This window comes from Prionailurus viverrinus, chromosome D4 (genome assembly GCF_022837055.1).
Source record: "Prionailurus viverrinus isolate Anna chromosome D4, UM_Priviv_1.0, whole genome shotgun sequence".
Lineage (NCBI taxonomy): Eukaryota > Metazoa > Chordata > Mammalia > Carnivora > Felidae > Prionailurus > Prionailurus viverrinus.
In genome coordinates, this window is record NC_062573.1 from 81,462,877 (window position 1) to 81,584,891 (window position 122,015).

The following is a 122,015-nucleotide window of genomic DNA, read 5'->3' on the forward strand; positions in this document are numbered from 1 at the left end:
ATGACCTCATTCATGGCTCATGGGTTTGAGCCCCGTGTCTGGCTCTGCACTGTGCTTGGGATTCTCTCTCTCCCTCGCTCTCTCTCCCACTTGTGCTCTCTCTAAAATAAATAAAAACTTAAAAAAAATAGGGGAATCTTTCTGAAATATTTGCTCTGGGAGCAAATTTCTAGCTATGCCACTACGAGGGATCACACAAAGAGCTAGACAATGTGACAGTGTGCAAAGAGCTCAACATTCCAGGGCACTATTGACTTCAAAATCATACTACCTTAGTGACAAGAGAGGCTTGCACTCTCGGAATGATGACATTGGGCAAGTCACTTTCTGGGCAGGTAGGTAGAGATTTCTCAATTCCATAAACTTAAGAATAATGTATTTCCTTTCCAGTCCACCTGTTTTTCATATCCAAATCACTTTTATAAAAAAAGAGTCCCTTTCCTCACAAGAAACCCTCAATAGCCACTGTTACAAATGACCTCCCCCCTGCAAACAGGCCGTGGACAGTAACAGATACCATGTCTGGTTGAACAAACATGTCATTGTAAGATATAGAAAGATCACTTACTGCATGGAATGCTTCTGCTCTGTTTCAGAGTTCTAAAATGGACATTTTTTTTTTCCTCACAAAAGAGAATGTTTCCATTTCCACAGTTCAGATGATTTTAACTTTAGCTGTGATATTAAAGACAACTTGGCCATTTTGTCTTCTTTGTGTGAGCCTGCGTTCTGGTTTCTACTCCAGTAACAATTTTCTTTTGTAGAAAAAGGGAATTCTCATGATAGTTGCTGCTTGTAATTTCAGCCTTTATATTCCAAGATTTTCGATTTGCCACTGAGTCACAACCAGTTCCAGTTCCTTTTTAGAAATTAAAAATAAGGACTCTCCAGCATATTTTGCTTGCAGAACAGTAACCGTAGGAATGCAATTGTCCTGTAAATCCCTCCCTCTTATGAGAAAAGGAGGGCTGTAGTTCATTATTTACTTTAAAGGAGTCAGTGTGAATTCAAGTCATTTCCTATCCTGCTATCATTTGCTGAAAGACCTTTTGCAATGGGTCTTATGTAAGAAGAAATGGGGGAGTTGCTTTGGTGAGTTGATTTAGAGAAATCATTAAATACAAGTTAGACCTGAGGCTCAGCATCATTTGTGAGTGGGGAAACAGGGGCTATAAATGCATTCAGGGTTTCAGATTGAAAGAGGGCTAATATGAGAAAAAGACCGTACACAGTTGGGTTCCAGGCTACTCCTTTGGCCTCATGTCTCACCCACTGCTGCCTCCTTCACTGTCCTCCAGCTACGGTGACCTCTTTTCCAGCTCCTTGAACTTACCAAGCACATTCCTTTCTCAGGGTCTTTGCCCCTGTTAGTCCCTCCGCCTGAAACTCTTTTCCCAGATAGTTGCAGGACTGGTGCATTCTCATTCCCCACATCTCTGCTCAAATGTCACTTACTCTGGGAGGTCTCTCCTGGCCACCCTTCGCTAAAATAGCATACTGCCTCCTCGCTTTCTATCCCTTTACTTTGTTTTATTTATCTTAGTGGCAATCATACACTGGCACATCATGCGTTTCAAGTATGTTTGTCACTTTATCAGAATCCACGCTCCGGTAGAGCAAGTAGAACGCGCGTTGATTACATAGCATCCTTGGGGGCCTTACGGTCCGGCACCTGGTGGATGGTATGCGGATATTTGTTGAACGAATGAGTGGGGCTTTGGGGGACGGTGGGCTATGTTTGTCCTCACTCGCCAGTCCGCAGGCAGCTGGGCGCCTCGTCCCACCCTCACCCTATTCTCGTAGAGGTGAGGGACTGGAGTCGGGCGCACCTGCACAGAACTGCGCGTGTGAACGCTGCCCCAACTCTCGGCGCCACTTCCCCTCGGGCCGAGAGGCCCGGCCTGGGGAAGGACAGGTCCGCGGCACGAGGAACGTGGAAGCGAAAGCAGAAGGGGAACGAACGACAGTGCCCGGGAGGATAACGTGTGTGGTGGCCGGCTGCGTGCAGGGGGCGCCTTCCCGGCCGGGCTGACTCATTCCCAGTCGCCTCCACGGCGGGCGGCCGCCACACACACGCCCATCTGGGGAGGGGCGGGCCCAGCCCCGGCGCCCGGCTCCCGCTGGCTCCGCGGCCCGGCTAGCCAGCTCCAGCTCAATTTCCCCGCCCGTTCAGGCCCGGGGGACGCCCCGGGAATCTCCGCGCGCTCCCGCCGCCTGGCCGAGCAGCCGGGTCGTGCGTGGCCGCCGCCCGCCAGCCCCGCGGCGCGCGCGCCCGGAGAAGTGCGGCCCGGGCGCTCGGCGCACGCGCACACGCGCAGTCCCGGGGCGCGTGCCCGACTCCCGCCCCCGCCCCCGCCCCCGCCCGCGGGACCGTCTCGGTCGGCAGTGATCGGGCCGCCAGACTGCAGGCGGACTCCGACGCAAGTAGGGCGTCCGGGCTAGTATCGCCTGAGGCGCCGAGAAGCCGGTGTGGCCCGGGAGAGGGTGGAGACGACGCCTGTGACGGGCTTCCCGGTCGCCCGAAGTGGGAGTGGTGTGGGCTGGAGGAAGGAGAGAGGAAGAGGAGCAGAAGGGGGCAGCGGCGGCCGCCTACGGGCTTCCCTGCGCGCTGACAGGCTGGGCCGGCGCCCGGCTCGCTCGGGAGTTGGTGCCGCCGCCTCTGCCGCTCGGCCCCTGGGCCCGGACTCGCGGCGCGCGTCGGGGCGGAGAGCTGCTGCGGCAGCGCGGGGCCAGGCCCGGGGCTCGCCGCCGAGGGATGTGAGTGGGAGCCGACCCCGCGCGGGAGGGCCCGGGAGGGCCCAGCCTGGAGGACCCCGGCACCCCTGCCCACTCCGGGGGCCCCGCGGATCTCGGCCGGCGGCGGGCGCCGGGCGCCGGGGCGGAGCGGCCCCTGCGGGCCCCGGGGGCGCGTCCTCGCCGCGGGATCGGTGCAGCTGGTGCGTGCGATTGCTGCGTGGCCTCTGGCTGGGGGGCCGCAGTCGTCTGTCCGCATCCCTCCCACCTCCTGATGCCCGCGGTCCCCCCTGCTAGTGGCCCAGTAAACTTCTCGGCAAGAAAATCTTCCCTCTCGAAGGGGTGGGGGTGGGGGGAAGCCTGCAACGGCGTGTTTTCCTGTTGCTGTTTGCATCCATGTGTGCCTCGTAGCCGCCTTCCCCCTCCTCTTAAACCTCTTTAAAATTTTGTAGACGTCCGAACCGCCTAGGGAAGAGCATCTATTTCCCCAGGATTTCTGCGGTAATAACCGCTGCTTGCTTTTTTTAGGTTTCAGAAGCAGGCGAGGGAACAAGATGTGAACTGTTGCTCTTCGGAAGAAAAAGGTCCCCGCTGCCCTTCCCGCGAAGGTGGGTTTGAGATCCCGGCTGCTGTGCTCCGTGGCGGCGGTGAAGGCGAGTGTGGACTGCGTGCGTAGGAAGGGTGGGAACGTGTGTAGACAGGGCTCACTGAAAATGGCAGTGCTGGACTTAGAATGTGGGTCGGGGAGGGTAGTTCGGGGGGTGTTTAGTGTTGCTCTTGGATCCTTTAAGAAACATTCATTGCTTCTTTTCCTGCGAATTAGAAGAGCAACGAGGCTTTACGGGGGGGGGGGGGGGAGCCTTGCGCCTTAACCCTTTCTCCTCCAGCAGCCAGAGCTCGGTAATCTTTCAAGGAGGGACATTTTCAAGTACTCAGAGATACCTACTGGGAGAACACGTTAGCTGTTGTGCTGGGGTTTCTGCTACCACATTGAATGCTTCCTGGATGGTTTTATCTGCCTAAGTTTGGTGCGTCGGTTGAATTCACCCAGTTTGCTTTCCGGTGGTGATTAATCTGTCAGGAGAAACTCCTTTTCTCTGAATGAAAGGCCAGGAGCGGCCGAATATGTCATAGAGGGGAGGGGAAATGTGGAGAAGGAAATTAGAAGTGGGAATAAGAGCGATGACGACTGCTTTTGGTTTCTTAATAGTGTGTGCAAGCGAGTTGTTGGGCTACTGCAAATAGTCTTGTGTGACACCCAGCAGATGTGAAGATGAATAATCAACCTTTGGACTCCCTTCCCCCCCCCCCCCCCCGCACCTTTTAGCACAAGTGTGAAAATCACTAGCTTGCATGTGCGACATGTCTGCAAACTGGATGTGCCCGGCACTTGCCTTAATAGTGGGCGTGTTTACCTGGAGAGGAAAGCCGCAGCCCTTGGTCACTGGATGCGCGGGAATGCCTGCGTTGGCTCCAGCTGAATGGCCCGTGTTTTAGGGACAGTTACAGAATAGTTTGTTTCCTATACTGGTGTTTCCTCGGGTTCGAGGCAGGTGCCTCAGGTATGGGAAGGAAACGTGATATCTTGTGTCTCCTTCCCCCGGCTGTTGCTGAAAGGCGGGATGCTTTGGAGGCAGAATAGGAAAAGAGAGCTGGCCCTGGTGTCAGATCTGGGTTTGAATCCTGGTGTTCTTGCCACTTTATAGTTGTATTATTTAAACTCTCCTTGAGCCCCGCTTTTCTTAGAAGGTTGTTGTAACGATTCAGTAAGATCATGCATGCAAAATAGTACATCGCTTGGCTACTATTAAAGGCCATACTCATGGCTGGGCGGGCAGAGGAGATTCAGAGAAGGACACAATGACCCTGCGCGAAGTGGTCTGCCAAGGACCAGTGTTTCTTCCTCTTTAGTAGAAGGAGATAAAGGACTTTTAGGTCTGGAACTGGTTAACAGGTCTTAAAGCCTTTTCATGGAAAGGTTAACTCTTCTCTCTTCTTGACACCCCCTGCCCCCACCGTTGTGCCTCCTTCCCGACTGTTGTGCTGCCCTCTTGTGGTTAAGTGTGCTAAGAACTTTTTTCTGCTCCTCCCCCATCACATTCCGCACCCCCGCCCCCCTCCCCCCCCCCCCCCCCCGCCGGTCTTTTGAGGCCCCTTGCCTTTGCTCCCAGTTTCCCAAACTGTGTGCTGAGGTGCCCCGGAGCACCAGTGAACTCAGCCTTGAGCTATTAGTTTGAGGTACTTCACAGTGTCAACATTAAATTGACACAGTCCTTTCTACAATGTCCTGTCTTTGCAAAGCAGTTTCTTTAGCGGTTGCTCTCATAAAAAGCAACTACTGTATGAGAATCAGTGTGACAGAGCAAATGAGAGTGTGATGTCCAGTTTGATTCCAAGAAGTTGTACGAGGCTGAACAAGCACTAAGTTGTAAGGACATTAAATGGTTTGAATCTACCTCCTGAAGTATTTCTCTTGGCCTCGGGGGTGCTGTGAAAATATTACTAAGAACTCCCTGAATGGACAGTTTGGGAACCTTTGCCTTAGCTTTTGGTTGGCTTTTCTGATACACACAAAAGTCTTTTTAAATGGAAAAACTGCATTTTTAAGTGTTGGTCACAAATTGTTTCCCTTTCCTACCTAAAGTATTGATACAGTTATTGATACAATTATTGATATCCTGCTGGTACCAGCTGATCATGGCTTAGTATATTTCCTCTCCTATTTAATATCTTTATAGCTTCTTCCTAGTGTTTTCATTTTAAAACTAATCCTATTGCTTATTTGTCATTCTAGTCACTTCCTGGTTTTTCCAGTCCTGTTCTTGGGCTCGTATTTTTGACTTGTCGTGTTGTCATCGTCTTCTTCTTCTTTTTCTTCTTTTTAATGTTTTTTATTTATTTTGAGAGAGAGCGAGCACAAGTGTGGGAGGGGCAGAGAGAGAGGGAGAGATAGAATCCCAAGCAGGCTACCTGCTCTTAGAGTAGAGCCTGATGTGGGACTCGATCTCACAAACCATGAGATCGTGACCTGAGCTGAAATCAAGAGTCGGACGTTTAGCCAACTGAACCACCCAGGCGTCCCTTGACTGTCTTTTTAAAGTCACCATGCCCTAAATGAAAAATCATCATTTTATACCCCTCTGTAATTTCCTTCTCTCCTGGTCATAATAGGCTTTAAATTAGGCATCATCTTTAAGCTTTCATCTTTCATTTACCTCTTGTATTAACCTATTCAACATGTCCTGTTCATATTTCTTTTGTCCCTTATATCTCTGCTTACTTCACTTTACCACCTGAATCCCAGGACTTGTTTCTTCAGCCTACAATATTGAAAGTCATAGCAACCTCTCAGAGTCCAGCTTCTCTTTCTTCTGTTTATCCACAACAGAAGTGTCACTAATACTCCTTATTGTGGCATTTCTTTGTCCCCAAATCTTCAGTGGCTTCCCACTTTCTACCTCTTAAATTTAACTTCCTCTTCCTGGCTTTCACTCTACTCTGTCATTACTCCCTGCCCTGTTTATTCAGTCTTTGGTCTAAGGACCCTCAAAAGGCATTCTCTGCTGTAGAGTTTCTTTTTTTTTTAAAATTTTTTTTTTCAACGTTTATTTATTTTTGGGACAGAGAGAGACAGAGCATGAACAGGGGAGGGGCAGAGAGAGAGGGAGACACAGAATCGGAAACAGGCTCCAGGCTCCGAACCATCAGCCCAGAGCCTGACGCGGGGCTCGAACTCACGGACCGCGAGATCGTGACCTGGCTGAAGTCGGACGCTTAACCGACTGCGCCACCCAGGCGCCCCGTTTGCTGTAGAGTTTCAAGCCGCTTTCCACATTTTCTAATAATAGTTATGCTATTTCATCTTTTAACTTTCATTTATGTTTTTCATCCTTCTTCCACCAAGCCCAATTCTGTATCTGTTTGCATTACTCACTACGTATGAAATAACTAAGCCGGGTCTCAGTCTCATCTGAAAAAAATGAGAATGACTCTAGTACTTTTTCCATAGGGTTGTAGTGAGAAAGAAGTGAATTAATACATGAGAAGTCCTCAAGACCAGTGCCTAGCACATTAAGTGCACCTTAAGTTTTAGCTTTTATTATTATAATTATTTATCACCACTATTATTATTAGTACTGTTACTATGGCTGTACTCCCAGTTAAAATTCTGCCTCATTTCTGAAACTATTTCTCACTAAATATAGTTTTTTCCTTTCTATATTTCCACTGTTTTTTAGTCCTAGAGAATCTTCTCATAGTTTAATTATATATTATGCTTGGGTTGTTTGATGATTATTTCTCTAGTGTTAACCATATCTTTTCAAGTTGATTGTGTATGCTTTGAGGAACACACAGAGTGCTGAGCAGATGGGGAGCATTCAATAAATGCTATGTATTAAAAAGGAACTCTAGTCAGTTACCAAACAAATATCTGTTAATACCTACGATGTAAAAGGTACTTTGCTATGTCCAAAAGAGATGCAGAAAGATATAAAATAGGTTCCTTTCACTGAGAACTTAAAATGTAACTGGGAAATAAGTAATAAAAGTTATAGATATTTGAGACCACTTAGAGTTGAAGCGAGCAAGGAAGGCTTCAGAGAGGAAGTAGAATCAAAACTAGGCAGGATTTGATTTTGTGTAAGAGGAAAGACCTTGTATAGGTGGTAAACAGAGGCAAAATCTGCATGACATTTTCAGAGAACAGTACGGAAAGTAACTTAAGTGAAATGAAGGTTTGTGTGGCAGGGTAGTAAGAAATGAGGTTGATAATATAGATTGGAAGCAGAATACAGATACCTTGAGTGCTAGGATGAGAAGAATATACTTTGCCTCATAGGCAGCTGAGAAGCTTTAAAAGTTTAGATTGAGAAAGAGCTTGCTGAAAGTATCTTAGGTGAAACAGACTGGCACAGTGCTAGGTATAGTATGAATTGGAAAGAAAAGTGATAGAGCGAGGAAGATAATCTAGGCCTAGTGTTTGGATTTAGTGAAAATAGGACTGGGGAGATGTCACACAAGACTTCATTATAGACTGGATAAGAAAGGAGGATGTGGTGGGTTTTGGGGGTAGGGAGGAAGACAACTCATCAAAGATGACTTTGAAGTTTTGATCTTCAGTGCCATAAGAAATTCAAGAGTGTTGGAATGTCAGGACGTCTGAGAACATCTGGGCTAGCCTCTGAATTTTGTGCATTAGGAATCTGAGACCCAGAGAGATTTAAACATGCGTCCCAAATTACTCAACTAGTTAGTGATAGAGAAAGAACTAGAATTTTTTATTTTTTTTATTTTTATTTATATTTATTTATTTATTTATTTATTTATTTATTTATTTATTTTTTATTTTTGGGACAGAGAGAGACAGAGCATGAACGGGGGAGGGGCAGAGAGAGAGGGAGACACAGAATCGGAAACAGGCTCCAGGCTCTGAGCCATCAGCCCAGAGCCTGACGCGGGGCTCGAACTCACGGACCGCGAGATCGTGACCTGGTTGAAGTCGGACGCTTAACCGACTGCGCCACCCAGGCGCCCCAGAACTAGAATTTTTTAAATGGCCGTCCTGACAAAAATAGGTATGAAAATATTAGTAGCTGGTTGAAGAGATACAGACAGCTGGACTTAGATTTTGGAGACGTTGAATTTGAGGTAACAGTGAGATAGTCGAGTGAAATAGATAGCTAGATGACTGGAACTTGGTAGAGAAATTTCAGGCTGGAATTGTAGTGCTCAGAAAGAAGAGCAGTGGACCTGAAATTGAGGCTTGGGAACTGCCCATAACTACAGGATGAAAGGAGAGGAATTGACAAAAGAGACAAAGAAGCAGTCTGTCTGAGAGGAAGGTGGGTGGGTAGGTTAAGAGGGTGGGAATGATTATCATGTTGATCACTGTTGATCACTGCTAAGAAATGAGAATCAGAACTGAAAAAAGGCCTTAGAAGTGTATACTAATGTTTTTTCTAACATGAAATCTAGAAAAGCAGAAAAAGAAAATTACTTATGGTTTTCCCATGCAAACATCGCTACTGTTAATATTTTGCTCTCTCTAGTGTAAGAGATGACCTTTGGATTTGACAGTTGGGTGAATAATGGAGACTTCTACACAAAGATCTCATCACTGGGACTAAAGATGAGAATTTTAGGCATAATAAAGACTGGGATGTATTTTTGACAGTGATTGCCATTCATCTGTGTCCTTTTATATCACACTATACACGTACTGCTGTTCCTTGTGGGAATTAGCCCTATACTTATTATTTGAGTGAGTAGACATTGAGTGTTTTTTTTTTTTAATGTCTATTTATTTTTGAGAGAAAGAGACAGAGTGTGAGCTGGAGAGGGACAGAGAGAGAGAGAGAGACGGAAAAAGGGAGAAAGGGAGAGAGGGAGACACAGAATCTGAAGTAGGCTCCAGGCTCTGAGCTCTCAGCACAAGAGCTGGACATGGGGCTTGAACTCGGGAACCATGAGTTCGTGACCTGAACTGAAGTCGGATGCTCAACCAGCTGAGCCACCCAGGTGCCCCAACATTCATTGGTTCTTTTTTTTTTTGAATTAAACATTTTTTTTTAATTTAATTTTTTTAAATTTACATCCAAATTAGTTAGCATATAGTGCAACAATGATTTCAGGAGTAGATTCCTTAGTGCCCCTTGTCCATTTAGCCCATCCCCCCTCCAACACCCCCTCCAGTAACCCTCAGTTTGTTCTCCATATTTATGAATCTCTTATGTTTTGTTCCCCTCCCTGTTTTTATATTATTTTTGTTTCCCTTCCCTTATGTTCATCTGTTTTGTCTTTTAAAGTCCTCATATGAGTGAAGTCATATGATATTTGTCTTTCTCTGACTAATTTCACTTAGCTTAATACCCTCCAGTTCTATCCACATAGTTGCAAATGGCAAGATTTCATTCTTTTTGAATGCTAAGTAATACTCCATTGTATATATATACCACATCTTCTTTATCCATTCATCCATCAATGGACATTTGGGCTCTTTCCATACTTTGGCTATTATTGATAGTGCTGCTATCAACATGGGGGTGCACGTGTCCCTTCGAAACAGCATACCTGTATCCCTTGGGTAAATACGTAGTAGTGCAATTGCTGGGTCATAGGGTAGTTCTATTTTTAGTTTTTTGGGGAACCTCCGTACTGTTTTCCAGAGTGGCTGCACCAGCTTGCATTCCCATCATTGGTTCTTATTAGACATTCAGTAGCCTGGCAGGTTAGACAAGTGATCTCTGGATGCATTTGTACTGGCAGAATCTAAATAAACTGATAAGGTATTAATTTCTTTCTTTCCTTTTTTTTTTTAGTGAGAGAGAGAGAGAGTAGGGGAGAGGGGTGGAGGGAGAGAGAGAGGGAATCATTGAGCAGACTCCGTGCAGAGCCCGACTTAGGGCTTGATCCCACAATTCTGGGATATGACCTGAGCTGAAATTAAGGGTTGGATGCCCAACTGACTGAGCCACCGAAGCACCCCAAGGCATTACTTTCTAAAAGGGAAGAGAAATCCTTGTAGATAACTTATTGAAGTGAATGTAGCATGGTTAAAAGTATTTAGATTAGGAGAGCTGGAGAGGGCAAAATGAAGCATTATCTGTTTTTAAAGCCTATATGGTATAGCTATCAAAGGTGGACTAGGTTCAGATAGTCCCTGGATGGTTAGTTTTGCTTGAATGCTTATTTTGATTTCCCAAGGACATATTTTGGCCTGCTTTTTTGCTGTCAGTCCTTGGGAATAGTGTATTCATTACTGCTTACTAAATGACTTTAATAAATTCTGATTACAAAGTTAATTGTCACTAGGTAATATTTTGTAATATGAAAGGCAGTGTGATGTGAAGAAGTGCGCTGTTTTGGAAATAAGGGCATCGAGGACTAACTGCTGTCAACCTAGTGTGTGAGTTTGAGCCAGTCACATGATCATTGAGCCTTAGTTTTTTTTCCTCATTTGGAAAATGAGGGAATAAAATAAATCTTAAAAAAAGTTTTTTTAATGTTTGTTTATTTTCAAGAGAGAGAGAGAGAGAGACAGAGTGTGAGTGGGGGAGGGGCAGAGAGAGAGGGACACACAGAATCCAAAGCCGGCTCCAGGCTCTGAGCCATCAGCACAGAGCCTGATGCAGGATTCGAACTCACGAACCGTGAGATCATGACCTGAGCCGAAGTCGGATGCTCAACCAACTGAACCAGCCATCCAGGCACCCCTATAATAAATCTGTTTTAAAATATCTTTGTTTACTTTAGAAACATGAATAAACATGGTAAACTGTGTACTATGGTTTATAACAAAAATCAGCAACGTCTTGCTCCTCCCCCATCTCTGATTCCTGTTTCCCAGTAAACCGCTTTCAAATCTCTTAACAGTGTCTTTTGGTATTTATCTCCATATTTCTAAATAACGTAATCTACCATCGGTAACACCTCTTGTCATCCTGTATCTGTGCCTAAACTCTGCCCTTTTCTCCTTTACAACGAATGAACTCAGGGACGCCTGGGTGGCTCTGTTGGCTAAATGTCCAACTTTAGCTCAGGTCGTGATCTCACTGTTCGTGGGTTCGAGCCCCGCTTCAGGCTCTGTGCTGACAGCTCAGAGCTTGGAGCCTGCTTGAGATTCTGTGTCTTCCTCTTTCTCTGCCCCTCCCCCACTCGTGCTTGGTCTCTCTCTCTCTCTCTCTCTCTCTCTCTGTCTCAAAAATAAATAAACATTAAAAAAAAATTTACGATGAATGAACTCAGTGTCCCATCTTAAGCTTCTCCTGCTTGGGTACAGAAACCCATCTCCTTTTACCTTCAAGGACTTTACTATTGTATTTCTCCCTCTTTTTCCTGCATTATTAATTTTCCCCTTTACTGGCTCATTTCCAGATGCTATTGCTGTGTGATATAACCACCTCAAAGCGTAGTGATGTAAAGCAGCACTTTATTAGGCTCACAGATCTTACTGGTCAGTAATTCACATAGGGTACACCAAGAATGCCTTGGTTTATTTTATTTTATTTTATTTTATTTTATTTTATTTTATTTTTAATTTTATTTTTTAAATTTTCATACAAATTAGTTAGCATATAGTGCAACAATGATTTCAGGAGTAGATTCCTTAATGCCGCTTACTCATTTAGCCCATACCCCCTCCCACAAGTCCTCCAGTAACCCTCTGTTCTCATGCTTAAGAGTCCCTTATGTTTTGTCCCCCCTCCCTGTTTTTATATTATTTTTGCTTCCCTTCCTTTATGTTCATCTGTTCTGTGTCTTAAAGTCCTCATATGAGTGAAGTCATATGATACTTGTCTTTTCTCTGATTGACTAATTTCACTTAACATTATACCCTCCAGTTCCATCCATGTAGTTGCAAATGGCAAGATTTCATTCTTTTTGGTTGCCGAGTAATACTCCATTGTATATTTATATACCACATCTTCTTTATCCATTCATCCATTGGCTCTTTCCATACTCTGGCTATTGTTGATAGTGCTGCTATAAACATGGGGGTGCATGTGTCCTTTCAAAACGGCATACATGTATCCCTTGGGTAAATACCTCGTAGTGCAATTGCTGGGTCAAACTAAAACTATTTTTAGTTTTTTGGGGAACCTCCATACTTTTTGCCAGAGTGGCTGTACCAGCTTGCATTCCCACCAGCAGTGCAAGAGAGATCCTCTTTCTCCACATCCTTGCCAACACCTGTTGTTGCCTGAGTTGTTAATGTAAGAATGCCTTGTTTTTGTTCCACAATGTCTAGAACCTCAGTTGGGAAGACTTGCTGGCCAAGGGTATCTTGAAGGTGGGGGACTAGAATCATCTAGAGGTATCTTCACTTATAAGACTGGTAATTGATGCTGGCTGTTGAGTGAGATCTCAGCTGGGCTCTTAACTGGAGCATGTTCATGTGGGCTGGACTTTCTTACAACATGGGAGTCTCCATGTAGTTGGCTTTCTTACATGGTGAGTTGAGATTTAAAAGCGAACGTTTCAGTGAACACGGTGTGGACAGGGATTAAACTCCACTTGTTAATTGGAGAGTGGCAAGGTCACATGTGAAAGAAAACATGCAGGATGAGAGAGATTGTTATGGCTATCTCTGGACATAGTTTGCCTTTTTTTTGCTGCACTTCACATGCCTCCCACATCCAAAATACATGAAAAATACACCAACCTCCTTCTTAGAGACCTCTAATTCACTCCCACCAGGACATCAGCTCAAAATTTAGTATCTCATCTTCTAAGTCAGGTCCAGATGCTGTTGAGGTTCCTTGGGAACCTCGGATATGGTTTCTTGACAGTGATTGCTCTTTAACCAAAAGACCTCTGAAGAGACAAGTTGTAGGTTATATGCCTCCACATAATTAACCTACAAGACGGGAAAGGCACGTGTTAATTGCAGTGGACATTCCTGCTCAAAAAGAGGGACAAAGGAGACACATGGTAGTATATAGCAATTCTGAAACCTGGCTGGGAACACGTTGGCAGTTTCTGGACTAGGGTGCAATCCTGCTGTCTGGAGGTTGTTCTTTGTGGGCCATGACTGCTTCTTTTGGTCATTGATTTCACTTCTGAATCATTCTGTTTCACCAAAAGAACTGATCTGTCTTTGCAACTTAGTAACCATCTGAGCTTGCTTCCTGCCTGTAGTCCTTCAGGGTCCAAAAGCCACCTTTTATTTTATATAGTTACTGCCCCTTTCATTCTAAGCTGATGTAGCTCCTTTAAAAAGTTCATGGAGGGGCGCGTGGGTGGCTTAGTTGGTTTGGCGTCTGACTTAGGCTCAGGTCATGATCTCACTGTTTGTAAGTTCGAGCTCTGCTTCGGGCTCTGTGCTGACAGCTCAGGAGCCTGGAGCCTGCTTTGGATTCTGTGTCTCCCTCTCTCTCTGCCCCTAACCCACTCGTGCTCTGTCTCTGTCTCTCAAAAACAAATAAACAATAATAAAATAAAAAATAAATAAAATAATTTTTAAAAAAAATTTCATGGACTTCCTGTGTATTAGTTCATAATCTGCTCCGTCAGACAAAAGCCATACCTACAAATCTTTTTTAAGAGGAGCTTTTTCTTATCTTCGGCTAACTGTGAGGCTGCTGTGGAACAATTCCCTTAAATGATCCTTAGAAAATTTTTTGTCTGAAAGGATCAATTTGCTGCTTAGATCTTCCTAAGTTTTTTTTTTTTTTTTAAATTTTTTTCAATGTTTATCTATTTTTGAGAGACACAGAGACAGAGTGTGAGTAGGGAAGGGCAGAGAGAGAGGGAGACACAGAATTCAAAGCAGGCTCCAGGCTCTGAGCTCTCAGCACAGAGCCTGACTTGGGGCTCAAACCCATGCACCATGAGATCATGACCTAAGCCAAAGTCGGACGCCCAACCGACTGAGCCACCCAGGTGCCCCAGATCTTTCTGAGGTTTTAACTGTGGATCTTATAGTCCCGCTGTAGATTATCTTTGTCGGGAAGCCCTTTCTTACTTTAAGAATAGTCTGCTGGCTGGGAAGGATGTTCTGAACCCTTCCTTGAAATTGCACTCAAAAAGTGGCTCATTCTTTGGTTTACCTCTCTAATCTCTTAATTATAAAGGCAGCTAGAAGAAGCCAGCTGCTTCTTCAACATTCTACCTAGAATTTCCTTTACTCATTAAGTATATAGTACATTTCCCATGTTAACTGTAGGTGCTAGTTTTGCCACACTTTACTATATAACAAGGGTATCCTTTTATTGAGTTTTCAATAGCATTTTCCTTACTTGCCTTTAAACCCTTGTGGACAGCCATGTTAAGGCTTTTTTGCTTTCATTAAGTCTCCTCAGTGCCCTTTAAATATGTGAATACAACCAGAAGGGTCCTCATCTGTTCTTTGGCTGTACTAGAATTGTTCCCTAACCTGGTGGTTTATCATAATTACCTAGAGGGCTGATTGAAACATACATTGCTAGGTACCACCCTCAGAGTTTCTGTCTCAGCAGTTCTAAAATGAGACCTAAGAATTTGTATTTTTAACAACTTCCCAGGTGATGCCTATGGTGTTACTTTGAGGACAAGACTGAGAATCACTGATTTAAAACAGGGTTTGGACGTACCTGGGTGGCTCAGTTGGTTGACTCTTGATTTCAGCTTAGGTCATGATCCCAGGGTCGTGGGATTGAGTCCTGTATTGGACTCTGTGCTGAGCGTGGAGCCTGCTTAAGATTCTCTCTCTTTCCCTCTGGCCTTCTCTCTGCTTGTGCTGGTGCTCTCTCTCAAAAATATAAAATAAAACAGGGATTGGCACAGGAATCTATGATGCTATGTCTGTGATGTTGCTGTTCACTGCTTTTCTTGATGGGCCTAGTACAGTCTTGGGAACTGAGTTGCTGTGTGCTGAAGGTTGGACGGTAGCTGTTAGCCTTGCCTATCTTAGGTAGTTATGCTGTGCAGTTTTTTTGTTGGTGTACCATTTTTGATCTGTCCCTGATATCTTTGGAGTTTTTCTGAGAAATGGAGCAATATATGCAGCATCAATTTATTAAAATAAATTCTATTTATTTATTTATTTTTTAATGTTTTATTTATTTTTGAGAGAGCACAAACGGGGGAGGGGCAGAGAGAGAGAGAGAGAGATAGGGAAAGAAACAGGATCTGAAATGGGCTCTGTGCTGGCAACAGTGGGCCCAATGTGGGGCCTGAACTCATGAACCGTTGAGATCATGACCTGAGCCAAAGTTGGATGCTTAATTAACTGACTGAGCCACCCAGGTGCCCCCATTTTTGGTTTTTATGCTATTCTTTCTGTTAGTCATTGCTTTTATTATTTTTTTAAAAAATTATACTTAGATCTCTTCTCTACTCTGAAATTATATTTTGAAACTTTCCCATGCTTTCTTGATCCATCTGGAAATTGTGTTAGTGCAAGGTATAAAATGGGATCCGACTTTTTTCCCTCAGATCATTGTTCTAACACTGGCATCAAATAATCTATCTTTGCTATGGGAAATACTAATATTTTAAATTATGTATATAGTTCAGTCTGTTTCCAGCCTTTGTTTTGTTCCGACAGTGGCCTCTGTGAAACTACTGTGATTTCTAGGTCAGGGAATAGTTCTATCAGTTTCTTTATTTTGAAGTTCTGTACAATGTTTAGCATATGGAAGGTATCCCAGTGTTTGAAAATAAAATGAGTAAGTCAACAGCTTAGGGATATAAGCAGATGTTTGTGCATATTATTTAATTTGATTATTCTATTCAATTTCTTTCTTTATTCTTATTTTACACTTGGATTTAAGCTTGGTTTTCTGTTTTTATTTTATTCTTTTTGGCTTTATTGTGAGGTGTTATTTTTTGTACTTGATGAATGGGTATTTGTTAACTTTGAGTCTGTTCTCATTAATCTATTTTTGGATTTGAATTGTTAAAAACTAACAATATGGTTTATCTGTATTAAACTTGCATATGCAAATTTGCATATGAACCTGATGCGGGGCTCATTCTCATGACCATGAGATCATGACCTAAGCCAAAATCAAGAGTCAGATGTTTAACCGACTCAGCCACCCAGGCACCCCTATAGTAAATTTTAATATACGATGGGTAAATTTCTTCTTATTACTTTTCTGACAAATATGTTAAGAGCTTTGATAAATTATAAAAATGACAAATACAACAAAGGAAAAATAGGAAAAAGCCAGACACAATTCATAAAGAAATACACATGGACAACAAATATACCTAGCTATCTTCACCAATTCACCAATAAGGAGAATTCAATGAAAAATAAGGACTGACTTCTCTTTTTTTTGCCCGTATACTGTTTCTAGCGGATAGTTTGAATTACAAGCTATGCAAAAAAAAAACAAAAACAAAATCCCATCCTTAATCGTAAGAACTTTTAAATGCCTATCAAATACATTCACACAGAATTTAATAGGATCTGCATTTTTAGGAGGTACACACGTCTTATCTAATAAGTCAGATTCTTGTGTTATCCCAGACACGTCTTCATTAGTCCTTTTGTACTATTACGTTTAAAAAAAGTTTTTTTTAATGTTTATTTATTTTTGAGACAGAGAGAGAGAGGGACAGAATGTGAGTGGGGGAGGTACAGAGAGAGAGAGGGAGACACAGAATCTGAAGCAGGCTCCAGGCTCTGAGCTGTCAGCACAGAGCCCAACATGGGACTCAAACTCATGGTTTCATACTAGATGTGCTTACTGTGATAGTGTCTACCACTTCTGACTTTATAACATTTTTAATGTAATGTTTATATTCAAACAAAATGAGCAGCATAATGGATTAGATGGTGTGAATATGAGATAAAAATACTTAAAAAAAGCAATCTCTGTTAAAGCTTTTTTCCTCAATTAATTTTCCTACATTTTGAATAATTTTATATCTAGAATTCATTTTTCTTATGCCACGTTACCGGGACATTCCATTTTTGACCAAAGAAGAATGTTCAGTCTCTAAAGAACATACAAAATTAAATCAGTTTACATGTAATTAATGTAATCAAAATTAGTGTTACTGTTTTCAAGCAGAAGTTGAGGGAAGAACAAGTTCTGGACCAATTAGTCAATAGAGCCTAGACCACATTGTCTCCTTTTCTCCTTTTGTTCTCTTTAATAATAGCATCATTCTGTAGCATGGCTGTAGTTGGTGCTGTCAGTGATCCACCTGTATCCCCTGGGAGCTTCAGTGTGCTTGAGTTAGTGTTTGCATCTCCGACCAGCTGACTCTTCTTGAAAATGTAGGAAGCCATACTTCCAATGCTCTGGCAGCCAGGCCAGAAGCGCTGTGAAATTAACACTCCTGTGTGTAGCCCTCGGCCACTTAACTCTTCAGGGGTTGCTATTGTACAAACACTACAGCTCATCCCTCAGATGGGATAATTCTGAGATATTATGCTTTTTATACTGTTTTCTAGAGCCTTTCTGAGGGATTAGGCTCACTCTGGTAGCTGGTTTGAGAGTGCAGTTTATAGGCTGCCTTCCCTTTCTTATACCACTTCTCTCTTTCTCTGTCGTAGTTTCCTGAATTTCAGAACTAATTTACTTTTCAATCCTGTATGAGGTTTTGCTTCCAGGAATATTTAAACTAAGACATCATCTCTTAGGGGATAGTGTGACCAAACTTCAATGAGAAGTTTCATTTTTCAGCAGTTTTATTTTTCAACATATATGAATTGCCATACTTTTTTCATCCTCGCTGCCTATATTATTGGAAAGGGAAAAAAAGGAAAAGAGAAAAAGAGAAAACAAAGGAAAAGAAAAAGAAAAGCTAGGGGCGCCTGGGTGGCTCAGTTTGTTGGGTGACCAACTTCGGCTCGGGTCATGATCTCACAGTTTGTGAGTTCGAGCCCCGCGTCGGGCTCTGTGCTGACAGCTCGGAGCCTGGAGCCTGCTTCCGATTCTGTGTCTCCTCCTCTCTCTGCCCCTCCCCTGCTCACGCTCTGTGTCTCTCTGTCTCTCAATAATAAATAAATGTTAAAAAGAAAAGAAAAAAAGGAAAGAAAAGCTCTAGCATTGTCTAATAAAGTGTGAAGAGAAGGGAAGTGTTAGTCTCTGGATGAGGTTAGTTCAGGTGGATTATTGCGTTTAATCATTACAACAATCCTCAGAAGTCATAGCCATTATTATTATTTTTTGTTTTAAGAAATGAGGGAAACTGAGTGCAGAAAGATTAAACTGACTTCAGAGTAACATCACACGGGACAGAATTCAAACCCAGTTCCATTTCAAACTTGCGTCCCAAACCAAAGGCTATATTCTTCCTCTTTGTTTTCATTTCAGTATTTAAAAATATTTTTTTAAAATATTCTTAACATATAGGAAATTAGGAAAATAAAATTGTCTGTATTTGCCATCCACTTTTAACAATATTTTGTTACTTTTTGCTTTGGATCTTATTTTCTTTAAGAAATAAACATTATAGATACAGTCGAAGCCCATCTACCTATTGCTACTCCTGTCTCTCCCCTGTTTACCTTGCTAGAGGTAACTAACCACTAGCCTGAAGTTAGTATCATCTTCATGCCTATTTAAAATTTTTATTATATATATACTAAGTATATATTTCGTATATATAGTAATACCTATAAATGTATAAATATAATTTATAAATGTCTATATCATATAAATAGAAATATTTATAAATGTAATTTATAAAAGATATAGTAATAAATAGAAATATATAACTAATTTATAAATATATAAATAAATAATATTTATATATTAAATATAATTTATGAATATATAAATAAAAAATAAAGAATATAGTAGTATTAAACTGTGGGTTAAAACAGATTGCATCACACATAAATATCAATCTACAACTTGCTTTTTAAACCTCACTTATCTTTATGACATTCATGTATCTGTGTGTTCATATATATAGCTCTAGTTCATTAAAATTGATGTATAATATTCTCATTATGAAGATTCTCCAATTTATATAGTTTTTTTTCTACTGATGAACATTTAGATTATTTGTTTTATTTTATTATTTTATTTTATTAAGTTTCATTTTAATTCCAGTATAGTTAACATACAATGTTATATTGGTTTCAGATGTACAATATAGTGATTCAACAATTCTATCCCTTACTCAGTGCTCATCATGTTAAGTACATTCTCAATCCTCTTCACCTATTTCACCCATCTCCCCACCCACCTACCCCTCTGGGAATAATCAGTGTGTTCTCTATAGTTAAGAGTCTGTTTCTTGGTTTGTCTCTCTCTCTCTCTTCTTTTCCCCAAAATATGGAGTGCTTCACAGATTTGTATGTCATGCTTGCACAGGGCCATGCTAATCTTCTCTGTAGTGTTCTAATTTTAGTATCTGTGCTGTCAAAGGGAAGCACTATTTGTGGTTTTTTTGTTCTTACAAATAATGCTACTATGAACATGATGCAGTACTACATTCATTTCTCTAGGGTTATAACTAGAAATGGAATTTCTGGTTTGTAGAATAGTTATATCTTCAGATTAATTAAATGTAGCCTAATTGCTCTCTAAAACCAGGTGTTTGAAGGGTCCTTCTGCTCTATATCTTCTCCTTCACACTTGGTATCTTTGGATTCCTTAATTTGGCAACCGGATGGGTATAATTCGATATCCTACCTTAATTTGCATTTACTTAATTACAAGTGAGATCTACCATCTTCTCCTATGTTTATTGGTCTATTCATGTCTTTCGTTCTTTTTTTCATTAGGGTTTCTTTTGTTTATTGATTTATATTTTGTAGTTACCTTTAGTTTGTAGTTTGGCTTCTGATCAACAAGGGTTAGTACCATTTGGCACGTCAATTTGATAAAAATGTCCTTTTTTTGGTTAACTTTTCTGTATGGTTTTGTGTCTCTTCTAAGCACTGTATACCTTGATTAAAAAAAGAAAACCCTGGGGCGCCTGGGTGGCTCAGTCGGTTAAGTGTCCGACTTCGGCTCAGGTCATGATCTCGCTGTCTGTGAGTTCGAGCCCCGCGTCGGGCTCTGTGCTGACCGCTCAGAACCTGGGGCCTGTTTCAGATTCTGTGTCTCCCTCTCTCTCTGACCCTCCCCCATTCATGTTCTGTCTCTGTCTCAAAAATAAATAAACGTTAAAAAAAATTAAAAAAAAAAAAAAAAAGAAAACCCAGTCTGATGTTGTCTTCTAGAAAGTGGTTTTAATTGGCTAATCTACATTTATTGTACTTGTTGACATCTGGACTTAAAAATTTTTTGTTATCTTGTTTTGCTTTTAATTTTCTTTACTTTTTCCCTTCTTTTCTGCCTTCTTATAGATTTAAAGATCTTATAAGTCTTTTCTTTTAATGGCTAACTTAAAAATTTTTTGACATAAATACTTAAATATTCACTTTATAAAAAAGCACAGTTATTTAGCATACTTCTTCTACAAAACAGGCAAGGAGGAATCAAACACCCTCTGTCATCTTACTCTCAGCTAAAATTTCAGTTTCACATGTTTCTTTTTTAAGTTTTTCATTTTTAAAAACCTGCCAGTACCTAATACTACTTGTACTATATTTAGAGATCAGAATCTTTTTTTTTTTTTTTAACGTTTATTTATTTTTGAGACAGAGACAGAGCATGAACGGGGCAGGGTTAGAGAGAGGGAGACACAGAATCCAAAACAGGCTCCAGGCTCTGAGCTGTCGGCACAGAGCCCGACGCGGGGCTCGAACTCACAGACCGTGAGATCATGACCTGAGCCGAAGTTGGCCGCCCAACCGACTGAGCCACGCAGGCGCCCCAAGATCAGAATCTTTAAAAGAAAAAAATCTGTAATAAATTTTATGAACAACTTTTGCTTTCAAGTGTACATGAGAGATGAATTGTAAAATACAAAACAAAATCTGGGATTTCATTTCCTGAAACTTTCTGATTGAATAACCTGAAAACACTCTTATTAAGAAATGCTAGATTTGCAACTATGTGAATGGAACTAGAGGTTATTATGCTAAGTGAAATTAGTCAGAGAAAGACAAATATATGACTTCACTCATATGAGGACTGTAAGAGACAAAACAGATGAACCTAAGGGAAGGGAAACAAAAATAATATAAAAACAGGGAGGGGGACAAAACAGAAGAGATTCATAAATATGGAGAACAAACTGAGGGTTATGGGAGGGTTTGTGGGCGGGGGGATGAGCTAAGTGGGTAAGGGGCACTAAGGAATCTACTCCTGAAATCATTGTTGCACTATATGCTACCTAATTTGGATGTATATTAAAAAAACAAAATAAAATTATAAAAAAAAAGAAATGCTAGATGAAATATAGCAAACATCCTTTAAAAAAGCTTTTTTCTTAGGGAGAATTTTGAACATACAAAAGTAGACATAATGGTGAAATGAACTCTTACATACTAATCACTCAGCTTCAATAGCCCTATTACCTGAGCCATTTCTGTGCCATCTGCTTTCTCTGTTATGGTGTTATTTTAAAGCACATTGTAGACACCATATCATTTCTTCCATTATTTCAGTATTCACCTCTACAATATAAGAACGCTTTTTTAAATTAAAAAATTACAATACCTGGGGGCATGTGGGTGCCTCAGTCGGTTAAGCATTCCGACTTTGGCTCAGGTCGTGATCTTACAGTTCATGAGTTCGAGCCCCGCACTAGACTCTGCACTGACAGTGCAGAGCTAGCTTGGATCCTCTGTCTCCCTCTCTGCCAGTGCCCTGCCCTCTCTCTCTGTCTCTCTCTCACACACACATTCTCTCTCTCTCTCTCAAAAATAAATTAAAAAAGCTTTGCATATAAAAAATTACAATTCCTTAATATCTTTATATATTCAGCAAGCAATCAAATTTCTGATTGATATATCATAAATGGCTTTTTCAAATGTCATTGGGTATTTTTTTAAACTAGGATCCAAATAAGGTCCACACATTGTGACTTTATAGTCTCAATCTATATTTTTCCTACATCTCTTCTCTTCTTTATTTTTAACTCCACTAGTTATAATTTCCCACAATGTAGATTTTGCTGATAACCTTTTCATGGTATAGTGTACTGTGGTCCTCTGTTCTCTGCATTTCCTATAAATTCGTATTTTATAGACTTGATTGTATTCAAAATTTTCATACTGCCAGAAAATACTTTCTTACATGTTCTTGTTTTATTAATTCTACTTTTTCAGTTGACTGCCTTCCAGTCCTTTTTATAGGATCCTTCCAAATTTCCCTTTCCCTTGTAAATTGGGTTTTCTATAGCATGTTTCCTTCCATTCTTTACCTTCATTGAATGTTGTCTTTCCTAAAGGTATTACATCACATCTACCCTAGGGTCTAGAGGAAGTATTTACATTGCTACTTCCATAGCTCTTTATTATCCTGATACAAAAACCAAAAATCTTATCCTTTGAGATTAATATGATACAGCTTATATCCTCAGTCCCTCCTGTTATCCTTTGCTGCTCTTTTCTTGCCTATTCCTGTGTTATTGAGAATTTTTGACATCTAACTTGGTTTTCCTTTATACTCCTTTTTCTGACATTTTCATAAGGTTATATTATTATCCTGGTGAAGAACTCACCTAAAGACATGTTAAGGTTTCTTAGTATATATTTGACTCTGCAGTGTCATCCACATTTTATAGCAGTACTGCATTCTCATGACATCATTCGAATTAAACCTTATTATCTCAGATTGGTAAACTGTTAATGTTACCAATCTCTGCTCATATTCTCCGGTATTTTTAGGTCTTTTATATTGCATACCTGTGCTCTTGATCCTATCCCTGTCCATCCTAGGGCTAACACCTTGCTTCTTTGTTTTCCCTTTCTTTCTTTGGTATTATCACTGTTTGCCCCCTCTGGTAGCTTAAGAATTATGCTTTAGCTTATTATGATTATGATTATGATTATTATTTGTTCTCTTCTGCTCTTTGACCATTAGCAGCTACCCTTTCTCTTTTCTGCTCTTCACTCTTTTTTTTTTTTTTAAACATTTATTTATTATTGAGAGACAGAGAGACAGAGAGACAGAGCATGAGCAGGGGAGGGGCAGAGAGAGGAGGAGACACAGAATCTGAAACAGGCTCCAGGCTCTGAGCTGTCAGCACAGAGCCCAATGCGGGGCTCGAACTCACAAACCGCGAGATCATGACCTGAGCCGAAGTCGGACGCTCAACCGACTGAACCACCCAAGGGCCCCAGCTCTTCACTCTTAAAAATAGCCATGCCACCTTGATTTCCTTATTTCCTAATTATTCTCTTAATTTTTTCCCCAGATATTTCATATACATTGGTTTAAAAATCAGATCACACAGAAGAGCTTAAAATGCAAAAACAGTTACAATGAGAAATTTTATTCTTCTGACTTCAGTCCTTTTCTCCCAGACAAAGTTAGCTTTGACTGTTAACTTTTCGTAGTTCAATCTGTTTCACCTATACCAATGTTTCCTTCCCCTTCTCCTCATATTTATTCATTTCACTCTTTGATGTCTTTGTAACTTAAGGTAGTATATTATAACTTTATTTCTTGTTCCAGAAACCGTAGACAGTATTTGTTGATTTCTTACTTTCTAGGATTAATGTACCTTTACCAAGATTCTCTTTAGCTACCTCTTGCTTTCACTTCTCAGTGTTAAGCATTTGTATTTTTATGTCAAAATGAACATTTACATTGAGTCTAGTAACGTTAATGGGCACTTTAGTTCTTTGTAAGCGATTCCAAATTTGCAAAACAGTAACAGTGTTATATTGAGGATTATTTGTTGTTGAGCCAGGAGCATACTGTAATTTCATTCCCATTCTTGTCAAGTTTTCTTCCATTGGAATTACCTTTTTTTCCCTTTTTTTTCCCTGTTATTTTCCTTTATTATATCCTCTGTGGGTGTGTTGTGTTGTGTTGTTTTGTATTGTTTGTTTTTAAGTGCTTCATGGCAAGCAGTCTGATACCACTTTCTTCTGAAGTCTTCCTTCCAGAGTCCTCTCGCTGGGCTGAGTGTGCTTCAGGCCTGCTGCCCAGCTGTCTGTCATCATGTGACTTAACTACTTCTTTCCAGGGTTGTATCTATTTTCTGGACCTGTTGTCATCTTTTTGATTTACTCCTTTGGTTTGGTTGGTATGTCTTAAGAAAGTAACTTCTGAAATGCTGCCTTTGAGGTAAACTGAATATTCGGATGTTTGAAAATTACTTTATTCTGCTGGGTAAGAATTCTAAGTTGAACACCATGCATGAGATTAGAAGATTCAAAATAATAGTATAGAATGAAAGGAAAAGGCTTTGTGGGAGGGGTCTTTACCCTTCCCATCCTTTATCTATGGTAGTCTTTTGCTAATTTCTTAATTGCTAAATTCAGTGGATTTTTTCCCTTTCTTCTATCTTATTTAACCTCTTCACAATATTTGATAATTCATCTTGTGAAACTCTTTTTCTTTCTTTTTTTAAAAGGAACTATATTTTTATTAAAATTTATACAGAAAAGCACAATAATCAGAAGTATACAAATGGCACAAAGTGAACACTTCCAGCTTTTCTCCTACTTCTCGACTGTTTCAAGAATCTGCTACATTCCTCTTTATGTTCTCCCATTTCTGACAGTTATAAATAATTCCTAAATGTTTGGGTTTAAGAATTTGATATCCATCCCTCTTTTTACCTTATATATCTCACATCTGGGCATCATGTATACTTTATGCCTAATGACTTTGGAATCTCTCACAAAAGCACATAATGTTTTTCTTAGCCTTTGGAAATGTAGCTGCCTATGTGGTATCTCAGTCTGGGTGTCTTATTGGTAACTGAGATTCATTATGTGCCAAACTGAATTCATCATTCCTCCACAGCTATTTTTCTTCCATATGTCCTACTCTGTGAATTCTAAGACTGGACACCCAGCCTCCCAAACCCCAAACCAAGAAATTATTCTTAATTCCTCATATATGAAGCTGATTACTGCGAATCTTCCTTTTAATTGTCTTATAGGTGCTTCATATTCCAGATATCTAAAATCCACTTTCCTGGGGTGCCTGGGTGGCTCAGTCAGTTGAATGTCTAACTTCAGCTCAGGGCATGATCTCATGGTTCGTGGGTTGCAGTCCCACGTCAAGCTCTGCACTGACAGCTCAGAGCCTGGAGCCTGCTTTGGATTCTGTGTCTCCCTCTCTTTCTCTGCCGCCCCCTGCTTGTGTGCTCACATGTTCGTTCTCTCTCTCTTTCTCTCTCTCTCAAAAATAAAATAAAAAAAAATCCTATTTCCTTTCAAACTTACTTCTGTTATCTATCTTGGTGCGTAGCATTACTTTTTTTATACCTAGTTGCTTAGTTGGAAATCTCAAATTCAGGTTGATTCCTCCCTTTCTCTGAATGTCCAGTTGGTAATTAAGGTAGGTTTATGTGGTAAACCTATGTGGTACACAGTCCTGTCCTTTTCCCTCTGTGTATTCGAATATTACAGTTCCTGCAACACTTTATGTGTTGTTTTATATCTGTCCACATTATTTCCTTTCCCTTCAGATGAAGAGCTTTTAAGGCAAAGGATTGTCTCTTTCTTTTGGAAAATGTTGAATGTGTAAATGAGTATTAAGTAAGTTGCGATAAAGTCAGGTGATACAATAATATGTAAACAGAAAAGTGATGGAATACATTTAGACTAGAAAATTTGACATGAGCGAGCAAGTTTAAAAATTCCAGAATTTCTCTTAACAAATCTAATACATACCTGTTTTATCTACATTTTGGCTGAATTACTCCTAAAATACCTTTGTAAAGAGAAGGGAAATATATGAGTAAGTGCAGTATAATGACATTTTATCTTCTTTTATTAAGGATTCATAAAGTAGAATTTTATATTTTACTGTATCACCAGGAAATTTCTATGACAGTTATAGATTACTGTGGTATTCTTTCCAAAATCAGCTTCATTCTGTGAACATTGGTTTTAAGTTTTAAATGATTTTTTCTACTTTTAATTCTTTATAATTAATAGCGAATAATGGAAACCAACATACACTTAAAGGAAATATAGCTAACTTCCAACAGATTGATTAAATATATTCCACATATTAGCAGTTAGCAATCAGTACTAAAATGTTTTATGAAATGTATATCAAAGTGGTTTTAACGTTAGCCTAGAGGCTAATTAAGACATTTTTAGGGGCACCTGGCTGGCTCAGTCAGTAGGGCATACAACTCTCGAACTCAGGGTTGTGAGTTCAAGCCCCACATTGGGCACGGAGCCTACTTTAAAAAAAAATTATTTTTAAAATAATATTATATCAAAGAAAAATCCTATTTAATGAAAGAGGTGATCGAAGCAAAAACTAAGGGAAATAATACTGACACCAAAACATGGGTTTTTAGAAAAAGGCCCTCTTACTTTAGATGGGAGTGTATAATACAGCCAATTTCTTAAACTGACAAATAACTTAAAAGTAGATGAGACTAAAAAATAATTGATACTTCTTGCTGTTCCCTTTTTAGCTGTCTTTCCTCAAATGTTAGTTTAGCCTTTGAGGAATGTAGGGAAACAGAAGAGTAGGTACATTATGCCTGAAGCATCCTCCTACCGTAGTTCTTAGCCAACGTTGCTTTGTCATTACCATAGGAAATTCTGTCTGATAAAAAATATCCAAGCCCTTTTTTAAACAATAGTTGCTGATAAGTAGATCCAAATTTTTACTAACTGATGATTTCTGTTGAAGACATGATGTTCCCAATACCAATGACAAGAAGCTCAAATTGGACTTTCTCTGCCCTTGTGCAATTCACGTTATGTAACTTTTCTTGGCTGTCGCTATACTTGGATGTTTGATTATGGTTTAGGGAGGTATTGCATTAGATATAATTGGCCAAATGTGAACTTTAAAAGTATGTTTGGGTAGCCAGATATCTGGTAGAAACTGATCAAACTAAAGTAGGAATGAGAAGAGGTAAAGACAACAAAAGTTTGTTTTGATGCTAACAGCTATCTGGGGGAATTGTTTTACATTTTCTATGTTTCTTCTAAGAATAGATGTACTTTTTAAAAAACAGTTTTATTGAGATGTAATTCACATACTGTACATTTTGCCCCAACCATACATTTTTGTTTTAAATTGAAGAAGCAAAACTAGAATCTGTGTGAATGTGAATAGTGAGAAATTGTATTTAGAGATCATTCTCAACTGCATTCCTGGGATTAACCCCTCTTGGTCTTGATTTTCTGACTTTTTTATGTGTTACTGGTTCCATGTTCTATTGTTTTGCTATGTTCTTGAGAAACATTTGCCGTTTGTGATACTCACATCTAGTTTTGACATCAGAGTAATGATTATAAAATAAAATAATTTGGGAAGTATTTCCTGCTTCTCTGTTTTTGGTAAGAGTTTGTATAGAATTGGTATTATTTTGTCCTTAAATTTTGGCAGACTGTACCAGTGAAGTGATTTGGCCTGGCGTTTTCTGTGTGGATAGATTTGTAATGAAAAATTTGATTTATTGAACAGATATATGTATGATACAGTTCATGTTTTCTGTTTCTTCCTATATCAGTTTTGTTAAAATTACTGGTATAAATCATTGTAATCCCTTTTCCACTTAGTATCTATAAGATCTGTAGTGATATTCGGCTTTTATTCCTGCTATTGATAATTCATGTGTTTTTTTTTTCCTTTCATTATTGATCATTTATATCTACTTAGAGATATAAATCTTATTAATCTTTTTCTAAAACTAACTTTTGGTTTTATTGATTTTCTCTGTTTTCTCTGCTCTTCATTACTACTTTCTTCTCTTTTCTCTGGTTTCTTTTTCTAGCTACTTAGGAAGATCATTGATGCCAGATCATCTTTCTTAACACAAGTACTTAAAATACACATTTCCCTTTAAACATCACATTAGCTGTATTTCAAAAATTTTATTTTTTAACAGTTTTTCTTCTTTTATTTTTCTTTACTATGTAATAACATTTTATTTCTCCAATAGCCAAGAAATAAAGTATAAAATTGTTTTCTCCATTTTCTTTGGAGAAATTATTGAGAAATTTCAATTATTGTTTTAATGTTTATTTTTATTTTTGAAAGAGAGAGAGAGAGAGAGAGAGCGAGTGAGCCTGGGGAAGGGGCAGAGGCAGAGAGAGACACAGAATCCGACGCAGGCTCTGGGCTCTGAGCTGTCAGCACAGAGCCTGATGCAGGGTTTGAACTCTTGAACTATGAGATCATGACCTGAGCTGGTTCTTTGAAAAGATCAACAAAATTGGTAAGCCTGTAGCCAGAAATCATCGAGAGAGAGAGAGAGAGAGAGAGAGAGAGAGAGAGAGAGAACCTGAATAAACAGTATTAGTAATGAAAGAGGAGAAATAACAATCACCACCACAGAAATACAAAGAATTGTAACACAATATCAATATTATGAAAACTGAATATCATGAAAACCTGTCTATGCCAATAAATTGGACAATCTAGAAAAAATGGATAAATTCCTAAAAACCTATAACCTACCAAAACTGAAGCAGGAAGAAATAGAAAATTTCAACAGACCAGTTACCAGCAATGAAATTGAATCAGTAATCAAAAAACTTCCCGAAACAAAAGTCTAGGAGCAGATTTCTTCACAGGTGAATTCTGTCAAACTTTTTGGGTTAATACCTATTGTTCTTAGGCTATTCCCCCAAAAAAAGAAGAGGAAGGAAAACGTCATTGAGGCCACTGTCACCCTGATACCAAGACCAGAAAAAGACATCCCCAAAAAAGAGAGCTACAGGCCAATATCTTTCATGAATGTAGATGTAAAAATCCTTAACAAAATTTTAGGAAACCGAATCCAACAATACATTGGAAAAGTCATACACCATGGCCAAGTGGGATTTATTCCTGGAATGTAAGGGTGGTAAAATATTTACAGAACAACCAGTGTGATAAAAGGATAAAATCCGTAAGATCACTTCAATAGGCACAGAGAAAGCATTTGACAAAATACAATATCCATTCATGATAAAAATTCTCTGCAAAGTAGGTCTAGAGGGAACATACCTCAACATAATAGAGGCTTTATATGAAAAACACACAGCCACCTCAGTGGTGAAAAACTGAGAGTTTTCCCTCTAAGGTCAAGAACAAGACAAGGATATACACTCTCACCATTTTTATTCAACATAGTACTGGAAGTCCTAGCCACAGCAGTCAGACAACATAAAGAAGTAAAAGGCATCCAAATTGCTAAGGAAGAAGCAAAACTCTAACTCTTGGCAGATGACATGCTACTACTATGTATAGAAAACCCTAAAAATGCCACCAAAAACTACTAGAACTGATAACTAAATTCAGTAAAGTCACAGGATGTAAAAACAATGGACAGAAATCTGCTGTGTTTCTATATGCTAATAATGAAGCAGCAGTAACTAAAATTAAGAAAACATTCCATTTATAGATGCACCAAAAAATGAGAAAATACCTAAGAATAAACTTCACCAAAGAGGTGAAAGATCTGTACTATGAAACCGTAAAACACTGATGAAAGAAATTGAAGATGATGCAAAGAGGTGGGAAGACATTCCATGCTCATGGGTTGGAAGAACAAATATTGTTAAAATGTCCATACTTCCCAAAGCAATATATAGATTTAATGCAACCCCTATCAAAATACCAACAGCATTTTTCAAAGAACTCAAATAAACAATTCTTAAATTTCTTTGGAACCACAGAAGACCTTGCATAGACAAAGCAATCTTGAAAAAAAAGAACAAAACTGGTGGCATCCTTCTCCCAGATTTCAAGGTATACTACGAAGCTGTAGTAATGAAAACATGATGCTGGTATAAAGATAGACATATAGATCAATCGAATAGAACAGGAAACCCAAAAATAAACCCACAATTATATGGTTAATTAATCTTTGACAGAGAAGGAAAGAATATACAATGAGAAAAAGACAGTGTCTTCAACAAATGGCGTTGGGAAAACTGGCCAGCTACATGGAAAAGACTGAAGCAGACCACTTTCACCATACACAGAAATAAACTCAAAATGGATTAAAGATCGAAATGTGAGACCTGAAACCGTGCAAATCCTTGAAGAGAGCGCAGGCAGTAATTTCTCCAGCATCAGCTGTAGCAGTATTTTTCTATATATGTCTCCTGAGGCAAGGGAAAGAAAAGCAAAGATAAACGGTTGGGACTACATAAAAAAAAAAAAAAAAGCTTCTGTACAGCAAAGGAAACGATCAATAAAACTATAAAGCAACCTACTGAATGGGAGAAGATATTTGCAAATGACCTATCTGATAAAGGGTTAGTATCCAAACTATGTAAAGAACCTATACAATTCAACACCCAAAAAACCAAATAACCCAATTAAAAAATGGGAAGAAGACATGGGACCACCTGGGTTGCTCAGTCAGTTAAGTGTCTGACTCTTGATTTCGTCCCAGGTCACATGGTTCAAGAGGTCAGCCCTGAGTTGGGCTTTGCGCTGACAGCTTGGATGGAGCCTGCTTGGGATTCTCTCTCTCCCTCTCTCTTTGCCCCTCCCCTGCTTGTGCTCTCTCTTTCTCTCTCTCTCTCTCTCTCAAAATAAATAAACATTAAAAAAATGGGAAGAAGACATGCAGATGGCCAACAGACCCATGAAAAGATGTTCAACATTACCTGTCATCAGGGAAAATGCAAATCAAAACTACAATGAGATACCACCTCACCTATCGGAATGGCTAAAATCAAAAGCAGAAGAAACAAGTGTTGGCAAGGGTGTGGAGAAGAAGCAACCCTCATGTACTGTTGGTGGGAATGCAAACTAGTATAGCCACAGTTTTCCGTAGTGGCTGTACCAGTTTATTCCCACCAGCTGTGTACCGGGGGTTCACTTTCTCCACATTTTTAACACCACTCATTTTTTTTTTGTCTTTTTGATAATAGTCTGACAGATGTGAGGTAATATCTCATTGTGGTTTTTATTTTTAATGTTTATTTATTTTAGAGAGTGAGTGAGCACATGTGTGCGTGAGTGGGGGAGGGACAGAAAGAGAGGGAAACGAGAATCCCAAGAAGGCTCCATGCTTCCACTGCAGATCTTGATATGGGGCTGGAACTCACAAACTGTGAGATTATGACCTGAGCTGAATTCAAGAGTTGGATGCTTAACTGACTGAGCCACCCAGGTGCTCCTCTTATTGTGGTTTTGATTTGCATTTCCCTAATAATTAGTGATGTTGAATGTCTTTTCATGGTCATATTGGCTGTCTATATGTCTTCTGTGGCAAAATGTCTATTCAAAGTCATATAGCTTACATCCTCTGTTTTCTTCTAGGAGTTCTATGATTTCAGGTCTTAAATTCAAGTTATTAACCCATTTTGAATTTATTTTTGTGTATGGTGTAAAATAGTGGTCTAGTTTAATATTTTTGCATTTAGCTGACCAGTTTTCCCAACACAATTTATTGAAGAAACTCTCCATTATATATTCTTGCCTCCTTTGTCATAGGCTAATTGACTATATATGTGTGGGTTTGTTTCTGGGCTGTCTTTTCTATTACATTGATCTATGTGTCTGTGTTCATGCCAGTACCATATTCTCCTTTGATTTCTATAGCTTTGTAGTATAGTGTGAAATCTGCTTTATTCCAGCTTTATGGAGTGATACCTCCAGCTTTATTCTCCTTAAAATTTCTTTGGTTATTTGGGGTCTTTATTCTTCCATATAAATTTTAGTATTCTTTGTTCTAGTTCTGTGAAAAAGCCTTTGGTATTTTATTTATTTATTTATTTACTTACTTACTTACTTACTTACTTACTTACTTATTTCTTATTTACTTACTTAGTTAGTTAGTTAGTAGGCTCCATGTCCAGTGTGGAGCCCAACACAGGGCTTGAACTCTCAAGACCCGAGTTGGTATCCAGGTCAGGTGCTTAACTGACTGAGCCATCCAGGTGCCCCTGCCTTTGGTATTTTGGTGAAGATTGCATTGAATCTGTAGATTCCTTTGGCTAATATGTATATTTTCACATTACTAATTCTTCCAATTTATGAGCATGATATATCTTTCTATTTACTTATGCTGTCTTCAGTTTCTTTCATCAGTGTTGTATACTTCTCAAGAACATAACTCTTACAAATTCAGGCTTTTCAAATGTAATCTCTTGTAATTTACGGAGTCTTAATTTATAGACTAGACTGGCATATGATATAACTTAGTATTCCATTTACACTTGAAAAGGATGTACATTCTGCAGTAATTAAGTATATTGTGATGTAAATGTTTAGTTGGTTAATGATGTTCAGGTCTTCAGTATTCTTTTTTTTTAAGTTTATTTCTTTTTGAGAGAGAGAGAGAATGAGTGAGGGAGTGGCAGAGAGAGGAGGAGAGAAAATTCCAAGCAGATTCTGTGCTGTCAGTGCAGAACCCAGTGCGAAGCTCGAACTCACAAACCGGGAGATCATGACCTGAGCCGAAATCAACAGTTGGACGCTTAACTGACTGAGTCACCCATGCCCCTGGATCTTCAGTGTTCTTATTTTTTTCATCTGTTTTACTTCTGTTAATTCCTGACAGAGCAGTATTAAAATTTCTAGCTATTAGAGTTGTTTTGCCTATTTCTTTCTTTACTTTTTTGCTTCATGTGACTTGAAACTATTAGTACATGCATATGAGAAGTCTAGTATATACATCTATTTATTGTAGTTTTTTTTTTAATGTCCTGTTTTAAAAGCTGTCATGAAGATATTTTTTTCTGGAATATTATATGACCTTTTACTTATTGGTTGGTTGTCTATCTCAAATTAATATTTTTGGGTATTGGTGTAAGTTGGAGGTCAAGATTGCTTTTTCTTCTTGCCACAGAATAGCCATTGACTGCCATACTTTTACTGAAAAGACTGACATTTCCACCAAAATGCAGTTGACCATATTTGTTTTCAGTTAGGTTATCTTATGTGAGGATATTTTTCTCAGCTCTATTTGTTCCTTTGGTCTATTTTTCTATATTTTTTTTGAATATGAAATTTATTGTCAAACTGGTTTCCATACAACACCCAGTGCTCATCCCAACAGGTGCCCTCCTCAATGCCCATCACCTACCCTCTCCTCCCTCCCACCCCCCATCAACCCTCAGTTTATTCTCAGTTTTTAAAGGAGACTCTTATTTTTCTGTATTTATGCCAATACCAACTTGACTTAATTATACTAACTTCACAGTAAATCTTGATGTCTGGTAATGTAAATCCTTCCAGTTGGCTCTTCTAGATTGTTTTGACTCTTGTAATCCTTTGTTTTCCATGCAGATATTAATTTGTAAATTCCCATAACATAAGCTGCTAGGATTTTAATTGGGACCGTGTTGACTCTATATATCAATTTGGAGAAGAGTTGCTCCCTGAGCAATATTGAGTTTTCCTATAGTCTTTTTTTTTTTTTTAAGTTTATTTGTTTTGAGAGATAAAGTGCAAGTGAGGGAGGGGCAGAGAGAGCGAGAATGCTAAGCAGGCTCCACACTGGCAGTGTGGAGCCCGATGGGAGGCTCAAGCTCTGAACTGGGAGATCATGACTTGAGCCAAAGTCAGACACTTAACCTACTGAGCCATCCAAGCACCCCCAGTTTTTCTATACTCTTATATCTGTATGTTCTATTCTTCCATTATTTAACTGACCTTTATTTTTTCTAGCAGTGTTTTATAGTTTTTATTAGAGTTCTTACAGATATTTTAGTAGATTTATTCCTAAACACTTGACTCTCTGTTACTAATGTTAATGATGCTGTTTTTAATCATGTTCATTTTTAAATTTGTTTCTGGTATATGAAAATCAATTAAATTTTGTATATTGATTTTGTATGCACTATCCTTTCTAACTTCATTTAGTAATTGTTATATTCTTAAAATTTTTCTGCATACATAGTCATATGATCTGTGAATATATCAGTTTTACTTCCTCCTTTGTAATCATTATACCTTTTATTTCCTTTTCTTGCTTTATTGTGCTGGCCAGTACCTCCACTCAAATGTCGAGTGATGGGCAACCTGACACTTGATTTCAGCTCAGGTTGATCCCAGGGTTGTGGAATTGAGCCCCAAGTTGGGCTCTGTGCTAAGTGTGGAGCCTGCTTGAGATTCTCTCTCTCCTTCTCTCTCTCCCTCCCTCTGCCACTCTCTGCCATTTATGTGTGTGCTCACTCTCTAAAAAAAAATTTTTTTTAAGGGTGCCTAGGTGGCTCAGTCACTTGAGTGTTTCATTGTTGGCTTTGGCTCCAGTTGTGATCCTGTGGTCATGGGATTGAGCCTCACAACAGGCTCTGTGCTGAGCATGGAGCCTGCTTAAGATTCTCTCTCTCTTCCTTTGCCCCTCTCTCCCGCTTGTGCTCTCTCTCTCCAAAAAATAAAATGAAGATAAAATAAAATATTGAGTGGAAGTCATGATTTTAGACATGCGAATTAAGTTTTTGAATTCAAGAAGCATGAGATCAATATTTAACCATTAAGTATTTTAAGTTCTTTTATAGTTATTTTTTATAAGAACGAGGAAGTTTGCTTTTATAGCTAGTTAGCTGAGAGTGTCTAATCACAAACCATTGTTGAACATTATTAGAGTTAGTTTCTACACTTATCGAAATGATCATATGTTACTTTCTCATGTATTCTAATAATATGATAAATTCTGTTGATTGATATTTTAATGTTAAAATAGCTTTGCTTTTTTGGGGTACACTAACCCAGTTAAGATTTGTTAGTCTCTAAAATATTATTAAATTTAATTTGCTAGTATTTTGTTCATTTTTTTCATATATGTTTGTAGGAGATATTTACATATAATTTTCTTTTCTTGTCACAACTTTATTACATTTTGGTATTATGTTCATACTGTACTCTTAAAATATGTGGAAAAGTGTTTTGTAATTTCTGTTTACTGAAATAGTTTCTGTAAGCTCTTTTTTCATTCTTCAGATGTCTGGAAAAATTCACCAAGAAAGTCAATAGGCGATGAATTTTCTTTGTGGAAAAGTTTTAAGTTAAATATTCAATTTACTTAATAAATGTTAAAAGTTTGAAATTATATCTTTCTTCCTTTTTCAGTGTTTTTTCCTTCCTTTGTCCGTTTTGATAAAGTTGTGTGTTTGAGAAAACCTTTTTTCAAATATTTCAAGCTTATTGGAGGATGTTCCTATATTGACATATATTTTTAGGGACACCTGGGTGGCTCAGTCGATTAAGCATCTGACTCTTGATTTTGGCTCAGGTCATGATGTCATGGTTCATGGGTTCAAGTTACCTTCCTTAACTTCTCTCTACCTTGGTTTCCCCTACTGGCAACCATTGATAGTAATAATGTCAATCTCAGGGTTTCTGGGTGGCTCAGTCAGTTAAGCATTTGACTCTATGATTTCGGTTCAGGTCATGATCTTACTATGGTTTGTGAGTTGGAGTCCCGCATTGGGTTCTGAGCTGACAGTGTGGAGCTGCTTGGGATTCTGTCTCCCTCTCTCTGTACCCCTCCCCTGCTTGTTCTCCATCTCTCTCTCAAAATAAATAAAAATAAATTTTAAAAACCTATATATTTTGGGGAGCCTGGGTGGCTCAGTCGGTTGAGCATCCGACTCCAGCTCAGGTCACGATCTCGCGGTCTGTGAGTTTGAGCCTCGCGTCGGGCTTTGTGCCAACGGCTCGGAGCCTGGAGCCTGTTTCGGATTCTGTGTCTCCCTCTCTCTCTGACCCTCCCCTGTTCATGCTCTGTCTCTCTCTGTCTCAAAAAAATAAATAAATGTTAAAAAAATTAAAAAAAAAATTTTTTTTTTTCAACGTTTATTTATTTTTGGGACAGAGAGAGACAGAGCATGAACGGGGGAGGGGCAGAGAGAGAGGGAGACACAGAATCGGAAGCAGGCTCCAGGCTCCGAGCCATCAGCCCAGAGCCTGACGCGGGGCTCGAACTCACGGACCGCGAGATCGTGACCTGGCTGAAGTCGGACGCTTAACCGACTGCGCCACCCAGGCGCCCCTAAAAAAAAATTTTTAAAAACATATATTTTTAATATTGTAAGCTCTGCTAATGATGTCTACTTTCCAATTCTTGATATTGGCCCTTTATTTTCTCTCTTTTAAAAAAAATTAATCATTTTAGTGTTTTAGCAGTTTTATTAATGGCTTTTTTTTAAAAGCCAACTTTTTGTTTTTCTTTTTGTTCCCCCCCACTGATTTCTGCTCTTAAATATTTGTCCTTCTATGGTTCTTAGCTTAATTTGTTGTTCTTTTCCTAATTTCTTGGTATAAAAGCTCATTCTATATTTTGTTTAGCCTTCTTTTCTCACATATGAGTTTAAGACTAAATATCCTAGTAAACACTTTTATTGCATTTCTTTCATATTTTTATCATTTTTAAATTAAAGTATTTTTTGATTTCTTCTTTACACCATTTGCTCTTTAAAAGTGTGTTGCTAAATTTCTGAATATGTGGGAATTTTCTAATCATTTTTGTTATTGATTTTTAGTTTAATCCCATTGTGATAAGAGAACATACTGGTTAATAAGTACATGTTGTGGAGGCACGTGGGTGGCTCAGTCACTTAAGTGCCTGACTCTTGATTTCAGTTCAGGTCATGATCTCAGGGTTGAGAGCAAGCTTCGGTTGATGAGATCAAGCCCCGACTGATGAGATCGAGCCCCATGTCCGGCTCTCTGCTGTCAACAGGATGCTTCCTTGGGATTCTCTCTGTCTTGCTCCCTGTCTCTGCCCCTCTCCTGCTTGGATGCTCTTACTCTCTCTCTCTCTCAAAATAAATAAATAAAGATAAAAAAGTACATGTCGTGATACTTTTGTAAGTCGTCATAGTTTCCATAATAGATTTTTGATTTGAACACTGTTAGTAAGTTTACATCAGTTCAAATGCAGAGGTTTGTATTTTTTAATATATTTTTTCTTTTTGACTGAAGTTATTAAGGATAACATGAATTTACAGAGTATTGAGTGTTATTGATTATCTTATGTCCTATTTTTCAGTTTAAAGCACTTCTTTATCAATTCTTATTAAACTAAGAGTGTTGTTTCAGAGAATAAAAAGAGTAGGTAGTGATTAAGGTCGCTTTCACTTTTTTATGTTACCCTCTAATGTTGTTATTTCTTCAGTATTTTTAAGAATTACATAAATTAGGGGCGCCTGGGTGGCTCAGTCAGTTAAGCGTCCGACTTCGGCTCATGGTTCATGAGTTTGAGCCCCGCATCAGGCTCCATGCTGACAGCTCAGAGCCTGGAGCCTGCTTCAGATTCTGTATCTCCCTCTGTCTCTGCCCCTCCCCTGTTTGTGCTCTGTCTCTCTGTCTCTGTCTCCCTCTCTCTCTCAAAAATAAACATTAAAAAAAAAAGAATTACATAAATTAATCATAGTATATGCAACATTAAACCAACATTATGGGTCTTATATAGATAAAATGGTTGCTTGCTCCATTGTTCATATTTTTAATATATTCCTTTAGTATTTATTGGCAATTGCTTTATGGTAGAACATGTTTGTTTTCAGAAATTTTCCAGGTACATTTGAAAAGGATGTGTTGTTGGTGTCCTCTTTTGATTGTATTTTTCAGTGAAATATAGGGAGTGGAAAGTAAGAGTTGGAATGGCAGCTTTGGTGGTAGAGGAGTAAGGATAAGGTATGAGGTAGTTGATTAGAAAAGTGGGAGAGTAAATAGATTAAGGAAATAAAGTAATAAATAGTAGATTGTAGGTGCACAGCACTAAAGGCCCATTTGAATTTAGAGTTTATGAATTTCAAGATAGACCAATCTCAGTGCATGTGTGTTTTCATCAGCTGTATTTATATATATAGGCAGAAGTTCTGAGTATTGAGTCAAATGTTGAACTGGTTTAAAGTTTCCTTACCATCTTTGGTGTTCTGACCCTTTATTTTGACTTCTATGAGTTAAGTGTTCTTAAAACTAAGCTATCTCTTCTCAGAAGATTATTTTAATATGAATGTAGGCATCTCTAACACCAATGAAATTTCTTCTTTTATTCTTAAATGTTTTATTCTGGTCTGTTTTCTTTTTTCTGCCGTCTAGAGCTCTTGGAGTTACACTTCCTGGATTGATGCTCCCTATTTAGTTTTTGCTCATATTTCTTTCTCTTGATCTAGGAAACTGGGAGTTTGTCTTGACTTTGTCTTCCAAATTATTTGGTCTCCAGTTGTGTTATTCAGTGTTTCCATTGAATTGTCATTTTTTTAAAACTTAACTATTTTCATTCTCTTCTCCTTTTTAGTGATCATCTAATGATGCTTTATGTTTTCAAAAATTCTGAATCTCTCTGAGGATACCAAGGAGAATTTTTATTTATTTTATTTTATTTCATTTCATTTCATTTCATTTCATTTCATTTCATTATTTATTTATTTATTTATTTACTTACTTACTTACAGAGAGCACGTGTGCCTGCAAGCAGGGGGAAGGGCAGAGGGAGGGAGGGGAAGAAAGAGAGAGAGAGAGAGAGAGAGAGAGAGAGAGAGAGAGAGAAAGAATATGCCAAGTAGGCTCCATGCCTAGCCCAGCTCGGAGCCCAGTGTGGGCTTGATCTTCCAACCCTGAGATCGTGACCTGAGCTGAACTCAAGAGTTGGACACTTAACTGACTGAGCCACCTAGGCAATCCCCAAGGAGAATTTTTCAAAATATCCTCTTCCCTGTATTTGTTTCTTCTGGTGTTAGTTTTTGCTGTTCATTTTTGTCCTCCTCTTTTATGCTTTCTTCCTATCCCCCTTCACCTCCAGTGTGTGGTCATCCTTGATTATCTTGGCATATTTATTCTTTTTGTATGTGTGTGCAGAAAACTTTAATGCTTATTAAAAGCCTTCTTCTGTGTGTATTTTAAATAGAATCTATTTCCTACACTTTGTTTCCTTTGTCATCTGTTCCTGTCTACTTTTTATCTTCCATCAGTTCTTCAAAATTCTTTCTGATTTTGCTGATAGCACTGTTTCTTACTTTTCCAAGCTATCATGAATTTATTCACATAAACTTTTTATTTTACTCCTTTCCGTCCTTTTGGCTACCGTTGTCATATCTTTTGCTTTTACATCTATTACAAGTTTTACCATATGTTGTTATCATTATGCTTTTAAACAATTGTTAATTGTCTTTTAAATAATTCAAGAAAGGGAAGAAAAATGGAATGTTATAGTTACCCACATGTTTACTGTTTTTGACTTCTTCATTCCTTTCTACAAATCTGAATTTGCATCACTTATCATTTGCCTGTAATCCAGAGGACTTTTTTTTTTTAAGCATTTCTTAAAGTTTTTTGTTGTTGTTGATGTGTACTCCCAGTATCCATTTATCTGAAAATATATTTGTTTAGCTTAAGTTTTAAAGGTTATTTTTGTGGACTATAGAATTTTAGGTTCAAATTTTAGCTCCTTTTCCTCCCTAGCAGCATGTTGTCTTCTGGTCTCTATTGTTTCTGATGAGATGTCAGTTGTATGTCTTATCTTAGTTCTTCTGTATGTAAGTGGCTACTTTTAAGACTTTTCTCTATGATTTTTGGCAGTTTGACTATGATATGACTATATGGGGATTTTACTGAATGGAGCTACATGAACAATTTTATTCATGGTTTGATTTTTTCAAATTTAGAAAAAACTTAGCCAGTATTTTTCCAAATATTATCTTCTGTCTTGTTCACATGTGTTAGCTTGCTCAATATTGTATAGGTCATATGATTTCTATGTCTTCATGCATTTATCTTTGATTCTTTTGCATGTGTATCATAGTAAACACATTTTAAAAAATCCAACATTTGGGTTTGCTGTCAGTCCCATTTCTATATATTTTATCTCTTGACTCTACATCACATTTTTCTTTATGTTAAATAGATTTCACTTGACTGTTGTCTCTTGTGGATGATATCTTGTACAAACTCTGGGCAGTGTGGATTTTAGTCTTTCTTTGAAGTGTAGGGCTTTGTTCTAGCAGGGACTTTACCTTGATCCTGTGGAGACTTAGTTTTAGGCTTTGTTAGGACTGTCCATTTCAGTTTTGCCCTTATTTCTGATCCATGGTTCTTATTCCTCAAGTGAGGTTTTTCTGGAGGTTCAGTGAAAAGCCTGAAATATTTACCAATTCCTTCTACATCCAAACTCTGATTCTCCAGAATCAGGTAGCTATTGAAATCTCTTCCTATATCTTTTAGATTTTTAGTTGTTGCCTCTCCCTGGGCTTTTTGGATTTTCATCCCATGCATGGGAATACAGGAGTGAGCCCCTCAAGATTCTCTTTTTTTCTGGGGTACCTGGGTGGCTCAGTCATTTGAGCATCCAACTTCAGCTCAGGTCATGATCTCACGGTTCATGGGTTTGAGCCCCACATCGGGCTCTGTGCTGACAACTTGGAGCCTGGAGCCGGCTTCAGATTCTGTGTCTCCCTCTCTCTCTGCCCCTCCTCCTCACCCCCTGTCTCAAGAATAAATAAACATTAAAAAAATTTTTTTTAAAAAGGCTCTTTTTCTTTCCAGGATTTCTGCCTTCAGTTTCTATCTGTTTACCACCTCCAGAGTTTGTTCCCTGATTCTTCTAGCCAGCAAGACTACAGCTTTGTATAATAGCTCTGTCCTTTTCTCCAGCAACTATTGGGTACTACAAAGACTGTGTAGTTTCCTTAGGATAAAAGATGGATAGATGTGGGGGCACCTGGGTGGCCCAGTCAGTTAAGCATCAGACTTGTGATTTTGGCTCAGGTCATGATCTCACAGTTCGTGGGTTTGAGCCCCATGTTGGGCTCCATGCTGTCAGTGTGGGATTCTTTCTCTCCCTCTCTCTGCCTGCCCCCTGATCTCTCTCAAAGTAAATAAAATACACATTAAAAAAAAAATATGGGTAAATGAGGACCTCATTCACTGTTTTTCTTTCTCTCAGGGGTCAGATCCCCTGTAGTTGCTGTATCTGCTTTTGTTTGCTTGGCAATGCCTTCAGTGTTTTTAAGATGTTTTTCCTAGACTTTATAATTGTTATCAGTAAAGCATATGGGTTTGTATCAAAAGCACCCAAATCAGAAAGGAAGAAGTAAGTATGTATACACACACACACACACACACACACACACACACACACACACATATACACACACACATGTGAATATTATTCAGCCTTAAAAAAGGAATAAACATTATTTGCAACAACATGGATGAACCTTAGGGGCAAGTAAAATAAGTCAGAATGACAGATACTGCTTGGTACCACTTACATGTGTAATTAAAAAAAAAAGTGTAACCTAAGAAGCAGATAGTAGAAAAGTCTTGCTAAGGACTGGAATTTGGGAGAAATTGGTAAAAGGCTATAGATTTTTGGTTATAAGATAGATAAGTTTTGAAAATCTAATATAACACATTGACTATAGTTGAGAACATTGTATTGCATAATTGAAATTTTTCTGTATTGTATAATTGAAATTTTCTAAGAGAACTTAAAAAAAGTAACTTCATGAGGTGATGGATGTGTTGGTTCAGTGATGGGGAGTCATTTCACCGTGTATACAGTGTCAATCATGTTGTATATGCTAAGTATCTTACAGTTTTGTCAATATAGTGGAAAGGTTTTTTTCAAATAAGACTGCAACTTAAAAATTGTTAAGGCCTCACTGAGAGATCTGCTAAAAGATACACTTCAGCAGAAAAAAGTCCAGAAGGAAAGCATATGGTCCAAAACAATGGTGAGCACAAATTGATGAAATTCTTGCAAATTTGCCCCTTATGGCTAAGAGTTCATTTTAGATGAATTTCAGTAATTGAGTATAGAAGAGACAGTACTTGAGTATAGTAGGTTACAAGAAAATTTTTAAAAATTTTATATTTTTGAGCAAATTAAAATTGTTTAAATTTGTAGTTGCTTTTGGACTTCAAAAATCTTGCAGTTTTAACAGTTGCCGGCTTCTTGTTTTGTTGTGTTTTTACTCACCAGAAGTCCTATGATATTTGAAGAACTAAGTATTAACTCTAGTATTTAATATAATAAAGTCCTTGTAGTTAGTTATAGATCTAAATTTCACCTTGCACATCACTTAATCATCATGTTTCTTTCCTTTAATGTCTGCACTTAGTACAGTGACGTTCAGAAATGCTGTGTGAGTGTGTTTGTCATTATTTTCTCCTTCTCCCTTCACATAGCTCTGCTCGTGACTTAAATGGGCGTCTATGGGGAAATCTTACACATATCAATCTCATGTTTTAGCTGCCAGCTAGAGTCTGGTGTAATTGTCCTGCTTCCATTTCTAAACAAAAGTGTGTAAAGGAGTAGTCCTTATTCTATTCCTTTGTCCAGTGTCCAATGTCAAGAGGCAAAGTCTTCATTTCCTTATATCCATTAATGGTATTATAGATCTTCCAAGTTTGAATTCCTCCCATTGTCTTTTACCCCTGGCTTAAAAAATTTTTTATTTGAGTATACTTTTATTCGAGTTGCATTAGTATCAGGTGTACAGAATAGTGAATCAGTAGCATCTCTCTGTGTTATGCTGTGCTCACTGCAATATCATTGACTTCATACCCTGTGCTGTGCCTTTTATTCCTGTGACTCATTCATTCCATGACTGGACTCCTGGCTTCCTCTGGATTCAGTCAGTTACCAGGCTGCATGAAGTCTTGCTGTTATATTACCATTCATCATTCAACCATTGCTGTTTCAATTAAGGATGTTACTACTATGTAGACTATTGCCGTAGCTTTTGTTTCTACTTCACTTTTTAATTCATCATTTGACTGTAGGATAAAGTTTACATTCTTTGATCCCTTTTTTTTTTCAAGTAGGCCCCGTGCCCAATGTGGGGCTTGAACTCACAACCCTGAGAGTGAGAGTCACATGCTTTGTGGGAGCCTCAGTGACTCATTCAGTTAAGTGTCCAACTTTGGCTCAGGTCATGATCTCACAGTTTGTGAGTTTGAGCCTCACATCGGGCTCTGTGCTGACAGCACAGAGCCAGTGTGGGATTCTTTCTCTCTCTCTCTCTACCTCCCTACCCCCCTACCCCCCTACCTCCCTACCCTCCCCCCCGGCTTGTGCTCTCTCTCTCTCTCTCTCTCTCTCAAAAATAAATAAACATTAAAAAAAATAATAAAAGAGTCACATGCTTTACTGACTAAGCCCAGCCAGATGCCCCTTAAATTCTTTGATCTGACATTCAGACTTTTCTTAATTCTTTACTCTGTCAGTTAGGATCGCATTCAATTATAAATAATAAGATGTCTTGTGGTAGAAAGGTGATTCTTGACACTGATTCAGGTGCTTAAGTTGGCCAGGTCTTTTATTCTCTTGGCATTTTCTTCCTGGTTTTAAGGTGACTGCCCTACCCTGCTCGGAGGCAGGTAGGAAGAAAGTGAAGAGAGAAAAGCAAAAGGGAGTCCAGTGGGGCACCTGAGTGGCTCAGATGGTTGAACGTCCGGCTCTTGATTTCCACTCAGGTCATGATGTCACAGGTCATGAGTTTGAGCCCCATGTCGGGCTGTGCTGACAGTGCAGAGCTTGCTTGGGATTCTCCCTCTCTCTCTGCCCCTATCCTGCTTGTACTCGCCCCTTTCTCTCTCTCTCTCTCTCAAATAAATAAACTTAAAAAAATTAAAAAACAAAAAAGAAGGCCAGGTCTGCTTTCTTTTAAGGAATGGTTCTGGAAGTACCACCCAGCAACTTCCACTTAAATCTCATTTGTTGAAACTAGTTCACGTGGCTGTTCATCTGTGGGGAAGTACAGTTCTTTGGCAGTATGTTGCTCTCCTTAAAAAAACTGGGCCTCTCAAGAAGGAAAAAAATGTATCCTGGGTATGTACCTGCAGTCTTGCCACAAATATTCATCTGTACTTTCAGTCCTTTCCTAAATGGCATAACTGCTCAAATACTGCACTGTGGCCCAATTAGTTAGAGTATCTTGTACCTTTCTATTTCTCAGCACAGTTCTACTCTCCTGGAATAGTCTACATCTTCCGTTCATATAAATCCAATCTGTTGTACAGAGTCAACTCTGTGTATGAACTCCTCTAATAAAACTTGTAAGTTTCAACCCAGTTTGAAATGTTACTTACCCCCTGCAGACCCCAGTAAGCAATTGTCACACTAATTCGTTTGTTTTGAATTTATGTGGTCTAGTTGGATCTCTTCTCCTGTTACCTGTGACTGATTTTGTTTGTTCATTTTGTTAGTATTACATATCTGTATTATGTTTCCTCAGTTAAGTTGTAAACTTCAGGTGTATAGGCCTTGTCCACAGGAAGTTTATAATCTCAATGCCTCTCACTGTGCTTTGTACATAGTACACGATATTTATTCAGTTGCCAATTTAACAGAGTCAGTGCTTTCAGGGAAGGCTTCTTTGTACATGAGGGATGCTTTATCAGTATCACTTTCTTTTGTAATGTTATTGTTTTTTCTTAATAGGCAAATGTTCTGAAAAAACTCTGCATGGGAATGGCTTGCCTTACCGTGACGGAAATGGAAGGAGTATCTGTATCTCCTGTACATCCGAACGGTGATATTCCTGGAAATGCTGATTCTGTGAAGCAAATAGATCCACTCCTGCAGGTGTATCTTTATCATTCTCTGGAGAAGGCTGATGGGGAATATCTGAAGTTTCCAACTGGGGAGCATGTTGCAGAAGAAATTTGTGTTGCTGCTTCTAAAGCCTGTGGTAAATATTCAAAAACATGTATTTTCTCCTTGTTGATAGATCATTGTTTCGATTATACTCCTCTGATGTGCATGTATAATGTATTATTCTTTGTGTTTTAAAATGCTCATATGACTGACGGGTATGTTCTTACATACATAATAAAAGGAGAACGTCACTAGAGTACATTTAAGGTAAATCTGCCTTGGGCTAGTCCTACAGACTGAATGTTTGTGTTTCCCTAAGGTTGGTGATGAGATCTATTGCTCTAATGTGATGGTATTTGGAGCTGGTTCCTTCAAGAGGTGATTAGGTCAGTGGGTGGATCCCTTATCAGTGGAATGAGTGCCTTTAGAAAAGAGACCCCAGAGGGGCGCCTGGGTGGCGCAGTCGGTTAAGCGTCCGACTTCAGCCAGGTCACGATCTCGCGGTCCCTGAGTTCGAGCCCCGCATCAGGCTCTGGGCTGATGATGGCTCGGAGCCTGGAGCCTGTTTCCGATTCTCTGTCTCCCTCTCTCTCTGCCCCTCCCCCGTTCATGCCATGTCTCTCTCTGTCCCAAAATAAATAAAAAAACGTTGAAAAAAAAATTAAAAAAAAAAAAAGAAAAAAAAAGAAAAGAGACCCCAGAGAGCTCTGTCACCCCTTCTTCCATGTGAGGACATAGTAAGAAGATGAATCAGAAGAGGGTTTCTGTGAACTAGAAAATGGGTGCTCATTAGGCAACCAAGAGTTTTTAATTCCTGGCCTCCAGAACTGTGAGAAATTTCTGTTGTTTATAAGCCCCTTAGTCTGTGGTATTTTTGTTATAGCATCCTGAATGGACTGCTTCAAAAGTTGGTACTGAGAAGTGGGGGACTGCTGTAACAAATATCGAAACATGTAGAAGTAGCTTCGGAACTGGGTTTTGAGGAACACGTTAGAAAAAGCCTGTCTTACTGTGAATGGACCTTTAAAGGGGATTCTGGTGAGGACTCAGAAAGAAAAGAGGAGAGCCGTAGAGAAAGTCTTAATATTCTTAGAGAATACATAAGTAATCTGAATAGAATGTTGGTAGGAATATGTATGGTAAAGGCCATTCTGATGAGGTCTCAGACAAAAATGTGAGACATGTTACTGGAAATTAGAGGAAAAGCAATCCTGGTAAAGTGGCGTTGACCTTAAAAAACAAAAGAGCCAGTTATTTTATCAGCAAAATGACTTTATTTAGGAAAAGCAGAGGAATGGCAGTTTGGGACCAGCAAACTCTAGAGAACCACAGACAACTTCAGAGAACAGAGGAAAGGGCTTACTTTTATAGGAGAAAGGAGGAAGCTGGGAGAAGCGGTTTTCTCGGAGTCCTTATTGGCTGGGTTTTGCTGGGCAGGAGCAAGTCTTCCTTCTGCTGGGGTGTGTAAAGTAAGCCTCTTCCTGCAGGGAGTGTGATGTAGGCTTCTTAGGGCAGGTAGTAATGTGGGGGAGCTTCCCCTTCAGGGCTTCCTACTCCATTATATTATATTATATTATATTATATTATATTATATTATATTATATTATTTTTATTTTATTTTATTTTATTTTATTTTATTTTATTTTATTTTATTTTATTTATTTTATTTTATGTTATTTTTTCCTACTCCATTTTAAATGAAGTTTCCTTTTTTTTCGTAGTGGAAAAGAACTTGCCTGAATTGTGTTTTAGTGTTTTCGTGAAAATAGAATTTGTGAGCAAAGAAATCAGATGTATTTACCTAAGCAAACTCTCGAAGGTGTGGGTTGACTCCTCCTGACTGCTTTAGTAAAATGCGAACAGAAAGATGGAACCGTTAAGCAAAAAGGAAGGCGAACTGAAAAGATTTGTAAAATTCTCAGTCTTTCCATGTTGCAAAAAGTGAGAAAGTGGTTAGAAGAGAGCACTAAGGATGTGGCCAGTGGACCATTTAAGATTTGTGTAGCTCAGCTGTTTCTGCATTCGCTAGGAGCTTTGATGGGAGAGGCCTCTCCCATCACAGCTCCTAGTGCCAGGGCCCGCCCTGGGGAGCAGAGTGCTTTCAAAGCAAAAGCTGCCAGAGCTTGGAGACCTGCTTGCTGCCTGGTGCTGCCTCACTCTGAGGGCTCTTCTTGGAGCACTGCCGGCCCCAGGTGCAGCCCCTGCCTTCCAGAGGGTGCAGGCAGCAAACTTTGATGGAGGGTATTGTTTCCAGCAGGGGAGAGTGTACAGGCTCAGGGGACATGGCTGCCTCCACTTGGATTTCAAAGGATGGAGCCACCCAAAACCATTAGGTACTGGGCTGCCTGGAGCCTCGGGGCCCAGCCTCTGCCGGGTAAAGCTGCTTGGACAGGAATTGCCCCGGTGGGTCCTGTAGGCAAGCCCTCTGTCCTAGGGGTCCTTGACAACAGCTTATCATGTCAAAGAGGATTATTATAGAGCCTTAAGGTCTAATGGAACTTGCCCTGTTGGGTTTTAGACTTGTTGGGGATCTATCACTCTTTTCTTATTTTCTCTGTCTCCCTTCTGGAGCAGAAATGTCTGTTTTATGCTTGTAATGTGGAAGCATTTAACTTGTTCGATTTCACTGATTCACAGCCAGAGTGCAGTTTACCTCAGGCTGAATGGTACCTTGAGTCTCACTCACGTAAGATTTAGTTGATATTCAGGTGAGACTTAGAAAGAACTTTAGACTTTTGAGTTGATGCTGGAATGAATTAGGACTTTTGGGGGCTGTTGGAATGGAATGAATATATTTTTAATGTGAAAAGGATGTGAATTTGAGGGGTACCAAGGGCAAAATGGTAAGTTTCAATTGCCGTATCTTCTCATCTACTTACCTTCTGCAGTTTTTACTCTAGAAGTTTTATTTGGAATGCTTTTTAATAATTTCCATTACCTCATCATGTTCATTTTTTTTCCTCATTTTTTTAATTAAGTGGAATATATTATGGTACCTGATTTAACTTTCTTGGTTGGTAATTCTACCATGGCTGTCATTTCTTGCTATCCTACTGATCGATGTTTCTTCTAGTTATGGGTCATATTTTCCTGCTGTTTTGAATGCCTACAATTTTTTATTGGATGGTGGATATTATAATGTAAATTTGTAATTTACATTGTTGCCTGCTGGATTTTATTATATTCTTTAGTGATGGCCTTTTTCTGGCACTGTTAGGTAATGGGTGGTTTACCTAGCTGCTTTGAGAGCTTCTTTATCTTCATCTTCTCCTCCTCCTTTTCCCTCTCCTTCCTTCTTTTGTTAAATAATTCAATATTTTCAGTATATTCACAGAGCTCTACAATCATGTCAATTTTCACCACCCCCAGAAAGAAACCTCTTACCCATCAGCAGTCATTTTCCATGTCTTCCCCAACTCCCCCCAACCACAAATCTACTCCTAAGAATTTGTACACTTGGGACATTTCATATAAGTGGAATCATGCAGGCCATATGTGTTTTTTGTGACAAGGAGTTGAATTCCTGAGTCGTATCATAACTTTGTGTTTAATCTTTTGAGGAACCGCGCTCATGTTTTCAAGGCATCTGTATCATTTTACATTTCCGATAGCAGAGTATGAAGGTCCCAGTTTCTCTACATCTTGATTAACACTTGTTATTACCTTTCTTTTTGATAATAGACATACTAGTGGGTGTGAAGTGCTATCTCATTGTGGTTTTCTTGAAAAATCTTTATAGATAAATAATTCACATATCATACATTTCATACTTTAAAAAAGTGTATGGTAAAGTAATTTTTAGTATCCCCAGTTGATTTTAGAACATTTTTTCACCCCAAAAGAAGCTCTGTGCTTATTGGCTATCACTCTCTCACCCCCTCTTCCTTCTTTAGTCTTAGGCATCCCCTAATCTATGTTCTGTCTCAATAAATTTGTCTATCTAGATATTTCATACAGATGGAGTCATATAATATGTGGCCTTTTATTACTGGCTTCTTATACTCATAATTCCCACCCCAAGGAAATCTTTAGTAAAAGGTGAAAGATTTATGTGATCTGAAGAGAAACTCCAGACCATTAAACTCATACAATTTTCATGAAGTTCATCCATATTTTTTTTGCATGTTATTTATTTATTTATTTATTTATTTATTTATTTATTTATATGAAATTTATTGTCAGATTGGTTTCCATACAACACTCAGTGCTCATCCCAACAGGTGCCCTCCTCAATACCCATCACCCACCCTCCCCTCCCTCCCACCCCCCATCAACCCTCAGTTTGTTCTCAGTTTTTAAGAGTCTCTTATGTTTTGGCTCGCTCCCTCTCTAACCTTTTTTTTTTTTTTCTTCCCATCCCCCATGGTCTTCTGTTAAGTTTCTCAGTTCACCCATATTGTAACATCTGTCAGTAGTTAAGTCTTTCATGGCTGAATAGTATGCTGTTGTGTGGATAATACCACGTATTGTTTAACCGTTGATCATTTGATGGACGTTTTGGCTGTTTCAGCCTTTTGTCTGTCATGAATAATGTTTCTATGAACATTTGTGTACAGTGTGGACAGATGATTTCATTTCTGCATATATACCTAGGAGTGGAATTGTGGGTCACATCGTAACTCTATGGTTCACTTTTTGAGGGACTACCAGACTGTTTTCCAAAGTGGCTGCACCATTTTACATTCACACCAGTAGTGTGTGAGGGTTCTGATTACTCCACATCCCTAATAACACTTGTTGTTACATGACCTTTTAAAAATTCTATCCATTCTATTGGGTGTAAAGTGGTATCTTATTGTAGTTTTGATATATATATTTTTTTCTGATTAGCAGTTCTTTTGGGTATCTTTGCCTTGCTTACTGGCAATTGTGTATCTTCTTTGGAGAAATGTTTATTCATATCCTTTGTCCACTTTTAAAATGTTTGTTTGTTACTGAGTTGTTAATATTTATATTTTCTAGATCCCTTATCAGATACTATATGATTTGGAAATCTTTTCTCCCGTTTTATGTTTTGTCTTTTCACTGTCTGGATCTGGATAGTGTTCTTTGAAGCAAAGATCTTTAATTTTAATGAAGCCTCATTTGTTTATTTTTGTTGTTGTTGCTTGTGTTTTTATGTCATATCTAAGAATTCATTACCAAATCAAGTTCATGAGGAATTTCCCCTGCAGTTTCTTCTAGGAGTTTCATAGTTTTAGGTTTGCGCCCCTTTGAGTTCATTTTTGCTGATGGTTGAGGGTAGGGATCCACTGTCATTCTTTTGCATGTGAATATACACCTGGTCCTGACTTCCCCCACTTTATATAGTGTTTATAAGGTTCATACATGTTGTACCATGTATCAGTACATTATTCTTTTATGGATGAATGATATTCAGCTAAATAGTATCAAATATATGATACAATATGGATAAACTTTATAAGTATTGAGTGAAGTGTAAGAAGCCAGTATCAAATGGATACCTACATGCAAATCCCAGCATCATTTGATGAAGAGGCTGTGAGTTCCCATACTCAGTAGTCTCAGAACCCTTGTCAAAGTATCATTTGGCCATAGATGAATGGGTTTGTTTCTGGATTTTCAATTCTGTTTCATTGGTCTGTATGTCTTAATGCCAGTACCATACTGTCTGTATCACTATAGTTTTGTAGTAAGTTTTGTAATCAGTGTGAGTTTTCTAACTTTCTTGTTCTTTTTCAAAATTGTTTTGATCTTTCCTAGTCCCTTTAATTTTTATATTAATTTTATGATTAGCTTGTCAATTTCTGCAATAAAGACAGCTGAGATTTCTATAGGGATTACATTGAATATATAGGTCAGTTTGGAGACTACAACTGTCTCATTGAAGTAAGTCTTCCAATCCATGAACATGAAATATCTTTTTGTCTATTTGGGTCTTCTTTAATTTTTTTCTGCAGTGTTTTGTAGTGCTCAATGTATAAGTCTTACCTCTTAAATTTATTTATAGGTATTTTATTCACTTGGATGATGTTGTAAATGGAATTGTTTTTATTATACTTTTTTGGATTGTTCATTGTTCATGTATAGAAATAGAGCTGATTTTTACCTGTTGATCTTATGTCCTTTAACTTTGTTGAATTCATTTATAGGCTCTGACATTTTGGGGGGGGTTGTTAACTATTTTCTGTATATAAGATCATATCATGGGCCAGTAAAGACAATTTTGATTCTTCCTGCCCAATTTGGGTGCCTTTTATTTTCTTGCCTAATTGCTCTAGCTAGAACTCTCATTGCAGTGTTGTATAGAAGTGGTAAAGGTAGGCATCCTTGTCTTGTTTGTGATTTTAAGGATAGATTTTTAGTCTTTCACTGGTGATTATGATATTGTTTGTGGGTGCTTCATAAGTGCTATTTATCAGGTTCAGGAAATACCCTTCAATTCTTATTTGTTTTTTTTTTTTTTTTTAACTCATTAAGGAGTATAGAGTTTGTTACTTTTTGTGTATAAATTGAGATGATCATTTTTTTTTCTTTCATTACATTGGTTATTTTAATATCTGGAAGCACCCTTTTATTCCTGGGATAAATCCCACCTGTACATGGTGTATAATTCTTTTAATATTTTGCTGGATGTGGTTTGCTACTATTTTGTTGAGGAAATTTGCATCTATATTCATGAAGGATATTGGTCTGTAGTTTTCTTGTAGTGTCTTTGTTTGGCTTTGGTATCAGGGTAATGCTGGACTAATTAAGTTGTTTAGGAACCGTTACTTTTTCATTATTTTTTTTTTTTTGAAGATTTTGAGAAAGATTTATTGTCATTTTTCTTTAAATGCTTGATGGAATTGTCCAGTGAAGCCATCTGGTTCTGAGCTTTTCTTGGGAAGTTTTTGATTATGGATTTAATCTCTTCATCTTGTATAGGTCTATTTATAGTTTCTGCTTTTTTCTTAAATGAGTTTTGATAGCTTGTGTGTTTCTAGGGATTTTTCCATTTTATCTAGGTCATCTAATTGTTGGCAAATATTTTTTCATCATATTTTCTTACATTCTTTTTATTTCTGTAATGTTGATAGTGTTGTCCTCACTTTCATTTCTGATTTTGGTAATTTGAATCTTTTTTCTTTCTTTCTTGTTTAGTTTAGCTAAAGGCTTGTCAGTATTTATTTTTTTCAAATAAACACTGTTTGGTTTCATTCTTTTCTTTTTCCCCCTGAATTGCTTTTCTATTCTCTTTGCCTGTAGTGTTTATTATTTTCTTTTTTCTATTGGCTTTGGGTTTAGTCTCCTTTTTTCAAAGTTACTAATGGTGTCTAGGGAGATTATTGATTTGAGATCTTTATACTTTTTTAATATAGATGTTTACAGTATAATTTCCCTCTATCTGGTTTTGCTCAATCCAGTATTTTGATATGTTGGTTTTTTTGCTTTTATTTTTCTCTATGTATTTTCTAATTTCCTTTGTGATTTATTCTTTGACCCATTGTTCGTGTGTTAATTTTCACACATTTGTGAATTTTCCAGTTTTTCTTTCGTTATGGTTTCTAGTTTCATTCCATTTTTGTCAGAGAAGATATTTTGGATGATTTCAGTCCTTATAAGTGTATTCATATTTCTTTTGTGACCTAACTTATGGCCTATTCTTGTGAATATTCCATTTACATTTGTGAAAAATGTATATTCTGCTTTTGTGGGGTTGTATTCTGTATATGTCTATTAGTTGATTTATAGCACAATTCAGTTTTTCTTATTGTTTTTTCTTATTGTTCTTCATTCTCGTTTTACTGTTTTTTAAAAAATTTTTTAAGTTTATTTATTTTGAGAGAGAGCACAAGCAGGGTAGGGGCATAGACAGAAGGGAGAGAGAGAAAATTCCAGGCAGGCACTTCGCTGTCAGTGCAGAGTCCGAAGTGGAGCTCGAACTCGTGAACTGAGAGGTCATGACCTGAGCCGAAGGCAGATGCTTAACCCACTGAACCACCCAGGTACCACTCGTTTTTCTGTCTTATTGAGAACGGTGTATTGAACTTTTCAGGTATTATTGCTGAATTGTCTATTTCTCCTTTCAGTTTTTATTTTTTGGTTTACATGTTACATGTTTTGGGGCTAATTTCTTACGTATGTATATGTTTATATATACATTTTCTTAAGGATTTAAATTTTCATAATGTTCTTTGTCTTTTGTAAACTTTTGACTTAAAATCTGTTTTGTCTGATATTAGTATAGCCATCCCAGCTTTTTTTTTTATTAAAAACTTTTTTTAAATGTTTATTTTTGAGAGAGAGAGATAGACAGAGAGAGAGAGAGAGAGACAGAGTGTGAGCAGGGGAGGGGCAGAGAGAGGGGGAGACACAGAATCAGAAACAGGCTCCAGGCTCTGAGCCATCAGCCCAGAGCCCGACGCGGTGCTCGAACTCACGGACTGCGAGATCGTGACCTGGCTGAAGTCGGACGCTTAACTGACTGCGCCACCCAGGCGCCCCTGTTTGTTTTTTTTTTTTATTGACTTGCCTTCTGTTGACTAATCCTGTCTTCTGTTGTATGTAGCGTCCTGTTAAATCCGTCTGTTGGTCCATGAATTAACAGTATCAGTAATACCAGGGAGCTTGTTTAGAAATGCAGTATCTCTCTCAGGCCCCTTGCCAGAATCCGTGAATAAGAATCTTTTCTTTTTCAACAAAAATCATGCTTTTCAAGCTTTTCAACAAAAACCGTGGAAGCCAAAAGACAATCTCCAGGTTGTTATTATCAACGTTAAATTTTGAAAAATACTAATCTGCCTCATTCTAGCTTATTCAGTTAGGGGAAACAAAAACCTGTTTATTTATACAGTTGACGAAGCCCAGATAGGATATACCCTTGGGATCTTTACAGTAGAACCTATGTTATGTGCCATATACTTTGCTAAGCACTTTATCCATATTATCACATTTTTTCCTTCCAGCTATCCTCTGAACTCAGATTTCTGTCTTTATCCTGTAGAAGATGAAGCATAAGCTTAGAGAGATTAACTACCACAAGTTTACCTAGCTAGTAAATACCTGAACTCAGACTTCACCCATATCAGATTTTAAGCTAATGTTTTATAGATTATCACTGTTTAAACTGGAACACTTTTGAGGTGTAAAGACAGGCTATTAATAATTATTCTGGGACAGTAGACAGAGCAGACCTGTCTTGGTCCAGCCAGGTGATCTGCTCATCCTGTCTGCAGCTCTCTGCTGTATGGCACCTCTCTTTTCTGCATAGCTAATTTAGCTTCAGGAGCATTTGCTGCCGATCGTCCATGCCTATGCGATATTTTATGTGCTCGGCTTGCCATTACATAGAATGGCCAGATCCTCATGTGCTTTCTTCAGCTTATGCATTACCTCTTCAGAAGCTTTCACTGAAGTCTTTACTTCATCTGACCTACCTCTGTTAAAATCAGAGCTGAATAGAAGTTAAAGTGATGAAAATGGATTTTACTTGATAAACTACTGTAATAGGGGAGATACTCCTTATAGAAGTGAGCTTGACTCTGAATACAGCCTGAACAAGTGGGGTTTTGTGGCCAAGGGACAAGTTTGACAGGGCATTGGTGAATGGAAAATTACTAAGAGTAGACATCAAGTCTGGGGGGATTCTGAGTGAACCAGCCTAATAGGATTCTTGCTAAAGAAAGGCAGGTCAATGTGATCAGATATCACCTGCAGGATAATAGGGGTGAGGAGTTTGATTAGATATCTAAGGTGGTTTGCTAAATGGACTTAGCAGGATTCTTGCTAAAACTTGATTCTACGAGGAAAAACATGTATGGGCCATGTTCGGGAGGGTTCAGAGGGGCCTTGATAAAATTTGGCCAAGCAAAGAATATTTTTCATTTCTCCCCTGTACTTATTTGTTTTTTTGTGGTCTTTACTATCATGGCACTGACCCTTTTGAATTATAGTTCTCCAATGGCATGTCTGAATTCATCTCTTATAATGTGAGATCCTTAAAGTTAGGCACTATTTTTCCTTTTTGTATTTCCTGTACCCATTCTGTGCTTATTATGTAATAGAGTCTCTGTTAATATTAGTGGAATGTTGACTGTCCTTGCTCTAGAATGATATGGAATTGGGGCGCCTGGGTGGCGCAGTCGGTTGAGCGTCCGACTTCAGCCAGGTCACGATCTCGCGGTCCGTGAGTTCGAGCCCCGCGTCGGGCTCTGGGCTGATGGCTCGGAGCCTGGAGCCTGTTTCCGAATCTGTGTCTCCCTCTCTCTCTGCCCTTCCCCCATTCATGCTCTGTCTCTCTCTGTCCCAAAAATAAATAAACGTTGAAAAAAAAAATTTAGAATGATATGGAACTGGGTCACACTTAGATAATGGTTTGGAAAAGAAGAACCACATTTAAGTGCTTTTAGTAAATAAAAACAAAAATAACTTTGAGTGGGTGTGTAGGGAAAGAGTTAAAAATGACTGAGGTTTCTGTTCTGTTCTTTTCCATCGATCAGAGTGTCTGTTTTTGTGCCAACTTAGAATCTATTCCAAGTGACATTTCTAGCAATTATGTAACATGGTCCCCTACCATCCCATCAGCCCTAGATGTTATCCCTCCTGTTTTTGCTAGTTGAATGGATATAAAGTGATATCACATAATTTTAACTCACATTTTATTCAACACTAGGTATTACCATCCTCTCACATGTTTATTAATTATTTTTAATTATTATTAATCATGGATTTGCTCTATTGTGAATAATTTATATCCACTTTTTTGCCATTTTTTTATTTTGCTTTTTTAATTCTGATTTTTTTGTTATAAAATATTTAAAGTAATACTTCACATAGAAAAATATATATCACTGTAGTCACCACACAGCTTTTCAAATATATCATTTTGCTATTTTCTTTAAATTTTTTTTTTTCAATGTTTATTTATTTTTGGGACAGAGAGAGACAGAGCATAAACGGGGGAGGGGCAGAGAGAGAGGGAGACACAGAATCGGAAACAGGCTCCAGGCTCCGAGCCATCAGCCCAGAGCCCGACGCGGGGCTCGAACTCACGGACCGCGAGATCGTGACCTGGCTGAAGTCGGACGCTTAACCGACTGCGCCACCCAGGCGCCCCACATTTTGCTATTTTCAGATTTTTCTCTGATTCATTGTTATGAAGAATTACATTTTTCCAGTTTAGCCATATCTGCTATTATAGGATAAATGAACTTTATCTTAGTTTTTTTATTTTTTAAGAATCATTGCAGGATTTGGTTTGCTAAAATTTAAAATATTTAGGATTTTGGTACCTATTTTGGTGAGTCTATTTGATTATGATATCTGGCTGGTTTTGGAATCATGGTCCAAGTAAACTCACAAAGTATGTTAATTTCCCTGTTCTCTCTTTTTCTGTTCTCTGTAATAATATACTGAAGGTTGGAATTGTCTTTCATGTTTGGTTGAACTAGTATATAAATTTTATCTGGGCTTCATGGTGGTTTTTCCTTTCTTCTTATTTCTTCTCTTTCCTCCTTTTCCTTTCTTCTCCTTTATTTTTGTAAGTAGATAGTTTCTTTAATGGTTATAGTTCTTTTGAAGTTTTTAATTCTTAAAAAAAATTTTTTTTAACGTTTTTTTTTTTTTTTTGAGAGAGAGAGAGAGAGAGAGAGAGAGAGAGAGAGACAGAGCATGAACAGAGGAGGGACAGAGAGAGAGGGAGACACAGAATCTGAAGCAGGTTCCAGGCTCTGAGCTGTTAGCACAGAGCTTGAACTCATGAGCTGTGAGATCATGACCTGAGTCGAAGTTGGACGCTCAACCAACTGAGCCACCCAGGCACCCCTGAAGTTTTTTTATTTTTGAATCCGTTTTTTAAAATTACATATGGCTTTAAAATTGTCTGTCTACATTTTCAAATTTATTGTCATTGTTTATTCTCTTATTGTCTCCATAACCTATAATTATACTTTTAAAAACGTTTTTATTAATTTTTTAATGTTTATTTTTGGGAGAGAGAGAGAGAGAGAGAATGAGCATGAGTTGGGGAGGGCCAGAGAGAGAGACACACACACAAAGTCTGAAGCAGGTTCCAGGCTCCGAGCTTTCAGCACAGAGCCCTATATGGGGCTCACACTCATGAACTGTGAGACCATGATCTGAGCCGAAGTCAAGCACTTAACTGACTGAGCCACCCAGGTGTGCCAGTTATACTTTTGAAAAATCATTAGTGTTTATCTGTGGTTTTTTTCTTGATCAGATTTGACAAAGGCTTGTTTATTTTGTTAGTTATTGCAAATAATCAGCTTTTATTTTCTTGATTCTCTTTATTGAATCTTTCTTCTGTTCTGCTCTATCACATTTTCAACTGTCTTCTAGATTATTCTGTTGTTTTTTAATGTATTGAGTTAGATAACTTAGATCATTCTTTGTTATCTTCTAATATAATCAGGTTAAAGCTATAATTTTTCCTCTTAAGTATCACTTTAGCTATATTCCATAATTTTTAATACATGTTATTAATTGTTCATTATAAATACTATTTAATTTCTGTTATAATTTCTCCTATAATCTCTGAGATATTGAGAAGTATGTGTAAATACAAGAATGAATACAAGGATACAGTTTAAAAGTTGTTACTCAATACTGTTTTTATATGTAACTTACTGAAATTATTATATATCTATGAGTAAACAGTTGTGTTGATAATTCAAATGAAAATTTTATATCTTTATTGTCAGTGTGTTGAGTTGGTGTCATTTTTGTCTACAGTGGAAAAGATCAAAACATTACTAGAATAAAAATAACGTTTGTTTTTGTGAGGCTTATGTTTTCAAATATATAGGATTAAGTATGTTAACTAACTTGAATTTTAAAAAATTAAAAAAAAATTTTTTAAGTATTCATTTCTGATTTAGCTGAAATGTGGTTAGAGAACGTGTTGATTATTCTCTGGCACTTTGGGAGACTTGTTCTTAGACCCCAAAAGATTGGAATGTGTATGTGTGTGTCTGTGTGTGAATGTTCTATATATGCTGGGAGATAATGTGCATTATTTAATTGTGTGGCTTTTTGTTTCATATGCTTTTTAAAAAGTTCAGTAGTCTTCAAACCTTTGTTAATGTACCTTCGAAAATATCTTTGAAAAAAAATCATATACCCCTGCAGTTTAAGATGACATTAAAATACTTTCCTTGTAAGTGTAAAAAGTGCAGAAAATATAGTTACTGGTGCACTGTGTAAAATTTAACATTAAAAAAAAAAAAACTGTTGTGCTGTTCTCTTAAAAGTATTCAATGATCTCCAGATAGTTTAGTTGATACTCTCATTATCAATTAAAACACACACAGATTTGAATTGACCTTTCTGTGCAAGATACCTAAAAAAAATTCGATAAAATGTTTTTAAAAATCTGCTTGAAAGAGTTCCAGCAATCATATTTTAAAATGCAGGGAAAAAGATTAAATTAAGAATTGAGTTGTAAGTCATGCTGAACCAAAAGATGTCAATTGCTACTGCACTTGTGCCGAATAAGAGTTGTTATTTCAATCCTGTTACAAATTACAGATGCTCCATAAATGTACTTGCTGCGCTCTGTAATCATTTCTTTTCTTACCTCTTTCCTAGGAATCACGCCCGTGTATCATAGTATGTTTGCTTTAATGAGTGAAACTGAAAGGACCTGGTATCCGCCCAACCATGTCTTCCATGTAGATGAATCAACCAGGCACAACGTACTCTACAGAATAAGGTACTTTCTACAGTAAAGTGACTCATTTAGTGGTTAAAGGGCAAAGTGAGAGAAATTATCAAACATATATGTACATTTTTTCTGAGTTTATTTATTATGAGTGGGGGAAGGGACAGAGAGGGGAGAGAGAGAATCCCAAGCAGGCTGCACGCTTGGCATGGAGCCCAGCCTGGGGCTGGATCTCAGGACTGCGAGGTCACAACCTGAGCCGATCTCGAGTCAGACGCTCAACTGACGGAGCAACCGAGACGCCCCCAGACATATCTTTAAATTGCAGAGTACTTAATAACAGGGACCAGAGCTTCATTTAAGACTTTTTCTCTACTAGAGGAAGTGTTTATAAATGTTTTTTCACTAGAATGCTCTGTCTGAGCTTTTCTGGTGGGATGCTACTTTACCGTTTAGTATTATAATTAAATTTTAAAAAGGATGTGAATGGCCTTTACTAATAAAATCCTGAATAAAATCCAAATAAAATTTGGAATATTGTTGGTTTCCTAGGAAATTCAATATTTTGTGCAACAAAATGTAATCTCCCATCTCTTTTTAATAATTTTTTTTAGTGGAGCACCTGGGTGGCTCATTCAGTTAAGCGTCCAACTTCCACGATTTATGAGTTTGAGCCCCGCGTCGGACTCTGTGCTGATAGCTCAGAGCTTGAAGCCTGCTTTGGATTCTGTGTCTCTGTCCCTCTCTGTCTGCCCTCCCCACTTGTGTTCTCTGTCTCTCAAAAATAAATAAATAAGCTTTAAAAAATATATAATTTTTTTAGAGTTGAAGTAGACGTATGATTTTGCCAGTGTTATTTGCAGCCGCAAATTATTAGTTAATTTATTTAATAATTTTCCACTCAAAATGATAAAACAAAGAAATACGTTTGATCTGTGGCTCTTATGAAATAGATTCATTCCATGCAGAGTCAGTGTTACATAGTAAAAATGCACATGGACTCACTCATGATTTTTAAAAGGAAAGAAAAGGAAGCCTTAAAAAACTAAAATTCAAGAGAGATATCCTTACCATGGTAAAGGGTAAAGGATATTTACCAAAGGCAAGAAGCAAGTAATATTCTCATATGGTAAGAGGTCAGAAGCAGTCTCTAAAATCACAAACAAGATAAAAAACAAAAATAGCCACCACCACTGGTTCTATTTAGGATTTTAGTGGAGTTCTCAACAAATGCAGTTAAGACAAAAAAATACACAAAATATTTAGAAATTGAGAACAAAGAAGCAAAGAGTCATTATTTGGAGATGCTATGATTGTTAACATAGAAAATGTAAACAAATTTATAGGCATCAATAATAAATGTTCAGCAGAATGCTAGATCTATATGATCAGTATGTTAAAAGTCAACTATTCCTGGAGTACCTGGGTGGCTTAGTTGGTTAAATGTCTCACTCTTGATTGTTTTTTTCTTTTTTTCTTTTTTTCCTGACTCTTGATTTTTAATGGGATCGAGTCCCATGTCAGGCTCCACACTGGGCGTGGAGCCTGCTTAAGATTCACTCCCCCGCCTCATTCTGCCCCTCTTCCCCACTTGTGCGCGTGTGCGTTCTCTCTCTCAATAAACAAACAAACAAACAAACATTAAAAGAAATCAACTATTTCTGTACACCACAAACAGAAAAGAGGTCATTTAAGATAACAACTAATAGCAACAAAAAATGCAAAGTACCTAGGGTTAAATCTATCCAAAATAAGACTTTTATGCAGGTTTTAAGACTTTACAAATTTGTATCATTTATTTTATTTTTACTTATTTATTTTTTTAATTTTTTTATTTTTGAGAGAGCGTGAGTGGGGGCAAGGCACAAAGAGGAGGAGACAGAGGATCTGAAATGGGCTCTGTGCTCACAGCAGCAAGCCCGATGCAGGGCTCAAACTCAAAAACTGCAAGATCATGACTTGAGCTGAAGTCAGATGCTCAACAAACTGAGCCATCCAGGTGCCCCCAAAGTTGTATTATTTAAAAGAAGCATGTTAACATGCTCCGTAGATTGACAAAATACCAATATTTTATTGGGAGTATTTTTTTTATTACTTTCTGTAATGACTGTACTTTCTGCAATTAGTAAGTGTATCTTTTGATTTGAGAATGTTTGTAGAGGAGAGCTCTACAGTCTTTTTCTGAAAAGGCCATTAGTAAATATTTTAGGCTTTGAAGCTATACTATCTCTGTTTTCACTCTTCAGCTCTGTTATTAAAGTGTGAAAGCAACCATGAATAAGAAGTAAATGAATGGGCATGACTGTGTTCCAGTAAAACTTTATTTATAAAAACTCACAGTGGACCAGAATGGGGCTATGGGCCAGAGTTTGCTGATCTCTTCTCAAGAATTAAAAATTGTTTCCCTTATCAAATTTTTTCCCTTATCAATTTTTTTAATGTTTATTTTTGAATATTAATTATTATTTATTTATTTTTGAGAGACAGAGAGCGTGAGCAGTGGAGGGGCAGATAGAGAGACATACACAGAATCAGAAGCAGGCTCCAGGCTCCAAGCTGTCAGCACAGAGCCCAATGCGGGGCTTGAACCTGCGAACAGTGAGATCATGACCTGAGCTGAGGTCAGATGCTTAACTGACTGACCCACCCAGGTGCCCCAAAATGCCTTTTTAAAAAATGTTTATTTATTTTCAGAGGGGGGGGTGTTTATTTATTTGCAGAGAGAGAGGGAGACAGAATCCCAAGCAGGTTCCGCACTGTCAGCACAGAATCCAGCGCAGGGCTTGATCTCATGAATGGGGAGATCATGATCTGAGCTGAAGTCAAGAGTCGGACGCTCAACCAACTGCAGCACCCAGGTGCCCCCCAAAAATTAACTTAAAATGAATCAAAGACTTAAATCTAAGAGCTAAAACTATAAAACTCTTAGAAGACAATATAGGAGTAAATCTTTGTGTACGTAGAGTACGCATTGGTTTCTTCAGTATGGCACCAAAAGCCCAAGTGACAAAAGAAAAGTACGTTAATTGGGATTCATCAGAATGTATGTTTGTGCATCAAAGGTTGCTGTCAAGAATGAAAAGACAAGGGTGCCTGGTTTGTTCAGTCAGTTGAGCATCTGATTCTTGACTGGCTCAGGTCATGATCTCATGGTTTGTGAGATCAAGCCCTGTTTTGGGCTCTGTGCTGACACCGCGGAACCTGCTTGGGATTCTCTCTCTCCCTCTCTCTCTCTGTCCCTCTCCTGTTCACATGCATTCTCTCTCTTTCTCTCTCAAAAATAAATAAGTAAGCTTTAAAAGAAAAAAGAATGTGAAAAGACAGCCCACAGAATGGAAGAAAATGCTTGTAGCTCATATATCTGATCAAGGTCTTACATCTGGAATACATAAAGAATTCTCCACTGAGAGAATGGAGCCCAACTTGTGGCTCTATCCCATGAACTGTGAGATCATATCCTGAACAGAAATCAAGAGTCAGATGCTTAACCAACTGAGCCACCCAGGCACCCCTGGAATACATAAAGAATTCTTAACGGTTCAATAGTACAGTGACAGATAACTCAGCGAAAATATGAACAAAGGATTTGAATAGACATTTTTCTAAATAAGACATACAAATAGCCAGTAAGCACATGAAGGGATGCTCAACATCATTAGTCTTTCGAGAAATGTAAATCAGAAACACAGCAGGACACCAGTTCACCCATTAGGATGACAAAGATATAAAAGATGGACAATATCAAGTTGTTATGAATTTGCCTAATTATTAATTATGAAATAGGGCACGGGGTGTTGGGTGGTGAGCCATCCTTCAACAACAGAGCACAAGAGAAATTGAAATAGAAAAGTTTATTACTCAAAGGTTCTGGAGGTATCCAGCATGCCTTGAGGGGCCACATGGAGAGATCAAGGCAGGGTGCAGAGAGAGACATAGGACCCAGGGCACACGGCTTCCCTAGGGTCTGTGGGTAGAGTGCTTTGGGGTTCCTTGCCTAAGGCCCAATTTGGTCGGTTCAAGCCGAAAGAGCTGGTCTTTGGTAAGCTACATGGGAATCTTATTGAAGGGGCTTTTAAGGGTTAGGTGCTGGAAAACAGGGGAGATTGTTGATCACAAGGGTGTTGGGGAAGTTTTATCAGAAACTCACATTTGCTTGTGACTCAGTGGGCTGTTGTGTAGGGCGTGCACTTGCATGAAGGGGCTAGTGTCAGTTTAAGGTCACTGCCCGCCTCTTGGTTAAACAAAATGGATGCCAAGTCAGCAATACCGAAGACTAACTTAGTGAAACTCTGCACGTGTTGTCAAGGATCTGAACTATTGGGACACTTATGTGTTGCTGTTGGAGATGTAAACTAGTGCAGCCACTTTCACAGTTTGTTCCTCAAAAAGATGGACGTAGAAAACACACACACACTTACCCTTGTACATACTGTTCCTAGCAGCCTTATCCACAATACCAAAAAGATGGAAACAATCCAAATGTCCATCATGTGATGAACGAAGAAGCAAAATGTGGTTTATCCATAGGATCAAATATTAACTGGGCATTAAAAAGGGAATGAAATACTAATGTTTGCTATAATGTAGATAGTCCTTGAAAATATTATGCTTATGAGAGGAGGTAGAAAAGGCCACATATTATATGATTCCATTCATATAAAATGTTCAAAACAGGCAACTTTATAGAGATAGACTAGTGGTAACTTAGAGGTGGAGAGTAGTTGGGATGATTTGGGTATGGCTGTTGGTAGGTATGGAGTTTCTTTTAGGGGGGATGAAAATGCTCTAAAATTAGATTGTGGGATGTTTGTACAATGTTTCAAACATACTAAAAAACATTTTGAATTGTATGCTTTAAATGGGTAAACTTTAAGGTATGTGAATTATATCTCAGTAAAGGTGCAAATGAAGCAATAGAGAATATTTTTTGTTTCTTTGAAGGACAAGTTTTTAGCTTGTTTCATTGATTCATTCATTTGTACTGAAGTGTTGTTGACATACTCTGTTAGTTTCAGGTATACAACATAGTGATTTGACAATTCCGTACATTATGAAATGCTCACCATGGCAAGCCTACTTGTCATCTGTTATTATAGTTATTATAGTATTAGTTACAATAACCATAGTTATTATAGTATTAGTGACTATATTCCATATGCTGTACTTTTCATCCCCATGACTTCTTTATTTTGGCACTGGAAGTTTGTAACTCTTAATCCTCTTGACCTATTTCACCTGTGTTCCACTCCCCAAAACCACTGCCAGTTTTTTTCTCTATAGTCTGTTTCTTTTTTATATTTTAGTTCATTTGTTTCACTTTTTAGTTGGCACATATAAGTGAAATACGGTATTAGTCTTTTTCTGTATGACTTCTTTCACTTAGCATAATACCTTTTAGGTCTACCTATGTTGTCACTGGCAACATTGCATTCTTTTTTATTGCTGAGCAATAGTCCATAATGTATGTATACCACACTTCATCTGTTCATCTGTTGATGGACACTTGGGCTGCTTCCATATCTTGGGTATTGTAAATTATGCTGCAGTAAGCATAGGGGTGCCGGTCCCATTTCAAATTAGTGTTTTCATTTTCTTCAGGTAAATACCCAGTAATGGAATTACTGGGTTGTACGGTGTTTCTATTTTTAGTATTTTGAGGACCTGCATACTGTTTGTCGTCATGGCTGCACCAACTTACAATGCTTCCAGCGGTGCCTGGAAGGTCTCTTTTCTCCACATCTTCGCCAGCACTTGTTATTTCTTGTCTTTTTGATACTAGCCATTCTGACAGTTGTGAAGTGGTATCCTGTGGTGATTAACCTCCATTTCCTACAAGAAGAAGCCATTGTTTTCATACCAGTTAGCATTTTCAGATTCCTCTACCGATATCAGTGGATTACTATTAAAACAATTTTTTGTTAATATTTTGTTTCTACATTTTTCTGTTTCCTCTTGCTTTTGCATTCTGTGCATAGAAGCAGGCAGCTCACGGGCACCTGGGTGGCTCAGTCGGTTAAGTGTCCGACTCTTGATTTTGGCTCAGATCGTGATCTCACAGTTTGTGGGACCCTGCTTGAGATTCTCTCTCCCTCTCTCTTTGCTCCTCTCCCACTAACACACACACGCTGTCTCCCTGTAAATAAATACGTACGTACATACATAAATAAACTTTAAAAAAAAGCAAAAAGCATATTGATTTTACACTTACGTTTCTTGTATCTTCTGTCTATACTATTATCATGGTCTTACCCAGATTTTCTTTTGTCCCTACCTTGTATTTAACACTGTTAGCTGTGTTTTCTGATTATGGGATAATACCTTTCAGTATGCTGGAAGTGGTTATATGTACATAGTATGTTTATATTTGAACTATTTGGAGGCTGACTGAATGTTTTGTCTTGTAGATTTTACTTTCCTTACTGGTATTGTAATGGCAGCAACAGAACCTATCGGCATGGAGTGTCTCGAGGTGCTGAAGCTCCTCTTCTTGATGACTTTGTCATGTCTTACCTTTTTGCTCAGGTATAATTATATTATCTTACTTGTATACGTGTTAAATGATGAGAATCTTGCTGTGTTCTGTAGCTCTTCATCAGGAAAATCTTCATCTATGGGAAAATTGATGTTCTGTGTTGCCTAGCAGGTACAGAAAGGTAACAAAATTGACTCTTTTTATCACTAGTTTTTAATCTTTTTATCACTAATTTTTAATTTATTATTTATAACTTATAAATAATAAAATCTATTTTATAAAGGTTCCCTTAATTAGCTCTTTTTATTTATTTTTTTTAATGCTTTGTGACATTTTAAGGATTTCACAAAGTTCAGATTGAGTTATAGCACATGATTCACATAGATGTAAGTGTCTGGAATATAAGACAGCAAAATTAATTTAGAGAAGAAAAAATTTTTTTATTCCTGAACAATTTCAGACTTAAATAGTGAGTAATAAAATGTAAAGAAAAGTAGGAAACTATATAAAAGTGAGTTAACAATAGTTTGTTTAGCTCCTCATAAGAGGCTGGCTAGATGTTAATACTTGATCTGAGAGCTGTGTTTTAGTTATTTGTTCATTAATACTGCTGTATTAAAGTTTTGTAGTGTATTTGAACATTTTATAATGTTTTCTTATTGTTACCTTAATTTAAACAATAATGGAAATGTTATGTCATTAAATAACTTCTGTTTTTATGTGCCGTAAGACTGAGGAGTAGAAACTAAAGAAAAAATTTATTAGTGCTCTTGAGTAAAGGTATGCTCTTCTTATTCCCAAAATGTCAGAGTAAGGAGTTCTGAATCCGATTTGCAAATATCATAGGAAATAGCTACACAGATCCTCATGGCTCACATTTCTTTTCTTTTCTTTTTTTTTTAAATCCAAGTTAGTTAATATATAGTGTAGTCTTGGATTCAGGAGTACAACCCAGTAATTCATCACTGACATTAACACCCAGTGCTCATCCCAACAAGTGCCCTCCTTAATGCCCATCACCCATTTAGCCCACACCCCCACCCAACATCCCTCCAGCAGCCCTGTTTGTTCTCTGTGTTTTGGAGTCTCTTATGGTTTGCCTTCCTCTCTTTTTATCTTGTTTTTCCTTCCCTTCCCTTCCCTTCCCTTCCCTTCCCTTCCCTTCCCTTCCCTTCCCTTCCCTTAAGTTCATCTGTTTTATTTCTTAAATTCCACATATGAGTGAAATTGTGTATCTTTTTCTGACTTATTTCGCTTAGCGTAATACACTCTAGTTCCATCCACGTTATTGCAAATGACAAGATTTCATTCTTTTCGATTGCCAAGTAATATTCCATTGTGTGTGTATGTATGTATACGTATATATGTATCACATGTTTTTCATCCATTCGTCAGTCAATGGACATTTGGGCTTTCTCCATAATTTGGCTATTATCAATAGTGCTGCTATAAACATTGGGGTGCATTTGCTCACAGCTCATATTTCTAAGATATGTAAGAAAGCTGGTTCAGTTTGTGAGCAACAAACTGAAAGATATTTCTCTTTTGGGTTATGAGAACAAGAAACTTTCTCTAAATTCTAGTAAAATATATTTAGTAAAAGTTACCATTTTTACATGGACACATTAGTGGCATTAAAGTACATTCACATTATTGTGCAACCATTACCACCATTCATTTTAGAGCATTTTTCATCTTCCTAGACTGAAACTTCATACCTATTGAACAAGGCCTCTTGTTCAGTGCCTCATGCTCTTCTGGCCCCTGGCAGCTATTTCGCTTTCTGTCTCTGTCTCTGGGTTTGCCTCCTCTGGGTGCCTCATGTGAGTGGTATTACACAGCATTTCCTCTCTTATGACCGACTGACTTGTCATAACATGATGCCTTCAAGGTCATCCATGTCATAGCATGTCAGAATTTCCTCCCTTTTTAAGGGTGGCTAATATTCCATCGTATAGACCACATTTTGTTTATCCATTTATCTGTTAATATTTGGGTTGCTTCCACCTTTTGGCTCTTATGAATAACACTGCTGAGAACATAGGTATACAAATATCTCTTTGAGATCCTGCTTTCAATTCCTTTGGATAGGTATCCAGAAGTAGAATTATTAGATTACATGGTAAATCTATTTTTTATTTTTTTGAGGAACTGCTACCCTGTTTTCTATGGCAGCTGCACATTCCACCAGCACTGCACAAGGATTCGTTTCTCCACATCCTCACTAGCACTTACTTTCTGGTTTTTTGATAATAGCCATTCTGATGGATGTGAAGTGATATCTCATTGTGGTTTTGATTTGCATTTCCCTAATGATTAGTGATGTTGAGCATTTTTCTTAAGCTTTTTAGAGGTTTGTACATCTTCTTTGGGTACATTACTATTTGTGTCCTTTGCCCATTTTTTAATCAGGTTGTTGTCAAGCTGTAAGTGTTCTTTATGTAGTCTGGGTATTAACCCCCGATCTGCCATATGATTTGTAAATCTTTTCTCCCATTCTGTCTATTGCCTTTCACACCTGTTGATGTGTCTTGTGATGCCCAAAAGTTTTAAATTTTGATATAATCTGATTTTTTTTCTTGTATTTACCTGTGCTTTTGGTATCATGTCCAAGAAATCATTACCAAATCAGTATCACGAAGCTTTCCCCCTATATTCTCTTGCAATATTTTATTGTTTTAGCTCTTATGTGCTTGTGTTTAGATCGTTGATTCATTTTGAGTTAACTGTTATTGATGGTGTAAGGTAAAGGCCAAATTTCATTCTTTTGCATGTGGATATCGAGTTTTTCCAGCACCATTTGTTGAAAAAACTGTTTCTTTCTCCATCGAATGATCTTGGTGCTCTTGTCAAAAATAATTTGACCACCACCCAGCTTTTAGATAGCTTCAGTAGCTTTTAAAACCTTTGTTTCAGTAGCCATTAAAAAGAGAGATAGGCTTTTGAGAATAGATACTATGAGGATATGACTTTATGTTCTTTTATGATTATGTCACCTGTGCTGCAGAACTGGTTTTTATTTTGGTGGCATGCTAATTTAAATCCCATTAAGAAGATGATTTTCCTAAACTGTTTATTCAGCTGCTTTACCCTAGTATTAATACTGTGATATCTCATACTTATGATCAAGAAAAATCGTGGATGATTTCTAATGTTGTCTTCCTAGGAAGAATTTTCTTACCTAGCACAGCAAAATAATTTCACATTAGAATCCTAAGTTGTATCTAGATAATAAATACCACATGTAATTTTCTATTTCTTAATGTTTCTATTTCTCTAAATCTGTGCCCAGAAAATACATAAGGTAGTAATTAACTTATCCAGCTCATATTGATACCAGGTTAGATTATATGCATATTATAGACTAAATAAAGCAGATTTGACTAGTGCCATCATCAAAGTATAAGATATGCTGAGATTTTTAAATAACTAAAAAAAGTTCAGCCACTAAAGTATAAAGTACATAAGATATTACTATAGAAAGATAGATTTGGGAAAGGTAAGCCAATAAAAGCCAAAAATAAGATGTCCCTTTTATTTTTTTTTATTTTTATTTTTATTAAATTTTTTTTTAATGTTATTTATTTTTGAGACAGAGAGAGACAGAGCATGAACGGGGGAGGGTCAGAGAGAGAGGGAGACACAGAATCTGAAACAGGCTCCAGGCTCTGAGCTGTCAGCACAGAGCCCGACGCAGGGCTCGAACTCACGGACCGCGAGATCATGACCTGAGCCGAAGTCGACGCTTAACCGACTGAGCCACCCAGGCGCCCCAGATGTCCCTTTTAAATTCATTTTCTTCTGAGGATTGTCTTATAGCCCCTCAGTAAATAAATAAATTGCTGCCCTGTGACAACCTTTAATGAATTCATAGATACTCAGCAAAAAATGTATATTCCCTCCATATTGTTTCTTTAAAACCTTGGTTAAACATTGGTATTTCAGCTAATATTGTAATTCTTACCTTTCTTATCAAGAAAATTGCTATTACTTTTTAGAATATTGGTGCTTTTTATGTTTTGCTGTTCTTTTCTACCATTACATGTTCAGTCTGATTTCCATATTCCTAAGTCATCTAGACCAAAATCTTGAAATTTTTGTTTTTTCTTTTTCTTCATTTTTTATATCATGATAACGTTATCATTTTTTAAAAACTCTTTTAGTGTCTTCTGTTCCCTACATCAGATCCTTGTTATCTCATATTTGTAGCTCTTACAGAGTCTCCTTGAATACACATTATTTCCTTAAAGCACTTTTTTATTATCATTGGTATGTCTACCAATGGAAGAGGCATGATGCTTTAAGAAAAGGTGCTGTGAGAAACTGATGCTTTAAAAAAATGGTTGTCTATTGCTTGTTAGGATCAAGTCATTCAAGGGTACCTTCAGTTTGACTCCAACTTAGTGTTCCAAGGTTTAGTCCACACTATTCCCTTACATAAGCTGTCTGCCCAACCAAACTTGTTTGTACCTGTGAATATGCCTTGTGCTTTGTTTTTGTATCATTCCTTCTATTTTATCACTCTGTTTTGTATATCAGAAATTTCTTCATCTTTTAAGACTACATGAAATTTTGAATTTTCCATGAAACCTCTGATTATCTCAACTGGTATAATTTCAACTTCTTTTCAAGTCCTTGAAACATGTGTTGTGTGGCACTTAGTGTAGATATCTGGTGTTATAATACTTTGTTTACGTGTTTAGCTTCCCTGCTAGATTTTAGTCTCCTTGAGGGAGACTTCTATTTGTATCTCACATAGTCCTTAGTATAATGCTTTGAACATATGTGGAACTCAGGACATATTTAATTAATTAATGTCTATTTTAATTTGGGTAATTTTTATGTAGGGGATATAACTTGAGAAGATATAAGCAGTGAAATAGATTGACATCATACGTACTGTATAATGGGGAACCCAGTTTAAATCAGTTTCCATTGACAAAACTTTTACTAAAATTTTATGGCAAAATAATTGAACATCAAGGAAGGAGTTGACGTTCTTTTTAAATGCATATGTTCTAGAAATTAGTAGATTAAAATGTGATAGTGAAATTTAAGGTATATTTCCTTCTAAATTTTTTTCCTGTAGTGGCGGCATGATTTTTTACATGGATGGATAAAAATACCGGTGACTCATGAAACGCAGGAAGAATGTCTTGGAATGGCAGTGTTAGATATGATGAGACTAGCCAAAGAGAAGGATCAAACCCCATTGGACATCTATAGCTCTATCAGGTAGTTTCCTTATGCAAATCCATATACATCAATATGAACAGTTGGGAGTTTTCTATAGTTAATTGTATTTTCTGTGTGTTGATACTTTTTGATCTTATCACAATTAAAACTTCTATGGGTAACTGTTCTTCCTTGTGTACAACACATACTTTGTGAGATAAAAGAAATTCTTTTTTCTGGCTTTTCTTTTAGTTTTATTAAGACATAATTGGCATATAGCACTTATAAGTTTAAGGTGTAGAGCATCATGATTTGTCTTATATATATTTGTGAAGCAGTTACCACAGTAAGTTTAGTTAATATCCATCATCTTGTATAGGTACCAAATAAAGAGAAAGAAAAAGAAATTTTTTTTCCTTATGGTAAGAATTCTTAGCATCTACTCCATTAAAAACTTTCTGGTATACCAGACAGCAGTGTTAACTATAGTCATCATATTATACATTACATCCCAAGTACTGATTTATCTTAGAATTTAAAAAAATTATGGAAAGAGTTGGAGTACTACACAAAGTATCACAGGGGTCTGATACCTATTAATTATTTGATTCATTTATTTTGAAAAGGCTGAGTAAAGTCAGAAGGATGAAAAGAACACCTGGAGGCATAATTTCTGATAGCAGATCCTCAGATTGTGTGTGTACATAATTCTGAAGCAGTATTTCTCGCATATTGACCCATATTTTGCTTGAATTAGTATCACCTGAGGTGCTTGTTGAACTTGAAGATCTTTGAGTGCTACCCAAGAATTTTTTTTATGTTTATTTATTTTTGAGACAGAAAGAGAGCATGAGTGGGGGAGGGGCAGAGAGCGAGGGAGACACAGAATCCGAAGCAGGCTCCAGGCTCCGAGCTGTCAGCCCAGAGCCTGACGCGGGGCTCAAACCCACCAACCATGAGATCATGACCTGAGCCGAAGTTGGATGCTTAACTGACTGAGCCACCCAGGTGCCCCAAGTGCTACCCAAGAATTTAGATTCTGTAAATCTGAAGTGAAGTCCACAAATATCAGTCTTCACCTGTTCTCCAGGGGATTCTCTTAAAAATATTGGCTTTATTGAAGTTTCATTAACTTATAAAATTGTAAGATGATTGAAAGTGTGTGTACATCATGGTGGTTTGATATATGTATATGTTGTGAAAGGATTCCCCCCATCTAGTTTATTTTCACATCCATCACCTCATATGATTATCTTTTTTATTTGTGTTTTTGTTTTTTTGTTTTTTTGGTGAGAATGTTTAAGCGCTCTTAGCAAATTTCAGTTCTACAACAGTGTTATCATTTAGAGTCACCGTGGTTTACATTAGATCCTTAGATCTTACTCATCTTATAACTGATCCAGCAGACTCTTATAAGTGATCCACATTCCACATCCTCCAAATTACTCGTTTGCATGTTGAATTTTGACAGTCATGCCTAACAGGATTTGTTGAAATACTGTTCCTACAGCCCAGCGCAGCTTTAATGGCTGTAAAATTTCGACTCCTCTTAAAGGCACATATTATTATAACAGTTCTTTGAGTTTTTCTTTAATTTCAAGACTAAATCTATGTTTTACATATTGCATACTTAGGATTAAAAGTTTGAGGGTGTTATGAATCTGGTTAAAACTCCCTTTATTTCTCAAGTCCTTCTCTCAATAACTAGTTTTGGTCGCTCCTTTACGAAGTAACTTAAAAACAGTTACGTACCCAATTTGCAGGGTATTAATTAATGTGTTTCCTCTTTGTTTTTAAGTATTCTTGTTTTCAGATGACTGTTAGGCCTTAACCATAAAGTTCACCTATTTAAAATGTACATTTCAAGGGGCACCTGGGTGGCCCAGTCAGTTAAGCATCTGACTCTTGGTTTTGGCTCAGGTCACTATCTCACGATCCGTGAGATTGAGCCTCATGTCGGACTCCGCACTGTGAGTGTGGAACCTGTCGGAACCTGTCCATGTCGGACTCCACACTATGAGTGTGGATTCTGTCTCTGCCTTCTCCTGCCTGCTCTTTCTCTCTCTCTCAAAATAAATAAATATTTAAAAATAAATAAATGTACAACTCAGTATTTTTTTTATTATTGAGTTGTAAGAGTCCTTTACATAATTCTGGTTACAAGTTTCCAGATGAAAGTTACTGTATGTATGATTTGCAGATATATTCCCTATTCTTTGGATCATTTTTTCACTTTCTTGAAAGCATCATTTCCAATACAAAAGTTTAAATTTTGAAGTAATCTAATTTATTTTTCTTTTGTTTTTTATGCCATGACATGTTAATATTAGATAAATACTATCTGCCTGTCCTGAAGCAAATCATTCCTACATTGCTTGCCTTTTTAATATAGTTTAACTCAACTGATGTTTTCTGAATTCCCATTTAGTGCTTATTTCTGAGAAATAATCAGGAAACTCTACTCAGTGTTAAACTATTCAAGATTGGTAGGAGAATAGATAAATGATAAGTTGCTGACAGAATGAAATAAACTGTTTCGTTCTCAGAAATATCCACTAGGATATGGATCTCTGATTAGTATAATAAAATATATATTCCCTCCCAGACTTAAAAAAAAATGCATGTAAGGTGCATCTCTTTGTCTGTACCCGTGTGTTAGATGTGTCCCTGTCTGTGAGCACATGCGTCTGGGTGTGCATGTGCACCTGTGCGTGTGTGTGCAGCTCTTTGTGCGTGTGTGTGTCAGATGCTGTTTTGTATGCCAACTCCTAATTGGACATGATGGCTTAGGTGTTAGAGTGTAGAAAGTGAGGGAAATGCATAAGATTTTTGTATTTTCATTCTTTATCTGCTCTTTAAAATCTAAGTTTCTAAAGGGTGGGAAGAAAAGAACTCGAGAATGCAAAGAGTTTAAAGGAGACTGCTGAGTTTGTAAATATCAGGCCAGGATCAAGGCCGCTTACATAGCAACTGAGCTACTCAGCTCATCTCACTGGACTCCCTTTCCTAAAAAACTAAGTGAATAATAAAGTTTCTAATCCTACTCCAACTATAATAATAAGATGCAGATTTTATTTCATAGTACAAAAAATAGTATCGTTTCTAAGCCAAGGCTCAATTTCAGAGCCTTTAGGAACCTCAAGTTTAGAATTCTCTAAAAACTCAATCTAAGAAAAGCATGGGGAAAAATGTTTTTATGCTTCAAGAGTTAATAGCTTTAAGTCTCTTGAAAAAATTTTAATGTTTCTAACAAATCTAGCTAGTTCTGATAGTATGACGCTGAAGTGGATTCATCATGTTCAGGAATCACACATTCCTGTGGTATTCCCACAGGATGTATGCCGGGTCCTTTATGCCAGGCATCAAAGTAGAAAGCCTTGTTGTGTGTGTTATTTTAAACTCCTCTTTTTATATCCAAATACGTTTTCAAAAGCTGTATTAAAAAGTAGTCATTGATGGCTGTGTATTTTGCATTTTTGTGAAATGTTTATGTAAATCGCATTCCAAATTAATAAGTCTCCTGGCAACTAATGTTTTTTACTGAAGTAGATAAAGTGAGAATCATTTTGTATTCTGATTCTATTTTTAAATCTTTTCAGTGTTTATTCTGTACTTCCTGAGGCTCTCCTCTATGCTATCCAGACTTTTATTAAATTTTATATATTTGCTTATTTATATATAATTAATTGTTATGAAAAGAAACGGAGTGTGACTTTTTTTTTAAACATTAAAAAATGTTTATTTATTTTTGAGAGAGACAGAGACAGAATGTGAGTGGGTTAGGAGCAGAGAGAGAGTTACAAACAGAATCTGAAGCAGGCTCCAGACTCCGAGCTGTCAGCACAGAGCCTGACATGGGGCTCCAACGCACAAGCTGTGAGATCATGACCCCAGCTGAAGGCGGACACTCAACTGGCTGAGCCACCCAGGCGCCCTCAGAGTGTGACTTTTAAAATCTGAAAAAAGAGTAGAATTTAATGGGCAGAGTGGGGAGTGATGGATTGTGTGGAGACTCGTGGAAAAGGCCTTGTAGCAGAAGGGAGCATAGGAAGAGTAAAGAGAATCAGTATGGCTAGAACCCAAAGAGTTATTAGCAGGAGGTGAAGCAGGGGCTAGACCAGAACCTAGGACCTTAGAGCTATGTTGACAAGGTTAATAACACTCGGAAAATATGCAAGAGGATTAAGCAAGGGTGGAATGATTAAATTTGTGTTTTTAAAAGATCCCGATGACTCCAGTGTAGAAAACAAATCAGACAGTGGAAAGAGTAAATGAAAATGCTGGTCGCCCAGAGAGTAAGGCTGTTACAGTATTTCCTCCAGGCGATGCTGTTCGTAATGAGTTGGTAATGAGAAAAGTGGGCAACTAAGAGAAATATTTAGAAGGTAAATCAGGGGAATGTGGTGATGAATGGAATAATGGGGATTGAAGGAGAATGTGTCACCAAGGATGCTTATTGGTGCTGTTTACTTAGATAGGAAAGCTGTAAGAGGATCTTTTAGGGGCATTAGCAGGACTCAGGAGTTTGGTTTGACACATCGTTTAAGCAGTTTTGGGGACATTGAAATTAAATGTGTAGATTGACTTGTATTTGGAAGATATGGATAGGGAGTTTAGAGGTCAGTGTTGCAGACACATATCAGAGTCATTTGGATATAGAGAATCTAGAGAGAAAGAGAGTATAAATGAGAGAAGAGGGCCCATAATAAAGTCTTGAGGAACTTTAACATTTAGTCACCAGGCAAAGGGGAATGAACCTGTGAAGAAGACTGAGGAGTATCCCACAAGACGGGAATAAAATCAGGAAAACTAAGGGGAGAGAGTTTAAGGAGAGGCGCTCCTCCTTAACAGTGCGGTAGGATGCTACTGAAAAATAACAAATAAGACGAATGTGGGAATTTGATTTTAGCCACTTGGAAGTTTTTCTTGATTTTAGCAAAAGCATATTCTGTGAAATGATGGATCAGAAGTGAGACTGGAGTGAATTGAAGAGTAAGTGGAAATGGCTGTATAAACTCTAAAAAACAGCCCAGATAGGCCGTAGCTGGAGGGACATGTGGGATAAAGAGATTTTACGTTTAAGGTGGGGCCGACGTTGGTATTTTGTGGATCGAAGAGGATCAAGAGGGTAAAACATCCCAGAGGGTGGATGTATAGAGAGGAAGAGAGGGGCCCCAGGTAAATACAAATCAAAGAAGGGACTTTACGTCATTTATTGTAGCAGGTGCGAAGGAGGAGGGAATGAGTGCCCATGTCTGTAGGTTTGCTAGCCGGATATTGAGGGAGCTCTGCTTAAAGAAGCTTTTTTTTTTTTTTTTTTTTTTCAACGTTTATTTATTTTTGGGACAGAGAGAGACAGAGCATGAACGGGGGAGGGGCAGAGAGAGAGGGAGACACAGAATCGGAAACAGGCTCCAGGCTCTGAGCCATCAGCCCAGAGCCCGACGCGGGGTTCGAACTCACGGACCGCGAGATGGTGACCTGGCTGAAGTCGGACACTTAACCGACTGCGCCACCCAGGCGCCCCTAAAGAAGCTTTTTTACCTCTAGGAGAGAGATGAAGTCGCTTGATGAAAGTAAGGAGGAATTCAGCCGAGGGTTCAGGCAGACGAAAGGTAGGCGGTTTGGGGAAATTTCAGAGGGTGGACACAGTTGTAGAACTTCGGAGAATGTGTTGAACCAGAGAAGTGTTGTAAAACTGACGGTGATGCTGCAAGCATGTTTGAAATTGGTGATTCTGAGTTTCTCCTGCCCTGTCTGCCACATCAGTGAGTCTCCAGCAGCTGTGCTAGTCAAGTAAGGAACAGAGTGTTCCTCCGGGGGCTTCAGGTACTTTAGGGAAGGGAAAAGCAGGGGTTTGCTGGCCCATGTGTAACAGCCAGTTCTCAAAAAAACCAAAGATGTGATTTGTTTGTTGTCTTTGCTGATATACGTGGTATAAATCCTGTCTATGGCCAGTTTCAGGGTATCAACCTGACGTGCCAGAAATGTAGAATCGGGAAGAGACGAACAATAGCCGGTCTTTTTCACCCCTCATGTATGAGAGATGTAAACAACCTCAAAAGCCTAGTAGTAAAATGTAAAATAAAATTTTAAATGTAAAATAATTCGGAAGTGATACATTTTGAGTATTACCTATATTTTTAATATAATTTATTTATAGCCTTATATAACTTCAACTTTAATGATGGCTCTTTAGCAGTGAGCTCAGTAGTCTTCTGTTGTAATAATAAGCTCTCAGCATGAGTCAGCTCAAGTACTAGCTATAAATACTGAAGTACAGGATAGAGTGATAAGTGATACTATGGAATGGTGCACAGAATACTGTCTGACAAAGGGAGGACCATCTAATATAGTCATTGAGAGAGGTTACCTGGATTGGATGATGCTTGAGCTGGGACTTTTGGAATAAGTAAGAGCCAACCAGATAGGAGACGGGTGATGGGAAGAAGGATTAGCACATGGGAAGGCATGGAAATTTAATGTAGTTGTACCTTCAGAAATAACATTTTCTTCATTTGTCAGATATTTGAGCAGGAGGGAAGTTATCTCTCTTCTTTAGGGTGTTTTACAACGAGGCAGAATTACTGAAGAGTCATTTCTAAGTGGAATCGTTTTGATTGCAAAGGAATTATTAGGAGTTATTGAAAATGACCTAGAAAAAAAAAAAAGGGGGGCGCCTGGGTGGCGCAGTCGGTTAAGCGTCCGACTTCAGCCAGGTCACGATCTCGCGGTCTGGGAGTTCGAGCCCCGCGTCAGGCTCTGGGCCGATGGCTCAGAGCCTGGAGCCTGTTTCCAATTCTGTGTCTCTCTCTCTCTCTCTGCCCCTCCCCCGTTCGTGCTCTGTCTCTCTCTGTCCCAAAAATAAATAAACGTTGAAAAAAAAAAAAATGACCTAGAAAATAATGTATACCAAAGAAATATGTTTGCATAAGGAACAACAGTGGCTTCCAACAAAATGTAACAGTTTCCAGAATTCAGATACATTTTGGTGTATGGCATCATAGGAAATATTTGCAACACAGTGCCCAAAAAATGATACGTAAGATGATCAGAGAAAACAAATTTTTAGAGACTCCATTATTAACTAGACTAAGTCTTCATTTCATTAGGGAAGAAAATTAACATATCCTGTTCTAAACATTTGTGGTAACTCAGAATTTGTGTATATTTTCACGTCTTCAGACAAAACCTTCAGGATTTATACTATATCAGTGCCAGCCCTGTCCCCTTTCTCCACTTGACTGCTTCCTGCACTGCTGCATTTACCTGTCGTGGAGAAAGGTGCTAATTTCTCTTTCAATTTCATTTTAGATTTGTGTTCCAGTTTGTTTTGTCTTTCTCTGTGTGTTCTTTATCCATAGCTACAAGACATTCTTACCAAAATGTGTTCGAGCAAAGATCCAAGACTATCATATTTTGACAAGGAAGAGAATAAGGTATAGATTTCGCAGATTTATTGAGCAGTTCAGCCATTGCAAAGCCACTGCCAGAAACTTGAAACTTAAGTATCTTATAAATCTGGAAACACTTCAGTCTGCCTTCTACACAGAGCAATTTGAAGTAAAAGAACCTGGAAGAGGTCCTTCAGGTGAGGAGATTTTTGCAACCATTGTAATAACTGGAAACGGTGGAATTCAGTGGTCAAGAGGGAAACATAAAGAAAGTGAGACACTGACAGAACAGGTAATCCTTAATGATATGTTCTCCTTCTTTGTTAATTTAAGTGAATGGCAATAGAAACAAAGTAATTTTTCAAAGTAATTTTTCTCATTTGAAACATGAACTTGCGATTCTCTTCTCTCATTGATAAAAGTGGAAGTTTTAATACTGTGAAACCATCAAGGTCATGTCTGTAATTCTTTTCTTATTGTTCTTAAATGGTTTTTTATTTATTTTTTATGACAAATATTAGTAATGGTGCTCTTACAGTTTCCAAAAGGGCTTGAATTCTAAAAGTGATTTTTAAGGTAGTTTTGCCTCTTTTTAAAATTTTACCATTATTGATAATAAGCACAATCGTAAAGTTTAATTGGAAAAGTTTAATTTTAATTGATTTTAAGATGATGTCTACTTGTTATTTTTTTAAGTCTTACACTACAAGTTTTAAGTTTGTTCATATCTATGTTCTTGGATTATTATTAGATTACGTTCATTCTTTCTTGGTTAAACTTCAACTTTCTGCCAATAGTTCCTATCCATGTTGATTGGATTGAAGGGTACTGTAGCATAGTTCTTGGTAAACAAGACACAGTAAGTCTTAGGGTTAGACTGTCAAGGGAGGGAATCCCATTTAATGCTGATCTGTTGCTGTCAATACTTTTTTATTTTAAAGAATTTGGAATGAATGTTATGTCCTTCATAGTCTTATTTTAAAATGGCTCCCTTAGTTCTACCTGTTTTTAATTTCAAATGCTCTTAATTATAGGATTTACAGTTATATTGTGACTTTCCTGATATCATTGATGTGACTATTAAACAAGGAAACCAAGAAGGCTCAAATGAAAGTAGAATTGTAACTATCCATAAGCAAGATGGTAAAAATCTGGTGAGTTTGCTCTATAGTTACATAATGATTACGTTTAACAGTTGTCGGAAATAAGTGTTTTAGAGTCCTGAAACCAGAGTTATTTTCTTGTAGGAATTCTGATGATAGTTTTAAATATAACTCTAAATGTAAACATCAGTTTAGCAAGTTTTTGGGTACAGCTAGCTTTTGTATCGCCACCAACACAATCTTCCCAGAATGTCTTGAGCATTATTGTGTTTCTCACTCATTTTTATGATTGGCAGGTTAGCAGTTCCTCCACTCCCCTGCTGTGGGCTGTGTCAGTTCCCTGTTGTAATGCTCAGTCCTGACGACATTCCTTTTATCAGTAGGGATGTGCATAATGCCAGTCATGCTGCCTCATTAAAACAGTGCTTTCTGGGATTCACATAACAAAACGTAAACCAGTCCCAGGTTAGCCCTACCTAAGCTGTAACACGTGATTGGTTGTAAAAGATGGTCCTTTCTCTTTATTTGGTCAGCTTCAGAAAACCCACTTATTTTGTTTTTTATTAAAAAAATTTTTTACTGTAGTGTAGTTGACACATAATGTTATATTTGATAATCCTGTACATCACACAGTGCTCAGCATGATAAGTGTCGTTAGAAAGCCTGCTTATTTTAACTGAAAGGGAGCAACTAAATTCCCTTATACTCTGCTCTTAAATTGCTTACCTGGTTCTGTCAGGGGATGCCTTCATTCTGTAAGTGTGGTATTTATAAAAGAATAAGTATTTCTAGAAGAGTTCGTTGATGCTAATATGAACATCCTGGAGTAACATAATGTACTTTATGGGATGGTATTTGGACTTGTTGGCTTTATTTTTGTTATTACTTTTTTAATGTTTATTAATATTTTTGAGAGAGAGAGAAAGTGAGCAGGGGAAGTCAGAGAGAGAGGGAGACACAGAATCGGAAGCAGGCTCCAGGGTCCGCACCATCCACACGGAGCCCGACGTGGGGCCTGAACCCATGAACCGTGAGATCGTGACCTGAGCCAAAGTCAGACACTTGCCTGAGCCACCCAGGAGACCCTTTTTTAAAATTTTTGTTTTGTTTTGTCTTTAAAGTTTATTTTGAGAGAGGAAGAAGGAGAGAGAGACTCCCGAGCAGGCTGTGCACTGCTCGTGTGGAGCCTGACGTGGGTCTCAGACTCACGAACCGTGAGATCGTGACCTGAGCCAAAATCACCTGTCGGTCACTTAATCTACTGAGCCACCCAGGTGCCCCATCTTTCTTTTTATCTTTAAAAGTGTGGTGAAATACACTTCACACAAAATTTAGCATCCTGTTCTAGGAGTTCCACTTCAGGGTGTGTATCCAAAGGAAACAAAGTCACTACCCTGAAGAGAGATTGGTACCATCGTGTTCATTGGAGATTCCTTGAATGTTATCAGGTTTTAAATATTTTACCAAACCGATGGATAAAAATCGCTGTCCTGTGCTATATTTAATTTGCTTAATTAGAACCTGAGATTGAGCAAGCTCTTACGTGTTTGTAAACCAGCTGTTTGTATGTCTTCTTCTGCAGATTGTCTTTTTATAACCTTTGACTAATTTTCTTTTCTGCTTTTAATTGATTTTGTACATTTTTGGGTTAAGTTTAATCTTAGGTACTATTTTATGTTTGGGTTGCTATTATAAATGGGCCTATTTTCTCATTACACAATCTGACTACTTTTTATATGTGTGAAAGCTGTTGACTTGTATATCCTATCTCCCAGTGAATCATCTTTGTGATGTAGTAGTTTAATAGTTGTCTTCTTCTGGGTTTCCCAAGTACACAAACATATAATCTCCAAATAGAGATACTTCTAGTCTTACATTTCTTTCTATGGTCTAATTATGTTAACTAAATACAGTACAACACAGTATTAAGTATTGGGCTTTCTATTCCTATTTCTTATTCCTGATTTTAGGCGAAGTTGCTTCTATTAAATAAGGATTTTTCCATTGTAAGAGATGTTGCATTTTAGGCTGATTATATGCCCACTTACGTATGTATGATACAATCATGGCATAGCTATATATGATTTTAGTTTATACTATATACATTTGAGTTTACAGCATGAATGTTTTAACCTTAGTAGTGTATACTTGGTATGTAAAAATAAATACTTATTATTTCTAATTAATACCAACTTTTATACCAGACCAGCTAGATTTCTAATTGAGATGACTGGCATATTTGTCTAATTGGGGTATTGGGAAATACAGCAAAATTATGGATAAAAGTGAACTAGAAAGATGTGATAAGCCCATATTTGAGGAGTGTAAAATATCATACATAAGAATTTATAATTCATATTGGGTAATTGGGAGGCATAAAAGACATTTGAGCAATTTATAAGAAAATTAAGAGAATTCATCTAATGACATGGAGTGGAGAGAATTTTCAATATGTAACATGCAGTTGACCTTTTAAATGATATTTATTATTTCCTTTTCTTTTCTCTGCTTAGGAAATTGAACTAAGCTCATTAAGAGAAGCTTTATCCTTTGTGTCATTAATTGATGGCTATTACAGATTAACCGCGGATGCACATCATTACCTCTGTAAAGAAGTAGCTCCTCCGATGGTGCTTGAAAATATACAAAGCAACTGTCATGGCCCGATTTTGTGAGTAATACAGACTTTAAAAGTAATTTTTTTAAAAAGTCAATTAGATACTGACAAAGAATTTTTTACAACGAAGTGATATACGTAGGTTTAGGAGTTGAGGAACAAAATACTAACCTTAATTTCACAGAAGTAGTTTTTTCTTTTCCTTAACAAAAGTTGATTTGCAATCGGATTGTATAATAATTAGAATTATTTAGGATGTCACTTGCTTTCTGTATCGAAGCCTATAAGACTTAAATTGTACAGCCTGGTGTTTAGCTGCCTAGGTGTGTTTAAGTAACTCTTGAGTGTTAATTTTTTTTAAAAAAATCATCCAATTTATATTTCATTAATTTTGAAACACTGCAGAGGAACCACAGTGCAAAATTTAGTAATCATTATTTTTTGATAATCCAGCGCCTCTTACTGAAAACTTGCGTTCACAAGATGTGTTGTGGTGTCCCTGTTTCGAAGATGAGTGCGTGGCGTGCAGTGCTTTGTGCGGGGATGAAAGTGACAGCGCTCTGTTTCTGTGCTGTTCAATACAGTAGTCGCTGGCTACTTGTGGCCAGTTAGCATTCACGATGTGGCTAGTACAGCTGAGGGACTGGGTTTTGAAACTGAATGTAGTTTTAATAACTTTGTACTTAAATAGTGCCCTGTGGCTGCTAGCTCCATATGGATCCACACAGGGACAGACCCTGACTGAGTACTGGATAAAGCCAAGTGTCCCGCACAGCATCTGTTTAGCCCAAGTTTTGGTTATCGCTCAGCCTGTATGTACTTTCGGATTGGTACCAGGCTTGAAAGACTTGTAAAGAAGAAATAGTCTGGAAGCGTGAGCATACGTGTCTTGACCTTAACCTACCCTTAATTAAATATTTGAGAAAAACGTATCCGGACTGATGTTTAAGACTTGTTTCTGTCTATACCTCTAATCTGCTTAATAGTAAGTATGGTTGTTATGAAAAAGTTGCACTACTTGAACGTTCTATAACTTACGTATTTAGTATTTAAAAACTCCTACCATTCATTCATTCATTCTTCATCCATCCATTCAAGCATTCTTTCATTTATTTATAGAACATTTGCTGGGTGCCTAATATGTGCCACTGGTTTGTGTGTGAGAAATACAGTGTTGAATGAAACAGATTTTTCCTGCTTTCATATAGATTACCTTTTGACTTTTCTTCCAAGATGTCCAGCTTCAATAAAACATATAGTAAAATTTGAAAATCAGTAATCTTTGTTACTTGCCATAGGTCTTCTATTATACTTTGGTATTAAATACTAAAATAAGGCATATAAATTTTTATACTAGTAATTGCGATGGTAGCAAAGACATAAGTGTTTTATGATATGTTGTTTGCATAGTTAAATGAAGTTTTCTGGGAGTGAACATGGTTTTTAAAAAAACGAAATTTTTAATTATAAGACAGAAAATTCAAATGAACAAAATGTTCTTAGTGATTTTCTGTATCTTACTATACCTTTTATTTGTGTTTAAAACCCTTGAATTGATTTGAACTTATCACAAAATAGCTTTGAAATTGTTAAAAATTGATTTGAACTTATCGCAAAAAGTACTGTAATACTTTTCCTTACAAGGTAATTGATAAGCATATAAAATAGAGGAGACTTATAAAAAGTCTGAGACTTTTAGATTTGACTTTTGATCTCTTAGATTACATTTTGGTCTTAGTGTCATGGGACTTGCTATATTATTCAAATTACTTCTTTACCTTTAGAATGGATTTTGCCATCAGTAAACTGAAGAAAGCAGGTAATCAGACTGGACTCTATGTACTTCGATGCAGTCCTAAGGACTTTAATAAATATTTTCTGACTTTTGCTGTCGAGGTTAGTATTTCACAATAAATGGTAACTTTTTTTTAAAATTTCATTTCCCATCCCACTCCCCTCCTCTGGCAAAGGTAACATCTTTATTTAGCCTGTATAATTTCCCCCTCATGTTTATCTACCATTTTTTCTTTTTTTTAATACTCAGAATGACAGCTCTGGATATGATAACTAGAATAATAATGCTTAGTTAACCTCAGAGATTCTGTATCAATAAACAAGATGTAGGGGCGCCTGGGTGGCTCAGTCGGTTAAGCGTCCATTTCTTGATTTTGGCCTCAGGTCATGATCTCACGGTTGGTGAGATGGGCCCTGCGTCAGGCTCTGTGCTGGCAGTGAGGAGACTGCTTGGGATTCTCTCTCTCTCTCTCTGATCTTCCCCAACTCATGCTGTCACTCTCTCTCTCAAAATAAATGAATAAGCTTAAAAAAAATAAGATATAATTCCTAGGATTTATATAAAATTATTTATAATGTCTTTTCATTTGGTATTTATTTCATTTTTTTAAACGTTTATTTATTTATTTTTGAGGGAGAGAGAGCACAAGTGAGAGAGGGGCAGAGAGAGAGGGAGACACAGAATCCAAAGCAGGCTCCAGGCTCTGAGCTGTCAGCACAGAGCTTGAGTGGGGGGGGGCTCAAACCCACGAACCACGAATCATGACCTGAGCCACCCAGTTGCCCCTGAAATTTATTTTATTTTTTGACATTTGGATGTTACTGGCGTGTCGAATTTGACCAAGTCTCTTCAAGTCTCTTTTTGCAAAAATGGAGATCTTTACCAAAACACAGAACCAAATGAATCAGAAGCAAATTTTCCTTTTATGGTAATTGGTTATAGAATTAGAATGAAATAGGTCAATAACAAATAAACATAATTTGTTTAACTAGTGGTTTTCCAGTATTAAGAATAATGATCTACCATGTATATGTTTTAAGGATAAAACTACAATGAAACCACACTGTTAATACAGGTAATTTTGAATCTCATCTAACATTGTTTACTACCCCAAATATCTAAAAAGATACTCTTACTTATAAGGCAGTTTCAGGGTATAAATCTTTTTTTTCTTTTTCCCTTTTTTTTTGTTTTTTAATTAAAATTTTTTTTTCTTTTTTAATATGAAATTTATTGTCAAATTGGTTTTCACACAACACGCAGTTCTCATCCCAACAGGTGCCTTCCTCATGCGCATCACCCACTTTCCCCTCCCTCCCACTCCCCCATTAACCCTCCCTTTAAAAAAAATTTTTTTTTCAAATGTTTATTCATTTTTAAGAAACAGAGTGTGAGCGTGGTGGGGTGGGGGGCGGACAGAGAGAGAGAGAGAGAGAGACACACACACACACAGAATCTGAAGCAGGCTCCAGGCTTTGAGCCATAGCCTAGAGCCCAATGCGGGGCTCAGAGTCTCAAGCTGTGAGATCATGACCTGAGTGCAAGTCGGATGCTTAACCGACTGAGCCACTCAGGCGCCCCTCATAGTATAAATCTTGAGAAACTTTATAGCAGCTTCCAAAATTTTCTTACTTACAAAAGTATACAAAGTAATGTTTTGGTTATTCAATTATTTTAATTTTTATAAAATTCAGTCACTTTATATTTAGCATATCGAGTAGATTAATTGTCCATAAGTATATAAGGTGGGTTACTTGATAAGTTTAGCATTTAATATTACTAATAATCTATCCTAATTTCATTGTATCTTTTTACTGTAATATATAGCAGTCCAACATATTTAACCATCAATTCAAAATGTATTTTTTTTATGTTTACTTTATTTGCTCAACCTAATATGAGGGCTGTATACTAGAGAGTGTATGGCATAACCCTGCTTTAAGAAATGTATCTTTTGGGAAAACAAAAATTGGAAGATATATCAAAGAAGTACTAAACTGAGCATTGTAATTAGTCAGTATAGACAAACATAGACAACAACAAAAAAGGGTTGCAATTAAGGAAGAGCTTTTGGAGTAGGAAAGATTTGGGGTATTTTGTCAGTTTCATTTCATAAGTGGTTTTAAGGAGGTTGAATATGGTAATAAGTAGCTCAAAAAATAGGTGAATAAAGAAGTTCATAGTATAGCACATAAAACAAACACTGAAAAACTGAAAATATTAAAATCTCCAGGAGAGTTAATTATGCAAATACAGTAGTGGTACAGTGAATGGGTAATCATCTTTGCGTATGAAATGGGGTCAGGGTTGTTAGGGAGTACCTCACAGGAAAGATGATACTTGACCCTAGTGTTAAGAAATGTCTAGGGGCGCCTGAGTGGCTCAGTCAGTTAAGTGTCTGACTTCAGCTCAGGTCATGATCTCAACGGTTCATGAGTTCGAGCCTCGCGTCCTGCTCTGGGCTGACAGGTCAGAGCCCGGAGCCCGCTTCAGATTCTGTGTCTCCCTCTGTCTGCCCGTCCGCGGCTTGCACTCTGTCTCTCGCATTGTCTCAAGAATAAAAATTAAATAAAAAAGAAGTGTCTAAAAGTCCATTGCTCAGAAGGAGAGGATGTATAGTCGTACGTAGAGAACAGCATGGCATTTGCTTGAAATTTTTAAAGTCGCTTAATACAGCTAGAACAGGTTATATGTTGGCTCCAGTAGAAGGTGAGGTTGGAGGTAGAGGCTGCAGCCTGCTCTTGGAAGTCCTTATTTATAAGTTACTTTTAGATTTTGTCTTGTAAATGATGGGAAGTTTTTAAGGATGGTATTATAATTATCATTGCTTTCTTACTTGCTTTTTAAGAAAATCAACTGTTGAGCCATTATGTAAGGTTTGTATTATCATCAGATACCTTTTTGAGGAACCAGGCACGTCTCTCACCCTATACCAGCACTGTGTTAGGACTCACACTTCATATGTCTAAATGTTCTGTTGGTTGTTTCTGTGATAACATTTTTGTCACAATAATTACTGTGGCGACCATTGTGATTTTTCCCTCTGTCTTTATAATTAAACTTATTTAGCGAGATAATGTCATCGAATATAAGCATTGTTTGATTACAAAAAATGAGAATGGAGAATACAACCTCAGTGGGACCAAGAAGAACTTCAGTAATCTTAAAGATCTTTTGAATTGCTACCAGATGGAAACTGTTCGCTCAGACAGTATAATTTTCCAGTTTACTAAATGCTGCCCCCCAAAGTTGAAAGGTAAAATAATTTTCTAGTTAGTATTAAAATACTGGTCATGGATTGTGTATATGGTAAAAGGCATCTTCACTGTATCGATTACAAAAGAAATATGAGAGAAGCAGCTCCAAACACAAATTAATTTTGTCTTGTTCTCTTGTATAAGGATCCTCAGATAGGATTATTCAGTTTGATTTAAGTCTATATGTCACTTGAAGTTCCATAATGCTGAAATGACATTTAAGAAATGACAATCACTTGGTATAAAATCACTTACTGAAAGACTCCTCTGCCAAATCTCGTATGTTGTTCTAAGTAAAAACTTTCATGCTCTTTTAGAATTTTAATTTCTATACTTTTAAAATAACGATAGTAAGATTATAAATCCCTTGGAATAAGAGGTTTATTAAAAATTGTTATTAAAATTCCTGAAAAATTATGTTAATTAAGGAAATCATTACAGTTTTGAATGTTTGAAATAACTGGTTAAAATGCATCAAAGCCCAATGAATAAATTCCTAAAATAAATTTCTCTTTGTTGGAGAAATGAACAAGTTGTAAGTGTTTCTTATGTATAGAACACATTTTATTTTACTCCTTTGGAGCAGTTTATATCCTCGGTGTGTTTGGTTATATATATTTTTTTCATTTTTTTTTTAAACAGATAAATCAAATCTTCTAGTCTTTAGAACCAATGGCGTTTCTGATGTACCAACATCACCAACATTACAGAGGCATAATAATGTGAACCAAATGGTGTTTCACAAAATCAGAAATGAAGATTTGATATTTGTAAGTCATTAGATGCTAATTATTGTCCTTTTTGTCCTTGTAAAACAACTGTTTTCTTGATTTCCTATCCCACATTATATTCATGTGACATTTGGAACTATCCTATTATAACCTATATTATCAAAATTTTATCTCAGTTTAAGTATTTTTATTTCTTGTGAAAATGTGATACCAAACTTGAATTAGAAATGAGCAAGGGGCATCTGGGCATCAGTTATTTAAGTGTCCACTCCCCTCCCATTCTTTCATGCCCATTCATTTTTTGAGAGAGAGACAGACAGACAGACAGAGACAGAGAGACAGAGTGCAAGCAAGAGAGGGGCAGTTGAGAGATGGAGACACAGAATCTGAAGCAGGCTCTAGGCTTCGAGCCATCAGCACAGAGCCTACACGGAGCTTGAACCCATGAACTGTGAGACCATGACCTGAACCAAAGTTGGATACCCAACTGACTGAGCCACCAGGCACTGCAAGTGTCCAATTCTTGATTTTGGCTCAGGTCGTGATCTCATGGGTACATGAGATTGAGCCCCACATCAGGCTCTGCACTGACAGCACAGAGCTGGCTTGAGGTTCTCTCTCTTCCTCTCTCTCTCTCTCTCTCTCTCTGCCCCTCCCCTGCTATGCTCTCTCTCTCTAAAAATAAATGAACTTAAAAAAATTAAAAATATTTCTTTTTAAATCTTAAATTAAAACTTAAAAATCTTCTTCTACAAAAGACCTATGTCTTAATTCTTAAGTTCTCAAGAAAGTAAGGGAAATGCATGGAGTTAAAAATAAAGAAGGAACTGAAAACCAAGTGTGCATAAGAGCTGATGTTTGGGCTGCAGGATGATGTTGGGGGGTTGGGATTTGTTTCATTAAACAAGGGAATTAAGATCACAAGCAACACGAAGAAGGGCCAAGCCTTATAAGGCCTCCACAAGACCAGGAGTTAAAAGTGAGACCATCTCAGAATAAAACCAGGACCCTCAAACAAATACATCCCCAGTAAAACAACATGGATTTTGAAAAATTCATCCACTAGGAAAAGGAGAAGAAAGGGAGTGTTGTCTGCTTTTGTTGGGTTCTTAGAGAAAAAAAGTCTCTCCTGAGAATTTGTAACTATAAGCTTTCCAGTTTCGATTTCTTTATACTATCTGCATAGTCTGAGAAACCCTAAGCCAATACATTAAAATAAAAGTGTTACCCTGTGATGCTTGGAAGAAGCAAATACAAAATCTTTTTGGAAGAACATACTCTTACCCTAGGCCACCCAGAATCCCCACAAAGAAAATAAACATGAGCTTTTAATCAAAAATTGTAAAACATTCAAGGAAATAATTCAGAATTAGGCAAGAGTCAGCAGACCAACAAACATCTACATTAGACCTCTTAAGAACTTCATATAACAGACTTTTCAGATTGAGTTTATAAAATATATATGTATGTTTAAAGACACAAATGGAGTTGAAAACATGGGGAAAAAACCAAGACATTATCAAAAAGACCAGAACAATTTGGAGAAAGGAAAATATAGAAGTGAAAAATATGCTCATTGACGTTAAAACAAAATAAGGAGATTATCAATTGTTGAAGGGAGAATTAGTGAATTGCAAAATCTGAAAAATTTTCAGGTGCAGCAGATAGGGAGAAAGAAATGGAAATTATGAAAGAGATTAAGGGATGCAGAGAGTGGAATGAGGAAGAATAACTGATGTCTGAGGTCCGTAAGGACACAATAGATGGAATTATACAGAATTATAAAGACTTGAATCTTCCTGTAAATAACAGCAAGCAGAGAGTTGCTACATGACCTAACATTACAAAACCAGTAACAGTAGAGCTTCAGTTTGAACACCGACAGCCCAACTTCAGGGTGCAGTCTTTCAACAACTGTTTTGTAAGGATAAGCAAGAAACACTAGTGATAGCAGTAATCACTAACGCTTATCAAGTCCATGTGGCATGGACTGTACTAAGTGCTTTCATGTATTTATTAATTTATTGCTCATAACAAGAATATGCAAAATTGATTATCCGCATTCCCGAGATAAGGAAACCAGGATACCTGCAGCACAGAGATCAAATAGCCGCAAAACGTCATACAACTAGGAGTTCCACACTCTCTCTGCCTCCACAGACCAGACTGTACTTCCTTTCACTATTATGAAAGGCAAACAAAAATATTCGTGTGCAAATAAATGTAGGTAAACACTGACACTATGAAAAAGTGATAGTTATAGCTAATTCAGGGGGTTTAAGAACATGGTGGAACCAAAATGCACTTTATTCATTAATCCCTATGTTCTGTCTTTTATTACAAAGTACAGTTAATATTTGCTTATGGATTTTTAAAAACCCTTTGTCATTAAACATATTTCCTAATTCCTATATCTTTCTTCATCTTTGCTGATTCTTATTTTTCCTTTTTTTCTTTTAAAGAATGAAAGCCTTGGGCAAGGCACTTTTACAAAAATTTTTAAAGGTGTAAGAAGAGAAGTAGGAGACTATGGTCAACTGCATGAAACAGAAGTTCTTTTAAAAGTTCTGGATAAAGCACACAGAAACTATTCAGAGGTGTGTATATTCTTTGTATAGCTCATGTAGTTCATGACATTTAAACATATGCAATCATATGGACACAGCACATTCATGCATGCAGCTTTTCTTTTTTTTTTTTTTTTAATTTTTTTTTCAACTTTTTTTATTTATTTTGGGACAGAGAGAGAGAGAGCATGAACGGGGGAGGGGCAGAGAGAGAGGGAGACCCAGAATCCGAAGCAGGCTCCAGGCTCCGAGCCATCAGCCCAGAGCCTGATGCGGGGCTCGAACTCACGGACCGCGAGATCGTGACCTGGCGGAAGTCGGACGCTTAACCGACTGCGCCACCCAGGCGCCCTGCATGCAGCTTTTCAAAACTGTAATTTTTAAAAGTATACATATCAAGGACCTTTCTGAGGATGCTTTCTGGGGGTGGGGGTGTAGAGAATTATAGGATTTTTTAAATAATAACTTATTTCTAAACTAATTACTCATAACATTGTATTATGGGTATTACTACATTTCTGCATATATTAAGCCAGTGGCTTTCAAACTTGGTTCTCCAGAGCTTTATGGGTTTCTACAGATTTCTTCTATGGTTTAATCTATTTTTAAAAAAATTTTTGAAAGGCACTGTCCTAAAGAATGCTTCAGGTGAAATGCGGATGCCTCTGGGCATGATCTGGAGATGCTAGCCAGCAGAAACCTACTTGTCAGTTGTCAGGGTCCTTTACATAGCAAAGCATCACCAAACATGACATAATAAACATTTGTAGTGAGTAACATGTCTTAAATGATGTTAGCGGAAGGTGACGTGAAGCATACAAGTGAAAGTTTTTCTAACCCAGGACACCACAGTGTTGGTAGTTGTGATCCTTCACAACTGTATCCAGAAGGTCTAGTCAGAGGTTAGTTGAGTTAGAGTGATATTAATAACATGCCTGACATAGTTGTCATGATATTTTATCTGCACAGTGATCAGTCTTAATTCTTTGAGAAGTTATTTGAAGCTCTCGTCCATTTACTTAGTGTCTCTGGCGTCTGCCTCTGTTCTCTCCTCCAGGTGCTGTGGGTCTAAGGCTGCTGATCTTGTATCATTCATATTGCCCTGTACCACTATTGCTGTCTCTCACTGATATTTTCTTATTCCAGGCTTTCTCAGGGGCTTTCTCTGAATGAACTCTAGCATCGAGGTTGATAGAAGTGTCAAGTCCATCTAAGGGAACCACAGCGCATTAGCCTTGTCTGTGTCCTGAGGATAAGGAAAAAGTGCATTTCTCTTATGACAGACGGGATCTCTCTGACCTATGGACATTTTTAGACACAAACAGTAATTCTTTTGTATTTTTTGTATGTTTTTTTTCTTTTCCTTAGTCTTTCTTTGAAGCAGCAAGCATGATGAGCCAGCTTTCTCACAAGCACCTGGTTTTAAATTATGGAGTATGTGTCTGTGGAGAGGAAAGTAAGTAAAACTACGGGCTTCCTTATGTTCATATCATGCCTTTCTCAGAGCATCTATTGTGTATATAGAAAATTCAATTTCAGGATCATAATTATCAGTATAAACCATGTTGAAAGGAATTAAATATTGTTGAAACCAAAAACATCGTAGAACTGTTCAGCAATGTCTTCTAAAAAAGGAAATGAATGAGTGAAATTAAAATGCAGAAAACAGTTAATATGCCTTATGTCAAAATGTCCAAACAGCAGAGTCTTCGAGTAAACATGTCTTATGATCTTTTCTGTTAACCATACCATTACAGATTGTGGCTGGTTCAATATGTCATTGGAATAACTGGCCATTTTAGCACAAATTTATTTGGAATTACGTAAAAAACATAAACTATAGGTTGAAATTTTAATGGAACTGACTGAAATGATTGGATGTTGATATTTGATATATTTTATGGCTAAATTTAGACTGTTCATAAAAACCAAGTTTACATTCAGAAAATTACATAATTCTCTATTTTCTGTTAGTAATGTGGAGTAAATATGCATCCATGCTTATATAACATTTCTTCATATTTTTGAAAATCGATTGTCTTTTCAGACAGTGATTTTCAAATCTGTTCTGTGGAGGTATTTAGGTACCTCAGGGGGTTGATGAAGTGAGAGTAAACCTAAGTGCAGTAATGAGACTACTGCTCACTTATCCCTGACTAGAGTGGTTCTGAATTTCTGTCTTTTTTTTATTGATGTTTGTCATAATTTTTCATTAAGGGGGATGAAAGAATACATTTCTTTAAAAAGTCGGAAAACAGTGTTTCAGAGCATGTAATTCCAGTTCTTATGCTTGCTTGTATATTTCACTGATCCTGTGAAACACTTTTTTCACATTTAAAAATACCTGAAATTGGGATGTGTGATATAATCGATGATAAGTCATTATTTAATTGGCAGATTTTTTCTTTTATGACACATAAAACAATGGAACTTATGACCGTCAATTGGTATCTGTGAGACATAGTAGGTTTTTAGTGCCACATAAAATAGTTTCATTAAGCTTTGTTCATTGTAACTCTTAGATATTTATTCTTTTTTTTCATTTCCTTCTCTTTTTGACACTTGCTGTGACATAAATTTACCTGTGGTCAGTTCTTAATTATCAATATATGGGTTGTGTTTTCTAAACTAACTATGGGTAGCAAAACAGTCATTAAATTTGTCTTAGTTACCCAGCAAGGTCCAAAACTGATGTATACCAAGTGAGAACTAAGGAATTGTAATATTAGATCAGGCAGAATCACAATTTGAGGTAAGACCTACAGTATGCATTTTAAAACAAATAATGTGAAGCATAGGCCTGTATGTAGCATAGGCCCCGAATTGCTCACTAGGCCATGAGCTAACATGGATTACAATGTGAAAGTCTGTCAGAATTTCTTTAAAGATATGTGTCACGATGCCATGTTGAAATTTTTTGCTTGAATTTTTTTGGTTTTTATTTTATCTTAATTTTCCTTTTTTATGATTAAAAAGATGAAGTCCTTTTTTTCTCATTTATAGAACTTACTGTTTATGCTTAAGAAACAATAAAATAATCTCAATACATTTATATTTGAAATTGAGAACCTGAGCTTATTATATTACAAATTAGTACTAGATGACTGTAAATAAATCCTAAACCCAGTTTAATTATTAAATAACATGTCTTAATGTAGAAATAGTCTTGGCTTTGGGGAACTTGGTCAATACTGACAGGGCTGGAAATTTTTATATGTCTTAAAGGCAGTCAGGAGTTTTTTAGAAGCAAACCCTTGTTTTTCTGACAAAATATATCTTAATACTATTTTAAAAATATACTTTTAAAGATAAAGCCATGCAAAACAAATTTTTGCTTTTTTGCAGCATAAATTAAAAGGATGAATGGAGTTCAAACTCACATTCTCCTTGATGCCTGTGATAGAATAGACATTGCTATAAGTTTTTATGTGTAGAAGAAGAATTTCAGGAAGTTTCGATGTCTAAATACAGTAGTCCCTTCTTATCTGCAGGATATTGTTCCAAGACCCCCAGCGGATGCCTGAAACTGAGGACAGTAGCCAACCCTATATACACTATGTTTTTTTCGTATACGTGCATGCATATAATAAAGTTTAATTTATAAATTAGGCCCAGTAAGAGATAATAATAATAACAGAACAGTAATAACAATATACTGTAATAAAGGTTTATGTGAATGTGATTTCTCTCTCTCTCAAAACATCATATTTTATACTAACCCTTCTTCTTGTGATGATGTGAGATGATAAAATATGTATGTGATGAGATGGAATGAGGTGAGTGACGTAGGCATTGTGACATAGCATTAGGCTACTGCCTTCTGACAGAAAGTCGGAAGGAGGATCATCTGCTTCTGAACCTGTTGACCATGGGTGCTGCAGCTGTGGGAAACAAAACCACAGATAAGCTGGGGACACTGGGGCACTTCGGTGGCTCAGTAGGTTAAGCATCTGACTCTTGGTTTCGGCTCAGGTTATGATCTCACGGTTTCTTAAGTTCAGCCCCATGTGAGGCTCTGGACTGGCAGCACGGAGCCTACTTGGAGTGTTCTCTCTCTCTCTCTCTCTCTCTCACCCCCTCTCACACTGGCACTATCTCTGTCTCAGAATAAATAAATAAACTTAAAAAAAACAACAACTGGGGATGCTACTGTAGTATCATGCAAGATAAGTTAACTCTGAGAAACTTTCATTTGTTTAAAAAAAGCAGCCATAATTCAGTACTAATACATGGAGGTATGCTGGAGTAGTTATATATGTATATTAACATTATAAGAAAAGTATATAACATATATATTATATATTATTATATATATACGTAATTGTTTAGATTCCTATATCTTGCTTTTGTGAATAAACTAAAACCCAAAAATACAATGGTATGTTGTTGTTAAGTTTTCTTTAAATTAGTAGATTTTGCATAATTTAATCTCTTTACCTATAATACTCCTATATTATAAATATATTTTATAAAAGTTTAAAATTACACGTATTTTTATTGTATTTGTACTTGAGCCTTATTGTTTGTATATTTTAATGCAGATATTCTGGTTCAGGAGTTTGTAAAATTTGGATCATTAGATACATACCTGAAAAAGAATAAAAATTCTATAAGTATATTATGGAAACTTGAAGTGGCTAAACAGTTGGCATGGGCCATGCATTTTCTAGTAAGTAATAAGTGTAATTTTTTATCAAAAACATTCTGTCTTCCGAAGCAATGTAGAAAGGATCTTGACCCAGGAACAAGAAAGAAATCTGTGAATGAACGTTGAGTCATTTAAAAGAATCTGTTAGTTGGTGAAAGAGGTTATTTTAGGCATATATTTATTTATGTAAAATCATTTCTGAAAGAGATTTGTCATCCCATCTCTTAAAATTGCTGGTAGACAATCTGTAGTTTGTGTCAGTTGGGTTTAGAGAATTTAATAAAAAATTACGCAGAAACACGTTCTGCCGGCTACGGATAGCAGAAAATCCCTGCAGGAAATCCCTTGTTATAGTACCTGCGGACAACCGGCCCTTATGTGTGGTGAGAAAGCAGCATTGCCAGAGGAGCAGAATACCAGGGGGGCCAGCCGGTGATCGGACCCCTCAGAGTGCACCCGTGTCCTGCCGCTGAACAGGAACAGTACTCGTTACTGTTTAAAATCGCAGCTTTGGAAAATGAAGTGGAACTGAGTACTTCTAAGATCTTTGTGTCATCATGGGTGCAGATTGGTGTGTCATTTGAAAAGTAAAACAAAAAGCACAGTGCTGCCGTAAAACTTTCTTTTATGTCAAAGCACGCTTCCAAATTAGTGTTTATTAGTTAATACTGCCCTATTTTTTTCGTTTAAATCCATTTGGGGACTTTGGGTATACTAAGTGTTCAAATATTTGTGGATTGATATTTGAATGTGCATTTAACTTTGACAGGAAGAAAAAGCCCTTATTCATGGGAATGTGTGTGCCAAAAATATTCTGCTTATCAGAGAAGAAGACAGAAAGACAGGAAATCCTCCTTTCATCAAACTTAGTGATCCTGGCATTAGTATTACAGTTTTGCCAAAGGACAGTAAGTTCGACAGGAATCTCATTTAACTTTTTTTTCTTTTTGATTTTTTTTATTTGAGTATAGCTGACACACAATGTTACATTAGATTCAGGTGAACGACATAGTGATTGCACGTCTCTATTGGACAGTGGTACAAAAAGCATGTTGTTAATTTTTTTCTCAAACTCTTTTACTGACATGTTCTTGATTAATAATAAAATTCAACTACCATTTTTAGCAATCCAAATTAAGTTATAGTTACATCCTAGTCTCCATTTTTCCTTTCTTATATGCATGTTATCATGGACTGTAAAATGATTTTTTAAACAGTTTTAATCCCTGCTTGTATGGAAGTTCAGATTTTATATATTTTTTAATGTGAAATTTTCTAATATATTCTTTGAGACACAAATAAATTATCTAAATTTTTCTTTCCTTCAGTCACTAAATAAAATTTTGAGAAGACCTATTACCTACTTTGAGATCTTACTTAATTATTCAGCTAATTCTGACTTTTTAAAACTTGAAAAAAAAATCTTTTGTGTTTGTTAGCTTTCTATTTAACAAAGTAAAAATTTCAGTCACGTAGTTGAAAGGAGTTTTCTTGGTACAAATAATGTTGTAACTGTATTTCATTATCTTAGCTAGTGTCTCTAATTGAATGTACTAGATGTAGACTGTAAGTTGATTAACATTTGTGCCTTGATGTATCCTATTTGAGCCAACAGTATTGAAACTTGATAGCTTCTCTGACAGTAAAGACAGACAATAAGGTGGAAAATGTTATAGGATCTTAGAACCTATATTAAGGGAAATTTTATTTTTTGGAATGGAAATTAAGGAGAAAATTTCTTCATACAGTGAAAGAGAAAGGAACCTGTACTCTTTAATCTCTTCATTCGCAAAAATATTCATATTGCTTTGCCAAAATATACTAAAAGATGCAACAGATTATCCTTCATTCTTCTATATCGTTTTATTTACTTTTCTATTTATCCATACCAGATTACCAGAAGGTGGATTTAAAAGTGCTGTCTCCTTCCTTGGATGACGGTTTTCTGATGAGGTCAAAAAAGACCATAGCACCTTTACTTGTGAAATTCCATGATCTTAGCAGAGACTACCTGTATCAATTCCGTATTCAGAATATCTTGGGATAATTAAGTAATTCATCTGTCTGTTGGTCCTTGTATTTTCGTGTACAAGTTGGAATTGCCACTGCTCCTGAATCATTAGCTCAGAATGATGTTAACATTACCTTTACTATTTACACATTGTAAAGAAATACAAAAATCAAAAGGCAATTTAGGACAAGTGTTATGGGAAAAAAATTTTATTGAATGCACAACTCCTAGGAAGGGTAGAGAGAGTTGGACACGAGTTGAAACACTATGGCTCAATGAAAGGAAGTTTAGTTGATCCACAGTTTGTTGTCTAAGATTCTAATTCTCTCCATGCTGCTAACAAATTTTGTGACTTTAGGCAAATTATTCAGTTTTTATGGGTCTCAGTGTTGTCATTGTTAAAGCTGAGATAATGAATTAGATGCCCTCAAAGGTCCCTTGTGGCTCGTAAATGTGTACATTTGCTTGTGTGGTGCACACAACTCACAGCCACGCAAAAAAGACCAGATTATCCAAATCAGTCTGAAATTATTTGCATATTAAAGAATTATTTACTTGTGGGAACTATTTAACCATACTTCATTGCTATCATTTCAAAGTTCTTCAGGAGAGAATACCATGGGTACCACCTGAATGCATTGAAAATCCTAAAAATCTAAACTTGGCAACAGACAAATGGAGTTTTGGTACCACTTTGTGGGAAATCTGCAGTGGAGGAGACAAGCCTCTGAGTGCTTTGGATTCTCAAAGAGTGAGTTTATAGCCACTGTGAAGTTGGACTTACTCTGTGACCCTTGATTTTCTTTCCTATGATTTGATACTTTTTAGCCTATCTTATGTTTAAAAAAAAAAAGCTTGATTATCACATTATACATTTTCTCATCTGGTTCTTTCATTATAGAAGCTCCAGTTTTATGAAGATAGGCACCAGCTTCCTGCACCCAAGTGGACAGAATTAGCAAATCTTATTAATAATTGTATGGATTATGAACCAGATTTTAGACCTTCTTTCAGAGCCATCATACGAGATCTTAATAGTTTGTTTACTCCAGGTATGTATTGATGGAATAGTCTTACTGCTTTTCCGGGTCCCCTTTCTATCTTCATAGTTTTTAACAAATCTTTACTAATTTGTAAAGATCTTCTTGTAATCCCTTACAAGAAGTTCCTCGATATCTTTTTTTTTTTTTGGTCTTAATTTTAATTCCAGTTAGTTAACATACAGTGTTATATTAGTTTCAAGTGTACAATATAGTGAACATTGATGCCTTTTAGACTGTCTTAGTCTCTTATGTTCATATGACTTTTCCTACTTCGTACATATTCTAGTTTTCTTGATTCAGCAGTCTCTCCATTTTTAACAGAGGCCTCTTCAATAACCCGATTTTACTTTACCAATTAATGAATAGTATGTTGTATAAGTTTATTTGGCTTATTTGACTTTTTAAAAGCAATTTTTCTTTTTTTTTTTTAGCTATATTTTATAGTTGAATGGTTTTCTAAACATGAAGTAGGTTTGTTTTTATTTGCCCGCTCCGCCTTTAAAATATGTAGCTAAATGTACATATATCTGACCCATAGGTATTTCCTGTTCCAGTACAATTTACCATTCTCACCGCAGAAGTCAAAATAATATAATCTTACTTAAAAATACTACTAAAACTCCCTGTTTTTAGCAAGTAATTTTCCTTTGCAGAAGTCTTTTTTGAAAGCCTGTTAGGTTATGGGTAATAAAGACTTTGTTAATATAGTTTCAACTATTAGAGTTGTCCTGTATTAATTTGTATTTAGTGTTTCGAGATCATTCTGATTATTTTGGTTAGCTTGTATACATACCTTTTAACCCAGACGATGTAATCTGCCAGCCCACAGTACTCATGTACTTTCTCTCTCCAGATTACGAGCTATTAACAGAAAATGACATGTTGCCAAATAGGATAGGCACCCTTGGGTTTTCTGGAGCTTTTGAAGACCGAGACCCGACACAGTTTGAAGAGAGACACTTGAAATTTCTACAGCAGCTTGGCAAGGTGAGGTGTCAGAGTTTTTTTACATAGCTAACATATGTATCGTTTCTCGGCCTTTTGGCTAAGATCAAGTGTAAAGAGTTAACGTATAATCATAGAACATTTTATTCAGAAAATAAAGGCTTTAAAGGTTCTCTAATTTTCACTTTCCGCAAAATTTTAGGAAGTGTCTGTAGAAAAAAGGCTTAGCCATCAGATGTTGGAGAAATGCCGTGTTCAATAAATAGCTCTTTTTACTGAAGAACCTCTCAGAACTTTACATGTAGTGTGCATTGAACATCTTTAAGAGGATGATAATTAGTATTTCCCCTATTGATTTGACCGTGGGACTCTTTCTTGGTAGAGGCACTTCAGTTATGCAGTAGAGAAAGGAATAACTAAGTAAGCCTTTCTACCTATCTCCTTTTCTAGTCGTATCAGGAAGAAATAATCTGTCTGACTGGACCATGTTCGTTAGCAAGACAGTCTTCTATCTGCTAAAAGTCACACAGTCATACATAGCCTACATATTTTAAGTAAGACCAGGAAAAGCTTAGTTCTTTACAGGTCCAATTAAAGTGGTAAGCTCTCTTTCTTCCCCTAAGCTTGTTAGTATAGAGTTCTGTACCATGTGGCTTACAAATTGGAAATAGAAGATGTGGGTATTTGGGGTGTATTAGTTATCTGTCTCTGTGTAACAGATTACCCTAAAACTAACAGAGGAAAACAACAAACATTTATTTTCACCCTAGTTTAGGAATTAGAAATTTGGGAGTGACTGGGTGGTTCCAGCTCCCGGTCTCTCCCAAGACTGCAATCAAGTTGTCACCCAGGCCTTGCATTCTCATCTGAATGCCCTTGACAAGGGCAAGATCTACTTCCAGGCTCGCTCACATGGTTATTGACAGGCTCAGAATATCTGCCTCCAAGCTCATTTATCATATTTATTACTTACATGTTTGTGGTTGAATACATCTTGATTTATTGTTAGTTATATGCAAATATTTTCATGACCAGATGTATTAGTCATAGATTAGTAACATGGTCACTTAGTCACAAAATCATGAAAACCTTGAAATTATTTTTTCTCTGTTGTTCTGAACAAGCCACTAATTTCTTTCATCCATGGATCCCAGCTTTTAATGTGAATTATTTTATCTCCCAGAGATTGTTTTTTGGTAGACTGTACAGAAAGTTTCGGAAAAGAAAATGCAACTTACTTGAAGTAAAGAGAACAATGTGTAGTGAAATTTTATTATCTTCAGTTGATGTGGGTATTTTTAATAAGCTTCTTAATACTTCTGTATTTTCCCAGGTGTCAATATGAACATGAATATATGAACATTTGTATGATAATAAGGGCATTTTCTAGGAAAACAGTGTTTCAAATTCCAAAATCCACTGTAGATTCCTTCACTTTAGGAGTCAGAAATTTTTAAGCCAGTGCATGAAAATCTAAAGGGTAATCTAGGAACCAGACATCATTGGGAGGGTCCGAGTTACTTCTAGTTGTTAGTTTTTTTCCTGAAATGATGTGGGTTTTTTTTTTTTTTTAATGTTTATTTTTATTTTTGAGAGAGAGGGAGAGAGCAGGGGAGGGGCAGAGAGAGAAGGACACACAGAATCTGAAGCAGGCTCCAGGCTCTGAGCCGTCAGCACAGGGCCCGACGTGGGGCTTGAACTCACAAACTGGGAGATTATGACCTGCGCTGAAGTCGGACACTTAACCTACTGAGCCACCCAGGTGCCCCTCATGTGGCTTTAATATACAAGTATTTGAGTTCTTACTAAGTTCCAGGTGCCCGACTGGTCACTATGGATATAGGATACAGCCATTGTCTTGGTAGTTTATAGCTTAGCCGGAGGAGGTGGATTGCAACTAACAGTGTGATAAGTACATTCACTATTTAAATTAAATTTCATACTGATCACAACTTCTAAAATTTTCATAAGGTGTGAATTGGTACAAGTGTCAATATTGTAATTCATGTATATTTATGAACTATTCAAATATTATTTGAGATATCACATAGTTTTCTAATTACAGATTGCTTTTTCATGTAAAATTCTATTAATATGGCCCTTACGTAATTTTGGTTATTAGTTTTAAGAATTTTTAAAAAATAGGATACAACACTGTGTTGTTATTCAGTACTTGATTGGAATTTGTTTAAAATTACCCAGAAAAGTGGTGCCTGGGTGGCTCAGTCAGTTCAACAGCCGACTTCGGCTCAGGTCATGATCTCGTGGTTCGTGGATTCGAGCCCCACGTCAGGCTCTGTGCTGACACCCCAGGGCCTGGAGCCTGCTTCAGATTCTGTGTCTCCCTTTCTGTCTTCCCCTCCCCAACTCGTGCTCTGTGTCTGTCTGTCTGTCTGTCTCTCTCTCAAAAATAAACATTAAAAAAATAAAATAAAATAAAATTACCCAATAAATATTTCTAAGTCAAACAGTTCTGCAGTGAATTGTAGTATAATTACCTATAAAAGAATATTATAAAATTATTTTCAGTAATATTATCTGACATTATTGGGGTATGTTTTGATTTTTATACAATTCCTTATTATTCATAATTACCCTAAAATCTCATTAATTTAAGCATAATTCATTCAATATTTGCATTAATTCAAATTCAGCTAGATTTAAGTATATATGTAAATTATGTTATTAAAATGTACTTTTATAAAAGAACACTTAGGCCTATAAATGTAATGCATCTACATATATTCGTAGATGGGAGTTACTTAAAAAAAGTTTAAGTTAATATAACAAGCCTACGTTAGTTCAGTAATTACCTATGATTTACTCTCTGCCTATTCAGACTATACTCTTTTATTTAAATTTCTGATTTCTTGCATTATTTTCTAAAAGTAATAGATACTTGAACTTCCTTAAAAAATCATTATAGTGTTTCCCTTCTTATTTACCTTATTATATAATCCAAACTGTGTATTTCTCCTTTATTTATTTATTCTTTATAAATATTGATGTGCTTTCTCATAGCTGGCGGTTGAGACTGATTTAGGGGTAGAAATGAATTAGGAAGTATAAACTGGGAGGTAATGGAGCAGTATTCTAACAGCGACACCTCCCCTTAAGCTTTCAACCATTTTTGGAAAATGAATGTTCCAGACAGCAAAGTGTGTACCTTCACTATCTTTGGCTCCTTTGAAAACAAAAAGATTTTAACAGCAAATTAGTGAAGAACTTTTAGTGATTATTTGTAAAAAATAAAGCAAGTAATTAATAATATTAAAGAATAAATTAATGCTTTCTAAAACCATTGGACACAATCTCTTTTTAAAGTGATATAATAGGAGCTCCTGGGTGGCTCAGTCGGTTAATCCTCCAACTTCGGCTCAGGTCATGATCTCATGGTTCATGGGTTCGAGCCCCTCATCGGGCTCTGTGCTTACAGCTCAGAGCTTGAAGCCTGCTTTGGATTCTGTGTCTCCCTCTCTCTCTGCCCCTCTTCCACTTGCACTCTCTTTCTTTCCCTCTCTCAAAACTAAATAAACATTAAAGAATTAAAAATAAATAAAGTGATACAATAAATCTTAAAGTTTGATTTTTAGAATCAGAACTTACCTTACCCTAGATTCTGTCTGTGGCATTTGTGAGTCTCTCCCACATCACCAGTTTTCTCTTCTTAAAACAAGTAAAAATATGTACAGACACACCTTTAAACTTTTAACCTAAGCATACTCCTAAATAAAAGGGAAAGAAATATTTGTGTTTAGTGTTTCCTTACATAGTGAGTGCCATATTAGTGTTATCTGTGCCATAAAGATTTTCCTAAGATGTCTCCAGCAGTCATTAATTTTCCTCTTTTCTGGAAGCATATAGCATTCATACATTCATTGTCTCTCCACACAATTTAGCTTTTAATTTCAGTCCTTTGTTGTTTATTAGATCTTGGTGTATGGATATAATGAATATAATGAACATATTTTAGCGATATGTGCTAGTATTTAAGAAAGAGACGTAAGAAAGAATACATTAAAACATTGCTAATTTAGATGAGCAAGGAGGAAAGATCAGACTATAGAATTAAAAAGTATATTTTCTTTCTTAGAGTGACCTTTTTCCGGTTATGAAAGTGACATGTATTTGTTGCAGAGTAATTGGAAAATACAGATGCATTTCTTTCCCTTCAGTCTCTGTACACATACACACAAACTTTGCTTCAGAAGGGAGATCATTTTATATATACAATTTTCTCAGGGTGTCTGGGTGGCTCAGTCAGCTGAGCATCCTACTCTTGATCTTGGCCCAGGTCATGATGTCTTGCTGTGTGGGTTTGAGCCCTGTATTGGGCTCCATGCTGACAGTGCAGGGCCTGTTTGGGATTCTCTGTCTCTCTCCCTCTTTCTGCCCCATCCCTGCTTGCTCATGCTGTCTCTCTCAAATACATAAACTTTAAAAATTAAAAAAAAAAAAAAAAATATATATATATATATATATATAATTCTCGTTATTTTTCATTTGTTATATCAGGATTTTCCCATTATTAATATTCTTTGGAAACATAATTTTGTAAGTGAATATACTGTAATATATTTACAACATTCCCCATTATTGCAGCTTAGAGTTTTTTTCCTTTTGATTTTTAACATTTTTAGTTTTTTTTTTTATTTAATTTTTTATTTTTTAAAATTTACATCCAAATTAGTTAGCATATAGTGAAACAATGATTTCAGGAGTAGATTCCTTAATGCCCCTTACCCACTTAGCCCATCCCCCCTCCCACAACCCCTCTAGCAACCCTCAGTTTGTTGTCCATATTTATGAGTCTCTTCTCTTTTGTCCCCCTCCCTGTTTTTATAACATTTTTAGTTTTTTACACAGTTCTTTGGATTTAACATTATTTTAAACATAATGTAAATTGAGGAGACTGTAAGGGTGACATTTTCAAAATATATTTACAACTATGTATTTCTCAGTAATTTAGTTTGTAGGAAGTTAAAGGAAAATGGTATGGTCCTTAGTGGTAGCATTTTTTTTTCAGTTTTAAAGTTTGTTTGTTTATTTATTTATTTATTTGTTTATTTTGAGAGAGAAGGAGAGAGAGAGAAAGCGAGCATGTGTGTGCAAGTGAATGGGGGAGGAGCAGAGAGTAAGGAGAGAGAGAATCCCAAGCAGGCTCCATAATGACAGCACGGAGTCCCAGGCAGGCTCAAAGCCAAGGAACCAGAACCCTGAGATCGTGACCTGAAGAAACCAAGAGTTGGACACTTACCCGACTGAGCCACCCCGACTCCCCTAGTGGTAGTTTTTTAATGTAGATATTTTCTAGCTGCATTTGACAATATAATATTAATTTCATCTTTGCTTATTTGAAAGAATTGATTGTTCAGTGGTCTAGCTATTTGTATTGCCTTATTGAAGCAATCTAAAACACCATCTCTACAAAAGTACGTATCACTTTTTCATTTTATAAAAGCACAATTTTTGGTGTACTGCATTCTTTTATTCTTTTCAATTAGCAGCATGGTAAAAATATTCAAAGGAGGGATTTGTACTCAAGATTATTTCCATATTTTTTAAACCAACAGAAATAATGGTATATTTTAATATTCATAAAAAGTTAAGAAAATATTGTGAAAACTTTCTTCTGCTATCAGAATTCTAAAATGAGTATTTTTGTGATCTTTTATACTCATGTCCTCATATACTTATATTCTTTACTCGTCACCTCAGTTAAAACCTAGCTTTTTGGAAATCCTCTTTATTACCTATTACTCTCTGATGCAGATCTGGGACACACAGATCTGGACCTTGCTGCTACTTTCCCAAAGTCAGAATCTCCAGCATCATATATAGTCCTATGTGAATATGGTTAGTCTCTCCTCATCATTGGCCAACATCTTGGTTGGTAACCCACATTTCAAGTACTTTTGGTGCTCCTTGTTTTCATCTTCACCTTGCTCCTGCTATTATTTGGGGCATCCATTGAATACCTTTTTAAATTTCCCAATCTCAATCTGTGAACATGTTAATGAGTGCACTTTGAATTCTGTAATCCCTTATAATAATCTTACTTATGGAATTCAGACCCTGAAATCTCCCTCTTGACTATAACTTTGTATCTTTAGACTCTTCCCAACACATACATCCTCCTCTGGTGTCTTTGTCATTGCCAGTGTCTTTGACGCTTTCTTGTTCCTGAAGCCTGTGAGCCACCTTCTAGATCCAACTCTGGTTTTCCAGAGGAGGTAGACCTCCTGGTAAGCAGTTACACTCTGCTTCCGCTGCTATCCACAGTGCTGTCACCTTCCCTCCCATGATTGTCTGTTTTAACTTTCCCTGTCATTTCCTAGTGCAGGAACAATAAAATTCTGAATTATTTTTTTTCTATTTGTGTTTTCAACTCTCGAACACTGTTAAGAAAGAAATCAGATATAAATGTTTATTGTTTCCATTGCAAATTGATTTCCAACATTAGCTGGTACTTAGGACTGTTTTAATTGATAGTTCTTTTATTCTCCCTTATTTGATTTCTTCTGTGGTGCCTGCCCATTCCAAACGTTTTCATTCTCTTCTGGTTTCCTGTCCTAAATCTTTCTTCCCACACAGTGTTTGCCTTTACCTTCTTCTTCCAAAAGAAAGTAGAGGCATTCCAAGTTTAAACAGTGAGATTGATTTGTGCCTATCAAATTGACAAAGATTTAGAAATATTAACAATGATTAGTGTTGGCAGGAATATGATAAAATTGACATTTTTCCCACTGCTTATTAGAGCTTAAATCTAGTGAAGGTGACCCCTTCAAAAGTGTCTGCTGCAGCGTGTGTGAAGGACCTTTGAAATGTCCATATCCTTTCAACTGCGAGTTCCACTTTTAGCAAATAAATCAACCTTGTATTAGTCTGCTCAGGCTGCTGTAACAAAATACCATACACTGGGAGTTAAACAACAGATATTTATTTCTCATAGTTCTGGAGGCTGAAAGTCTAAGGTTAAGGTGCTGGAAGGGTTCAATTTCTATTGCATACTCTCTTCTTGGCCTCCCTCCATATGGCCACCTTCCTGGCTGTGTCTTCATGTGGTAGAGAGCTCTGGTGTCTTTTCCTCTTCTTACAAAGGCACCAGCCATATCGGAGTAAGGCCTTACTTTATGATCACCTCTTCACAGGCCCTGTCTTCAAGTACACTCCCACTGGTAGTTAGGGCTTTATCATAGGAATTTGGGGGAAACACAGACACTCAGTCCATAACAGACCCTTCCTTGTTCCATCCAGCTCACTGGCAGTGATATCAAAGGGTATATTGTGAAGAAGCAAAGACCATCCTGGAAATCAGTGATAGAGATTTAGGGATTATCTTGGCTTATCTTAATAAATCATGTTCATGATTTGTTTAAATGCTTGTTTGAAGTTGTTTATATTTCAGCCTATAATTCCTTTTGAAGAAATCAAATTTATAGATTTACTACCTACCTGTTGAAATATTATTTCCTTTTCTTATTCTGAAAGTTGCCTAATGTAAGCTTAGAGATATGTCTGCTAATTCTAGCTACTGGAATTTCGCCTAATTAAACTTCATTAGTAATTTCTCTGGAAAACTTGAGATTTCTATCCTCTTGTGATGTGCCGTTTAGGGCAATTTTGGCAGTGTGGAGATGTGCCGGTATGACCCTCTACAAGACAACACTGGGGAGGTGGTGGCCGTGAAGAAGCTCCAGCACAGTACTGAGGAGCACCTGAGAGACTTTGAAAGAGAAATTGAAATCCTTAAATCCCTGCAGCATGACAACATTGTCAAGTACAAGGGAGTGTGCTACAGTGCTGGTATGTTGCCCATTGAAACCTATTTTGAACTCAAGGTATGTCCTTGGCATCCTGGGTAATAGAAACCTATAATGTCTCAAGGTCTGGACTTCTAATATGCCAGTGACCAAGGAGAGAAGTGTTTATGTCACTGCAGATTGTGCTTGGTGATTGTAGGCTAAATGTTTGTTTATTTTTGAGGGTGTGGGGAAGGCAGAGAGAGAAAGAGAGTATCTCAAGCATGCTCTGACCTGTCCGTGCAGAGCCTGATGACAGGCTCGAACTCACAAACCGTGAGATCAGGGCCTGAGCCAAAATTAAGAGTTGGAGGCTTAACTGACTGAGCCAACCAGGCACCCTTCTATGAAAATATTTTTTAAATTGGATACTTTTTGCTCATTACAGATGAGGAGAAAGGAAATTTTCATCGGCCTATTTGGGTTTGCAGAAAGGGTTACATAAGATTAAACCATAACTATTTTAAAGCTTCTTTTCCTTACTTTATTTATTTATTTATTTAAATATGAAATTTATTGTTAGATTGGTTTCCATACAACACCCAGTGCTCATCCCAACAGGTGCCCTCCTCAGTTCCTCAAAAAATTAAAAATAGATCTACCCTATGACCCAGCAATAGCACTGCTAGGAATTTACTCAAAACTTTTTGATTCAAAAAGCTTGTGTTCTTAACTATTACATCACTTAATTTATAATCAAGTTTTGTCACCTTAGACTCAGAGTTTATATATTTTAAGTCATTTTTATGTATGTTTGTTTTCTATTATCTAACAATAAAATGTGACAAAGTAAAATATTGTGTTCCCCTTTGTATGTTAAAAGGCCGGCGTAATTTAAGATTAATTATGGAATATTTACCATATGGAAGTTTACGAGATTATCTCCAAAAACATAAAGAACGGATAGATCATAAAAAACTTCTGCAGTATACATCTCAGATATGCAAGGTACTTAATATCCTGCCTATTTGTTGTAAGTAAAGAGAACATGCTAAAGTAATTGTTACAAAGTCCTCTAGAGTTTTTCTTTGATAATTAAGGAAACATATAGAGGAAAGACCATTTAAATTATTTATCTTTGTAAAACTTAGCTGAAATAAAAATGTTATTTCATCCATAGGGCATGGAGTATCTTGGTACAAAAAGGTATATCCACAGGGATCTGGCAACAAGGAATATATTGGTGGAGAATGAAAACAGGGTTAAAATTGGAGATTTTGGTTTAACCAAAGTCTTGCCACAAGACAAAGAATACTACAAAGTGAAAGAACCTGGTGAAAGTCCCATATTCTGGTGAGTATATTTTAGCGAAAATTTACTATTATTCATAGTTTATCATTTATATATTTATAATAATAGCAAAAATTTATCATGCTTACATTGGGCTAAATGCATTTCATGGATTATCTCATCTAATCTCTACGACAACCCTTGGAGAATATGTATTCTGTCCATTTTAAGCATATCTGAAGTGTAGACAGATTAAATAGCTTGCTCAAGGTCAAAAGACCGACAAATGGCAGAATTAGGATTCAAAACCCAGATAGTCTGTTCTCAGAATTTGTGCTTTTAAGTTTTCTTTTTTTTTTTAAATATTTTTTTTAGTGTTTATTTTTGAGACAGAGAGTGTGAGTGGGGGAGGGGCAGAGAGAGAGAGAGAGAGGGGGAGAGAGAGAGAGAGAGAGAGAGAGAGAGAGAATCTGAAGCAGGCTCCAGGCTCTGTGCTGTCAGTACAGAGCCCAATGTGGGGCTGGAACTCACGAACCGGGAGATCCTGACCTGAGCTGAAGTCAGACACTTAACTGACTGAGGCACCCAGGCTCCCCTAAGCGTTCTTAACCATGATGGTGCTTTAATCCAGCATTAACTGAACATTTTATAGCAATTTGAAGCTAAAGGTAGTTTTTTCAAGTTTATGTATTTTGAGAGATACAGACAGAAAGTGAGCGAGGGAGGGGCAGAGAGAGGGAGAGAGAGAATCCCAAGCAGGCTCCACGCTGTCAGTACAGAGCCCAAAGCAGGGCTCCAACTCAAACTGTGAGATCATGACCTTGAGCCGAGACCAAGAGTCAGATGCTTCTCCGACTGAGTCACCTAGGTGCCCCAAAGCTAAAGGTAATTTTTGATCTTCACTTAAAATTGTGAATTATGAGGAGCATACAAACCTGATTTTTTATGTGGAGTACATTGTTGTTTTTATTGATTTGTGCTTCGATGCAAGGTCTTTTTTTATGTCTTAGTTCATTAATGGTGCATTTTGTTTTATAGGGATGAATCGCTGAAAATGTATTTAAATGTTTTGATTTGTGATAAAATCTAAATAGACTTTAATTCTGGTTTATTTATTTGCTAAAATAATACTATTAAGATTATGTTGTTTAAATTGGATGTTTCTGGGGCGCCTGGGTGGCGCAGTCGGTTAAGCGTCCGACTTCAGCCAGGTCACGATCTCGCGGTCCGTGAGTTCGAGCCCCGCATCAGGCAGGCTCTGGGCTGATGGCTCAGAGCCTGGAGCCTGTTTCCGATTCTGTGTCTCCCTCTCTCTCTGCCCCTCGCCCGTTCATGCTCTGTCTCTCTCTGTCCCAAAAAATAAATAAACGTTGAAAAAAAAAAATTAAAAAAAAAATAAATTGGATGTTTCTGTTAAGGGATGGGTTTTGTTTTGGTTTTATTTGCATTTTTATGTTTTATTTACATTTTGGGTTTCTGACTTGCAAGTTAGAATTACTAATATAAACACTAAAACTGTCCATTTATGAAAATTTGAGGTTCATCAGACTTATTAGAAATATATAGATTATTTAGTTAGCTACTGCTAAGTTCATTGCCCAGCCATATCTGTTAGTTATCTTCATTTATTTTATATCTGTAAATTTTACCACTTATCCCAGCTATTACAAATCGTTAGTCTGGAAGGAAATTAGGTAAGAAAACACAAGTAATTTAGAACAAATGGATTATTGCTGAGTGTGGAACCTACTTGAGATCCTCTCTCTCTGCCTCTCCCCTGCTGGCACACTCTCTCTTTCTAAAGAAAAAAAAAAAAAAAAAAAAGGATGGAAACTAGACATACTGATTACTACTGAGGAATGTGATTAGGAGAGACTTCACATTTCACTTTATACACCCCAGTGTCATTGGAAATAAAATTAATGTGCATAAAAAAGGATGTGGTATATATGTACAACGGAGTATTAGCCATAAAATCAATGAAATCTTGCCGTTTGCAAGACGTGGATGGAGCTAGAGATTATTATGCTAAGTAAATAACTCAGAGAAAAACATATACCATATGATTTCATTCATGTGAAATTTGAGAAACAAAACAAATGAACAAAGGGAGAAAAAAAAGAGAGAGACAAACCAAGAAACATATTCTTATATACAGAGAACACACAAATGGTTATCAGAGGGGGATGTGGGGGTTGTTAAATGGGTGATGGGGATTAAGGAGTGCACTTGTGATGAGCAGTGGGTGTTGTATATAAATGTTGAGTCACCATATTTTACACTTGAAACTAGTATTACTCTGTAAGTTAATTAACTGGTATTAAAATAAAATCTTATTATACAGAAGAGTAATATTTAATGACATTGTGAGTATTTTAAAGAAAAGCCCTTATCTTTTAGAAATGCATACTGAAATACTCTCATGTCCATAATTCACTTCATATCAATTCAGTGGGGTAGAGATGGGGGTGGCTAATAAAACAAGGCAGGAAATGAATGTCTATTGTTCTCTATTTGTGTATGTTTGAAATTTTTCATAATAATAACAGTTTTAAGGAATATCCTGGTGATATCATCATCTAATTATTTTTAGAGTATAAGGAAACTAGAAAATAAGACTCATCTAAACTTATCTGCTTTGGACATGTCCATTGATACATGAGTTTAATTCTTTTTTTCCAGGATGAGAAATTAAAGAAGTTAAATGGAATTAACTAGAAATCCATAAAGAGTAGTTATATGGATTTTAAGCAGTTTGGGCATACTTAATAAATACAATCTGATAAACATTTATTAAGTTTCTACTGTTCCAAACACCATACAGGGAGCTTGGGATATGAAGATAGGGTCAGCATCAGAAAAGCAACAACAACAGCAACAACAAACAACTGTGCCTGGTTACTAAGAAAACCGAACTAAAAAGGAAATGTTTGACGTGGCAGGCATATTCAGCCGACAGGTCCACTACACATTATCCCTTCCCTTTCAGAGCTCATAGATTAAAAAAAAAAAAAAAAAAAAAAATCAAATGTGTGGTCAGTCATTGCAATCATTATATCATAAGTGCGATAATGAAGAATATAATGGGAAAACATAAGAATGTGGATATTTCCCCTGAGGGTTTAAATTAATCAGAGAAAACTACAACCAGGAAGTGACATTTCAATTATTGATTAATAGTTTACCAGGTAGAGAAGAGCAAAGGTGTTCCCTGAGGAGGAAGACCAGAACTAGAGGGGCAGGGACTTGGAAGTGAGTGGCACAGTCCCAGAGCAAACGGGGAGTGATGGTGGCCGGAAAGGGATAGAGCCTGGTACGCCATGTTGATGAGTTCAAGCCTCATTCAGTAGACCGTGTGTAGGTAGGAAATTACAGGCCTCATCCAAGGGAATATCATGTTGAGATTCATATTTTAGGAAGAGAGATCTACTTTTGGTGGAGAACAGAAATTCTCAAAGTGTGGGGACACCAGGTTCTTGTTTTAGCGGGTCCAGGAAGTCAAAGGTATTTTCATAATAACACTAAGAGGTTATTTGTGTTTTCACTCTCATTGTTTCAACTAATAATGTAGAATAATTATAACAATATAAAGTTATGTGAAATTGTTCTCTCTTGTTTTCTCCCAAAGTATCTTTTTGTACTGAACTCACCTTTCTTTGTGAGTTATAAAGTGCCTGTATGATGAGATGAAGTGAGGTGGATGGCGTAAGCCTTGTGACGTAGTGTTAGGATCATCTGCATCTGGGCTGTGGTTAACCACTAGTTACTGAGACCCAAGAAAGCAAAACTGTGGATGAGGGGGGGAGCTACTGTAAATTGAAATTAACTTTTAAATTTCCTGTGACCACAAAACTCAGAAGTATTCACATTTTTCTTCTGGGTTGGGTTATCATTGAAGTTATTATCAGGATACAGTGTTCCAATGCAATATAAATAAATTACAAATTGGATAATTGTTTAAAGTTTTTTATTGGAAGCATTTCTTTTTTTTATGTTTATTTTTGAGAGAGAGAGAGAGAGAGAGCAAGCAAGCACAAGCAAGGGGGGGGGCAGAGAGAGAGGGAGACAGAGAGTCCCAAGCAGGCTCCAGGCTCCGAAAGCTGTCAGCACAGAGCCCTATGTGGAGCTTGAACTCAGGAACTGTCCTGAGCTGAAGTCAGACGCTTAACCAACTGAGCGCCCCAGGTGCTCCTGGAGGTATTTCTTAATAAGATAAATGGAGCTGTTTTCCCCTCCGATTAGTTCATATATCCCTGTATGAATATTAATTTCTATCATGGGACCAGATTCAGCTTAAATTCTGTTTATTTTGCCTTTTTGTAGATGTGAACACTGGGAAAAGTCGTGTAAATAAGTATATAGGAATGGAAAGAGTTTTGTTATAACAATATTCATTTCTGTGACTCTTTCTGAGATAAGGAGCAAAAAAGTATACAATGAAGTACCATTAAAATTTATCTTTTACCTGGCAACTTCATTAAATCCATTCTTTTTTTGAATTTTATTGAAAGTAAAGAATTAAACCACTTGATTTTCAAAAGTGAAATCATTAAAGTCATTCCTTTTCTCAATTTCTGGGAAGTATACTAAAAGTTTTTTAAAAATCTGACTTTATCGTTCAACTCTAGAAGTAAGTGTGGTAAAACTGTGAAATATTAGGGGCTCCTGGGTGGCTCAGTCTGTTGAGCATCCGACTTCGGCTCAGGTCATGATCTCATAGCTCGTGAGTTCGAGCCCCACGTCAGGCTGTGCGCTGACAGTTCAGAGCCTGGATCCTGCTTCGCATTCTGGCTCTGTCTTCTCTCAAAAGTAAAAATAAAACATTAAAAAGAAAAAACTGTGACATATTATTTAAAAAAATGAATTGCAGGACACATGTGTGGAGGCATGTTTATAATAAAGCATATTCACCAGAGCACCTTCCTTTCAAGATTCCTTCTTTTCTAATTTTAAAGACTCAGTTTCATACTTAATTTTGTATTTTTTGTTATAAAGAAAGGTCCCAAATTATGTAAGCTTTGGGCCCTCTATTTCTCCCTGCATGTCTGGAAAAATAAATCACAAGGGCAGCCAAGATAAGCTTAAGATGATACATATCTTGTATAATTAATTTTATATTGTTATGAAAATAAGATAACTTATTTTCTTATTACTTAGTTTGCAATAAATAATACAGAATAAAATGTAGCTAAGATTAGAATGTATGAAGTAATGTATACGGTAAAATGTTTATTATTCCTTTAGTAATTGTGTTGGGGAGACGTATGTATCAAACTGATGTTTGACTTTGGAGAAACATTAAATAAGTTAGTGTAAAAATCAGAAATAACATCATTTTTATCATAATCAAAATTTTCCTGTGTATTTAATGGAATGGAAAGCTATATACTGCCAAAAACTAATTAGGCCATTGGAATAGTTTTATTTTTATATGAGCAAGTATTAAATGTTTTATATAATGAAATGAGGCTGACTAAATTTTGTATAAATATTTCAGATGTATGAGTTGATAAAATAGGTTTTAACTAATTTATTGAGTAATGAACACTAAATCTGAAGTATTAAAGAGAACTCATAGTTTTTATACATGAGATATAGCCATCATATCTTTTAAACAGTTATAATTTCATGTAATCTTGCTATCTACATTGCTTTTGTTATTCAGAAGTGCTCTTTGTTTTAAGCTAGCAACATGTTTTAGCTTGACCTAAGTGTTGGTGTTAAGAACTGAAGGAGGGGCACCTGTATGGCTCAGTTGGTTAAGCATCCGACTTCTGCTCGGGTCATGATCTCACGGTTTGTGAGTTTGAGCCCCGCATCAGGCTCTGTGCTGACAGCTCAGGGCCTGGAGCCTACTTTAGGTTCTGTTTCTCTCTCTGTGCCCCTACCTTGCTCACGCTCTGTCTCTCCGTCTGTCTCTCTCAAAAATAAACAAACATTAAAAATTTTAAAAAAATAAAGGAAAAATGCTCCTGCTAGAATATTTTTCTGTTGAAGCAGGCTTTTGGATTCATGGAGGATCCACGCTGAGCTGGAGCATGCTTAAGATCCTCTCTTTCTCCTGGGGTGTGCCTGGATGGCTCAGTCGGTTAAGCGTCTGACTCTTAATATTGGCTCGGGTTGTGATCTCATGGTCGTGAGATTGAACTGTGCATTGTGCTCTGTGTTGACAGCTTAGAGCCTACTTGGGATTCTCTTTCTCCCTCTCTCTTTGCCCCTCCCCTGCTTGGTCGGTCTCTCTCTCTCTCAGAATAAATAAACATTAAAAAAAAAATTCTTTCACTCTCCCCCTGCCCCTCTCCCCCATTCATATGAGTGCATTCTCTTTCTCGCTCTCAAATAAAAAAAAAAAAAAAATCTTAAGATTTCCACCTGGGAAGTAAGCTAGATTGTTGATAGCATTCAATGCATAAGGAAAGTAAAATAACCAGCAGGTTTTGGAAAAGTGGGAATGGAGTTCTCTTTGCCTAAAGAACCTTATTTAACATGGAAATGTTCAGTAAGTCGAAACACAAAAGAAAGTTCAAAAATATGGTTATAAATTTAGGAGACATTAGTGTATAGGTGGATGAATATTATCTAATGGAAAGTTTTGACAAAAAGAGGTTTGATGATAGAACCTTGGGAAACCCTAACTTAGAAAATGGAGAAGGAAAGTGTTGGGGAAATATAATTAGAAATGAAATCTCCTCCCAATTCAGTAAACCTCTGCACAAAGATAGAAAAGAAAGTTTTATTACTGAATAAGCTTTAACCCTGAGCGTCATGTGCATCACACAAGTGATCTGCTAAGAGACTGTAAAGACAAGAAAGAAATCTCACCTCCTTCTGTGGCCAAGCAGATTCAACCCATTACGTACATGTTGTCAAGATAAACAATAGCTAGTCCTCAAGTAAGAGAACTTGACATCACACATAGTTTATCTTAAGTGACTGTCTGTGTTAACTAATTGTCATCACCCACGGGACAGATAGACTTCTCATATTTTTATGGGAGGAGATAGTTTTGCAACTTGGAAGGAGGCACCTGCCGGAAGTTACACTCTTACTGTCCCACAAAAACTGGGAGGTTGGGTGCTATTTCTTTGATGATTACGTTCCAGAGAGGTGGTTCCCAGGTTCTTGAGAAACATTTTTGGATCATACAGCTGGCAAGAGGCTTTTAAGCAAAAGCTTTAAAAAAAAATTACCTATATTTCAAAAGACACAAAGAATTTACAATGATAAATTTTCTGAAGTAAATGCTCTAAGAGGAGAAAGAGTCTTTTCCCTCATTTTCCACAGGGAGAATTGATTTTTTTTTCCTTTGTGATTTGTATTTATCCTTACGTAAGTGATGGGAGAGAGGAAAACAGCCTTGGAAATGAGGGAGGAAATTGTAGACAGTGCTTTCATGAAAACCAAAGGAAGAGACTGTTTTGCAAATGTTGGGGAAATAGAATGTCTTCAAGAATGTTTTATTCCATTTGTGGGATAAAACTAACATACATTTAAAGATAAGAATTTTTTAAAAACAATATATATAAAAAAGCATGGTTAATTCTATAGTATCGACAATAAATACTATAGAAACTGAGTAACATGAGCTCATTAAGACCTTGAGTAGTCAGAGAAGGATCTGTGGAAGTGAGGAAGCTTAAATCGGATTTTGAAGGAGGTACTAAATTTGCATAATTCATATAGTTAATCTCACCAGTCTAAAACAGATCTTTGTCACTATCCTCTATAATAAGGATAACTTAACAATGGAACCATGATATTCACATTCCATTAGCCCAAATCCTCCCTTGGATAGTGTTGAGACTTGAGTAGACAATGACACTGTTTTCCCCAGTGACTTTGCTTCCTTCTCCCACCACTTTTTTTTTAAGTTTATTTATTTTGAGAGAGAGAGAGAGCGTGAGCAGGGGAGAGGGGGAGAGAAGGAGACAGAGGATCCAAAGCGGGCTCTGTGCCAAGAACAGAGAGCCTGATGCAGGGCTCAATCTCAGGAACCGTGAGATCATGATCTGATCTTATCATGACCAGAGCAGAAGCTGGATGTTCAACTGACTGTGCCACCCAGGCGCTCCTCCCTACCCCCTTCTGATTAACAGGTGCTTATATTAATAGCTTTTAGTCTTGTTCCAGTTTAGAAGCTTTTTTTTTTTTTTTCCAGTTGGAAACTTATCTCAATTCATTTCAAGTTTTAGCTTGCAAAGAGCAGCTTATTTTATTTTTTTTAAATTTCAGTACCTGGAAGGTACTTTGCAGGTACTTTAGAGTTCCAGGAAGGTACTTAGTTATCTTTGTTTGGCAGTTTCCCAAGACCATCCACAGGCTTGATGATTCACTAGGAGGACTCCTAGGACTCAGCATACAGTCATATTCATGGCTGTGATGCATTTCAGAGAACAGCTATAAAGTAAAATCAGTGAAGGGAAAAGCCATCTGAGGCAACACCTGGAGGAAAACACAAACTTTCAAGGGTCCTGTCCCAGAAAAGTCACACGGGACACATGTAATTCCCCCAACAAAATCTCTGCCTGGCATGTACCACAATTCCAGACTGCCAGAAGGAAGACAGGTGTTCATTGTAAACCATATTGTTTGCAGAAACATTTCAGGCACAGTGAGCCTCCCTTACCATTTAGGAGCTGTGGCAGCCCTTCAGAAATCTAGTTCCCAGGCGCCAGTCACTTGTCAACCTTGCAAGCGAGCGTTTTTGAGGATGGCAGCTTTAGGCCTACTTATGTTAACTTTTCTTATACCCTTTTTAATCCAATGATTTTCAGGTTAAATTTAGAGTTGGCATATCACATAATTTTTTTTTCTTTAATGAAGTCTAGTTCGTTACATTCGTCGTACAGCGTAGTGATTCGACAAGTCTGTGTTACACTGCGCTCACAAGTATAGCTACCATCTGTCACCATACAGTGCTATTATAATTCAAGAAACCGTCTTACAAATGCTTTCCATACATTATAGGTATGCTCCAGAATCACTGACAGAGAGCAAGTTTTCTGTGGCTTCAGATGTTTGGAGCTTCGGAGTGGTTCTGTATGAACTTTTCACATACATCGAGAAGAGTAAAAGTCCACCAGCGGTCAGTGTGCTTTTTATTTACCGTCGGCTTTTTTTAACATGGGAAAAGCTTCTCCCAGAGAATAATAGTAAGCTTAGGACTCATTTTATACCCTCTTATTGGTGATTTGAAGACAACATCCAACAAAATAACCCTAAACTTGTTCATTAAATTAACTTGCATTTTCAAAAGGTTTTTAGTAAACCTAATTAATTGACTCATTCCAGAAGTTATTGAAAAAGTTAAACGTTTAAAAATAGTTTTCCCTGTCTATTCTATATTTTTTTAATAAAGGATAATTAAAAAAGGAAAATATCAGAAACTATATCCTTACAATAAAATGCTATCCAAAAGTTCGAAATTGTATTTGTGGTAAATATTTACTAATACAAGTAAATATCCATGCTATAGTTCCTTTCTATTTTTCCATTTTTCCATTTTTCAGTTCTTTTCCATTTTTCAGTCTTTTAAGTAATACTTCAATGAACATAGTGAACATTGTTATATATAAATATTTATCTCTTATCACCTTAGAATAAAAGTGTAATTATAAGTAAAAGATTAGGAACTCTTTCAAACGTTTTTGATTATTTCGAAATGTTTTTCAGAAAAGCTATACCAGATTGTACTCCGAATAACAGTGCATAAGAGCATACATTTTATCATTTGCTAGTATTTTATGCAGTTTTGTCAAATTGATAGAAGTTATAGTTATTTGATTTTAATTTGTATTTCTCCCATTAGTGTGATTGAGTACATAGTTTTTGGGTATTTGAAATCAGTATATGTGTGTGTGCATTATCTCATGTGCTTTTGCCCTTTATTATGTTAGTAATTTTTCTTACCAGCTTGTAAGAATTCTCTGTATTTAAATAAGCGATGCGTTTGTTGTAAATGTTTCTCTAGCTCATAGTTCAGACTTTAATTTTAGGAATTTTGTACATACGAGCATTTTATCTCCATTGCATTTATGCTTAAATATTCATTCTGTGTTCTTTTTATTATGTTCTCTTTTACAATCTAAATTTTATTTCAGCTGAAATATAATATGATGTGTTAAGACAACTATCAAAAAACCAAAGTAAACATCTTTTAGTTCACTTCTTTTGGGCTCTTCTCAGGGAATTTGTGTCAAATATATTATAGTTATGGAAATGGCACTGTCTTTTCTGAAATATGACTAAAAGGAAGGTTTGATCTTCAAAATAGTCTGTTTTTAAAAGGTTTCAAGCATATAGGAAAACATACATATACAGAATTTTTCACATTTACTAGAAGTTGACAAAGAATTCTGGTTCAAATTAAATATACCAAAAAAAAAAATTTATTGAAAAGTGGATTTATATTGCAGGAATTTATGCGTATGATTGGCAATGACAAACAAGGACAGATGATTGTGTTTCATTTGATAGAACTCCTAAAGAATAATGGAAGATTACCAAGACCAGATGGATGCCCAGATGAGGTAACAAAAAAAAAAACAAACATTTTTTTTTTTTTGAGAGAGAAGAGCCCATGTTTTCAAGAGGCGGAGGGAGAGAGGGAGAGGGAATCTTAAGCAGGCTGCACTCAGCCTGGAGCCTGAAGTCAGCCTCAGTCCCACACCCCGGGATCATAACCCACACCAAAATCAAGAGTTGGATGCTTAACTGACTGAGCCACCCAGGCACCCCCCACAAAACATTTTTTATCCACATTCATCAGATGTTTTCATTCCCTTTTCACAAGGATTTCACGTCACTTGATGACATTTAATTTGCTAAGCTTTTGGATAATCATATGACTGTGGATCTAGGCAGAGCCATGACATAAGCCTACATAGGAAAATTAAGTTAGTTCTCCGTTCATGTCTTCATCAATTAAAAGATGGCACCTTGTGTTCATTATAATTTTGGTTTATTTTCTCTTTTATAGATTTATTTGATTATGACTGAATGCTGGAACAATAATGTAAATCAGCGCCCCTCTTTTAGAGACCTAGCTCTTCGAGTTGATCAAATAAGGGACAACATGGCTGGATGAAAGAAACGAACTTCGCTGAGACCAAAATAGACTTAACAGAACAAAGTTTTGTATTTCACATTACTGTGGACTATTATTACATATACAATTATTATGTACATCATGATGCTAGCCAGCAAAGATGTGGAAATATCTGTTCAAAACTTGCAAAATTTAGTTTTTCTTCACGAGGACATCAGTAAAAGACATTGATGAAAAGACCTTAGCAAAGAATTTTATAAGCAGTTTCACAGACCCAATCAATCAGTCAACATCACTTTTCTCTGGCAAAAGAAAAAAATAGACTTTTTTGAACTCAGAATTTTGAAAGATGAAAAAATTGTAATGTAAATTTTGCAATGCTGAAGATGCACAGAATACATATGTACAGTTTTTACCACAGTGAATGTATAATACCTTGGCATCTTGTGTGGTGTTTTACACAAGGGCTGGTGTTCATTAATGTTTTCTAATTTTTCCATAGTTGACCTACAATAACATCACTATACAAATTATAATGCTCAGATAATTGAATAAGCACCTTGTGTTCTTGTTCATTTATATCACTGGCCAGCAATATAAGCAGATGTACACTTTTAGCCTGTAGTTCTATGTACTGTAAATATTTTTCAAAGCAAAGGGAACAAATATTTAGTTTCACTTGTATAGGAAATTTCCCTGACCCTAAAGAATACATTTTGAAATGGAACAAGTTTACAAAGATACAACACAATCTATTTTCTTATTTGTCTCCCTTGTATTTGTTTGTGGTAAGTATGTTTTTAAAATAGAATTATCTCCAAGTTTTTCTAAGACTATAGTGAATAGTTTTCTTTAAAAATTTTGAGATTACAACGTGAGGAATATTGTCATCCATTTAGCTCTTGGCTGCTAATAAGATTCTTTGATCCCTGGGACTTTGGTCATGCATTAAATTGAAGCATAAGCCATAATATAGATTGTTTTTTAAATGTGTATGCTTATTGAGATGCCTGATAGGTTAGGATTTTTTTTTTTTTTTTTTTTGCTAAAGAATATTTTAGGGATTTCAGAAATCCTTGAAGACATTTCCTTTTGTTAGAGATTCTTATATACAAGGGAGAAATGAGAATAAATTGGTGAAAAAGTATGCTTGTTAACTTTATTCATGAATGCCAGTAGAAAATTCATAATGTATGTGTCTAAGAAGAATGAGAGTATACATGTAAGTGTTGGTTGTTGTCGTCCTTTGTTTTAGCGCTACTCCTCTTTAGACGCTGTACCTAAGGAGTGTGGTATGGTAGAGGGGCAGTCTGTGTGTGTTATTTATACAAAGTTTAAAATACTTAGTATTTCAGTTAAAAAGAAAATAGTTTCTTTATTTTCAGTGGTATGCGCTATTTTTTTTAAACTTGTACTTAAGGCTTTGGATTATCTATTTTTTGGAGCTGGCTTTGAAATGCAAATTATATAAGAAAATGCCTCATACATAAAGTTTGAAATTTTTTGGTGGGAAAGAAGAAAAGGGAAGAAATGCTTTTTACGTGATCTTTAAAGCATTTTAGTGGTAACCAAATGCAGAAAACATCTAAAATGATAGTATATTAGATTTTAAAAGATTTCTGATATCGTGATGAAAGTTGAATATGATTTTTATTTGTAGACTCCTCAAGGACCTGTGTACATAATGCAATTAAGAGATCCCCCATGCTGCTACTTTACAAGTCACAAGTAGCACATCGTATAATATGCTTGATTTCGGAAACTTAAGTGCTCAAAAGTGGATTTTTAAAGGTTTATAACATTTTGTTTGTTTTTAAAAACAAAGGTATTAACTAGATTGCTTTAAATTTTTCTTTCTTAATGTTTCACTTTTTAGTTTTAGGGAGAGTAATCCCATATAAACATTCTGAAGTTTTTAGAGTGGGATGACTACCTTATTATAAAATTCTGAGTTTGCAAGAGAATTATTATTCACTGAGGATTTGCAGTGTTTAAATTTTTATTCTGGTTATCCATAAAGAGAAATTAACCTGCACCTGTTCAGTTGGTTCTGCACAAGAAATAGGTAAGTAATTATCGTACCAATTAATGCCAAAATGTTTCTTCAAATGAATATTCTTAAGAAATGAGGATAAAGGTTTTCTTAGATTTCTACAATTCTGTAAATATTGCAGTATATTAAGTTATGTAGTCTTTATATAAATCATTCGATGCGTCCATGGCTCCTTACTTTGGGAAATAGTGATTGTTTCACGTCACCTATGTATATGCTGCCAGTAATACTATAACTTGCTGTGAAAGAGTGCTTTCTCATGACTCAAGACTTCTGCTTCAAAGTCAAGTGAAATTTTTATCACAACTATAACTTCTGATGTTTAAATTTTATTTAAATAGTTTTATTATGGAGTAGACATAAGGAAATACCTACAGTTCTATACCTGGGGAGCCATTCTCCATGGGGTGGCATTACGTGGTCACTTTATTGAGACTGTGTTATTTTCTTCATCGTGCGTTTAGCATGTTTCTACAAAACTGAAATACCGACGTAATAAATATTCCGAAGTTATTTTCTTTTGTATTGTCACCTAACCAAGGAAGTGGGGCGCACACCCTGATTTAGGGATATGCAGAGAAAGCCTTTCATCATAGTAAACATATCTTTCAATTTTTTAAGAAGCACTTCCTAAGACTGCTATCAACTACTCTGTGCTCTTCATGACCATTTCTGTATCCACTCCAGTTCTGGTATTTAAATTATTTCTAATGAAAGTTTTTCTAATTTTTCAGTACCACTTATTACAGATCTTTGGGTTTTCTGTATTAGAATAAGTAATAAGAGTAAGTATAAGTCAGCAGGATTAGCCAAACAAAAGGGTGGGTTATATGTGACATGCTTCATTCTATTTGAGAAAAATACCACAGTACGGATCTGAGAAAATACTTGGCGTTTACTCCCAGATTTGGGTTGGTTGTACTTAATTTCAAGATAACTAGCACTAAGTGTTTCATGATGCTGACAGTAACATTCAGAGAGATTTCAGAATGACAGAGAAGAGAATTTTAAAACTTTCATATTAATCAAATTTATGTAATATGCATATCATATAGCCTTTAACTCTTCATATGAATCAAATTTTTAGTAAAATGCGCATTATAGCCTAAATATTAAATTACCTAATTTTGTGATTTAGCAATTTTGTTTTACTTTATTACTGTGTATTATTTTTTAGGTTAAGAAGTTAATTTCTATTGTATTTATGCCATATGGGATTGCTTGGGTGGTGCAGGCCCTAGAATACTGTTCTTTTTCAGTCTTCCAAATCTATAAGGAAATGCCTTATTTCTAACTGAAACACCAGTCTTTATTAATATGGTTTTAAAAGTTGTTAATGATCATAATTCCATCATAAGTCCTTTCTTTGCAGAGCAGATTGCTTAACATCCTGTTTTTTTAATGTAACTATAGCAGGTTCATAAAATAAGCATTAGAAGAGCTTTAAGAGGGCCTGTTCCAGTTATCCATATTCTTAGATTGCGTTAATGGTTTTAATTTTAATACTTGCCTAGGAAGCACGCCGATAGATGCTATTTACTGGGGTCAAGCAGGTCGGTTTTGAGCAATGTGAACAGAAGCATAGCTTTTAGATATGACTCTTGGTAAATAACAGTAAACAGAGCGAGGTCACAAGGTAAAGATGCTATATAGCAGGATATTACCGAGACAGCAGGCAGGTGAGAATGCAGATCGTCAGCACACGTGAGAAGACATTATCAGAACAAGTGCTAGAAAGACAAAAGTATACAGTAGAAACATTTTTTGGTCAATGGCCCTTTCAAGTACAGCTGTATACACAGATGAAAATGTTTAGATGCTTTTCACACACAAA

At 37.0% G+C, this 122,015-nt stretch overlaps 1 protein-coding gene and 1 non-coding gene across 5 annotated transcripts; one reads left to right on the plus strand and one right to left on the minus strand.

The window, feature by feature from the left end:
- The first annotated feature begins 2,620 nt into the window (after window positions 1–2,620).
- JAK2 (Janus kinase 2) lies at window positions 2,621–119,962 on the plus strand. 4 transcript variants are annotated; one of them, XM_047829840.1, is made up of 25 exons: window positions 2,621–2,757; window positions 3,262–3,386; window positions 44,515–44,764; window positions 58,219–58,342; window positions 64,696–64,813; window positions 69,853–69,998; window positions 77,303–77,624; window positions 78,367–78,486; window positions 80,949–81,106; window positions 82,837–82,948; window positions 85,917–86,103; window positions 86,747–86,874; window positions 89,298–89,432; window positions 90,771–90,858; window positions 93,944–94,071; window positions 94,820–94,958; window positions 96,661–96,812; window positions 96,963–97,113; window positions 97,958–98,091; window positions 105,666–105,855; window positions 106,675–106,799; window positions 106,972–107,144; window positions 116,049–116,166; window positions 117,497–117,610; window positions 118,060–119,962. In XM_047829840.1, the coding sequence occupies exons 3-25, from the start codon at window positions 44,539–44,541 to the stop codon at window positions 118,165–118,167; spliced, it is 3,396 nt and encodes a 1,131-aa protein (XP_047685796.1). In that variant the 5' UTR covers window positions 2,621–2,757; window positions 3,262–3,386; window positions 44,515–44,538; the 3' UTR covers window positions 118,168–119,962. The 4 variants fall into 4 exon arrangements, with proteins under 4 accessions (XP_047685796.1, XP_047685794.1, XP_047685795.1 ...); XM_047829838.1 differs by having other exon boundaries at window positions 3,262–3,341; XM_047829839.1 differs by lacking the exon at window positions 2,621–2,757 and adding an exon at window positions 2,907–2,936 and having other exon boundaries at window positions 3,262–3,341.
- Window positions 19,452–19,558, minus strand: LOC125151095 (U6 spliceosomal RNA). The gene has a single exon (XR_007146642.1). It is a non-coding gene; the product is annotated as a U6 spliceosomal RNA (small nuclear RNA).
- Window positions 119,963–122,015: the final 2,053 nt, after the last annotated feature.

Coding starts and splice junctions, on each gene's coding strand:
- JAK2 (XM_047829840.1), top strand. CDS start 44,539: ATGGGAATGGCTTGCCTTACCGTGACGGAAATGGAAGGAGTATCTGTA. Junction 97,114..97,957: donor TAATAGTTTGTTTACTCCAG/GTATGTATTGAT, acceptor TTCTCTCTCCAG/ATTACGAGCTATTAACAGAA. Junction 117,611..118,059: donor CAGATGGATGCCCAGATGAG/GTAACAAAAAAA, acceptor TCTCTTTTATAG/ATTTATTTGATTATGACTGA.